Source organism: Malurus melanocephalus, unplaced genomic scaffold, assembly GCF_030028575.1.
Source record: "Malurus melanocephalus ecotype Western Australia unplaced genomic scaffold, MMel_1.1 scaffold_93, whole genome shotgun sequence".
NCBI classification, from domain to species: Eukaryota; Metazoa; Chordata; class Aves; order Passeriformes; family Maluridae; genus Malurus; species Malurus melanocephalus.
The window spans coordinates 910374-1020136 of record NW_026623325.1 but is presented as its reverse complement, the minus strand read 5'-3'; the positions used below and the strand labels follow the sequence as shown (position 1 = coordinate 1020136).

Below are 109763 nucleotides of genomic sequence, written 5' to 3'. Positions count from 1 at the left end.
GCGGCCTTCCTGGAGGGTCACCTTGGCTGTCCTTCCCCCCCGCTTTTCTTTTTGTTTCCTTTCGTTTCCTTTCGTTCCTGCGGTCCTGCTTCTTCCCTGTCCGCACCTGTCCTGTCCGTGTGCTCTGTTTTGCCACTTCCCCGAGGCAGCTCGACATTGCGACAACCTCGTGTTTGCTGTCTTCCCGACGGAGCCGCCGCCTGCAGCAGCCGCTGCTGTGTATCCGGCAGTGCCCGCAGCCCCAGCCTGCCCACAGCAGCCGCAGAGATCCCACGAGTGTGCCCGTAGCCACGGCACCGTGTTCTCTGCCGATGGGAGGGACACGCAGCCGCTGCTGTTTGGAAATCGCGCCCAGCCGCGCAGGCTCCTCGCGGTTCGCAGCACACACACTCCTTCTGCCGAGCTCCCGTCCACGGGGTGCCCGGGGTACAGCGGAAACAATTGCTATTCTGTCTCCGTTTCTCTTTCCCCGTCTTTGTTCCCTTTTCTATCCCCGCTTGGTAGGAAGTGGTAGGAACACTTAGCCTTCTTTATCAATAAACAGTTCTCAGATGAAATGTTGCCGCGTTTGCGCTTTATTTTTTGTGCAAGAAATCTATTTAAAGAATCCTCCCCGACTCCCTCTTTTCAAGCGGGGCSGGACAATTGACCAGCAATGCTTGCTTAAACATCCCTTCTCTTACTCCTCTTCTGCCTCTCCCTTTATTCTTTCAGCTGGATTTATTCTCCCATCCCGATCATCTGTGGCTGTACAAGCAGCGAGTAATGTGTCAAAAAAACCCTGCAGATCGAAACCAGTCAGGACAGTATGAAATATCAGATGGAAAAATGGAGCAGAGGCTCTACAGAGCAGTGTAAGTGGTGCTGCTGGGCATGGCCACACTTATAAAAACTAAATTCCCAGAGTTTTGGGGGGGAAAAAGACTCTAAAAAACCTTCACAATCCGTTCTTTGTGTGGTATAATTTTATGCATGCACCTGAATTAACAAATAGTGAATAACAACTATGAGCAAGTTCAAAATAGCTTAATGCCATGTTATATAACACGAAATTAGATTTAATTTTCTGGTATCAATTCTAATTTATCARTTTTGAGATTATATATCTTGCATTACTTTTGTTGATTTTTTTTAGACAGTAAATCTGTACATCTGTTTCCCACATTTACTTCCTAAACAGGTCAGCCCTTTTCTCTTAAACATTTGGCATCAACTACTGTCAAAAATAGTACAATGAATAAGACAAGCCTTGATGTTTTTATAATATGGCAGTTGCAGAATTCCTGTGTGCTACACTACAGACAAACCACACTCCACCTTAAAAAATACTTCTAAAGAAATTTAAAAATTGAAGTTAAATATTCAAAAAATGTCAAAACAATGTTCCAATTCACCTAACATTTTCATTATTTCATAAAATTTTGTTAGGTAAAATTTTTAAGTTTTCAGGATAATAAAATACTTTGACCTGTAGGAAATGCTCAAAGATTAYAAATACTATTTCTTATCTAGCTGTAAGAGTGGTTGAAAGATATGAGTGAAATCAATGAGATTTAGGAAAAAGTATTGCATAAACTCCTGAAAATCGAGTTCACACATTCCTAATTCAGTTTAAACTTCTTCCCTTGACAAATACAAAATTCAATCCTAGAACTGGAAAGCAAAAATAAAAACCACAGAGAAATGCCTCATACCTTTTCAGATCATAGTCACTGTTCAGATTACAGAACATTTCAGCTCCAATGGCATTGTGGAAGAGTAAGTCAATTCACGGAGAAATAGCCTTATATCCCATTTGAAAGAAAAAACAAAAGAAAAAAAATGACTGCAAAATAGTAATCATGTAAGAAAAGTTACAGAATACATTAGCCTAATTGAAGAAGATACAGATAATCAAAAACAAGAAATATATTTTGCTACAGATTGTAAAAGAGATAATTTGGAGTGAAAGAGAACAAAAAACTTGGGGATTCTGCTGGATCCCCAAGTGAAGCGCTACTGTCTGATGTGCTGAGGGGACACAAAATGATTGTTTAGAGATAAATTAAGGGCTGAATATATTTGGGGAATGCTTCCTTAAGTTTAACTTCCTGCTTGCCTTAGTACTTTTCTGTCACTCTTCCACAGAAAAGGCAAAGACGATTTGCAGAAAAATATTCAGAAATGAGTGCATCATATGTGTTGGTTATACCAGTGAAGAGAGTAGCTTTGGCAAAGTCAGGTAACTTACTGAGTGTAAATGTCCATCTCACAAGTATGCCTTCACAGACAAATATTTCAGTCCTTGTTTCCTAGAGGCCAATGTTGTTTCAAAGAATAATACTGACTACTMAAACATGGATAATTCCAAAACACAWTTCACATAAAAGTATCTATCAAYATGGCATGAAWTTAGATGACTACTWACCAYATTAGGTTAGGTTGTATAKGTTTTCTAAATGTGATTCATGTATATTTTAATCCATGTAAAAACAAAGAATGTTGAATTCTACTAGTCTTTAGAAAAGAGAACAGCGAAAGGTGGTTTTCTCACCAGGTTTAAAGATGTTTGTCATGTTTATTTCCACTTGAATTATTCTAATAAAGTGATAATTCCAATATTTGTCACCAGATGGCACTGCAACGACAYGATCTTGTAACCATTCCTCATACTCCTTTTATGGCGTAATGAGGTCATCCCCAGATAATTACMAAGTATGCATCACTATTTCAGATTGCATTAATCCCCTCTTCCTTCATTCTGTTATGTTTACACCACCAGGCTTGCTGGCATAGCCATGTCAGTTGTTAATATTCTTAGCCAATTGGACTTGGTAAGAAAAKCTCAGTAGTGGAGATCAATACCTACCCTAAAGTTAATTTGTCCAGATACTGTGATGAGCAATACTGAAGGCAAATCCTGTCTTTAATGGCAAGAGATGAAACTCCCACCTGTATCAGGTCATGCACAGAGGCTTGCCTCAGTTCCCTGGCCTTGCAATTCTGAATAGGATCCCAGCCTCAGGCTGTCAACCTATCTGCATTCCCGACTTTTCAGTGCAGAATTTTGTTTTCCCTTGTTTCCCTTCTCTCAAATGGAGCATCCTCTTCCATGACCTAATTTGTCTTTCATTTCTAGTGCCCCCTGATACATTCTCTCATGACCTATCACTGCAGCTTGAACTAAAAGTACCGATCCTAACTGTGACTCATTGCAGACTTTTAGGAAGCAAAAGGGATCAAACCCGGGAGCCCAGAGATGTGTTGAGCACTAAGCTACAGTTTCCTTTTGAGAAGTCAGTTTTAGCACCATCACAGCTGTCATCACTGCAGTGCTGGCATCMGAGCAATCACTTTGAAGTTGTTCAACGGTGACTACAAATAGTTTCAGATTTTTATTTGCAGATCAAGATATGTAGCATTTTCACATTTGCGACATAAAAAAATCTCAGGGCTTCCTTTCAGAGGTCTGATACATTCCTGGTATTCAKCAGGATGCTGGTATTTGGTAGAAAAGGAATGCTATGATATAGAAAATTAAAAGCTAGGATAGTTGCTTCTGGCTGTCTCATATGGCATATGGCTGGATAGTGTGTGTTTTGGAATGACAGCCAAATCTCTTAATAGCACGAACACTTCAGCATACACCAAACATAACCTGTCTCCATAGCAGACAAAGTGAAAAATACTGCTGATTTTCATAATTCTGTTCCCTTTTTTTGCCACTAAATGTTCTCAATAGGGGGATAGTGATTGTACTATAGATACTCATGCATATGCAGAATATTGTATTTATGYTAGTCAATTTAAATACAAAACAACCTATGAGATGATAATTCAAAACCATACACGAGTAAGAAAAGAGAGTCTGGCAGCACATGTAAAGACAGAAATAAAGTACAATTAAAAGACAGGAAAGGAAATAAAATGATGTGAAATGAAATTGCAAACACCAAAAATTCTTAAATGAAGTGACAACAGTTAAATGAAACTGAATGACAGGAAGTGCATCAAAATGAGCCAAAACTCCACAAAATTATTTTCATTGCAATCTCAAGATTTCATTTCCTTTCATGAAATGAAGTCATGACTGTTTTAAGGTCTTTAAATAAATTCCAAGTCAAACTTAACTTTWTTAGTCAAAATCAGGCCTTTTGAATGCCAAGTTGAATAAATCCAGGCTTCCATACAACCCCTCAATAATTACAGAATGACTACAAATTACCATGTGATTATAACTATTTCTCCCCCATTCTTCTGAAATTACTTTCATGTAGTTCAACTGCATTCAAAAATATTAAATGTAACAATGCCAAACTTTTGGAGAGTGGCTGGAACAGCCTAGGCTATCTCTTTTCATTATATGAATTGGATTTTGTAAGCCATTAAGATTTCAGTGGATGTTTATAGTAGAAGGAAAACATTATAACAAGARCTTTAAGGGACCYTTTTTTCTCCTTCCAAAATGTTCATTGGTTAACTACTGTCAATGGCAAGGTTTAGCATTCACCAAGCCATCAATACTGGGCTCTTTGGGAGATAACTGTCTGGGGCTATCCTGATGAATGAGTAAATTGTGATGTATAAATGAAGGTGAGGAAGTGACTGAGCATAGCAGATACCAGGTTCTTTTTGTATGTTACCCTTAAATGTTTGGCTGTAGGGCATGTGCAAATAGCTCTTTCACAAAATTGCTAGAAGAACTGCATGTGGGTGCATTATGATTGTACTGTGAATGTGACTGATTATGTATGAATCCATGAGCACATTAATTATTATATATTTTTTTCCGATATATTTCCTTGTTTCTGGAAGGTGGAATTTGGTTGTTCCATTTCACTGAACTGTCATTTTTTTATTGAGATACTGCCACAGTTAAGGAAAAGTAAGAATAATATGGAGTTTGTAAAACACTCCTTGCTCTTCCTATTGACCTTTTTATAGTGCATGGGAAATTGTAGTCATGTATTTAAATGGTTACTGCTTTTACTACTAACCTGATTTGGAAATCCCTCTTTGAAAACCATGTCAATTTTATTACACTGCATTCGTAAAAAAAAAAAAAAAAATTGACAACCAGACTACTTTGCATCTCCTTTTTCCCATCTACTGATGAGTACACATCTACAATGTATAGTCACATCATTTCTAACAAATATTTCACTCCTTTTTCATGCTTACTCATTTAGAAAGTTATTGGTTTGCTGTAAGTTGATTCCTTTTTTGTCTTAACACTTGTTATTGAATCCTAAATATACTACAAACCATTGTTCTTTGAACAGTCAAGATGATTAATCTTTACAGATCCTATACTGCTACTCTAACGCCTTCATCACGTTCCTACACTGCCTGACTTCCTGCCCTTGCTGAGTAGATATCCTTCCCCTATTGTCTATATTTTCTGAATGTCAAAGGTTAGAATTTGTATTTAACTTGTTGTCCTACACCCACAAGTCTGCTTCAAAAAGAAGTGGACTGATAAAGCTGGGAACTTGTGTTTTCTCAAGGTTCTTGAACAAGCGCAGAGATAGGAAGAAAGGGACTGAGATCTTTGTTGTGCCTCAAGTGGTACAACAAGACAGAACAACTTAAAATATTCTGCAATAGACAAAGCAACCCCCAATCAACACATTCACACCTGCTGTAGAATTAATTTGTTCTTGAATATCATGCTTGATATTGCTTTTTCCAAAGAACAATACATGCCACACACTAGCTGAAGTATTAACCTCTAAGATACTTCAGACCTTTTCAGTGCTAGCGTTGTATTAGTGAAACAAATAATTCTGARAAGCCATGTACTATCTGTACTGCTGGTTGAAGCACAGAAATYAAACCAAGCAGCTGGGCATCTGGTAGGAGAGCAAACCACAGTCTTGTGCTGCAGATGAGTGAGATATGTAGTCTTTACTACAAAAAAGGGTGCCTGAGGAAGGAAACTTTGAATTCACAGCTTTATTTATACATCACAATTTACTCATTCATCAGGATAGCCCCAGACAGTTATCTCCCAAAGAGCCCAGTATTGATGGCTTGGTGAACGCTAAACCTTGCCATTGACAGTAGTTAACCAATGAACATTTTGGAAGGAGAAAAATGGGTCCTTTAAAGTTCTTGTTATAATGTTTTCCTTCTACTATAAACATCCACTGAAATCTCCAGGCCTCTCTTCACTCGGATTTGTCTCCCACATCTGTCATGGTGAATGCCTTTTCTGTCCTGTCTGTCCGCAGGTCCTCCCATGCTGCACCATGGTGCCCGGGCAGTCCTGCCTGGCCTGGATCAGCAATGGTGTGGCCAGCAGGACCAGGGTAGTGACCGTCCACTCAGCACTGGTGAGGCCACACCTCGAGTGTTGTGTTGAGTTCTGGGTCCCTCAATTCAGGAATGACACTGAGATGCTAGAACAAGCCCAGAGAAGGGCAGCRGAGCTGGGAGGGGTCTAGAGCACARTGGTCTGTGAGGAATGGTTGAGGGAACTGGGGGTGTTTAGGCTAAAGAAAGGACTCTCAGGTGAAACCTTGTCACTCTCTACAAYCACCTGAAAAGAGGGTGTAGCCAGGYTGGGGTTGGCCTCTTCTCCCAGGCAACAGGTGAGAGGACAAGAGGACATAGCTTCAAGCTGCATCAGGGTATGTTTAGTTTGAACGTCAGGAGAAATCTCTTCACAGAAAGGGTAATTACACATTTGAACGGGCTGCCCAGAGTGGTGGTGGAGTARCTRTACCTGGAGGTGTTTAAGGAAAGACTGGACATGGCACTCAGAGCCATGCTCTACTTGACATGACGCTGCTCAGCCACAGGCTTGACTCGATCATCTCAAGAGGTGTTTTCCAACCTGACTCATTCTGTGCTTCTGTGAGTCCCTCGGCTGCCCCCACAGCCGCCTCATCCTCTCTGGAGTCACGCCTGCCTCCCTCTCCAGAAAGGGACCAGACACCTCCCCAGGGCACCCCACCTGCCCGCCTTTACCTCCAGAGAGACCCCAGCGAGGGGCTCCTCTGCGTRGGGACGAGGGGAGGAGACCACTGCTCTGACACAACACGGCTGCCCCCTCAGGCAGCGCCGCCGGCGCGCATCTGTCGCTATGGAGGGGAGCACAGATCAGCACGGGCCCCCGCGGCTGAGGGCGAGCGGGGCGGGGCGGGGCGGGGCGGGGCTTCACGCGGGGACGGCGCAACTCGCCTGGGTTGGCGGCGCCATTTTGAATTGGCTGAGGGTCGGAGGCGCCGGGTGCTGAGCAGGGTTCCGCGTCTCCCGAGGGAGAGCCCGCGAGGAAGGAGCGGATATGGCCGCCAATAGGAACTTGAAGCAAGTGCGGATTGAAAACAGCTCCCCAGCTGCGCCGCTGGGCATGGTGGGGGGTGGTGGCGGCGGCAGCAGCAGCAGCAGCAACCTGAAGGGATTGCGCGGCCTAGAAGCGGAGAGTGAGGCGGCGGCGGCCATGGCTTTGGCGCCGAGCAAAGAAGGTGGCGGAGATGAGGAGCAGGAGGTTGGTTTCACCATAGATATCAAGAGCTTTCTCAAACCTGGCGAGAAGAGCTATACGCAGCGCTGTCGTCTCTTCGTGGGGAATCTGCCTACTGATATCACCGAGGAGGATTTCAAGCGCCTTTTCGAGCGCTACGGGGAGCCCAGCGAGGTCTTCATCAATCGGGATCGTGGCTTCGGCTTCATCCGCCTGGTGAGGATCCGGGCGGGCCTTGGGGCTGCCTTCTCACCCTGGGGCTGTCTCTGAAAGCGGGAGGCTTCGGTCCCTTGCCCCCCGCCCCCTTCCCCTCCTTTTCGCCGGGTGTAAAGAAAGGCAGCGTCTGCCTCTCATTCTGTCCTTCCTTGCTGCTAGCGCTGGTCCCTCCGCTTCTTCTTCCTTCTCTCCCCTCTCCTGTTTGCCTCCATGCGTCCAGACCCCTGCGTTCAGAGTAGCCCTCCCAGCCCCTGGAGTTTCGGTCCCCACCTCGCCCTATGGCATTTAGTGCAGTTCATTTTAACGACTGGACAGGATTGTTTCGAAATACCRTTGCTCGCACATCGTGAACGTAGAATATAAAATCACGGAATTGCAAAGATTGCGGACTGCGAGTTGTTTAAATTACTTGTACCCAGATTAAGACTAGACTTTTAGGGGTAATACAGTATTTAATTAAAACATGCTCGAGTTAAGCATGCAAAAATTTGAATCATCCGAAAAGTTTACGATGCTGTATTTAGATGGTACTTAAGTGTGCGGGATTCTTTTTCACGATTGCTCTGTTTGGAATGCACCGATTTATATAATTCTGGGAATAGCTTTAGAGAGCTTTAGGTGTTTAGCATGATTTTTCCGTATTTTTTACTGGTTAGGATTTTTTTTTTTCTTTGTGGTTGTCATCTTAAAATGCTTGTGGCATTCTACCATGCATCTTTTACCCTGAGAATTCTCCAGCCTGAAATAGCAATTTTCTGGAGGAAGTGCGATATATTTATCTCGTTACTCAGTTTTGTGTGTAATAGAGATTAGGTGGAGCTTTATTGTAAACTTCCCTTTTCCTTACACCTAGGACTACATACAGATCTTAACAGCTTCCCTAGCCAGTCGAACTGGGAAGAAAAATAGAAGAATTTCTTTAAATGTAAGGGATTGCGAGTAGCAAAATTGGTGAAGATTTCTGAAGTGAGAAAAAAGGTGGCTGTTGATGTACAGTCTCATGGATGTGGGTGCAAAAAGCCCATAAATGCAAGAACAATGAATACATGAGCTAAGAGCRTAATTTTATCATTTGTTGATGAAATTTGAATTGGACATCCATGGAGAGCAAGTGTGATRCTTTTACTTATTTAAAAGCAAAGCAAAGACCCAACCCAACCTTACCTGTAATGTAATCTTTGAGGAAACTGTTTCCTGCTGCATGGAGCTAGGTATGCAGAATTAGGGTGGGTAAACATTAAAAGCATCAAGTTCTTAAGTCTACTCAAAACGTTTATAGAGAAGCACCATCATGAGAATTTAAGTCCTTTAATGTGCAACAAAAAATATGCGCAAATTGCGCCTAAGTTATCTTTTAGAATAAAACCATAAGGGGTAATGAATGCATTTTTTTTTTCAATGAGAGGACAGAGACATTGTTTGTTGGGTTTTTTGTTGTTGGATTGGTTTGTTTTTTTGATTGGGGGGGAAGTKGAATGATCCTGATGCCAATTGCACAAGTGAAGGAAAACAACTTTGCTACTTTTAAAGGGGGTGGACRCACAAAAGTGATACTTGCTGTCTTTGAAAATTAAAGATATGAAATATTTTATATCTTGATAAAGGAATCTAGGACCCTGGCTGAAATAGCAAAGGCAGAACTTGATGGTACTATTTTGAAGAGCAGACCACTTCGAATTCGATTTGCTACACATGGAGCTGCCTTAACTGTGAAGAATCTGTCGCCTGTGGTTTCCAATGAGCTGCTGGAACAAGCGTTCTCACAATTTGGGCCAGTGGAAAGAGCGGTTGTTGTAGTAGATGATCGTGGCAGAGCTACAGGGAAAGGTTTCGTAGAGTTTGCAGCAAAACCTCCAGCACGGAAAGCTCTAGAAAGATGCAGTGATGGGGCATTCTTGCTAACAACGTAAGTTCACAGGTTTTTGTTTGAATTTGTGAGTATATATTCCTAATGTGAACAAAAAATGCACTCATGGTGTTCCCTAGTTCTTATTTTGTTTTCAAATTSTGGAAGCCATAAGGTTAGAAATTAAGGTGTTTTACGTGAGTACCACAAATACTCGGGTTTTTTTTTGAGAAAGCCATTTTTCTCTGCGTATTGTTTCTAATATTTCATRTTACCCTATGAGAGTCTGAGAGCAAAATATTGAGTTTTTTCTTGTCCATATGCAATATTACTTTTTCTTCTTTATATACTAAGCCATTTTCTGTTGAGACTTTATTTTCATTGATTGCACTCTTCCTGATCCCRGTAACAAAGTGACCAAATAATGTTCCTTTGTTTCTTAACAAAATAGTGCATGACATTGCTGMTATATCTGTAGACTAAAGTGTTTCTATCTCAAAAATTATCTTTGGCTTGTAAGGCCAGGATTTTATTGTTGGTTTAAAATGAAGACTGAGACTGAAGATGTTTATACTAGTGATGTTTGGAAAGCAATCTATTTCAAGGACAAGCAAGCTTGCAAATAGCAGCACTTCTCTTGCATCTCATATTTCTGTACTTGCCAAAGAGAGTTGTTAACTGCTGTACTGTAACACAGTCACAAGTGACGTTTTCAAATGCTTTTTTAAAGGCTACATGAAATGGTAGATATTTATGATTATTTTTTTATTTTTCTGACTCCCATTGGGAAAATAAGGTGGTTTCACAGCATGGAGACTTGCTGCCATTGATTTGGATAACTTGTAGTTCTTTTCCTGCCCTGCCTGTGATATTCTTTTATCTGCCTGAGAACTTTATGATACTTCCATAAGGCACTTGTGCKTGCTAAAACAAAAGAAAAGTAATCATTCGTATGGGCGTCCATTGCAGTCTGTTTAAGCACAGGAAGGTTCTTGTTAATGTCAGGTCCAGCAGAGAGTAAGACAGGAGAAAACGTTGCCAGGAGGAGATGGCAGGTGAGTAAGGGGTCTGGAACTCCAATTTCTTGTGATAATTTCTTAAATCTTATGTGCCACTGAACTGATTTGGTGGTTGCATAATAAATTTTAATACTTACTTGCGGTTATCCGGAGGTGCCAGCAGTTTGTTCTTATTCCCTGGGTTTTCTTGGTGTTAGTTATTGAATGGAAGTGTAGTGAGCCAGACAAGGGAACTAATGTACTGCAGTGTTACATGAGTGCTATTCTTGACATGAGAGATGTGGCAGGAAAAAATGGGATCCCCTAGGATATGAGGGGAAAGGTATTCCTGTTTTACCAGATGGGTGGATCAATTGAATTGATCATCTAACCATGGCCTGATTGAATAAAAAGCACTTGGTGGTCGTTTCCTTGCTTAGATGATGTGTTTCCTATGGCTCAGTTGCAARGATAATTGGCATGAATCTGCTGCCATCTACTTTAATGTTCTGCTTCAGAGTCTAAAATTTTACCTTTTTTAACAGAAAACTCTGCCTTATCAGAACAAAATCTTTCAATTCCTGTATAAATCTATCAAAACTAAACGTTCAAAACATTAGAGTTTTAACATCGTTGATTTAAGTTGTAACTTATTAGCACCACAGTTCAATTGCATTAAATAGCAGAAATGTCAGAATTGCTATGCAGATAGCATCAGAAGAAACAGTTGCTGAGTTGTGCCCTGTGATTCCAGGSTTCATCTTGTTAGTCTAAACTTAACATTGTAAAGAGAGTAATTGTAAAATGTATTGGGGACTCGTTTTTCTGGTTTGGTTTCRGTTGGTTTTTTTGTTTTGGTTTGTTTTGTTTTGTTTTGCAGAGGGGGACTGGGGCAGTAGGGGAAGATCTGCAAGGTGAAATGGAGGCATGGAACACACTAAATGAGTGCTGGTGTTTTGAAAATTGTGTCGCTAGTGCTCCGTGTTCTGTAAGCTCTGCTCCCAAGACTGATGCAGAGCTTTATACACAGTTCAGAGTTCTTACACTGCCCTCTCTGKCAGTACTGGCTCATGCTTTCTTCTGGTTACTACATTTCAAGGAAGCTGTTTTCAGAGATAAATTAGGATTCTGACTTCTGAGTCTRTGGTTGTTCAAATAATGGATTTTAAATAATTTAAACAGAAGCATTTTTCTATTTATCCCTGTAATATTAATACCAAATCATCAAGCTGTTTTCAGTTGTAGAATAACTTGCAAAACTAAGTTGTAAAAGTCAGTAGAAATATGAAGTTGTGTTGTTCTACTTTGTATTTGTTGCTTTCCCAGTACAATCATGGCCTCTGTKGTGCCTCACTCATGAAAACAAGAAGTTAGTTCCTTCTTAAGTATTTTCTAATTGTTGGTAGATGGTTTTGGTATTTTAAAAAACCAAACAGAACTGTGTCAAGTAAGTTGTGATTTCTAGGCAGAATAGCCTGGTTTGGGTATAGAAACAATTATTTTCCAAAGGTAATTCTTAAAATCAGGATTCAGTGGAATTCCGTGATTTAAGACAAGACACAGGAATTACTGTTACCTTTCTGGAGTGTTTCTTCAAAATGCTAAAATAAATTGTAACTGCTTCATTGATGACTGAGTAATTAAATAGAAAATGTTTTCCAGAACACCTCGACCAGTTGTTGTAGAACCAATGGAGCAATTTGATGATGAGGATGGACTCCCAGAGAAGCTAATGCAAAAAACACAACAGTACCACAAGTAAGTTGTGATTAGCCTTATTTTATAAACAATGATTTATGTACTTAGTTACCTTTGTAAATATATACTAGTTTTTACTTTTGAGTTTGTATAGTAGGAAGTAGTGCTTTGTATGTTGTGCTGTTTTGTGTCAAAGGATTAAACAGGGCCTTCCTAATCATARTAAAATTCAGACTTGGCTTGTTGGTTTAACATTCTGTGCATTTATTGTAGTAGAGAGATGGTTGGCCTACACTGCAATCAGTGGGAGCTTGTTGCCAGCAAASTACAGTGTTTGCAGTCTCCATGGAGTGTAAATCTTTGCAGTTTCCACAGTTCGGGTAAAACATGGAACATGACATGAGATAGTGAATCTTGGTCATGAAATAGAAGTCCCATAATCTGAAAAGAATATGTTTTAATTGTAACTTGCCATTCATGTTGCTTGAATCTAAAATCTTTATTCTGTTAAGACTGTAGAGCACCACTTCTTAAAAAATTGTCACTGTTAGGTACAATATTAGTGTTAGAATGGGAAATAAAATGTGGTTACGTCTTCATGTTTACRGATTCTGGCTAATATTCTGAGCTGTGTAGAAAGCTTTGGTATTTATTTAGATAACTGGTTTTATGAATTGACTGCTTGCTTTAGAAGGCTGAAAACAGTCAAATCTAGTGTTGCATAATATTCATTGCTGATATAAATATGGATTTTTATCTTAAAATTAAGTTGAATCTTTGGACAATTTTTGGAAAAATTGTCTTTTTAGTTGTCTTAATGTCTGAATTAAGTGTTGTGTGAATGTAGTCATATGACAGGTAGATAAAAAGTCAGTTCTACACCTAAGTGATTGTTTATACATTCTCTGGCTGTTACAGCTGTTGATCTAAATGTGTCCTTCTGTACATTTTTACTGCGAAATTTTTATTAGGGAAAGAGAACAGCCTCCACGCTTTGCTCAGCCTGGAACGTTTGAGTTTGAGTATGCTTCRCGGTGGAAGGCTCTTGATGAGATGGAAAAGCAACAGCGTGAACAGGTTGACAGGAACATTAGAGAAGCCAAAGAGAAACTAGAGGCAGAAATGGAAGCAGCTAGACATGAGCATCAGCTAATGCTGATGAGGCAAGGTAAAACCAAATAATTTACTAGTATCAAATTTGTTTTGTCACAGGTTTTTCTTTTTCGTGTAGCATATTGAGCTGTACACTTGGACATGTTGCTGGCCACTATTTAATTAAAGGCATTTAACTGAGAAAAAGGAAGTAATACTTCTCTGTGTACATATTCCTTGATGATTTGCAGAATTTAAGAAGCTGATAGAGGTGATTGTTTTCTTCACTTCCGAAATCCGTCTTTAGGAAAAAGTTTACTTAACTTGTTTTTCCTRAATAGGTATATGTGCTTCCATTGTGGAAACATGCTGTTTTTATAAGGTCTTGTACAGAGCATAAAGTATTATGAGGAAAATAATAACATAAAAACATAASTATGTAATAACATGAAAAGCGTAAGATCTTATACAGAGTGTAATAATATAGAAAACTGTTTTGAAATGCCAAAAAGTTMCCTCAGCACCTGAAATGACAACTGTTTCTTAGTTTATTTTCCAAGAAAAAAGCATTAAGTTTGCTTGTAAGCACAGATGTATGTTACAGATGAGGAATGTGCATGTCAATATGATCCAAGAACACTGCCGACAATACACAGTATAGCTCTCCCTTGTAATTAGACACACATTATAATTTTGTATGTATGCAGGAATGAGATTTGTAAAGATGGTTCAGTGCTTAAAATAYAGGTTGGGTAAATCCACTGTTGATTTATCCAATTGTTAATATTTAACAGTTTTAATGATCCAGTCCTAAAATTGATGTGCTTTAATTTCCTTTGAATTTATTCACCTGTTGCCTGTACTTGAGGGCAAGATTAGAGATTACTTTTTCTTAAATTCATGTCTTAATTACCTTTTAAAYAGACAAGATGACAGTGGTCTCTTTATTAAGATAGAAAAGCTCTTGATGGTAAAACTTCTTAGGTATGTTTTTGTATAGTAGGGTTTCTTTTAACCATAATGAGGGAAAAGATATTCTGCTTTTTGAATATCTGTTAAGTGCCAGTTCTGTAGAGAAGAAGAGAGAATTATTCCTTCCATTAAAGAGCCACTAAAACATGAATGCATTTCATGCTACTATTCCAGTGAGGAAATGTGAGGTTTTTTTTTTAGTTTAGGAGGAGTTTGGTTTGGTTAATACCTCTTTGGTACTAGATAACTTAGAATAATCAGATTTCTTTTTAGTCACCTGCTGGCATTTAATTTTCCAAGATCTAGGGATTAGTAAGTATTCCTTCTGTTTTAATCTTCTCAATTCTTCRGCTTCAGTATGTATGAAAATAACGTGTTTTTTTCCACTCATATTTATTTTCAAAGATTAGCTGCCTCTTGTTGCTCTGAACAGTGTGGGTCTAAGCTCATGCCATGCCAAGCATATTAATTATATTAATGAGATTGCATCATAGGATTCTGTAGAAAGATGTAGTGAGATTTCTAAGGCATCAGAACCTGGAATTAATATTTTTGTATCCCTGGTCCACAGAGTCAAATTTAAAGATGTATTGAARCAGTAACTGTGAAATATGAAATAAAATAGGAAATACCATGTCATCTTCTATAAAGAAGGCAGGAAGGATGAGCTTACTGGTCCACATRCTCTTGTAGGTGAAGGTTGTGTTGAAACTGCTTTATGAGAGCTAATAGTACTTGAMCTTTAGAACATGTTGTAGTTTAAGTACTCATGTTTTTATGGTGTGGTGTTAATACTGAAGGTAGACTTAATTCTTTTGATATGTGTAAGTTTTCACTTTTCAGTGTTATATTTGGACAGACTGAATCCGAAGTAATTTGTAAAGCASAATATGTGTTTCCATGTATAAGTAAATTGCGTGGTATTTCTGATCTATGTACTGGTGGTATGCATCAAACATTTGTAAATATTCTCTCATAATGATGGTTAAATAGATTATGAAAATACTGGAAAATGTGACTGAATTTGTCCAGAAGCTTAATTTTTTTRTCAATTATATGGAAGCTTCGCATTTATTTTCCAGCTTGTAGGATTAACTTCTTCGGTGAGAGAACACTTTCACCTCCTAATCTCTGCTATGTAGAAGGTTGAAGACAAAATGAAGACCTTGCCCTTTATAAGAACAAGAAAGTGCAGAGGCTAATAATGATGCTCTGTTTGTTTTCTTTTTTTTCCCACAGCTGCTTTAGTGCAGACTTTTTCTGTCCAGAGAAAGGGCCTGTCAGTCAAGCATTAAAATCGTTGCAGGTCTTTTAATATGAATAGCTCTTGTGCAGAGTTTGAACCTTCCATATCTGTATTTTCATCTGGCCTAGTAAGACTTTCTTCCAGAATTTGGCGGTTGTCAAATGATACTGAATCATAATTTGCTATGTTGAACTTTTAAAATACTACCAGTTTCAAGAAAGGCAATAATCACAACTATGCTATGGAGAAAAATTAAGAGAACATTGAGAAAAGTTGAGTACTACACCTTAAGAACAAAGGATGGTAAATGATAAATTTGTAGCAATTAGAGGTAGAGAGAAAGTAGGAAATCCTGTGCCGGAGTGCACAAGAAACAGGGAATTATGCATGAATTTGAAAGAGCAAAGAACTGAAAAGGAAACATTTTCCATTTCCCTTGGACAGTGTTGCGTACAGAATGGGTTAGTTTTTGATCTCAGTAATACCCTGAAGCAGCCTAAAGGATCATTTTAAAAGAAAAGCTCACTTGAACTCTGAAATAACCTAAAGGTTATTTAAAAGTTAAAAAAAAGTGTGCTTGTGACACTCCCCAGCTATCAGGATACCAGTGGCCAGGCCTTCTGTGGCAAGCACARTTAGAAAGAAGCAGCCCTCAGACTTAGTGATCTGAATGAATTTTCAATGTATTCAGATCCCGTTGAAATGTGAAATGTATTCGTTTTGCAGAAGAGAATGGGAAACYAATCCTGCAAAATGGGGTTGAGAATGGACTTCTAATGTCAACAGAGATCTTGTGAGAGTAAAAATCTGATAATCTGCTTTGTTCAAAAAGAAAACAAATGCGTGCTATTTTGGCACAATGTACTGACTATTGTAGTTTTTGGATATTAAAGTAAAATTTAAAGTTGTAATACTTTATACTGATGCAAGTTTGAGGAAAGTGATTTGCATAACTAAAAAGATATTTTAATTAGTATAGTGAAGAAACACATAGAGAAAATGTGGAGACAAGTTGAACTAAAGCATAAAAGAGAGGTAATAAGAGTGGTATGGGAAAATGTTACTTGTGGTTTCTGTAAATAATATGTGGCTGATATCTTATGAAGTTAAAAAATACAGAACTGCTTTCTAACAAATTGGTAGCATTAATATTAATTGAAGAAAGCATAAATTTCCAGGCAGAAATCAATAATGTGACTGGTCAGCAAAAGTAATTGCTAGGAGTTATACCCTGCTTTTTAAGAGCATTTTAAGTGCTTCTTAAGAGGTTATGGCTGTTCCTTTTTTGTGGGGTTCAAAGATTCATRTAAGTTGCAGTAACCAGAGTCATAATAGATCTCCGTGGAGGTTCAGACTTCATGCATCTGAAGTTCATATCACTTTTCTTTTTCTGATGTGTGCCACRCAGTGATCTGCAGTAGATAGTGGAGAATATAAAAGTCCATAAATATGGAAATACTATAAGCAGTGGTTTTCTTGGTAGTGTGACTTTAACAGTGCACAACATTGTGAGAAAATTGATGCCCTGTCCTTCATGTAACATCAGGATGGATTTAAGGGTTTGGGAGGTTTTTTTTCCTTTTCTTTGAGAAYTTAAGATTTCTTTTTACATAACCTGCTTTGGAGGCTTTGTCCATTTTGTACCTTTCTTTGTTTGTGAGCCATGTATCCAGTGTTTTTTCAAGTACTAGACTTAGCTCTGTGGTAAGAGATGAGTTAAATGCATTGAAAAAWTTGTGTAAAAAATGGAATGTTTCTGTAATCTGACAGTATTAACAATTTTTGTGTTGCTACATTATTGACTGACAGCTTTTATATTTAAATACAATTTTAATCCTGTTAGATCTCATGCGTCGTCAAGAGGAATTGAGGCGTTTGGAAGAACTTCGAAACCAAGAACTTCAAAAACGCAAACAGATACAATTGAGGTATTTTGTCTTGTACTGTGCAAAGGTGTCATGCAGCTACTGTAGGCCTGCATGAATTTAGATATGTTTGCTATATTTGCTTTTCAAAAGCATAATGTGTGATGTTTCTGATWATGTTAATATAATGCTAATATAAAAGAGTGGTTTCAAGTGTTTCTTGATTTTTTTTTCACTTATTTCAGCTCTGTTGGTTTTGCTGTACATTTGTGAGATTTCTAAATAGTGTCAAAATGTCTTAGCCTATGTTTCATTTTTATTTTAACGTTGTGACCGAAGCATAGTGTGTTAGATAGGAGCATGCTTCTTCTAAGTTTTATGGGCAGGTGATCTGCATATGGATTTATAGCATTGCAGTCTTAGAGTCTGACATGGGATTTTGGAAGATATTTTCACTTGACATTCTAGTATGTCACAAACAATTTTTGTTTTAAGATCCAGTTCATGCAAATAATTGTTTTAGTGCCTCTTCTAAAGTTTAAGTAAACAGACATAGTACGATCATATTGATTTATACTTTTTGTGTTAAATACCACAGTAAATGTTGATAAGAAGGAAASAACAACATAAACATCTCAGAATTAAAAATGTGGTTTTTGGTGGTGTTGAAATGTTTTAATCCATAGTGGCTTCTTAAAAACTGGAATATTTTAACCAGTTTACCAATATATAGCTGGAAGAGTAGGTGTAGAATGTATTGGTATTGAAATTACTTGTATTCCAGTTTAAAAAAAACGAAAACCAAACAAAACTTAAAAAGTACTCAAACGCATGAAGTTGAGTAGATTAGTGCCTTACAATATGTAAAAAATAATTAATGACCAATTTTGTTTATATGCTTGATCATAGTCTTGAGACTGAGTGCAAGTCTGAACAGTCAAGAGACTAAGATGACATAATTTTTAAAAATATCCTAGACATGAAGAAGAACATAGACGTCGTGAAGAAGAGATGCTACGCCAGAGGGAACAGGAAGAATTACGACGACAGCAAGAGGGAGGATTTAAGCCCAATTTCATGGACAATGTAAGTTCAATTCTGTGGGGAAAGTCCAAATTRGAAAAGATTTTTTTTTATTGTATTATTTTTATTCTAGTTGTTGAACTGCCTTCTTGTTGGCTGTTGTTTCTTCAGTATTTCATCATTSTCCTCAGTGAATTGCTACATATTCAGTAGTGTAGTTATTCTCTTGTGTGCTGACATCACAGTTATTTTTCGTACAAGCTGGTGATGTAACACTTCCATTAAGTGAAGGTGTTCAGATAGGAATATTTTACTTGGAAATTGCAATGTTTCAGTGAAGTAATTCTTAAGTGGGAGGTGATGGGAGAACACCCATCCTGATGTTTCTGTCAGGAAGTGCCCTAGTCTACCTGAGGGTTTAAATTTTAAACCAGTTCATGCTGTTAAGGTGGTTTGAATTACTGGTTTTGGCTTATGCTTAAATTAGTAAGAATAATATGCTTCAGAAACAAAAAGAGCAATGTTAATTTCATATGGAACCTGAAATCACTCTTCCTTTTGACCGTGTGTAAAACTGGATGAGGAAAACATCCAAATCATTACTAAAGGATTCTGAAAAGATGACAACGGTGGGGGAAAATTTGTCCTCTGATATAATCTGTACATCATTTAAATTAGAAATTTAGGTATACTCTGCCTCTGAAGAGTCATCCTTCAGTACTAACAAAACGGTGCTATCAGAGGAGTCAGCTTTAAATTTTTTTGGTCAAAGGAAAAGTTTTTTTTTCTACTGACTAGATCAGTTACATGAATGCAAACGATTGCWAATGCTTTAGTTTCTTATGAATAGGATGCTCTTTACTGTTACATCTATTCCTAGTGATAAAACAATGAATATGAAAGTCACACAATGCTCTTTTACATTATTGAAACAATTGTAGTCTGCAGGAGGGGATTTTGCCCCCCTTCCCAGGTGTAGCTTCCTACATCAATTGAAAATGAACGGCTGGTTTCTTAGCTACTTCCTGTGAAAGAAAAACTTGTTTTACATTCTATACTGTATAATTTTATGTAGGGTTGTGAAGAAATTATTATGCACGTTCTGAGACATTCTAGGAGATGTTAAAAAATAAATTATTTCCTGTTCTCAGCAAGACATTTTTCCCCCTCTTCTGCCCCTTAGTGTTTTAGTAGAGGTGGGGAGGAAGTAAAATAGTTCTTTGATTTTACTAACAGGTGTCAGTTGATTTTGCTGACTGTGTTTTGAAGGACTCGCATCCAAAAGTGGATGGTAATTTATTTCCATGTATGCTCTCACTTGAAAAGAAAACTGCTTTCAGCATGTCTTTTCTTCAGGATGATGAAGACCAAGAATCCAGAATGCATACTGTCCTTTGGTGTGCTCCAAATATTATTAAACATCCTTGGGTAAACAGCATGTAACAGTTGTCTTGATATAATTTAGAAATAGTACTTACTGATTGTGACTTSTGTAGTGCCAAATGTGAAATTTTATTTCACTGTAATATCTTGAAGTAGCATCTTTTGGGGTTGCCTGACTTTCAGGGTTGCCTGACCCTTTAAGCTACCTGTCAAAACCTCCTGGCTCACTTGTGAGACCCATGCTTCTTGCTGCAGAGAGCTGYAGTAATAGGAAGCTGGGGAGCCAACCCACAGCCCTGGGATGGCAGTAGCTTGCTCAGATTCCACTGCTGTTAGGAGGTTGCAGCCTATATTCTGCAGCTTGGAGTGCTGGGGAAAACTCGATAATGTTGACCACCACAGCCTTTACTGTTTTTTTCTTGTATCTGCCTTGAGATAATATTATTATTAGTGTCTGTGCTTAAATTGCTTACCATAGTTTGTCCATCCTTGTTGCTTATCTACATTTTTAAACTCCAAACCCTATATGAATAGAAACTACTAAAGTTGGTGTGCTGGACTTGGCAAAAATATAGGATAAGAAGGGAAGAGGAGTGGTTCAAGTGGTAAGCGCGTTAATCACTGTGYGTAATTTTTATGACTTTAATACATCGAATTTTTTGGAGACGAAAAGTAAAAGGTGGAAGACTACTTTGGAAGAGTGTAGCTCTGCCACTCCTGTTAYTAAAATTGTGTGTTCATCTGGAACTACTTAATACACTGCAGGAATATATACAGTTTTGCAGTAACAGCACTACCAAAGTGTTTTAAGTTATATAAAAAGGAATATAGAGTACATGTGCTGTTTTTTAAACATCATATGAAATTGAAGTGTCACATACAATARTACATGAAAAAATGTATTCTCTAGACTAGTCTTTAGTCTTCTGGTCATGGCTTGACTTAGGTTTTACTTCTAATGCTCTTTAAAAGAGGAAAAATTGAAACAAAATGGCATGTCATGTGTTTACTTTCTTTAGCAACAATTTCTAATCAGGGCAACTGTGTGACTAAGCATGCCTATAATATTTTAGATGTTTGTTATAACATGTTTTTAGATAACTGTAGGTATGTGGTGTGAATGGGAATTGGAAAAGCCTTTGCATTTTGCAGCAGAGAACTGTAAACCTTTTGTGGAGGTTGCAAAAAGATATATCAATTTTGATTTCAACTTAGACTTTCTTATACAACTAATTTGGTTTTATTTGTTCTTACTAATGCTTGTTTACTGTGAATAGATTCCATCTTATACTTACTTCTACCCTCAGATTACTACTGTACATGTGCTCAGAAAGTTATTCTCTATTTTCAGAGGCTAAAAGTTGACTCTTGATAAGAATTTCATTTTTTGATGCTTTTGGATAGTTTTTTACTATAGCAAGTCTTGATAAACTCTGTTGGCATAATTCTTACAACACAGTAAAGTCTTCTGCCAACCATGTATTTACTAGGACAATAATAATTGTTTCTAATCCTTGTTTTTGTTTCTTAAAAGCTTTGAAAAATAGGCTTTTATCACTTATATCCTATCACTTTTACTGGTCAGGCTAAAACAGGAAGATAAATGGTAAGTGCAGTGGCAACCAGAATTGACCCCTCTCATACAWGGCTGCAGTATTAGGCTTTCCTGTTGAAAGTTTCTATCTGTCTTTTCCCTAACTCATTAAACTTGGATTTTTAAAAAATATAACTACTTTTGAAAAAAATCTTGTAATCAAGCTTAACGCAGCTGCCAGTTACTTGGTTTTGTTACAGATGTTAAAAATACTTTGTGAGAAGATTTCTCTTTCTGAAGCATTCTTGTTGCTAGTGATGTTGTACATTGGAAATTTGATTACATTGATTGTTTATCTAATGGGCAGCCTGGTGATTCTTAAACGATTTATTAATCTAGTTGTGTGATCTCTACTAGATAGATTAATAAACACTTCCATTTTGGGTTTTTCCCTTCCTTTCTAAAAGTCAGTTAGTTGAAATATGCTGTTATAGCTCAATAATTTGTATGCATTCTGAGTTCACARTAGCTTAATTGGGAAACTTGTTTCCCAGTGGTATTTTGCTGATTTTTATTTTGCATACATTCTTTTGGCTGAAAGAAGAACTTGCTGGTGGTGAATTATTTTTCAACAGCACAAATATTTTTTAAAAGGAAGTACTTCTGAGTGCCAATAATACATTAATTATTCAAACATGCAATGGTTATTATCCAGTTATGAGTGGCTTGCTTAGATTTACATTGTTGAATCACTTATCAGAGCCATCATACAAAATAATTCCACTTCCAAGACCTGCTTTTATCCATGTCACCAGCTTAGTCATTTGGATTTAGTGTGTTGAAATAGTTTCCATGTGTCTAAAACAGAGATCAAAATATGTAGGAGTTGTAGACMTTAGTTTTGTGGTGCAGTGATTTACTTCTGTAATAACAATGTGAAATGATGTTGGGTGGGTATTGTACTTAATGAAACAATAGCTGCAATACCAGCCTACAACTTACAGCTCTTCCTCTTGATGGTTTAAAGAGGGAATTGGGAATTTTTATGTCCTTGCCCACTTCCCTCCAAGGAAACCGCCTTTTTGAAGTGTAACTTGCATGTTTCTTGAGAAATCATCAGTTTCAACTTCCAAATGCTTGCTATTCTTTCATGTAAGACTTTGTATATGAAATACTTTTTCTTTTTAATATCATAGTCTTTTCAGGAATTATTTTAAGATGTTGTTTTGCTTTCCTTTAGTTTTTCTTGCAGAAGCAGTGCTCTCAAGTATGTTGAGTAATTRTCAGCATAAAGTGGCAGCCTCTCAAGCAGAGGAGATGCTTCAGCAGCAGGGATTSTAGTGGACTTGGATCAAATGCTATAAGATAGATAAGAACAAGAAAGTAAAAAAGCACATTGCAAAACAGCAATGAAGTTTACAGCTTCTGGAATGCCATCCCACCATAGTTTTTGTTCTTAAGAGTTTTGTCCTTTGGAGCAGTTTATAAATCTAGATTTCCATTTCTTGCTGTTTTGAGCCCTATTTGGACATCCCTCACTTCTACRTTAATTTGCAAGGAGACATGTTTGAAAGAAAGCCATCAGTTACATTTCCTTGAACTTCAGTAATTCAGGAGAGATTTTTGAACTTCTTGCCTCTTAAAGTGAATAGAACTGTATTTTCATTCCATGTTCTCATAGCATTGTGCTCAAAAGTTCCAGTAAACAGTTGGAATTTTTTAATGAATGGTGAATTGTTTCCTACCTTACTCTAAACTAAGGCAGATGCCCAATAATAAATTAATAAAWCGTTTCTAAGAATCTTTTCAAATTTGATGCATTTTCTGACAATAAATGTTAGTTATTTAATCCTGAGAGCCTCATACTTAATGAAGCTGATGGTGGTGAAGTTTTGTGAGTTTGTATGAATAAAATCTCAGTTTCTTACYGCTTTGTAAAAGCTCATTTGTAGAGTGTGATTGGGCGAGATGAATCCTAGCTGCAGTCCAGCATACATAGTTCATGTGTGACACCTTAAAGGCTTTTTAAGGTAAAACTAGCTTGGAAAAAGACAAGTCATTACATGTAGAACTAARAACCAGCAACCTGACAAAATATTCCTGCTTTTCTTGGCAGTGGTTTTACTTCAATGATCAAGTTTCTTCCTGTGCATAAATCAATATAGGATAGGCCTTTGAGGAAGCAGTTTATAAATATGCAGTTTGTGTTTTTGTGGGCTGTCCTAGTTTTGGCACAGTAACACTAAATAATTTTCTTTTCAGGAGTCCCATGATATACATCGGTAGACAGATTCTTAAAATCATGCTTTTCTTCTGTTCCGTGGTGTTTCAGACACTAAATTTGTTGCTTTGGTCAAAAACAATACTTCCTTAACAGCCTTAAATATTCTATTTATATTATTTTCATAAACTAAATAAATTATTTTCAGCCTTTAATGACATTAATAGGTAGAAAAAACTATTTCACTGTCATATCTGCTTTTAGTATGAAAAGACATTGCTTGAAAATTAATGCAGATCTTGAGGTATCTTTTTGTAACATGTGTTTATATGCATTAAATCAAAGTATTTGTGGAATAAGATCTTCTGGTTTTAAGTATTTAATGACCATTTAAGATGGTTCATAATTGATTTTCTAGGTCATGTTTTTATGTATCTCAAGGATGCTACTAAGTAATTTTTCAGTAATGGAGCAAATAATCGTTCACCATTATTTAATTTATAACTTCATATTTCTGTATGTGTGAACCATGAGTATTGAGGCTGTGATATTTTTGCGTTATATTTAGGAGATTAATTTTTACTYTTGCTGTTATCTTCTAATGTTTGCACAAAGTGCTTTGGAAAATACTAATATGTACTTTATGGGAGCATGGAAGTCAAACAAGCGACTATTCACACGTAATTTTTATACCTTAATGTGCTGTCAAACATACATAAATCTCTGGTATGAATTTAGGTGTTGTGGTACTGCTTTTAAGCTTTCCCRTGTTCATTCTTTTCTACAGTAATGGACACAGAATTTTCTGACCATGTTCTTTAGATTATCTAGTTTCGTTTATAACCTTACTTTCTCTCAGTAAGACTGATGATCAACAAACTCAAATAACATTTTCCAGATGCTGCTTATGTAATGGCAAAGTGACATTAGCCTTTGTCTGTCTCAGTGTTTCATGAGGCCTCAGCTGTAGCAGATGCCATTTTTGTTCAATTATTGATAGAAGGACCTCAGTGTGTCTGCGCTTGTTATAGAATACTCCGTTTGCATACTTAGGTTTTCCTGTTTCATGGGTTTTATGGATAAAAATGAAGACATCTAATCTAGAGCAGATTTAGTAAGTCTGTATTTTATATTTTAGTCTTATTTGTGAAAATGGTTGCTGCTCACAATTTAAGTAAAACCTACTTATTTAACTAAAGTTCCTCAAATAGGGTTCTTCAGTTTTTCATATTCTGACAAATAAGAATAATAATATAATAATATTTATCAAATAACTGATAAATTCTTTGTTGATATGTTTGATAAATGCCATATCTATTTGAAGAAGCTAAAATTAATGTTTGTCTTGTAATTTTCATTTTTTTTTCCTCAGCTACTGGAGTTAAGTTTGACTTGGGGTTTTTACACGTATTTACCCAGTCTAAGAAGARACTAACTTTCAGTTTCAGTTGTCTGCTTGGTACCTATTTTGGACTCATCCACCTCTCTAAATCCTGAGATCTTGCTTGGTGGTATTGAGACTTGCAACGAAAATAAGTTTCTGTGCTTAGAAAARTTTGTCTTTGCTCAAGGGATCTGTGTTTAAAGAAAGAGGAAAACATCCAAGAGGCAATAAGTGAAATTTCTGTTGAAATAGTGTTCTTGGGTGTGAGCAAACCTGTCAATGGGTCTGTTGTGTAGTGTGAGAGAAGCCTGTTTGGAGACCTGGTTTCTTTCTCTCAAGCCAGTGCCTTCTGAGTAATTATTTTTCATAATGTGACCTTTTGCTTCGCCTCTAGCATTTTGCTTCAGTAGCTCTCGCAGAGCAGAAAATTTTGTAATAATTCAGTAAAATCATAGAAATAGAACAAATGGAAATTAACTTAGTGCTGTTGCCTGTCTATTGATACCAGGCTGTTATTTTAAAAATTGAAATATTTTTAATTTTTCTCCTGAATATTTCATAAGCCTTCTTTTCAAAATAGGTTTTTCTGTTGCTGGAGGCAGTGCTTTTTTTGGGTTATTTTATCTTCCATGAGGAAATGGGAATTTATATATGGTACTTCTGTCTTCCATTAGGTAGTCTTTTATTGTGCAGAGATTAGGTATTACTTTTWGATTAATTAGCATTTTTAATAAATTGTGGGTTTTGGTAAGAAGATGAGATTTGGTAGAGCTGTTTTGTAACTGTTCAGATGGGGAGCTCAACAGAAACTAAAGCTTAGCGGGTTAATTAAATATATTTAAAGTTTGCCATTYAAAGATGTTTCTGCYTGARCATAATCTTAGAATCATAGCRTGGTTTGGTTTGGAAGRGACCATTAAAAGCCCTCTAGTTCACTGTTCCTGCAATGAGCAGGGGCATATTAAGCTGCTTAAGRTGGCTTAGAACCCCATCCAATCCAATCCTTAATGTTTCCAGGGTTGGGGTATCCACCATYTTTCTGGGCAACCTGTTCAGTATTTCATTGCCCCCACTGTAAAAAATTTCTTCCTTGCATCTAATCTGAGTTTAAACCACTATTTAGTTTAAAACCACTACCCTGTATCGTATCACAACAGGCCCTCCTAAGACATTTGTCACCATTATGATTTCCTAGAGTCGGTAATAACTCATTAATTTAGGYTTAGAATTGTGTAGGATAGAGTGTTTGTATTAGTTCTGTTCTGTACGTGATACGAAGCACGCCTCTCTTAGTACAAATCCTGAATGCAATTTGGGTTATCTGCTTGTGACAGGATAGCTGGTAGTTGTCTCTTCTAAATGTAGTTATGTGAAAGATCCAGAGAAGACAATATGATGTTGAAATTAGGTTCTTCAGCCCTTGTTTATCTTCTTATATGCTGCTGTTTTTTATAATACTTTTAAAATGTTATTTATTGCGGAGTCTTCCTGTTTGTTTCCCCCACCATTTCTGAATTATTAAACATTTGTTTTAACTATAGGGGAACTTCTGGGTTTAGGTAAGAACCAGTTATTTTTGTTTGTCCCCATTGATTGGGTGGTCCCCATTGCGTCCCTAACACAATTCTTCAGGTCTACTTACATAAATAAAGCAGTAGTTTTTGTTGGATATTTTTGATGAAGCCAGACACATAGCTTAAGAGTGTGTGGAATTGGGTTAAGGTATTTAGCTAGAAAGCAATGTTTCTTACCTGTTTGGATTTTTTCAGATGACCAGTTTTTTAAACTTTTGATGCAAATACTAGGATTGCCTGGCAGAATGTATTATTTTCATGTCAGAACTTTGTTTATTCAAATGACAAACATCTTCCTCATTCAAGTCTGCCTCATGTTGAGTGAGTTTTACAGGAGATGGCTTGTAGGTTGTATTAAATAACTGTGGTGCTTGCTTTCATGCAGGAAGTTTCACTGATGCTTCTCTGTTTATAATTTCATGTTTTAAGTGCTGTATGTGTGGACAGGCCATGAGTTCATTGGAGAAATCTTAAACATTGAACTGTTCTGTTGTAAGCAACATCCATAAAGACACGATATGGGTGCTACAAGTTTCTCCTACAGGATCTCTTTGTAGCATTGAAAGACTGGTTTTCACTTTCCTTTTGACAAATACTTGCATATTCTAATTCAAATTAGTTAGGAGATAGCAACTACAATTGGACTGGTTTTATGTCATAATTAGTTTGCATATATGGTATTTACTTGATGAGGAAAAATTGTTAATAYAGAACTCTGGGAAAGAGCCATGTTTAGTGCTCTGTGGCTATAACTAGTGGTGCTTTTAAGTTGATTTTGCAGTCTTATAGTTGACGCTTCAAATAATAAGTAGATTGTCACATAAACTTTCCACGATGAAGGGTATTCTTGGCTGATTAAGTTTTCTTCTAAGTATTGATAACTTTCACTATGTCTTTTTCTTGAATCCTGCATTTGGGGGAAATTGTTCTTTAGACTCAATCCAGTGTTCACTCTTTCTAATATTTGTATAGATTTGGATTTTGTGCAAGGCAAACATAATGAAATCTAAAACATAGCATAGTTCCATAACACCTGATTTTCAGTTAAGTATTGCAGTGCATTTCTGCCTGATGGAACAGTTAGCTCAGTTTTTGTTATCAGTTAAGCAGCCCATCAAGTCCACACCCACCATGGTAAGCTGTGGAATGCATCTTAAATCGTTTGCAGCCTTCCAGGTTGTCTGTTTTGATATTTACTCTTGTGRCATTTTTTCAGCTCAAATAAAACCAGAATAATTCTAAGATGCTGCATGAAATTCTCTAATATGCCTCTGAAGATGTGAATATATTGTGAATGTAGTGGAATTGTTAAATGTCTCAGTTGTGAACTTGGTGATATGGTATATATTTCTTCCAGAAAGTAATTTTGTGGGTAAGTAAACAGTCAAGTGCCTTTGAAAAAAATACTTATGTTCAGCCATTGATCTGTATTTAATTTATGTTTTTAATTTCTTTACTGTTACTGAGACAAGGTAGCTAATAGAAATGGGAGAAATATTTTTTATATTTTAGGTCCATTAATCCAAGGTGGCTTTCAATTCCAGCAGAATCAGATTGGCAGAATTGAGAAAAAGAAAGTTGCTGTTWGAGGAAATGATGTAATGGGATTTCATTTTTCAAAGGATTTCCAAATCTGTTGAAAGTGGTTGCCTTCTCTAAGCACTTTTGTCTTGTCAAAATTATTTCTGAATTTTAGCTTAAAATATTTGAGAAACAGATTTTTACCTTTCTTGTGAGTCTTAGTTGTTATATCATTCAAGGAAAAAATTTGCCAGAATACCTCTGTACTTTTTTTCTCTCAAATCACCAACCGCAAAGATGTTTGGAAAAAATACCTGTCTTTGCACCTACATCCTYAGAGAGTGCTTTATATACATGAAGGGATATGGCAGTATTTTGCTTTACCTGAACAGGTGATGTAAGGATGATTAGAGGAATGGAATTAAAATACTTGGATTTTGTTCCTARCTACTTTATATAGATGCAGTTTGCTTAGGGCCTGATTTTTGCCTTCTGTGTAATTTTTTTTTTTTTTGAGGATGATAAATAGCTCTTACCACAGGTTGTGAGAAAATGAGATACATTTTAGTTAGTTTTGCAGATATTGTAGATATACAAAGTTTTACTATATTTTAGAAAAGGAAATGAGAGAGGTAGAAGGAAAGCCCACAAGTAATATTAATGCAGTGGCTTAAATGCAATATTAAAATTCAGTGGATGAGCAAGTAACTACAAGACAAAATAATGAAGCAGAAAAGATATAAATTAAAATATGGAACCAAATTGTTTAAGCAACAGAATAGATTCCATGGAATATCTTGGCTTCTTTTAGACTATTTTCTTTTTTGTTAACAAGTTAGAATGTAATTTAAATTTTTGACCTGTAATACATTCTGAAAGTATGAATTTTTGTGTAAAACGAAGCTTTTGCTTTGTGTATTAAATAGTATTGTCTTTAACCTTTAGTATTAACCTTTTATTTAATCTTTAGGATTATTAAATGTTGCTGGKTAGTGATGTGTCCCTTAAAGGTCTTTGTATTGAAAGCCATATTAGTGCAATTAAACTGCTTTTTTTTTTCTGAAACTGATGTGTAGACCAGACTTAAACATCATGTGAGTATTGAAAGGAAGCTAACTTTAGTTTGGATGCATCCAGCTGTAAGTTTTGGAAAGTAGAAGCTAGTTTTGCCTTAACAAAGACAGCTCTTGAAATGTACTCCATTTTGTAAAGATCAGAAACGGCTGGTATTAAAATAAAGGTGAATGTGAGACGGAATGTAACTGTAACTTTTTGAAAACCATTTATCCTAAATCTGTAAAGATTAAGAGTGTGCATGCTCCGTGTCACAGACAAAATTGCAATCCATTTCTTTTACAGTGTTAGTGCTAGGTGATGTACTGAAAGGCTGTTCAGTCCTTAATTAATGAACGTGGATAATAGAGTACTCTCCTACCAAATGTTTTATTAATCTGTGTGAAATATACTGGGATATGTTACAGGGTGTATTAAGACAGATGTTTTTAATATAGTGTGGTAGATGTCTTGCACATGAATATTAGGTTAGTATTAGGTTTTATTACACTACCCCTGTGATTTTAATGTACTGTTCCATGTAATACAAGGTTCTTTCGTGTTTTTAAAGAAAAACTTCAGCTTACAATARCAAATACTTTTGAGTAGTTTATATTACATTTGTTTTGTTGGAGGTTTTTTTCTGTGGGATTTACTGCTGAGGACTGTCCTCAGCACCTKATGCAGAAGGAAAATGAGACCCCACAGAAGCTGAAGACTTTCTCAGAACTATGCGTGAAGGTTTTTCATGAATATATTCCTATACTTTTGTTCTGAGTTTTAAAAGAAATTCCCCAATTCTAATAAAATTGTTACTTCCTTTGCAATCTTACTGAAATGACAGAAATGCTTAAGAAATGCACTGGACTAGTAATATTTTATTTTCCTGTCATTGTCATATTTGCTACCATTAGGGATATTTTTCCAATTTGTAGCATTTACTGGAATATGTGTATCTGAAAATTCTTGTATTGTATCTGAAAATTCTTTTCATTAGGCTTCCTGTTTAAAAACCAGGACTCTATATAGTTTACTGTATGCTATGTGTTTTATAGTTACTTTTACTTTAGTTATCTAGTTTAACGTATTTTTGTAGTTTTCTGTAAAGTGAGAAAGCTTATGTTTTTGCAGACTTGGRTGAGCGCTATCACTCGGTTCATAGAGTTTTGAATAGTTTAGGCTGGAAGACATTTCTGGGATAATCAACAATCTTTRATGCCYAGCTCAGAGKAGGGATCAGCTCTSAATTCAGACTTTTGTACTCAGAAAYGCATAGAAGTCTTGGATTTTGAAAGATCAGCATTTTTAATTTAGAATTACTTATTACTATTGTACTATTGACCAGAAGGGTARATGGAAGACAAGCCTTTTACTAATTTAACTTGTTACTGGCAGCTTAACTTCCAGTGAACTTGTCACTGGAGTGAAATAGTAGACTATTCTGAGGAAAGGACAAATAATGCACAATCAAAYGTGTCCTCCAAATTCTAGTTCTGATTGCCAGCTAGCTACTTCAATAACTTGTATGATTTATGTCATGAAAATATAGATGTCATTCAGTCAGTTACAAGTTAGTTACCTTATTTATCTACGGTTTAAGGGCCTTATGCCTCCTGAAGAGGTCTTTGGAAATAATTTTTCTTTTCTAAAAGGAACTTAATGACATAAACCACACTAGAAGGGAATAATGAATTCTACTAAGAGGTACAAAAAGGTCAGGGCTGTTTTGACAAATATAAAATCTGCTGGAGAATAAAATTCAGTTTTCATTTTGATGAAAAAGAGTGAGAATCAACAGCACTGTTAATTACGTTTTGYGCTATACACACAACCTAGATAAAGTGCTAATTAAACTATTAATTTTAATGTTCAAGTTTACAGTGCAAGTGTTCTTTTCTTGCTAAGGCAGTTTTTGGATGCATGTCTTARTGTTATTGTGCTTACTGTTCCTTARCTGAAAGGTGAGTAAATAGTTGCCTGTTAATTGGAAAGTGCATCTTCTGGCCAYAAACCCTTGGATACTCTATGGTCTGTCATCTTAACATTTCTGTTGATGTCTTGCTTTTTTGCTGTTCTAAAATTTTCCATGCCTTATTTAGTTCATACCGTAATTTTTTGATAGCTTTGTTATCATGAATATTGCATCACTGGGAGACAAGATTAATATTCTCTGGGCTACTGCAACTGCAAAGCCTGTTTTTTAAGGAAAAAAGTAGCACTGGTTTRTCAGTTAAAAAAATTAGATTTATGACTGTATTTTTACTTGCAGTGGGAGAAGGAATTTGCATCTGATACATTGTCCTGTACCAATTCTTCAGTGTTATTCAAAACATTTCATTTAATGGTTTTCTAGAACAAATTTAAAAATAGTGCAATATATTTAAAAAACTCAGAAGAATCATCTTGGCTGTCCTCTGTGTCTTTAGACTGCTCTATCAGTAGTGATTGARGTTTAAGAACACTGTACATGATGCACCTCAAATACTTTGGAAATCTGGTTTCAAGTACTTGATAATAAGGGGAGAACACATACTATATTAAATGTACAATATATATTTTGAAAACTGAGTGTATTCAATATTTTGGTGTAGATATACTTTTCTCACAGTTCCAACTAATTTTAACGTCAAAAGTAAAATGTAGTTTTTAATGCTTCTCCCTAAAGCAATTAGCAAGTATAATCCTATATTTGCCATCATAAGAGTTCTTCTAGGAGATTACTCAAATTAATTGGACCTTTTTGAAGGTTGTCTGCATTARTGAGTTCTGAAGTATTTTACAAGAATCCTGGCAACAAATAATTGGAAAAGGTTTGAGTTGTGTAAACAGTGCTTTTACAATAGGACATTTTTTGTTTGCTTGATTTGTTTTTTTATGKTTTTTTCTGATTTTCACAGAAAATTACACTTTCCCACATATTCTTTGTCTTACAGCTTTCTTTTCCCCCTATAATAGCATATCATCCATTTTTCTTGTTCTCTTCCAGTTTAATTTGTTTTCCCAGGTACAGGTGACTTCAGAGATTCTTAATCACCCCACATATTTCTCTGTTAATTGCTTAGCCTGTTTTCCTGCTGCTCAGTTTTAACTCCCTGTTACGAGTAGTTACGGTTGGCTTTGAGCAAGGGGCTGAAGCAGGCTGCTGCTTGACAGAAGCATGGGCAGTCATAGTGAGGAAAAGAAGATCTGAGAAGGTAACACTATCATTATTAAGTTCTGGAAAAGGCTTGAGTATCTGAAAATGAACCCACCAGCACTGGTTCAGCTATTGTCAAACCTACTTGTTGGTATTCCTTTCTGTTGTATTTTGGGCAAAATGCATGGACTAGTTGACCTAACTTATCTGTACTATGTGTTTATATTCACATAGTAAAGAACTGTCTAGGACATGATTTGTGTGTGATGGAACTGATTTTTTGTTACCACCCGGACTCCTTCAGATAGAAGTTTTAAATGTATCAAACATCTAATGAGATTAATGCTATGTACTGCTGTTTAACATTTGAAATTGAGTGTTTTCTCTGACAGRAAGTGTAAATTTCCTAATTCTGTGTTAAGAGTACAGAAGAATTTTCCTGTGCTGAAAAGTCAGGGGAACATTAGTTTTGAATGTGCAGCCATAGGAAAAATTGTAAGCAGTAGCAGCATCTTAATCTTTTAGGCATGTTGATAAAATAGTAGACAGCAGTGACCTGAAGGCACATTTATGGATCTTGATTCTATAGCTGAATTGTTTTTTTACTGTAATAATTCAACACTGAAGTTAAAGCTAAAAAAGCTAAAAAAAAAAAAAATAATTTAAAAAAAGGCAAATAGTTACTTCATGTTTTTTTTTTTCTTCTGAGTGTTAAACTAGACTAAAAAAAAAGTAGGTTCTGCCTGTCTTTTGCTGTACTTCAGTTMACTGAAGACTGGAAGCATTTCAAGACAGGGAAGAACTGGTTGATTGCTAGGAGGAAGACCAGTGTTTTTTTTAAAGGAAGTGTACATCATAGCTTCTATCCTTTACAAGGAAAACAAATTAAGTTCTAGTAACTAGTGCAGCTTTACAGCTTTGTACTTAACATCCTTTTCTAGCCATCCTTTTTTGTATTTGGCCCTGCCTTATGGCAGTTATCACATTAAAAAATAAAATCAACCAACTTGCAGTTGAACATGAGATGAATCAAGTAAGTTACGTGCCTAATATAAAGTCTGGTACTTTTCTTTGTAGCTAAAAAGTTTCTTACAACTGTTCACCGTGTGTCTGGTTTTCACACAAGCATGTAGGCATGCCTGTGGGCACACACAATCTTAATAGTGTAAACTGATAGCCACAGTATTTCTCTATCCTTGTGGGCTAGGGATTGTCATTAGGGATCATACACCACTTTCCCTTCTGCTTCCTTATGTCAAGAATGAGGTGTACAAGCAGACTAATATAAACAAGGTTGTGTGCTGATTTTGTGACTAACCCATGTTGGTTTATAGGTATGATCGATTCCAGTGGGGCTGCTGATTTTACTTAAAATGCCAGTTGATGTTACTGTGAAAGGTCTGTCAAAATGGTTGCATGTTCTCTAWTAAATTTTTAGTGTTGATTATAGGGTAAGAAGAGGTCCTCCTCAGTGTTCCATCAATGGCCTTTTTAGCTGGACCTTAATACCTGCCTGTGTCTTTCAGTTGCCAGGCCTTATTTTTCCTCTCCACATKAAACCATCTTCTTCTGAAAATAGAGTGTACTCTTTTTATGTTAAATACTTTTTGGAGGTTAATATTAGTTACTACAAACTTGTTGGTCTGAGAGCCCTTTATCATATATCTTGTGGCAGTTTCCTATAGCGGGATATTTTTACAAGACTGTTGGTTCTGTTCTGTAAAATAGYGGTGTCTGCTGCTTCAGGTAGCTGAAGATAGATGACTTATATTTGGCATCCCAAATGTGATTGAGCAAAACAGACTTTTGTGAACCTGTGAAAATACTGTGAATGTATTTTGGTTTGATTAATATTTCCATGTAAAAGTTGCTTATAGACTGATTTATTTGCCGAGTATGTAGATTTGTTTTCAAAGTGCATCTGAACTTAGGCTCTTAAATCATGAGTGGAATGGTTTTTCAGAAGGAAGTACATTTTTTGCATTTTCTTATTCTCAGCACATGTGTGTTTACCCAGGAGCAGAAGACTTCTTAACATTCTTGTAGAAAATTAGGGAGAGTTTTCTTTTTAAGAAATATCATTAGTTTTTGTTTCCAACTGTGAATTTGKTTCTATTTAATCTTTTTGATGTAAACAGTAATCCTAAAATCCCTTGGAATTGTCTCTGATAGAGTACTTCGTTTTCTCCTAAGTGATGATTTTTTTGCCACTTTGGGTACTATCTTTTGAGTATTGTTTCATAGCAGGCCGTGGTTCATGTTTAGTAATGTCAGAACTCTTTTGCTGTTGGGTGACTGAGCATCCATTGTATCTGAATCAATTTGATATCTTTCTTGTCTGTTCAGTGTAAAAGCATGTTACAGTTTCTGGTGTTACTACAGTTTTATGCTGGTTTTAAAAGATGGGTGGGTGTCTGCACTAACATCAATAGCAAGGTATTATTGATTTAAAAAAATATACCACTACCAAGTTAAGTCAAAACTATTTGAACAAAGATGAATTGGCCAGTAGAGTTTATATACCATAATGTAATACATCAGACCTTGATTTTCAATTAGCACAAGTATTTTTGAGTTGTGGAACTAGACTGAGTATTACTGAACCACGGCCTTTAGGCAAGTACTGTAATGAGACCTGTTTGTTTACAGGTAAAATAGAAACATACTTACTAATTAAAAACACTTTRTGAAGGGTGATTAATTCACAGTTGTTCACATAACTGTTTGGAAGCTTTAGACCGCTGCATCTGATAAATGGAACTTGGGATATTTAATATGCAAAAATGTACATCATTGTTATATTGAACTTATTAATCCATTTGATGTTATAAAAAGCAAGAGTATGGTTAACTTCATTTCTTGTAATATTTTTAATCAATGGGAGCTTTTGAAACTTTAACATTTTTATTTTCATGGAGTAAATGGGAATGTTTTAAGTTCTAAGAATGATAGGTTGACCATGAAAACTATGTTTACTTTCAGAGAGAACAGGAAATGAGAATGGGTGATATGGGTCCTCGTGGAGCAATAAACATGGGAGGTAGGGATCTGAAGGAAAAAGGCTTCTGTAATGTAAAATTTTTTTTTTTCTTTGGGACTGTACATGTAACTCAAGCRCTATTAATTAGTAACAACTTCTGATAAAAAAGGAGTAAGCATGTAGGAAATAAAAAGCCCCCAGCATGTATCTTGCTTTCAAACAGCTTTGCCCTCCTACCCCTGATGTATCTTCATTGCTTTGACTATACATGGCAAAAAATTATGTGCAAGTTAAGAGAAACAAAAGTCAGAGAAAGGTGATGCTCTGGGAGCTATCTGATACAAAAGAGGAATTTTATGTTGAAAAGATACTATTTTGGMGGGACTACCTATTCAGAGAAATTGCGACTAATTGCATGCAGTGAAACGATGTAGAGGTTAAAATTGGCAAGTTATTCTTGACATACCTGATGAGGTAAATGAATAATGTTCTTGATGTTCTACCAGTTTGCTCCCAGTCTGTATTTGCAAATATTCTCAGCTCTTGCAATTTAAAATGCTGTCAATGCTAAAAACTATTACTGTGTAATCTAGAAAAGTATAATAATTAGTGCTTGCTCCATATGTGTTGACTGAAACAGTTAAGAATCTTACTTACAGAATATCTGCTTTTAAACAAGACTGAAACTTAAAATATTCCTTCAAAATTACCACGTCTAACTAAACTATGTGAACTGTTAAACTATGGGAAGCTTCCTAATGGTAATTTAAAATAAATTAGGATGATAATTAAAAGTAATAGAACTATTTTCTRTATGTTTTAAACTTGAAAGTGCATACAAAACTAAGTAAACATTTGTCTTGAACTTTTGAGTAATAGGAATTTGTAGAGTAATGAATCTGCTTGGTTCAAATTTTAAAATACATTGTTCACCATTTCCTTGTATTTATTGAGACACGTTTATAGCTGAAACATAGAAATAGGCATGTGTTTCCAGGGATGATGAAAATKATTTAAAAATAATTCTGAAGAAAGTTTGTGAAGCTATCTACAAATATTAAACTGAATCATAAATTGAGGCTTATTTTTTTTATTTTATAGTTGGACYTTTGCATATTGCAGCATGCTTAAAATTTCATTTAATTAGAAGACTTYGTAAATATTGATACTGTGCCTGTTGTCCAGATCCGCAAGATACACCTTTTACACRCAGATTTTAAATGTGTGTTTACTGCAATTYGTAATKGTGATATTCATGGTCTTAGATTCTAAGCTTTGTGTTATAACTTGATTTTAAACTTCATACTTTTAGAAAGAAATTATATCATTCCAAAAGAAGTTATAGTAACACTGAACTGCTATTTTAAAACTATCCATAGCAAATAGGTAAGTGTAGCATTTATTTTTGCAGAGGCTGGATTTTAAGTTTGGTCACTATAGAGATTTTTTTTTTTCCTCCAGCATATTAACTCCATCAGTACAACCAGAATAATTGACTCTGAAACCTTACAATAGATCTATAAATAATAGATCTTTAGCTGTTGACAGTAGCATCCTTTCTCCACATTTCTATTAGAACTGTAACTTTATTTTTAACTGACCTTTASTGTTTGTGACTTTTCATAATGCAGGACAGTAGGGAGCTGGAGTATCTTCAGTMACAGAAATACTTGCATGATAATTTTATTAGAAAGCAGAGTACCTCTGTGACAGATTTAACAAGCATTGGGCTGACTTGTGCAGAACTGCTCATTTTTACAGCTTTTTGTGACAAGTTCTWCGAGAATATGTATGCCTCATTAGAGCACTTAACTGGCTTGGTAGTGCTAAGTGCAGATTATAAATTCAAATATGGAAAAAAAGGGCTTTTGTTTGGAACTGTCTCTGATGAAGATTATTGACTGGCTTGTTGGTGCATTTCAGTCCATTTAGAGTGTCTTTTTCAGTCCTTCAGTTTGCAAAAGAAGGCTTTTTTATTTTAGGCTGTGCATTGTGGCATGAACACAATTTACAGATGGAGAGTAGTCATTAAACTCCTAACATCAGTGTCCCACCAAAAAGAAGGGACCATCAAGTGGCCAGCTCTTAGGGTCTGCTTTGGGGATCGGATTTTGGAGGACCCCCTGAGTTATAGCTATACATTGTAGTGGTGTCTTGCTGAAAGTATGCAGGGCTCCACTCTCTTCTTGCATTATACTCTGTAGTGTTCCTGCTTTCAGATCTGACTCTGCCTGAAACAGGATCAGTATTCTAGAGGTTTGATAGTATAGATTGCTAYATGCCACCGTGGATGCATTTGTCTGATATAGAGCATGAGAACTTTGAGACAGTTGACAGATAAATGACAGTACCTGCTGATGCCAGCGGGCTCAGTTTAATTAGTCTGATAAGTAAGCAAATAGCAAATAATTTAACATTTAGTTATGTCCTGCACTAAGTGCTACTGCCATCTTGATAGTCCTGCAAAGTCCCTCTAGCCTCTGAAAATAAAGGTTTCCCCTTATATTGGCAGTTTCTTTCCCTTCGATACTAACTGAATGGGTGATCGTAAAAAAMCATTTTAGAGCATGTGCTACTGTAGTTTTTTTGAATTGTAGAACAATCTTCTACCTTCTACATGAACTGATCATGTGTATRGGTAGGTAAGAAGTATCCAACCTGAGTGTGCCTTTGCTTTGACTTGGTGTTGCARGGAGAGGCTTGGAATTTTTAAATAYTAAGCTCAAAGACTTCTGCTTTTCAGAATTACAGAAACTAGTAAACTAGTAAACTTGTTTAGCACTTCTAATGTGCTGCTGTGTAGCATGGATTGTTTTTGGTAAGGAGTTTGTGGTTGGCATAATGTGTGTAATCAAACCCAGGTCTTCAATTTTAGCAGCAATATTTTGAATGCCATGRTTTTACTGGCTGCTGTGACATGGTATACTCAAGGCAAGTAATACAGATGTAATTTTGCATACCTGCAGATAGACACAGTATTGTATCTCTGAAATGGCTTTCTTTCAATGATGTATATGTATAAATTTGTTACTAAAAAGTGCAGTTGTGATGAGAAGTGAGAGTTTATTTTGAAATAAGAATTACAACCCTATTAGTCTAGCAGCATGTCAGATTTCTTTATATTATAAAAGTGTGTACTTAAAGTGWACACTAAACTCCAAAGGTATGCTTTCTTCCATTATTAAATTTTGGATGCATACTTGGGGCTGAAAAGGATGGATTATTGTGGGRCTTGGTGGAATGCATGATCACCAGTCTTGAAGTCGATGATATTTCATAATAGCAAGATGTGGGATAGATAGTAAGACTTTTTTCTTTCTGATACTATGAAGACATTTTTACTTATGTGTTCAGTATGTTAGTGAGTACTGGCAGAGTGATGTTTTTMAGTGTAATACTACAGCTAAATGATCTCCTCAGAATGTTTTCAAGATTTTCTTGTTCTGCCTGTTTGATTTAGAATTTTGGAGGAGATTGTTCTGTCGTTTCAAGTTGTAACGAAACTACTTAGTTCTCTGGTACTTATAACAAATCACAGCTAGATGCAATATTTTATTTATGCTAGATTACAAGTGATTTATTGTGAAGTTGAGTACCATGTCTGGTGGTGTTTTTAGACCTTAGATTAATCTACTGTACACTATATACAGTTAACATACTGCTGGTAAAAGAGTTCTTGCAAATGTACATTTAATCTATTAAGATCCCTAAAGAGCCATGTTGCCTTAKAGTTGCCAATGTCTTTAAAATCACTTGAGATTTTTGCTCATCTGTGGTGTGTGTACTGCATATAGATGCAATATGAAAACTTCGGTTCCTGCACAGAAACTGTATAACTATATTTAACTGAAAAGGTTGGGATTTTCAAATACATGAGGCAAATTATGTAATGCAGAATAATAGAGATTATTGAAAACCTGTTTAAAAGCAGATGATTGAGATAAATGTACAGTCTCAAAGAATATATGTTTTTCTCAAGTATTTGAAGTCTTGTACATTTGGCTTTTTAAATATCGTGAATTGTTTGTTTGTTCTTGTAAAATTAAGATAGGACAGCTCTAAGTATAGATTGTTTTGCGTAGATGCGTTTAGCCCAGCACCTGCTGGTAACCAAGGCCCTCCTCCAATGATGGGTATGAATATGAACAACAGAGGAACTTTACCTGGCCCTGCAATGGGTCCTGGTCCTTCCATGGGACCAGAAGGAGCTGCAAATATGGGAACACCAATGATGCCAGATAATGGAACAGTGGTAATGTATCACAAATTTAATTACTTTGAATAGCTGTTATGTCTCATGGCCCATTTTTGTTACCAAAGGTATTTTCACACTGAATAAGAATGAGTTACATGCTTTGGATCTGTTAAAAGTACTTGATAAAACCTATTCATGCAAATAATTTACAGCTGGACAGGGAGATGTTTTTTTAATATTACTGTGAAAATCTCTTAGGAACCATAATTTCTAAATTTAGACTTCTGTTGTTCTTTTCTTTAGTAAAACTAAATTGTGTGAATTAGCTTGTTGGGGTTTTTGATGAACAGTGAAATGTTGGAAGGTACAAAGTGTGAAGATACCTTTGTGTAAACTATTTATTTTTTTAAAGCAACTCTAGTGTTTTTTGTATTTCTTTTCTAACACTGTTAAACGCATGAGATTGACAGTAATTATGCCACTTAGAAAATCAGTAGCCAACAGCTATTGACAACTGCCATATAAATACAGAAAAAATAATGCCCAGTTGTCACGGTAATAGGGAATGTCTTGTAAATGTCTGAAATTTGTAATCAAGAGCAGACAGGCCAATGGGATGAGGTTAAAGCACTAGCTGTTCTTCCTTTGTTCTCATAGTCACTTTTCCTAGCTGTAATGTCTTAYGTAGAGAAACAACTCTAAGTCAGACTTTGACATATTTTTTCGGTACTGTTCTGTTACTAGATATTTGGATTGGTGGTGGTGTGATATAAAGGAATACACAGTATTAACAGTTATTCTGTTACAATTTTATTGGAACATTGAAGCATTTTGTAGCTGTGTTTTTATGTCTGTACGTTCTCAACAGCATCTGTCTGGGATTGAGAAACCTGTATAATGAAGTTAGAACAAAACTCTTTGTTCCACAGAGGAAAACAAGATTTTGATTTTTGCACAGAAAATACATTGTGTGTCTGGTCTTTACCAGATAAAAAGGAGAAGTTCTTACTTCACATCTTAAGAGCCAGCTCATTTTATCAGTTGTATCATTTCTTACTAACTGGGTAGGATGCTATTCACAAAATACTGGATTTGGAAATGGCTTTGGCTGGAGACCACTGTGTTACTGGTCACCATGAGACCATTCTCTTCTGTTTATGTAGACCCTTAAAAAGAGGTGAATGGAAAACAACATGGTGTCATAAATTACAGTATCTAACTTTAACTGTTGTTTTTCTACAAAAAGTCATTCCAGGTATGGAAATGTAGGAAATATACTGACACTTCAAAATGCATGTTKAAAAAAAATTATTTTTCCTTACATTTTCTTATGCATGCTTCTGAAGGACGAATTAGATTTTTGTTTTTTCTTCATTTTGGACTTTAAAAGTTTTTAACTTGGGGGTCAGGCCCCTAGAGAAAGGCATAGCCTTATTATATGATTGCTGTTAGAAAGACACTTTAAACATCCTTTGAGRGCTATCTACTAAAACAGTGTAACAGTTATTTTCCACTGAGGGAAATGAAAAATATGCTTTATAGACCAGAAATAAAAATTTAATGTTTTAAATTGGATGTTTCTCTGAAGACTTGAAGGGAAAGTTGTAGCAACCTTCCTTTTGTTTCACTGCAGTCTTCTGAAACATGGATTGTCTTTTAGTATAACACTTTAAAAGTAGCTTCCCCCACTTACATTAATGTGGGTAGTTAATTACAGCAGCTTTCTTGTTAGCTGGAGAGAGGAGTCGTTATTGGAAAGAGGACTTGACTTGTCCAAAAGTCAAATGGTAAAAGGGATCAGGAGTATGTGATAAGTTACTTGCTGAAATTCATATCCATTGCTAACAAGCTAGCATGCGTTAAGATAATTTTTAAACAGTTTTTACCCAGTGCAACATATTTAAAGGTGCTTTGGTTCAGTAGTAGATCTTTATGCAGCTCTTAAAGTAACCTTGGTCGTATACAGTATTGAACTTCAAACAATGCAGATATGTGCAACCATTATCTAGGTTGCATGTATTTTTATCTATATAGATAAAACACTGGGKTTTTTTATATATATATACATATATATGAGAATTAGCAGATTGCAGAACTGCTGACCTCTACTRCTRTTACTGGAGTTACGCTTTCAGAAGAATTTTTTTCTTATTCAGGCATATAAATAAAGTGCTGGTCTTGAATGTCCTTGTTGAACTCTGAATACCTGGGGAGTTAATGTAGTTCTCTGTGCAGAAGGAATTTCTTCTGAAAGCATAACTCCTTAACWGGTGAATGATGAGTTATTTCCACATCTGATTGTACCATGTATTTATGCTTTTGATGGTTTATGGTGAGTTTAAATTTCACCATGTGGGATTCTCTTTTTAAACATTCGCATAAATACTGAACTGTAAGTGCTCAGATGCATGTTTTCTGTGTTAGGTCTTAATTACTAAGCAAATAAGTCTGTAAGGATATGTGCCTTCATTGATATTAGCCATRCAGCTAAGAAAAGTAAATATGGAATATTAACTGGATTTTTCTCTCACATTGATATTTCAGAATAAGCCTTAGATATGTATGGAGTTTTTAATAAACTAGGAATAGTCAAGATRTGCATTTTGTCACTAATGTAGTTTTGTTTTGGAAAGAATTTTAAAAGCCTTTACTACAGATTTCAAAAGTGCCATACAAAAGGCTAACTCCAGGTAGCATGGACTTGAAATATCCAATGATATGTGGGTATAGAAATCTTCAGGGTATTAAAAGAATAAATATGCAGTGTCCAAAAATGCAAAAGCTGATTTCTTCCTCCTGTAGTTTGACAATATTTCTGTGTCTAATTTATTTAAGGGAGAAGCTTTATAGTTGGTATGCAAGGCACAGTAGGGGCTCAGATACAAAAGATTTGTCTCCTCTGTTACATACAGAATATGTGTTGCATCAGATGTGCTTGTAAGGATGAAGTTACATTCAGCACCAGAATCGGTCTTCAGTATTGTTTTTAATTTTTAATTTACTTTACAAAGTTGGAGCATAACATTAGCACTCTTTGATTTCCAGCTCTTTTTCCATAATAACTAATTGAATTGCTCCTTTCTTCCTTCTATGTGTGATCCTGATTCTGCTGGACTATCTGCTGAACTCCATGACAACATCACTTGTGGTTTTTGTTGTAACTCACATTTGGCATGTTCCAAATGGACTTGTGTTAGCATAATGAGAGATTCCCTCAAGGAGGTCCATCCCAGATGGGTTCACCTCTGGTTAGTAGAACGGGCTCTGAAACTCCTCAGCCGCCAATGAGTGGTGTAGGTGCCGTGAGTGGTGGACCTGGTGGCTTTGGTAGAGGAAACCCAGGGGGCAACTTTGAAGGACCTAACAAGCGTCGCAGATACTAAATCTTAACTCATTCCTTACTGTTTTAGAAATTCCAGTAAAATTATATGGTGATATGCCTTTATAATTTTAGCTGTTATCCTGAAACGGTTCTATTGTTATTGTAGTCTTTAAAACAGTTTCTTTTGTAAAACTTTTTTTGTATTCAGTCATAGGCTTTGTAGCATAGAGCAGAAATGATGCGGATCATTATGTAAGGCAATGTGTTTGTGACTGGCAAAATACAATGTGTGACTATGCTGTAAAACGTGCAGTTATCTGATTACAATAAAACAAAAATCACTGGAAAGGATTTTGGGAATGTTATTACTGATACCGAGTAAGAATAATTTTATGCTTAATTATAAGTGGCATCATTTTAATTTTTACGTAGTGTGTACTATGTGTCGGGAAAGTTCCTTTCTTAATAGTGAATGTTTTGCTAAACTGCATGGTGCAGTACATACTATGAAAAGCTTAAACACAAMTGCTTTTGTTCTGACTTTGGAAGAGCATAAAATTTTATACAAACTATTCTCAAAGATACTGTGTCCTTGCATCTCAATCCACCATTGCAAACTTAGTCGCAGTAGGCTTATCAACAGAGTTTATCTGTTAGACAAATTGTTAGAAAATTTAACTTGGGGAGGGAAAAAAAAACTACTTTGGAAAAGAATCTCTATGTATGCTGTATTCATAACAGTATGAGTGAATTTACATAAACTGTATTTATAGAGGAGAAAATTTGTTGTGACATCTGTGTGTTCTGCTGATGGTTAAAGTGTCTTGCCATTGCTAGGATGGAGACATTTCTGCACGGTGGTTGAGAGCCTTCCACTGTGTTTGCACATCACCATTAATAAGTATACATTTTCCCCAGTGGCTGGTTTGAATAAAAACATGTCTGTTATCAATAGGGAACTGTTTAATTAGGAAGCAAATCCATGCTTTCCAGTGAAAATAGGTGTTTGCTTATAGTTGAGTAATATACATTTAGAAGGATTGCACATGAGTATTCTTCAGAAAGGTTTTACAGAATGATGAATTTGGAAAATGCCTATTTGCCACACAGCTCAGGGTAGATTTGTTTTTAGATAAAACTGGTAGTAAAGCTGTTAGGAAGCTTATTGTGATTCTGCTTTTGTCAGTCCTGGAAGATGATGGAAAAGACCTATTGGTTCTATTCCTGTAATGGCAAATAAGTGGGATATTGGTTGGTTACTATTATCTTTTTCCTGCAGAATAGTTGTAAAATACTGGGTTTTTTTAAAATCTGTTCACTCATTTTCAGAGGTAGAAATTAGTAAATTTTATCTTAATTAATAGTGATACTAAATTGGTTAAAAACTGATTAGAGATAACCTGGTGCCCTAATAACCTTAAAWTGGTATACATAGCTCAGCATGAGATGCAAGCAGCAGAGGGCATGTGTGTGTTACTTGTTAATTTAGCAGTGATAGTCTTGGTGGCTTGAATTTTGAGCAAATGAGTAACAAGCAAATTGTGGCATGGTTGGCATTTTTGAAATACACTGTTATTTAAATTGCCAGTATTATATGGCTTAAGATCCTCTTTCTATACAATTCAGGAGTTATCTTWTGTATAGGTCCTCTCTTGTGATATCTGTAGCTACTAAGCATTTTCCTTTAGATTGTCTTTAATGTTGCCATTTTTTGCTTGACTTGATACATGCCACGCTTTATAGTTTCTAATACAACACTGACTAACGTTTAGAGTCTGAAATACTCTTTCCCCTTGGTGTATGTATCACATTATAGTGCTTATTCTTAAAATTAACCTCAATCAAACTACAAATGGTTTTACTTGACACACTGGTCCTAAACCTCAAGATTTCAGAAAATTGCTGKTTTTTTCACTGCTATAAACTACTGTTTATAGGAATTACCTAAGGTCTCTGCTCTAGTGTCCTCCATTCAGTTGAAAATGCAGTTTACATTGATGTTTTTAGTAAGGTGTTTAAATATGAGATTAGTTTTTTTTCATTTCTTCTGTCCTTGTATATGACTTTTTAGGGGATTGAGAAAGTATTGATGTGAATTGGTAATTCTAAACTGTAAAGATGCACAAAGCTGTACTGTACAGGTTATAAATACAAATTAAACTAGATTCAATAGGTTGCTTCATTTTCTTCAAAGAAAAAGGTTGTGTCATTCAGACCTTTTAGCTAGCTCCTGTATATTTGTTTAGCTATATACACTATCTTCCTTGTAGTATCTATATTTCAGAAGTACATTAAATGTACTTAATCTGCAAAAGTGGTTTATTCTTTCTATGCCCACTTCATGCTRCTTTAAGCACGTGTTTGTTGCACTGTGGTTTTAGTAGCAAGTGGAGGGTATGCATGTTTTCGAAAGTTATTGTAGAATTTATTTAACATTAGTGATTGTCATTCCACAGTTGTGACCTGCCATTCCTGTAAACCTGACTTGGATAGCTCTGCTCCATGGTGGCAGTGGATTGTCAGCTGTCCTTACTGCAGTAAATAATTTAATCTGTTTTCAAATGTCCATGAACCAAGTCCTAACAAATAAATACTGAAATGTGTACTTTGGGCACATTCTAAAGATTTAATGAAGAATGCCTTTTGTATCTGATGACATACTGCTAAATTCAGCTTTCATTAAAAGCTTTCTTCAGCCTGCCTGGCTGAACTCTAAAGGCAGCGCTTACTGTTTTGTCAGATGTGGTAGTAACTGATCCTAGCTGTGCAATAAACACCTAATTTTATTAAGAAAGGAATGGCCCTCAATTGTTTCCTAAAAGTGTGTAGTTGTGGCCAACCCGTGTTTTTGCTTTAAGGTTCTGACCTTCAGCTAAAGTGATTAATTTTTCTTGTGCCTCATCTAGATGATCTGTTAATCATTTTTGTGTGTACACGTGTACTCAAGTTTTGAACTACATTTGCACTGTTTGACTGGAAAGCACAGTGCAGTCCTGACTCTGCTATATGCACTGCTTAAACAAATAGGCTTGGAATATAGATGAAACTGCCAACTACAGTGCACTTACTTGCGTAATGTACTTACTGGGCTTTTACATCATTCCTGAAATGTCATATTCTTAACTGCCTAACTTTCCCATGAGATACAATTTTATCACTTAAAGATAACAAAGCTTTGCTGTTCCATTTAAGTTAAACACACCAGTACCAGCTTGTCTAATTATATTTGCATTTGTCAACTCAGTCATTTGAAGGGGAGCTATTGGGCACTTGAGAAATAAAAAATTCATTTAGGTTGTTCTGACCRGTGTGTTCATTAGATAAAGCTTACTGATATCTTGGGAAACTCGGTGGCAATTCAAATATACTTTACTGTATTTATTTCCCAAGAAAAGAATAAATTACTATGGGTTACCTAGAAAGAAAATTCCTGACCTGCAGTTGTTTTATTTAGTCCACATATTTTTATCCTGTGGAAAATAAAGATGTAAGCTGAAGATTCTTACTAGAACAAAAGGTTAAAATAGATGTCAAGAAGACAGTATGAACTAAGTACTRCATTAATTTTGTTTTAACCACAATCCAGTACAGCTTTATAGTATTCTTAGAGGAGCATTTGGATCTAAAGTATGCTGCCACATKTTAAAATGCTATAGTTTTAAATATTAAAGTAATTTCCCTCTTTTCTACTCTTGATTTCAGATATAGAACAATCTGTAATTACAAATTTTTTGAAAGGTACTAAACACAAAGACAGTGACATTTATGAACTACACGTTGCTAAACAATTGCAATCTACCTTGAGATAATTTGGCTCAATATGCTGAAATAACCCATCTAAAGGTAGATTCTCAAGTGAGAACCAAAACCACTTAGGCCTTTTGAAGGGAGAAAATCTGCTTGGAGGTGAGATGTTCAGGAATWGAGTGGTGTGCTCTGAGGGCATGAAGTTCGTTTTACTTAAGCATGTTGCAGAAAGAAGCTTTTCACATACTTCTTAWTTTATATATTTTTAACAAGTTGGATTATGATTTTTCCCCTTCACAAGTCAAACTAAACTGTAATCAATCTACTAAAATAGCACGGAGGGCAGGGTGGCAGCTAGAGTCAATTTATGTCGAGCTACAGATGCGAAGGGATTGTAATTCCCCAGTCCCGAGAGCTGAAGTATTSCATATCCACAGGTAGTTTTAGAGTCTGCATCCAGCATCTTTATTAGCTTGTGCCTCTGATGCCTAAGGCACCACTTGCGGCCAAAACTGGGGGACTTCAGAGAGGGCATACTTTCAATGCAATTCAGTTACTGCCAATGTAGATTGATAGTCTTCCCAGGACCCCTGAAATTATTAATATGGACATYGTGCTGTCATTAAGATGCAGAATCACCGTGGTTTTTGGTGCATTCCTTGGACCGTTAGCTCACTCCTAGCATGAGGGAATACCAGTCCAAACTTTCCTGATTCATGATCAATAAAGAGAGAGTCAGTGTGGCCTATGGGAAATGCAGACATTGAACATTGCTACTTTTGATTATTGGCTATTTGGTGCTAGGTTGGTGGCAAATGTTGAGCTGTAGTAACCCGAAACAATTTTCTTTCTTAAAAAATCACTTATTGAAATGTAAGAATTTGGTGACAATAAGAGGATTCACGAAAAGCTTTGAATACATAATGTCAGGTGTACTTCTTCCCATTGGATTGTTTTTATGTTACCTTTTGTTACCTTTTCAGTTATACTGTAAAGTAGTCTTTGCAATCTCACCAGTTTAGTGTGTTTTATTAATACTTTTGGGTATTTTGCAATAAATTATTTTAAAAATCATAGCTGTAGGCCTTTCAGGTGTGTTTTCACAATAATGCGTAAAATACCAAAGTTAGTTATAAAATTGTCTGAAAGGTTACTTGTAGAATAAATAAACTGAACATTAAATTTTCATGAAAACTGTACTTTAAATGTTTCTAAATGCATGGGAAAAAAACCCCAATATGCTCATTTTCAGTGGGGTAGATTTAATAGGTCTTTTCCATCTTAAACTTCCTTAAGATATTATGAAAATTAATGAAATTGAAATTTGGAGGCATTCTTATTAATTGCCTCAGCCTGACTTTTAAAAGCGTACAAGTTTCTTCAGAAAAGAGTTTGAAACAGCAGCCTTTTTTTCCCTAATTGAAGGAGCTATTCAGAAAAGCATTCAGAAATAAGCATAGCATACTTACAGATAAAACCATTTAAAAAAACCCCTCTGCTCTAATGTGATGATTATTATGCACGCAAATCACATTAAAAAAAAAAAAGAAACTTGTAAATGTGGGTGAAAAGTTAAATGATTTGTATGTGGTCCCTTGAGTGGAGAAGAAACTGCTCATAATAAGAGGTATGAGATTCAAAAGGAACTGGACTGTGTTACTACATACATGTGTGGATAAGGTTTTTCCATTTGTTTTGGTAAATGGTTTGTCTAGAGCTCCCATTGTTCCTAGATTTACTAGTGTGCTTTTATATATCAATTTCTGTAGAGTAAAGCATAGCTGTATAATTTAATTGAATTTACATACTAACTGTATGCGAGACGTTAAGTGCTTGACTTGAAAGAACTGCAGAGAGAATAAAGATACTGTTCTTGACTTTAAAAACTGCGCAGATCCTTCAGCAGGAATAAGTGTGGAGGGTCCTGTATGTAAATTGAACAAAAAAAAATGGGAGAGAGGGAATAAAGTAACATAATAAAAGTGAGAGAAGTGTGGTTTAATTTTATATCTACAGCAGACTCACATAAGACTTGTTTTACATGAAAACCACAAAACAACTAATTTTTAATAGAAAAGGTGGAAATACCGGTTACRTTCATGTTTCGGATTTTTTGAACTGAATTTAGTTTTGTGTAGATGGCCAAGGAATAGCAGAAAAGCAGAAATTAATTAATGTTCTAAAAAAATTTGATCTTCTTGGGTTTTAGGGTGGGATAACTGCAGTTGGATATATCTCTTTTGTGTTGTTTTTATGAAGCTGTTGTGTAGGACTTGATTTTGTGGCTGAATACAGCAAGTGTATACAGCGTACAGACACCATGTAAGTATGAAACAGCTGTTGTTAAGGTTGCTAGCCTCTCTTCAAACCAGTGAGAATCCAGTCCTACACCTGTGTGCATCACGTACAGAGAAGCACCAAACAGAAGACCATGGTAAAGGAAAATAGTACATATTTATTAGTAGTGATGGGATGGGATTAAGGTATTTTCATTAATTTTTTGCCTTACTTCTTTGTAATAAATTTTTTGTGTGACAGGGAAACTATTTTTATTATCAGTTAATATTTAAAAGAAAAATATTCCCACCAAAACAAAACACCTCTGCCAGAGAAATTCCCAAACCCAAAATACCTCAGTGTACAACCCAACCCCAAGTAAAACATGTTTTCCCACTTTAAATAACTGCATATACTTAAGCAAGGTGGAAGGGAAAATAAATCTGAAAAGATGTATAAAACATAAGGGTTCACTGTAATTCTTTTTGCATCTGTTAACTTCTGATGTTCTGGTCATTTGGTGTTGTTTTTTTRAAGTTCCATTACTGTTCATGATTTGCTATAAAAGGATTTATTCTGCAATGCTGTTACTAAGTTTTCAATATTTTTATACAGTGTAAAGTTGCACGAAAAACACCACATAAGTGCAACTGTGGCAGTACTGTAGAATGCAGTTTTTGAACTGTCAGCTGGATTAATCTTTCAGACTGCTTACAAATGTTTTAATATTTTTATGCTAATGGGAATTTGAAATATTTGTGTGCATATTTAAAATAATTCAGCACATGCATTGCTACAGATACAAATGGTTCTTTGCCCTCTTTGCTGCTTGGGCTTGCTTCCTCTATGTCCYCCTTGCATCCCTGTGCCCAGGCAGTGAGCAGGTAAAGGAGAGCCAGGGAGAATTATCAATTCTGCTCATTTCAGTATGGAAGGAAAGAAGAGCAAGGAGGTACACTAGAGCAAGACTCTTCATACTTGTGTTTACATAGGGTAATTTGCGCTGTAGACATAGAATATAATTTTATAAATGTTATCATTGAGTGAGTTTGGAAGAAATAGGTGGCCTAGAACAAATAGGTAAGAAGCATGTTAAGGCCTTTAGATATGTGAATAACACGATTATGGTTTACGTTCTTGGTGACAGTTGGTCCGAGAGGGCATGTATTTGAAGTAATGGAGAAAAGAAATGTACACTAAAATGTTGAGCCAAATTCTATGTGAGCTTGATCTGTCTGTTCACTTTCTGCAGTTACCAAGAAGGTTACATGCAAGCCAGTAAATTATGGAAAATAGTGTTCTTCGTGATTTCTCCAGGAGAGATGATATACACAGTTGCTTTAAAGAAGCATATTCACATATACTTTTTCTTGGAAGAAAATATATAAACTGCCATTACAAAGATGGGAAATACTGTCTTTTAAAATGCTAACATTCTTCATTCTTTGACATGATAGCACTGTGTTTTTCCATATATTGTGTTCCGCTTTTAAGGGAGAGCATGTGAAAGGTAAGCCACAGCTCAAGTTTTAATCAACTTAATATAAAAAGCTTTTCTCAGAAGGCACAGAAGGAAACCCATAATAATGAAACAGTAGTTTGTCTTCAGTTTCGTTCCAYTGTGGAACATTGTGTTTCTAGAACTTCCAGCTTTGTACCAGTAGCAGTTCCACATCTGACATTTTCAGAACCAGAGCTATGCCAAATCATRCAAATAAAGGTTTTGCCTTAGTGTGTGAAGAGTTCTCAAAAAGTGAATGTTTAGAGTTTTGAAAGAAAACGTTTTTCATATATTGAATGTCTGGTTTAAAAGTGAAAATTGTCAAGTTGGCAGCAAGGATGGCTATGTTTCTGAAATTATTTTGGGATATGTGTCAGTTTATCATTGCCATGTTATACTTTGTGTAGTTTTTGTAATACCACTTAATGCAYGTTTGACATCATTCTTGCATCACACTTTTGTAGTTTCATTTATTATTCACACTGATAAATGCAACTGTCTGTAGATGGGGGTACCAGAGCATTTCTTTAGTATTATGTAACTTGTTTAGGGTTAAACTAGGGTTTTTTGTTGCTAAGCTTGTTTTCTGTCTTGTGTTTACTTTGCATGTTTTGAGTAAAATACACTTATTCTGCTGTATATGGGGGAAAAGTAGCAAGTCATGAAAAGTGTATATTAGGAAAGTAAATGAAAGTCCTGGATGCTTCTTACTGCTTCTAAAATGGCAACTGATTCAGGTGAATAAAATCACTTGGTATACTTTCTGCATGATGATTCTAGACTTTTTCCTTATTGCAGCACACTTCAGAATCATTATTTGAGATTTTTAAAAAATGAAGTTTAATTTCTGTCTGGTTTTAATCTCAAGCATGTGTGCAAGACAGTAAATTAAACAYGTATGTCTTGCTGTTGTTCTGAATAGTACTCTTAACTCCCCAAGTTGTAGTAAACATRAAGAAAAATAATTAGCTTCATAATTTTAAAATAATGAACTAGTCAGTCCCATGGGGGTGGGGTGGGGGTGGAGAAAGCTCAGATCTGTGGATAAATCATATTCTTGTTTTCAGTTGCATTATGTTTCTGCATTTTTTACTCTTTACTTTGGGACCATTTTTTAMAAAGACTTAACAAGAAATATTATTTATCATATTTTATCCAGTTATGAATATTACTTCATTGCTACATTGTAAAAATACAGTTGGTTAGTTTYGGCACATGTACTTTACTGGAGATCATGGCATGTAGTATAAATAKCAGAAATAAGGTAATTCAAGTATTGATAGTTAGTGGGATATGTTGTGCCTTTAAGCCTGGTTGGATTAAAAGCTGATACATATTGATCATAATGATGTATTAAAACTCCGTTTGCAGAACCTTGATGCTACACTTGCTTTTCTCCTTTACTGCTGTGGTAGTCACAAAAATACAGGTTTGAAAGCATTAATCTGGATACATGGGGGAGAGTAAAGTTCTGATTATTGCATGTTGCTTGATTCTTGAGGTCTTGTGTGCAATAACTGGTATTGTAGAGTCTTCTTTATATGATTGCTTTAAAATACACTGTTTTTAAAAAAATAACAAAACTGTCTTGTGTATTTAAAACTGTCCAGTCTGAAGGAAGCCAAATGGTGTATCTTTAAAAATATGGGAGAACTATTTTACTAGAGGTCTTACTTGAGCTCTAAATCTGTCACTGATTTGACACTGAGGATATTTGTGTCTGAACTCTAACCTTCTGCTACAATTGTGGTGGACATTGTGCAAGCTTCTGCAAAGCTTTAGAAATGATGGGAGGATGGTAAGATGACACACTGACTCTAGGATTGGGCCAAATCATTCATATTTGATTCTTGTCACTGGCCTGCTCTGGTTACCCTAATCCATTCAATTTAGGAATTTGTTTCCTTTTCTGTATTCCAGTTTTCTTTTGTTGTAAAAGTCTTTTAAAGTTTTCCTGATGATGTGGAAGATATGAGCTGTACGAAGCTTTATTTGGGGATTCTAACGCCAAACTTGGTGGAAATGGTTGAAAGGAAAAGAAAGGTGTCCGATGCTCAGTAAAAAAGAAGTCTTTTTATGATTTGACAAGTTGTTATATATCTTTGTATGTATTTTGTTAGTATGTATTGTGTATGTATTCTTGTTACATCTTTAAAAAGGTTTTATATCTCTTTCTAAGGGGGCCAAAAAAACCCCAAGAATTTGTTCTGGATTAATTTAATGTCATAGCTTCACTTTTGGATAAATATACAATAATTTAGTGGCAGAGAGTACATGAGACCTTAATAGATAGTTGCCCTTTCTGAACTCACAGATGTGTGCAGATACTAATACAGAGAAGTGAAAGTAGATATAAGTGCTCTTCATGGATTTACAGATGGGGGAGATACTACTGTGGAAAAGCAGAAAGGTATGGTTYGATCTCATCTTTAAATTTGCTACTTTTAGGAATTTGGAAACTGCCATAGAATTAAAAACTCCAAATATGACTCTTATTAAACATCATCTGAAATTCTTAAATGTTGTTTCAGATTTCTGCTATAATGAAAACCAGTCCAGTGTAAGCATTCAAATAAAATGCATGCTTTACTGGAAAAGGTAATTCTGAAAGCCTGTGTTTTATTAGGATATGAAGAAGAGTAATGTTTTTGGGGAGTTAGATGTATTTTCTTGCATCTTTACTTTTTGCCTACATAACCTTAAAGAAACAGATGAAATTATTGACATGCAGGGAAAGGCTAAATATACAAGACAAAATTTCCTGAGATAGGACTGAAGTTCAAATATGTATAACTTATGTACCAGTGCTTCCAGAAGAGGACTTCCATCATGAGTTTAGAGCACTCCTGCTCAGAAATAGGTGCTGCCCAAATCTGGTCCTGCTCATTGCAGAAAAATGTCATCTTTTCTTTGATTGTGACAAGCCAAGAATAGGATTATCAGGATTWAAGTTTATGAAGAACATCATTATCTTGCCACCGTGATAAATATGAATGCCTGAAGAGTCACCATCTTAGATTAAGTTTATCTGCTGAGTGGGCATGTGTACAGATGCATGATTGGATCATGCCTTCCTAGGACTTGGAATATGGTAGTGTCTTTGGTTGTTTCAGCAGTTGCTTCATGTGCCTCAGTTAATGAAGTTCATTAATGGCTACAAGGATGCCTTTCAAAGTCTTCATCTTTTCTGCTTACCAAATTTTAGTTGCACAGTAAAAGCCACTGCATTGCGGTTGAGAGCGGTGTAGTCATGGGGTGCTTAAATCAGTATTTGTTCCTATGAGCTGCAGTCATCTTAGTTTATACCCATTCAGTCATTACAGTGCACTTCCAAATCTTACTTTTCATGAACTAAAATTGTGTTCTCAATAAGGTATTGATCTGAGCAAGCTTGAGTAGAGACTTAAGAAAATACCAAAAATGTGAACTAGGTACATCTTACTGTCAATGACACAAATTCCTTCCATAATTCCAGGTGTGTTACAGAAAATTAATCTCTTGGATCATTCTGATTCCCTCATTTCATAATAATGATACATAATAATTAGATTTTTGTCCTACCTCCATTTTCTGAGGTTCATATTTAAACTATTTGGACATCTGCATTTATTTTAGTTTACATAGCTTGATGTAAACTAGAGTCACTCAAACTTTATGCATAACTATATCCTGTCAGAGCATACTCATCATTCAGGTGCTGATGAGATGCAAGATTTTGCAGAGCCCAAATTCGAAGTAAGTTGACCAAAATAACTTGTTAAGTAAGATGGAAGTAAAGTTACAAGAAGACAAGAGCAAGATTGAGCAGAAAAGGAGAGCAAAACTGAGCTCTGAAGGTGGTCTGTAAAAATTAGTGCAAAAGAATCTCATAATGGGTACATGTTCTGTTAACCTTTCAAAGAAGTGGATGTATCAGGATGCAGAACCTCAGTTTGAAATGCATACTTCTTTGGAGAAGCTGCTGCTTCTGAAGTGCAGTTTCTTTTTCAAGACATTGCAAGTAACATTTGTAGTGTATTAGAATGGATGTTTTCTCCTTGCATACATCAAAAGTCACAAACAGGTAACTGAAGTAACAGAGTTCTTGTGTTTTAGTCTGTGTTTGTAACCATTTTCTCATTAATTTGTTGATRTTTAGAAACTTGTCACCTGTGATAATTTTGATAACTTCTTTGTAAATTGATATTTTTAATGTGAGAATTATAGTGCGAGCTTCCATCTTGAAATGTGAATGAGCCATGATGAAAAACAGTACCAACAATCAATCTCTTTGATTAAAAAGACTTAGTTTTGAATATGATGTTAAGTTACTGCCTTTGTATATAATAGGATACCAAAAGGGAGTTCCCCACTTCTCATGCTAGTCTGTGCAAAGGAGTGTCATCACTGAGGCCTTTACTTTGCTCTCAAGTGGAGAAACTGGTAGCCAACTGGAGTATCTTTTATGGGGGTATATGGTGGAATGATTAATAGTATTCCTAACACTCATTAAGATGCCTGATCTGTTACTCAAACTTGAAATAATTCCTAATACAGTGCTTTTCAGTCCTCTTGATTACATGTTAGTAGGTGTTTCCTTTGTTCTGTGTATGACAGCTGAGCTTAAAACTTTTTAAAAATGTTTGATAGTAACTTAAAAARTTAGTTCACTTTGGGTAGGAAGAATAGCTTTATCTTGCAGGTAGTAGTGACTTCTACTAAAATAAGGAATGCTATACCTAGAATGTACAGCATTCTACGGCACTATAAAGCTGAAATAAATCTGATAGTACAGCATCAGCAGTATGTCCAGTTGGAAATGATAAAAATTTGAGTCCCGGCTTGGCAGGCAATGAAGCTTGTACAATAATAGTAAATAGAGAATCTTTGCTCTTCAGTTTTATGTGGGTGATTTCACCACTTACGCTGTTCAAGAAATGGTCAGCCTCCTCGGTGGTGTTCTGATCAACTTTCAGCCCTGGTCTGAATAGAAATATGACTGGGCAAGTGCAGGCTTCGTTTGTTGCAAGGACTAGTTAATGTGATACTGAAACAGATCTGTAAATGCCTTTATCTCCACTAGTTTTCATGAGAAATTATTCCTTTATTCAACATTGATTTGTGGKTTTTTTTTATAAACAGGTAAGTCTATGTCAGTATACTAATATGTGGTAGAGCATTTGCAGGATACCCTGTAGTTTATTAATGCTGTTTGTTACCTTTGTCTTAAAATATAGATTCCATTTCCTGTGTATTTCAAATCTAGTGTAAGATTTTCTCTTTTCCACCAAATACGGTTTTGTTGTAGTGGAAGCCAGAAGTTGGTATTCTGCCTTTGTTATAAAGTAATCTGAGATGGAAGTTGTCACCACAGTAGAGTTAGTACAGGAAGGAAATTACTTAACTGCACAAAGAATTGCAAACCTTTCGACCGGACCAGAGGCAATGGGTACAAACAGAAACACCGGGGGTTACTTCTGAGCATCAGGAAACACATTTTTACTGTGAGGGTGACCAAGCACTGGCACAGGCTGCCCAGAGAGGTTGTGGTGTCTCCATTYTTGGACATGTCACAAGCCATCTGGATGTGGTCCTGGGCACTGGCTCTAGGTGGCCCTGCCTGAGCTGAGGAGTTGGACCAGATGATTTCTAGAGGTCCCTTCCAACATTAATTTGTCCATGATTCTGTCACCTAAACAAAGCTTTGCATTTATTAAACTTTATATGAATGAATTTACAGTTAAACCTTATTACATGCTTAGGTATTTGAATCCTCCCTTACTAGATTCCATTTCAATGTAGATGTATGTATTGGTTAGTAGTGTTAAATTTTACATTTTCAAATGAAGCATGTCAAAGATGAAAGCTCTGTGACTGAATCCTGATTTGTTGTTAATAAGGACTGTGTGACCACATCTTGCCCTGCCCTTCCCCCAGAACAGTCACAGCTTCAGAGATTTTAGCCCCACAAAGATAATGAGTTCTGCTGTCATTATTTTGGAAGAGGAGGTTAGGACACTGGCCTAACTTGGCACCTGCTGCAAAAATGACAGGTAAGGAACATTACAGGAGGGAATGGGAAACGTGTGAAGTTGTGTCAAGCAGAATTGCAAACATTTCAGAAGCTGTGTATTAGTAAGTTTCATAATTCCTTAGAAATACTGATTTTTAAATTAGCGAAAATTTGCTTTTGCACAGCATGGGAAATTTCGTGTGAAACTACATTTCCCCTTAGTTTTTGAAAGATCCAGAATATCCTGAAACTAGTGAAATCATCACTACTGTATATAAGTATTYTTCTAAATGACAAAAGTTTATGCTGATATTCTGTAGTCATAAAACTAAGATATGAGAAAACTGTCTCTTAGGTTTTGTATATACACATTTTTGCTACTTCAAAACACTTTAAAATTATTTTGAAAGGAAAAATTGAGTCAATAGAATTATGTATATTTAAATGTCTCTAAAATCTTAKTGATTCTCTTACCTCCTTGCATAAGTGTAAACTCGATTGCATAGTGTATAGCACAAATGGTATTCTGACTTTGGTTAAAGTAGTAGAGCTTTACTGATACTACTTAACTCTTAGGCTAGCTGTGTTGGTTTAACTATATCTTGTTTACATCAGACTTTGCTAAATCTGTTTCTGTGATAGGTGACCTCAGAGTTTCCAGAACCTGGCAAAACTATCTCGTGAAATTTTAACTGTAGCATCCAGTACCGAGTGCAGCATTTTCAGGTGCTTTTCATCTGTCAGGTTTCTTAAGTTTTCTTTGTGAAGTCACATCTGTTATTTCTGGGTGAAAGAGATGATTATGTAGGTTAAAAATTACTCCCTTGTTCCTTCAGGAGTTTTGTACTTTTTAGCTGTTCATCATAAGGTGAAGTATCACAAAATGCTCAGAATTTCACATCTGTGTAATGTGTCATGTGAGTTCTGAATGGAGAAAATGTACTATTATTTGGACATTTTTCCAAGTTACTCAGCRTTCACGCAGTCATTGAAAGTAAAAATCTGAACATCAAAAGATATTTCTGCTTCACCAATGGCAACATTTGTAAAATGGATAATTATGAAAATCACYGATGAGCCAGCTATTCTGGTGCTGCAGGTTCCTCAACTTGAAAGGGGCATGTCATACAGGGGAGGGGGCTGTAATAAAAAATACAGGATTTAATTGCTTTTTCATGTAAGATTATCTTAATGAGTTGGACTACTGCCTCACAGTGCACAAATTYTTGCAAAAAATACAATGTGTGTTTATAAATATATATATAAATATAAACACCACTTCTATTATTTTCTGTCTTGCACCTAGCAATATATTAATTTTACGACAATGCTTACAAATTTCAGTGTCTTTGAATTCAGATCTTACAGAAGCTATACAGATGAAAACTGTGTTTACTGTTTAAATACATTCAGACATGCTCATCATTCCCTAAATACTGAAGAAATAATCTAATTTCTGTATGGTGATTCTAATTCCTGCAATCCAAGCAAAACAGAAACAAATGTCCCTTGATCACAGATTGTCACTGGCATGGGTTCACTGCCTGGTCACTAGTAACTGCCACCATTTGTATTTTTTTAAAAATCTAATCCCAGAAGAGGAATATTACTGCATTCACATTCCTCATTCTGTGTCACATGCTAACTTCAGGTACCCTGCACCTTATAACTTGAAAGTTGTGAAATAGATKTAAAATATTTTTAATAATCTTGCAAAGGAAATTGAATGCCTTGCTACATTTGCCCTTTTGCTTCTAGGAATTTAATTCTCCTTTTGAGCCTTAATTTGGTAATACTATTTTTTTTCCCTTAAATGTTTATTTGCTTCTACTTCTCTGCAAGTATATGCGCACTTACTGAGAGAATTTGGCAAACACAAGGCTGGGGGAAATTGTGTTGCAGTTTGTCTCCTATAATTCCTGGCAGCTATGCAGTGATGCCAGGTAACAGTTGATTTACTCTCTGATGGGTTTATTGTCCTCAGCAGGGACTATTCATATTACGATGAGCAGGTTTGGCCAGACTAAAGTTTAAGAGAAGAATGWGGAGAATAAGACTGCTTGACCATTTAAGAATATAGCACTGTATCTTCTGTTAGTATGTCAGCAGCCAACATTGTTATCTGTTACCTTTTGATAGGTAAGCCTGAACAAATGCAAACACGAACACAGCTCTGCGGATCATCTCGGGTTCCCTTTGGAAACCCCAAATAAGTGGCCACAAGGGATTGTGTGTTTTCCTGAGAACAGCTCGGCATTGGAGTTCTTCTTTCTGTGTGCTGAATAGTGGTTCTGCTACTCTCAAAATGATACCTGTTTCTCCTGGTGCAAAATGCCATATGGTCACTTCAGTGGAAGTCARAATTTACCTGTGCTGCTGTTGTGTGTTGCTAGGTAATTTTAAATGTAGACCTAAAATAAAGGGGGGAACTTAGGAGGGTAGTTCTTTGTTACAGAAGCCACCAAAAATCCTGTAAATTAAAATAACAAAACCAACCAACCAAAAAAACACCACCTCAACCAAACCACAAAACCTGTCAGTCAAGCCAGTGAAGCTGCCGAGCATCCATGTGCAASGTAAATGTGAAGTGGTCTTTGGTATTTCAGTGTCACAGCTGTCCCTGCTCAGAATTAGTGCTGGCAGCCTGGAGCTAGTCCCACACAGCTGTTTTGGAGGCAGCCTGTTATGCTGAGTATGTGTTAATTGAGATAGGTGCACTTAGGAGTTGATTTTCAATTTTCCTTCATAATGGTACAACACATACACAGTATCACTCAGTTTGTGCGTGATGCCTCTGTTCTTTTCAGAACAGTCATGTTTATCATTCTCTTAGCCTTTTAGACTATTTTGGATTCATTTTGCTTGGCACCATACCCGCTTTGAGCTTTAATTTAAAGAAGAGCTTTATCATATGAATGAAAATTTAGTCTCTTACCTCGAAGACAACTTTCTGTTGTGTTCCAGCTCACTCTTAGAAATCACTTTTTTTCATCACTGGGTGCTTGGATACATTCAGCTCTAACAAAGTAATTACTGTTAAACAGTAGAGTTTATATAGGTTTATATAAGGTAGAAAGGTTGGAATGATCTTTACTTTTTGAAGAGAGAATCCTGAATAAATAGTGCAGAGGCACATTCCTAGTAAAATCCACACACGTTTAACATTCCCAACAGTCTTACCTGCTGGTTTTAAAGCCTGCAATCAAAAAKATAACATATTTATTTGGCTACAACTTCATTACTAATACCTACTGTTTGCCAAGAATATGGCTCACTGTTTTCTCTTCAGTAAATCTGGGTAGCCAAGAAAGAAAATAATACACACTGGCAATGACTGTGTTAGGCCTTGATGCTTTAGCTTTCTTGATAGGGGAATAAAAAAAGAAAAAAACTAATTATTGGGGGTTTTCATATTAAAATASAGACAGAAAGATGTGTAGTTTGTAATTTCAGCCTTCTTGTTAGATGGGTACATACCTATCAATAACTACATTAATTTCACCATGTGGAGGTAATGTCTGAGGACACCAATACTTGTCCAGATGACAGTTGCAGCCAGGTCCCTGTGACTGACAGTTCATCACTACAGCTATCACTGCTACTGACCTGCTAAATGATTATAATATCAACACTTGCAAAATTACAATTCTAGTTAGGAARGGTTAGTGGGCTGTGCTCCTATTATTTGTGCTCTAGGAAGAAAGTATCTATCTTGCTGAATGACTGGTACAGAATGGATAAGCAAACTTTTGAAATCTGATTGATRGCAAGCTGCACCGTGGGGTGGGAGGGGAGATAAAAAGGAACCAAATGGGAGAACTGATGAATTAACAGCACATTTAATAGAACTCAGACATTAAGTCATGCCAAGTATAAAATGGTATTTATTCTGAGCTGCAAGTCTCAGCCTGTTTTCAGCTGTGTCTGATAAGGTAAATGTTACCTTTATTGTAAAAGTCTGTGGTTGTGTGTTGTAATTTACATGTATGTCACTTCTTGAGTTGCTTTCTGGGACTGTTCCTGAAGTGAAGGTAGCCTGAAAGGTGCAGCCTGTGTGTGRCTTTCCAAAGAAATTCTTTCTGTAACAAATACTTTGCAGGATGTACTAAGTTTTATGATCATGAAACAGGACCTCAAGATGTTGGAAAATTGTTTTAACAAGTCTTTACCTGAGAGTGTGGGGTGTTCTTCACCCCTTTTGTGCTGCTGTAATCAGGATCTTTCCAGGCAGTCGTCTTCTCCGTAGAGATTTCATTAGGGCTCTTGGGCTCTGCAACACGTTTCTGTGTCTGATTATAAGCCTATCAAACATTGCATTGCTCAGATCTTACTTCAAGTCTGAGACATGTATGGAGAAAAGATGATTTTAATTGCGGGAAGAGGGAATATGTCTACAGGGGAGAGCTGTTTCAAAGCCTGAATGGCTAGGGCATGGAGGTGTTGAATTTTAAACACGTTGGATAGTTGTTTTCCATGTGTATTCTGTGAGAAGACACATTGTGTGCAAGATGGATATYCTTACTAACACTTTTATTTAGGCATTTTTAATAGAATTAAAATAATTTTAATTATTAAATAGTAAATGTAGKAGGAATAAAATAGTATCCTCCAACTGCATTTATTGCAAATACAAGCAGATGTATTGCAGAAGTTGTAAAATTATGAAAGTCTTAAACTTTTGCATCAATTTCTAATGCCTGTAGTATTAAAACGTATTTTAATTATATTTGTATGCAGTTCTGTTGTGAGATGTTAATATAAAGTGGAACAACATTTTAGTCCAGCTCAGTTCAGTCTTACTATTTTGATAGATAACTTTGCCCCTAATAAATAATGTCTGTATGACAACAGGCTGTGAAAAGAGGAGACTGCAGTGAGAGCTGTTAGTTYTCAAGTGGCACTAATGACGCAGTGTTGTGTGCAGGGATCCTGACTATTTCAGTGGCACTAATATTAGAAGGATGAAATGTCACTTYGGTCACGTGCATTGGCAGGCCTAGAAGACAGCATGTAGTATGWCTTCTGTCACATGAAGTACATATGTTTTAGAAAATCTCCGAAGAGAAGTTGACTTGGGACTCTTTGGAGCAGAACTGCACTTTATCTACTGCAAGCAGAAATACGAAAATCTAGGAACTTGTCAATGTTCTTGGAACAGCTGTTATTTAACTGCTGAGGTAGTAAAAATTTAAATAAAATCTGGGGACTAATCTGGGGAGAAACTAACTAAGTGGTAAGAATGGGTAGAGAATATATGAATTTTCTGGTAATGGGTTTATTACTCCAAATATAATGGGATTTTAAAAAAGAAGAAGCTACTGTGTTTTCTCTTTTGCACAAAATGTCAGTTATTTACTGTCTCTTTATTTTTTAGGTTGCTATTAAAATCTTAAAATGCAGATGAAGAYTGGGTTGTGCAGAATCTTTCTGCTACCTTATGCAGACCAAAGGAAATCCTAAAGCAGGTTTCAGTACAAGGTATGTATTAAGATATGTGGCTTTATCCAGCWATTACTGAAATTAGTGCCTCACTTCTTGTTCAGATTTGTGGTTTTATGTAGTTGTGCTTCTGCACTTCAACTAATACTTGATTTCAGATAATGTACCTCCTTGCATWATTTCTGCTACATGTTAATGTGTTTGTAAAGGACTTGAAACATATGTACACAGCCTCTAGCAGCATCTAGCCTCTAGCCTTTGAGCAGTCAGCTCAAACTCTGGCCAGTCCCATGTCTTGCATTCAAACCCCATAGCGCCACATTAATATGATGCCATGTCTGAGCTGCTGGATGTTACTGATTCATTCACTCAGAGTCCCGTTTATTTGTACAACCAGCATGGTAGTTACTGATTCTGAATGGTCTTTGGCATTTAGCCACAAGGCTGTGGTCTGGAAGGCTGTGTCCATGCACTGTGGGAAGCCTGGTGCACAGTCTGGTTTGCGTGCATGCAGGTGTGTGGTGCCATCTGCCCTGGCTGTGGGTAGCATCTCAGTGGGGCTGACAGGTAGCAAGGTTTTAAAGGGAGTTCTATGCAGCTAAGATCAATAGTTCTGGCAGTTCCAAATTCCAAAATAACAGTTGCTTTTATAAAGTAAAAAGTTTAAACACTGGTGGGATTTGATCAAGTTGTGCAAGTTCTGCTGGTAAAGCAAGAGAAATTCGTGCTAATTCTCCTGTGTTTGTTTGGCTTAGTAAAAGGACTCAGAGCTATCTCTATAGATTTAACAGTAAGAGAACTGGATATATAAAGAAGAACAATTTATCTGGTTCCTAATCACATGTAAAAGGTTTTCTAGTCCATGGCAGGGGGTCAGGCCAGATGATCATCTCTCCAGAGGCTGGCAACTTCCTTTGTAAAGCAGGATGCCATGGGCTGCCTTTCTGGTCAGGTTGCACTCTTTGCTCAGGGTGGTTCTTGGACTTGGTGGTCACCAGGACCACCATGTCCTTACCTGCAGAGCTGTTTTCCAGTCAGCTGGCCTTCCAGATTGTCCTGGAGCCTGGGATTATTTCTCCTCAGGTGTAGGATTTGGCATTTCCATTGGTTGAATTTCATGAGATCCTGTAAGCCCATTTCTCCAGCCTGTTGAGGGATTACTGGTGGTGGCATGACACTATGGCCTTATCAGCCACTCTTCTCAGCAGTTTTGTCACCTGCAGACTTGCTGAGTATGAGCTGTCCCATGAACCAGGCCAGAAATTATGATCTTGAAAAGAACTGGCCTCAGTATGGGGATATTCTGCTACTCACTGGCATCCAAGAGGACTTGGTGCCATTGACAACCTTCTAGGCTCATCTGTTCAGCCAGTCCATCTCGTGGTCCACTTATTGAGCCTGTAGTCTGTGTGTCAGTATTATGGCAGGGTCAAAATGATAACTGGAGTATAGCATAGATTTCCTAAGCTAAGGCATACAATGTCTACTGCTCTCCCCACGTCCATTGAACTGGTCACCTCACCAGAGAGGCTCTTGGATTAAGATCCTTAAAAATYTGCAGATGAACTCTTTGTAAATCCATGCTGACTGCTTCCCCTTACCTTCTTRTCCTTGGTCTGGAAGTGGTTTCCTGGAATAGTTGGTCCATCACCTTCCCAGGGCCTGTAGTAGAGCCTGTAGAGGGCCGCTGGTCCTCTTTCCTGCCCTTCTTGAAGACTGGAGTGACATTGCTTTCCCCTGATCCTTGCACACCTCTCCCACTTGCCATGCCCTGTCAGCAATGGAKGCCAGCCGCCAGCTCCCTCAGAACTTGTGGGAGCATCCCATCATRCTCAACACATGTGACTTGTCCAGTTTGTGTTCCCTAACCTGGACCCTGTCACCTTCTTGATACTGGGAGGAGCACTGAGGAGATGGGAAAATTGCTGCACGCCTTGTTTTGTGGTTTTGCTTTGCCCTTCACTAGAAGTCCCCTTTATTTCTAGTTGTAGTGAAATCACAGTATAAAAATTACCACCTAATAATCTGTAATATAAATCACACTATGGAAATAAGCAAGATACAAGCATTTACTCACAAAATAAAAAAAAAAAAAGACAAGCAGCTAAAGCTCTTCATCAGAAAAGTAGTAGTAACAGAGAAAATGCCTCATTTTTTCAGAGTTTGAATCAAATGGGATTTCTTCTTTAACCACAGGAYGTTCTGTCTTGACCACGTAGCCATTGGGAATTCAGTCCTGTCACTATGTATGAGAGTGCTGCTGTGCAAGAGAGCCATTTGGGAACTTCAGTGTTTGGCATGTTTCCCAGGCATCTCAGAATTTTTCTGTCAACTTAGTTTCCTTCCTGTGAAGGGAAAAAAGGATGGACAGCTATCTTCCTTAGAGATACAAGTGTTCTTTTCACTGGCTAAATAACAACTCCTTGTCTCAATGAAGTAATGAAAACCTTTCTTCCTCTTCCCCAGTTCCTCACTTGTGTGGACCTCAGACTGCTGTGTGAACCTGGCTGACAAAGTGTAATGGGCTAATGAAATTGTGTTAAGTGTTGTGCCAGGCTGCCTGCTGCTGGGGTTCCTGAATAGAGGGAGCTCCAGGTAACCTTGTGGAGGGCTGTCTGAGAAATTACTGACATTTCTCAGTTCTTTATCAACTGTATTTGCTTATGTGTTGCTGTTTTTTGCCATTTGAGTCTTCTTAGGTGCTCTACTTTGATAACAAAAGTACATTTTCAAGGAAGTTATCATTCAAGTGCCTCTTACCACTCCTTAGCTTGAATCATACTTATTTCTTGGAAATGTTCCTCTCCATTGATTGCATTAGGTTTCAGTGAAAGTCACTGGAAGCTACACACCCTCAGAACTGAAGATGCCTTTCTGCTATACTGTGATGATATGCAAAATGCTGCTCTGCACCTTGGAGTTACAAGAACCATGCAGGTGAGAAGATAATCATGTTATCACCTGTTACAACTTCTGTARTGGTACCCATTTTGTGCTCAGTTTTCAGTCTGTTAGTACCATTTTTGTACTAAACATGTAGCTTTTTTTCCTTCTTTGCTCTCTGTGGTATTGGGCACAYGAGTAATACTGTTATCTAATAAAATAGTAATTAATCTGTCACACCTGGCTAAAGGTTGGAGAAGGATTAAATGATTTTTCTCACTTAAGCTGTTTTCTTTCTGCTTGCAGACAGGTCAGACCTGGGAGASCTGAAGGAAAAGGGCTGTTTGGAATGGTAGGAAGGGACCCAGCCTGGAAGTGGTATGTGCCCCACCAACACCCTGGCTTGGAAAAGATCTGAGAAGAATGTGAATACATCATCTGTTTGTGAGCTCCASAAGATCTCTTCTGTATGAGGAGACAAGTTACAGCTTTTGTGATGTTACTGTCTTCAGCCTCTGGCACAGAAGATGGTACCAGTCCAGCATTTCATAGYAAAGTTGATGCTGGTGCACTTTGATGTGTAACTGAGGTACTGATGCCCTTTTTATCTAGACTGCACTCGAAGCAGATTTTCTTTCTAGAAATAGTAGTGCTAAGGGAAATGGGTGTTGGTAAAAGAATTACGGTTTGTGCATGCTACAACAATAGTAAGAGTAAACGATTTATTGAATGACCGCTCCTTTGTTTAAATGATTCCTCTTGGACTAAAAAAAAAGCCTTTACAGTTGAATGAGTAAGAAAACATTTTCAGGCCCTAAAATATATGACAAAAACCAGGAAAGTGGTAGGGTTTAAAGAAAAAAGAGTCACGTGTTGTTTATGCTGCTGTAATTTAGAAGAACACAGAAATATTAATTACCTAGAGAAATTGGCTCATACCTCATTGGTATGAGCCAATGACAGTTGAAAAGAACTGGAAGGAAATGTTAATCACAAGGGAAGTTGCAGTAAGCTTTCACTGTCTGTACAGTCGAGTAGGAAGTGATGCTACAAAGGTCCGCTGTCTTACTGTAGCCAAATAAAAAGATGAAAACYGTGAATGAATGAAAAATTAATTTTATGTGATGTGATTTTAACGTTGATCTGTAACCTAYCACCAAGGTTTTTTTCAGTGTTTTTATAGTTATTGTGAAACATTTTCAAATTAAATGAGTAACACTATTTTTATTTTCTATTTCCTGAAATCAGCAAGGCAGTGGACATGAATTGAAGGCTTGACAGGAGCCTCACCCAGTCAAGTCCTGCAGTGGGAACTGAATTAAGTTGGTGTAGTTGTAGATCCTGGGCACAGACTGGTGGCAAAGCAGCTTTGTGGAAGCTGATATGGGGCTCTGATGGACAAGTGAAGTTGAAGGTGTCTAACCACATTCCGGGCTCCATTAGAAGATCAYAACTGATCTGGTGCTGGGAGAGCAATCTCTCCTCTTTGTTCGGCACTTCCAAGAGTGCAACTGAAACACTGTACCCAGTTATGGGCTGCTGAAGAAAAGACACATATGGGACCAAGTCCTTTAGAAGMCACTGGGGCGAGTCCTTTAGAAGCCTGGAGCACAGGAGCCATGGGGCCAGGCAGCAGCAGTTTTTTCTCCTGGAGAACAGGAGCTGGGGGTGGTTAAGAGATCCTCTTAATCCTGCTGCGTAAGACAAGTAGGTGGAGAAGAGGGAACCAAGTGCCTAGTGGCGCACAGTACTGTGGAAGTCTTGTATTGTTTCAGTGTATGGAGTGTTGCACTACACCACCAATAAAAACTGAGCAAGTCTGTAGTGTGTGGCTGTACTAAGTGTACCTAGWCTCCCTGCACTCCTGTGGAACCAGTGGGGGGTTCCTGATAATTTTGTTTCAGGGAAGGTGGATGCAGGGGACCTGGTCTCRGAGTTCTGAGAGATCTTAATCCTGCTATTCATAGAGAACTATTCCGATATTGACACAGTAGAGCTGACAGATCCAGGAACGTGAGGGAACCTTCAAAGCTTTAAAATCTCTTTTTCCAGACTGGTTGTCTCCYAGCTTCGTAAAGCCTTTTTGAGAAAAGCAAACTCTCTCAGCACAACCTTTACAGGTGGGAGGGGCCGGGGSAGCACCTTCCCCCATCCCCACTGGATTATTCTATTAAGTGTAAGATACACAGCTGCTGTAATGCCTAACAGGGCTTTCTTYCCCAAATAAATACTCTCTGTTCTTGGCTAGGGAAAGTCAGTACAAGTAACAGCTCCAGGGAACAAGGCTTCTCATCAGAAATCGGGAATTTGTGGTACAGATTGAGATGTCACCACATGGGTAACCCTGTCCCCTCAAGCTCTGGTTGCCCATGCCCACACAGTTGCAATTAATCAATCCACTTTTGGAGCAGGCACTCATCTCCCCTGGGTATGTGACAATGTCTTCAGTTCCCATACGCATGGTTTGCATTGTTTYATCAGCAGACTTGTACCTTACCTTAAGAGCAACAGTACACCATAGGAAGGTGGCAGTGTGAAGGTYTGACCTCTCTACTGTAACTGGACCAGTGCCACCAACAACTAATCAGAGGAGTTCCTTACACTTCAGACCATGTAGGAAATATTACAGAAATTATTGGGAAAAMGATTCAATTGTAGCTACTTTGCATGACAGGTGAGATTTTGCTGTGGAAAGACTGGTGACTTGAAATCAAAAAGAATCATATTCTGCCTGCTCCCTTCCTCCCAGCTGCTGCACTTGAGGCATCTGAGATTTTAGAGACTCCATKTAAACCTTAATTTTTCCTGCTGCCTTGGTTCTGCTCAGATTTGTAGTCAGTGGTGTCTTGTGTCTTATTTCAGGTATTTTTTCCCAAACGTGGTGTTGTCCTTCACTCAAAAAACATTTTCAGACACATTCAGAAGGGGAAAAATACATTCCCTGTTACATGAGACACAGTAAACCAGGAATTCTGAAGTGTCAGGCTTGCAGTGCATTCCCCTGCTGCATCATTGGCTTAGCAACACATGGCATTTACAGTTCTCTTGTCTTCTTAAAAGATTAGACTCTCTTATGGGCTCCAGCAAGACTAAACACACTGCTAGAGGAATGCATGCTGCAGGGTCTTCACTGCTCCCATGATGCTGGGCTGCCGCCATTCTGACAGACTGACCAAAGGAAAGAGATGTTACATGGGCTGTTTTCCAGTACTGTGTGGAAAGGCAATTGAATTACAGGAAGTACAGTCAAGCAGAACATTTTGGGACACCTCCTGTGCACTTGAAGCAGTCCTGGCTAGCTAAGATGGCAGATGAACACTGGGCTGTCTTTTCCCAATATTGGAACGMCTTTCTTAAATCCAGACTGATCAAAGCCCGTGTTGTTTTTGAAAATGGGTGCAGAAAGCACAGAAGACCTGTGACATGGTCAGCTGCATCACCCACCAACCTTCAGTACCTGTGAATGAAGCCAGGAACAGCAGTGATGGAACAGTGAACGGAAGGAACCCGAGCCTTTGGAAACGTTTGCTACCACTGCAGYTCACAGGAACTGCAGAACTGGTAGCAGCAAGAAGAAATGGAGCATGTACATCAAAGGTATTTCTCCAGAGTGCCTAAAGAATTGGTTTTTATTGCAGTTACTTTCTCTTCATGTTTTGTCCACCAAAATATTTTCCAGCATTGGATAAAAACCACACAACAAAACCCAGCTTCAAACCGGTTTTCATACACTTTTATGCATCTTCAGTAGGGATTCTGAATTTATACTGCCAACTGAAAGAGAAAGATGGCTGCAAAATATCCATCTCTTAATCAAAGCATCATGAAACCCAGACTTCATTCCCATGTCCTGTAGAACTCCTCCCTCTCTCCCAAGTGCCTCAAGATAAAAAACAAAACAAACCCCCAAAATCAACAGCCTTTGAAACTACGTGCTCTATCATCTCTTGGTGCATTACTAGACATTTTTAGGTTAGACTGTRCAACAGTTTCTAAATAGCATCTCTATCATTTGGACATTTGCTGGAACAGCTCCAGCATTTCCCACTGGCAGGTGCTGTACAGAACTTGTCCCACACATGCTATGCTGTCACATGTCCTACACCACAGAACTGGAAGGGGCAGCTACGTACATGAAAACTGGCACTYCAACATAAGGAAACTCAAGTGTCCCCTTATGCATCATCCAGGGTTATGCACAATGACTATAATTTCAGCTACACAAAGTCCCAAGTGCTGGCAGTGACATACCTGATTCTCAGCCAGTGCTTCTGATGCATCTCAGGTGTTCACACTAGGCAAAGTGAGGTATCTAACATTCAGAGGTGGAGGTATTAAGTCTGTTCAAAACCCAAACTTGTTAAGATTTCATAAATACTGTTTCCAAAAACATAAGCAACTATTCTAAATCAAAACAGAAATGCTATTTGTATGTCATGCTGCTGTTCTAGTTTTATATACCTAGATGTGACATTCCACAAAATTGGTGTCCTTTGTTACTCATTTGGCATCTTCGTAAATATGAAAGATTTAAACTTCCACGAACCAAAAATTTAAAACAGGTTAATTGAACTTTTTAATATAAAGTCACAGTTCTTAAAAGGATACTTCAAAAATCTGCACCTTTGATGGTGAGCTGTCAAAATCATCAAGAATTTATGCACAATAGTTTTGCTAATAATATAGGCACATAGTGGCATGTAAACTACACATGACAACTAGAACAGCAAAGGCACGATCTGGTTTGGTTTTTCCTACCTTTCAAGATGTTGGTTAATTTACAAAAAAATATTCTATACTCCATGCAGAAGTATTACATTTATATTTTACAGCACAGGACCACTACAAAACTGCTGTCATCTGATAAAATGGGTAATTTAAATAATAATAATAATAAAATAAAAATATAGCAGCTTTTTGCACTGAGGAACTGAATTTCTGAATTAAAGGACAATACATGTTCTCTCATCTGTCAGGCTGAGAACATCTGACATTCTCTATGTATCTTCTCTACAAAATGCACTGCTTGCACACTGAAGGTAGTTATAAGTTTTCTCATTTGCTACTTTCAGCTTGCGTTTGTTTTCCCAGATGTCACTTAAAACCTCAAAAGTTAAGATGTCTGTAAAACTACCACTTACTTCTCTAATACAAAAGTAGATTTAAACAGTGATTTAACCAGGAACCTGATTGCAACCCTCTATGAATTGAGCATGTTCGGAAGTCTTTGTTCATGCCTGCAGACTGAACTCTTGTTATTCAAAGAGAATCACTCTGAGCATAATTGCTGTCTCATTGAGAGACAGCAACAGGAACAGTTTTAAAACAGAACACAGCCCTCAGCAACTTAAAAGTTAAACTTAAACCTTAAAAGTTAACMATTTTAAAGTGTAATTTCTGCCCATGGCTCCAATAATATGACAGTTCTGCATTTCACATAGAAACATTAGAGTAAGTAGAAAACTTTAGTTTACAAATGAAAAGATCTTTCTAATAAAAAAGATATTTCACTTAATTACCTTAAATACTTCTTATATGCACCATTCCACACTGTGGAAAAGCTGAAATATGCAGTCTGGACTCCACAAGTTAAAGAAAAACAGAATTATATGTATTGGCACAAATACTTACATCTACATCTGTACAAAGTAAAAAAGCTGACAACCCTGTCCCACCAGTGCAGCGTATTCAGCTGCTCTCCAACACACACTTCCCTGTGACTGCCAACAAGTGACAGTGAGCTGGAAACTGAGTCTTAAGAGTGTGGTGCCAAAAAGTTCCAAACTGCTTTGTCAGTCTCTGAATAATCAGAAGTATATCCAAAGAAGTGTCACTCCACTCGGCATGCTGAGAGATCACTGCAGCTGCACTCTGTATGCTCCTATGAGCAGCTTTACCTATAAAAGCAAACAAAGGTCTCCGCATCAATGCTGGTCACACGTAATTACTGTGTTAAATGCTCCTAATGTAGGAATGGCAAAAGAAAATGCATACACACTTGCTCCTGACTGAGTAAGGAAAAAAGAGGAATTTACAAAGTCCTTAATAAAATCAGTTTACAGTAGCCCTACTGAAATATGAATGGCTTGTAAAAGGATTCCAGTGCAATGCTGCTGAATAAGGTGGTGTCTGAATAAGTTAGTCCCAAACCTGAACTAGACAGACATACACTTCCATCTGAATACACCCTTTTTCCCCTTAAAAAAAATTAAAGTACAATAAAACACTTAAGAGTATAATTTCAGTGCAATTTTTAAATCTAAAGATCTGGAAAATTTACTGATGTGTCTTCTAGGATAAAAGAAATGCTACCAGAAAAGGTAGCACGTAGTGGGGAGTACAGCCCAAACCACCTGTAAAATGCAACTGACTACTTAAAAGCACAGAGTGCATACCCTAGTAAATATTTCCAACACACATGCAAAAACTTCCGTATTAAAAAAAACAAACAAAAAAAACAACAAGTGGACACTGCATGTATCTTTCAGTCATTAAATTCACAATATAGATGGAGAAAATTTTTAGCTGGAACATTAGTTTATCCTGGTGCATGAATTATCCTGACCACAGCACAAAAGCATTGAATTGTGACAGAACTAATACTTGGCAATGTTCCCTAGTTCTGGCAATGTCACAAGACAGAACTGTAGCCAATGGAAACTGGAATGAAGAGATAGTGGAAAATTCTTAGTTTCATATTTGCAACATACAACTAACTGGAAGCATTCAGACTATGGAACAGTTACTGTACAACAAACGAACATGCACMTTTAATTTTGAGAACATTTTGTACCTTGGCAGTAGGAGCTTCTGTCAACCGTATGAAAAGTTTGTTAAGGCCTGCAGTAGGGCTGAAGGAATAAATAAAGTGACTATCCTACAARGAAAAAGAACATGGACGAAATTAATGGTAGGTTATGGCTGAAAGAGCTATGTAAGAGGACTAACAGAACACATTTTCACTGAGCATTTTTTTCAAATAACTTTATGTATAAACCTCTGATGCAACCACCAAGAATGGAACAGAACTTCAAAACTGTGCAGAGTGGTGCATTTAATAGATTTAAAAAAAAACAGAAATTAATCCTTAGAACTTTGAGGTAGGTTCTTAAAAAAAAAATTAAGAACTTGGGTCAAAAATGTGAGAGGCTTGGTCAATTAGAGAAATGGCGCACCTTTAAATTAAGAACTCTTGACAACCTGCTCAAACCCTCAGTCCCAGAATCACAGAAGGGTGAAGGCTGGAGACCTCTCCAGGGCATCTAATCCAACCCCCTGCCCAAGCAGACCCACCTAGAAGCAGGTTGTCCAGCATTATGTCCCTGACTTTTAAGTCATAAATTAATGTGGAATCTAGTACAAACAAACTTTGTCATTMTCTCCATATACAAAGTTTCATTTTAAGAAAAGCCTTCTCATGATAAAAAATATGCTTCATTACAATCCTTTAAATTCAGATTACGGCACTGATATTTCCCAGGCTGCTCCATGAAGACTTCATGAAGTTTACCCTCAATCAGTTATATGAAAACATTTACCAAAAATACAGGGAGTTGGAATTTGTCGTTTAAAACCACAGCTTGTACACTGCATGGTCCACAGAGCCGAGCAACAACTTCTTTACCGAAGAAATTTGAATGGAAAACAAAGAGAAGAATTCCAGATCCTGAAAAGAAAGACAATTCAGTTACAGTAATTTGAAAAGAAATCCATTATTTGGAACTCCCTACACTGAACCTGTGAAGGCAGTTAGGTTCAAATGCATATAAATAAAAGCCATTATATGGTATATATATTTATATATTAACAAAACAACATGCAAAAATCCCATTTTCCCAAGCCACCAATGGATACAGCCAGTTGTTAGCTTCACCAAAGTTAAGGTCTTTTCGCAGCAGAAATAATTTTATGTGGCTATTAAAAAGGAATGCAACATGGAAAGAGCAATCCTCAGCACAGTTCAATGMAGTTTCAGACTTACCTAAAGAGAGTAATGGAATTTAGTATTTGGGGCTAATCAAGAGAACAGACAACTGAGCACAGTCAACTATAGAGCATTATGAACTGCACTGAAATCCAATAGGCAGCAACTTTTAAATAAATGCTTCATTTTAATACATTAACATTTTAATACATTTACAAATGCTTCATTTTAATACATTAACTTATATAAAGTTTCTTAATTCTGTAAGATAGGATACCTATAATTAAGAACTGGAAGATTTACACAACTCTGAACAGAAAACTGAGCAGACATAACCACTCTCAATCTTAGTTTAAGTGGATTCTAATAGTCACACTGATTTATCACTTGAAGAAGAATCATTATCTGCAGGTATCTTCCTGATATACTCATCAAAAATGGTTTAGCTAAGTGATGCAGCATAGTATCTGAATTCCTGAAAGAATGAAGAAACATTTCTGAATACCTTGGGAATTTGATTCCCAGATTTTTCAAAGCGTTTSTGAGCATAACTAAATTGATTGCAGCTGCTTCCTTTTTGTAGTGTTTCTAGACTGCATTTGTCTCAAGGCAGTTCTGGGACTACACTGCAAGCCTCCAGCACATGACCTACTGTCTACAAAACAAAAGGATCCACTACAAGATTTTSTCTAGTAATCTAGTAAGCCCACATTTCCCTGAATCATTAATTCTAAGACAAAGGTAAACCACTCCTTTCCTATAATGTCTGTCACTGACCTGATGTAACCCATTAACAGAAATAAGTGACACTCTGTATGTGGGAATTTTAAGAAATCTTAAAAAAATACACACCCTATCCATAATACATCAAAATAAAATTGCTCTCCCTATGTTCCATAATCAGAGCATTCTTAATGTGATGTACTGCAAAGTTATACAAAAATAATTTTGCATAGGACACACTTTARGACATGCTTGAAACATATTGTTCTACTTTTTTCAAAACAAGAAAACCCCCAAGACAACAGCAAACCCCTACCTTCTGGCACATTTTGTGGAGGTTTATAGTTAAAATCCATGGAAAAGTCTGGCCCTTCACAGAGACGATGACATGCAATTGGGAACACTGGCTCCAACAAAGCAAGGCGAGCTTCAAAATAATCCCTGATGGTATCTTCTGCTACTTTTGAGAGCCTGTTTGAAAGACCAAACARTTGAGGCCTGTGCTTCACACAGTATATTATTTTACCAGCCATAACCTTGGTGAGAACTGACACACACAMAAAAAAGGATTCCAGATCACCTTTTTAGATTCCTGATTTTTTAGGAGTAAATGCCTTCATCATTAGCATTTATGTATATATGAACCAGAGGTTCCAATAAGTCGCTAATAGAATATTTTATCAGCAATCTGTTTGTGAAATTCATCTATTGGGTCCAAAAAATAAAACGTTAATACAAATGCACTGCAGTAGATAAAAAAATTAATCTAAGTAACCACATATTTTGGAGGTTTTTATACAGAAAAATATCCCTGAAACATCAATATATAACTGGYGGCTAAACAGACATCAGCACTTCCCCCACTGACTGAATTATCAATCTGCCTGCAAGTACAAAGTAAAAATAAACATGTCATTATACAGTATCTCCCTGTATAATTTTACTGGCAATACAACTGGAAAAATGCAGTTCCCAGTTAAATTCTGTGAATAACAGTGAAAAAGTTGCAATACTACCACTAAAATAGAGTGGGGATTTTGTTTGGTTTTTGGGGGGATTAGGGAGGCAGGGGGAGCAAGCAGCCCAGCCTTCAAAGAGAGATCAGATTAACTACCAATGTCTGCCACCCTTGCAGTCAGGTTACTCAGTAATCCTCTGCAGAAAGCTGTTTGGTCAGAAATGGGTTTTAAATGCTTTAGCACAGCAAAGGTCCCACATGTGGCAGCTTTTTACCTTTCTAGTTATTATTCAGAGCACACTTCCCYGCCTTGCTAACTGAGACTATCACCTGCAGAATTTAAAACTTCAATGTTTTACGGGAAAGAAACCACAAGAACTGCCATGCCAAAGCAAGCCCCAAAGCTCATGTAGCCTATTTTTCAGATGCTTGACCAAGCTGTATTAAATATGAGAAATTAAACAGTCATCCATTTTTTATATACTGTCCTATTTTCCAGCAATCTGATTAAAAGCTATGCAAAACTAGAAGCTGCAATGAAATCACATCTCCTTAGATCTAYTTAATCCCTTCTAAAATCCCATGTATTCATGGCTACAGCATACTGCAACAATGAGATGATTCAATTTTGCTCTGCACTTCCTCCACTTCAAACCTATCACTAGATCATTTAGTGGGATGGCCCGCAAAACCTGTCTCACGGTCTTGGGTTATTTTCTGTTGTTCTTTCCTGATTTTAGATTTAATCATTTTATTTTCACCTCCACTACTACTATATTGTCCTCTTTTCTGATTGACAAAAAGCASTGAACTAGTATTTTCAGGTAATGAGTCTAAAAGCTTCCTGAATGGACGAGCTGTATAACTCCCTGTATAGTTCACAGTACCACAGTGATACCGCCTGGACATCACTTTGTAATCATCAGTATTTCATTTTAACTGCTAATTCACTAGTAAAATTACATTTGTCAAGATCTTTCAAAATTCATTATTCAGGTTAGACAAAACTGAAGGTGGCAAATGTCAAACAGGAAACAAACTGGAAAAGGCATCAAATAGTGACTAAATGGCAAAGTCTCAATACACTGAACAGCAGATACCAGATCACTTATCTGCATGATTACTGTTGCCTTCAAAACTTTAAGTAACAAGTCATGATTTGCTTCCCAAGTCAAGAATCAGCATATTCCATAAACCCACTTCAACTGTCCCTGCTCCCTTTAATAAGTTTYCTATGTCTGAAAAAKAATTATTAGCTTTTATGCTCTTAGCAATTTTTTTTTCCATTTAGCCTTCTACAAGAGAAAAACATTCCTTCTAGTATTCATCTGCTCAGGACAGAAGTTCGATGCAGTGATCCACAGTATCTCAGACAAACTTTATAGGGCACTAAAAACACCAACATGCCAACATTTTCCTCCCAGTATGAAACTGGATCCAAACGTGTTACTTCGGCAAAAATCAGYAGCACAATATCTAGCCAGAAACCAATCACTTCTAGTGCAACCCCRAGACCAGTACTTGGTCTGGTCCTGTTTAACATTTTCATTTATGACCTGGAGTATGGTGCAGTGAACCCTCAAGATGCTGACAGATRAGACTAAACTGTGAGGAGTRGCTGATACYCTCTGGTGYATTTCTGTCATCCACARGAGMCCTTAACAGGCTTGACAAATGGGCTGGCAGGAACCTCATGATGTCCAGGTATCTTCAGAAAGTTTCCAAAGATGGAGATCTGACAACCTCTCTGGGCAGCCTGTRCCAGTGCTCCACCACCCYAAACASGAAAAATGTACTTCCTGGTGCTCAGAGGCAGTCTCTTGTGTTACAGTTTGCGTCCACTGCCCGTTGTCCAGTCACTGGGAACCACTGAAAACAACCTGACTCCATCCACTTTACCCTGTCGCTTCAGGAGTTTTTGATAGACACACATTGACCATGACAAGGCAGTTTCTGTAAAAATGGTTTTAAGTCAGCTAACTGACAAGAGATCTGAGGCAGAAAATAGCCAGGGCTTTCTAAACACTGGAAGAGAGCAAGTTTGGACTACAAATTCCTTGATAGATTGTTTTAGATTACAGAGATGGATCATCAGGACTAAATCATCATGAAACAAGAAAAAATCTTGCACTGAGTGTTCTACCAGCACTATGTATTCATGGCAAAATCACCTGCTGCAGAAGCCCTAAGACCCTCCATGAGTCTTCCCCAAGTTTAGAGATTRCTGGTTATAATTTTGCCCTAATATATTAACTATCAATATTCCTCCAAATGGATACTTGAAGAGCTGCCCCTTCTCTGTAAGTTTGTCTTAGTTTAGATGAGTGTATTTTTACATGACCATATGACACGAACACTTTACATGTCACATATACTGCACTGCACTTCAGCCMTTCTGCATGATGATGATTTCCATAAYCTACTAGCATGAAAACTTTATCCCTGGCACTTTCAGCTCACAGCTGAYATTTAAAGATCCARCTGCCTGCACTGACTTTTCATGGTGTTAGYTTKGTGTTCTTTTGRTTGATTTTTTTCCATGCTTTCTAGYAAGGTATTTTATTTGGCACACCCTACTGAGAGTTTACATTCAATGATCCAGTGCTTACACACTTCCAAGATTTCACAACTGTTGTACTTCTAGTTTAAGGAATATTTCACTTCTGGTAATTACCTCTTTCTCCTTTCCATGTTTTTACTCAGTGTTTGAACAAGTGTATGCTACCTCTGTTAGCTCACATAATTTTAATTTCATGATTTATTAGTTAGCCTCCTGGCCAAAGCAGATCTTGTTTCTTTTCCTGACATTTTCCCCTTTTTCACTTGACTTAATGCAAAGTTATGACATGCCTAGTTATGACATGACATGAACAAACTTCCAAGTACAGTTTACTCACGTTTCCAAGTGGCTCCTGAGCTGCTCATATACCAGTATGTTATTGCATTGTTTAGCAAAGTGCATGGCGCTGTTCTGATGCTTGGACAAAATGTTGCAGTCAGCTCCRCTTTCAATCATGAGCCGCACTATATCAGAATTCCCTCTTTTACAAGCCTGYGTGGAAAGGGAGAGGGTGGAAGGACAGAAAACAATGACAAACCCACTAGAGCATAACATTAGAGTAAGCAGAACTGCAGAAGTGAATTGAAATCCAAAATTAGTTACAAGTCAGAAGTTTAACTATTTGCTCTGTGAAYGGTAACACAACTTGAAACTCAGGAACACACTCCATAAATATTTTCTCTTTATCCAAGCAATACTACACACCCAATTCTACAGAAGCAGGAACACTCAGGATTGCCAAGCAGAGATAATTAGGAAAAAAAAAAATAGACAAAGCAAGCCTCAAAAATTCTGTAGAAACATCTGATCTGYTGCAGTTCAGTAACTGTATATTTTCTTGCAATTGTTTACCTCAGTAAATATGTTTCTGTAGAACTATTTAGAAATTATTAAAGAAATTTCCAAGTGCCTGTTTATGTAGGTATCTCAGTTTAAAATGGTACTTCGAGTGTGCATTGAAGTTAAAGAATTTGTCCCAGATTGATATGTAGCTAGGTTAGACAGCCACTCTTATCCATTGTTCAAGTGTTCAAGGCTGTTCACGGTTACTTACAGGAAGAATTTCAGTGCACATCAACCAAGCACTTAACAAAAGCACAGGAAAATCTAAAAAAAGTTTTACTTTGAAGAATGCAAACATGCTCTTGGTTACTTGTTTTCAAACACTTCACTCAGATGAATTAGGGAAAGGCACAAGAGATACAAACTTTTCATCCTTGGCCTTTCAGAAGTCAGCTTCTGTATCTCTGCTCTGAAGTTTGATCTGTGCCTTCGATCTATAATCTTCCATATATAAAACAACCCACCTGCCTTCCTCAAACAAAAAAGAACCAGAAAAATCTCACACCACCTGATAGAAAGGAACTCAGTGCTAAGATTTTCCTCTCTTAAAAAAGGTGTAGTCAAACTTCTAAGATTAAATTAGAGTGACTTTAGATAAACACCTTGGTATGTTTATCCACACAGGGCTAACCTTGTTCCAGTAAGCTACTGGAAATGAAGATCCCATTCTTTGTATCTGCATGGCAAAACAAACACCCGGAATAAGTCACTGCAGGCTGCTATTTGGTGTGTACAGCTGTGCATCAAATACTAATCAAAACTTAAAAAACTATGAAGGTCAAGACTGAAGTTCATGAAAGTGGCGAAATTATGAAGAGATTTTGGATTGAAGTGGCTGAGGAAAGCACAAGTGGGTTGTTGTCTTCAGAGAAAATGTGAAAACCCCACACTTGTTAAGCCTCAGAGAAGGCAAAACAGAAACAATACCACATTGTCTAGACAGAACAGCTCCTGTAACTTCTTCAGCAAACAAACTACACAAACAGCCTACATATAAATACAGCAAGCTGATCCAAAGGGAAACTTGCGTTCATTGACATAAGGATAAAAATACTAAAAGCACAGACTGTTTCAAGAGTACTAGAAAAAAAATACTTCCCAAAACAACAACAACAACAAAAAAAAAGAATCAAAATTTCCTTTTAGACTGGGGGAGTTACAGTGCAGAACAGACAGTGAGAATTAGACTGCAAATTGGCTATTGCCTGCATAAAACACCAAGTGTCAATCACAGCAACACCCAAGCGAAGATTTTCCTTTCTGGAATTTTTCTCTTCCTGCTGACAATCTGATTATCTCAGCAGGAAGACCACATCTGCACTTCTTTCAGCCAAATAATGGAACAGACTGAAGAGCCACATTTAGCACTGCATGCTGAAGGCATCTGTGATTAGTGTTTACGTATTACAATGTATTAAAGAAATGGATTAGAACGCTGCTTGGAGTACCTATGAATAGTATTTTTACTTCAAACATGGTATGTGTTTGTGAAATGAATTCTACAAATATCCTTTTACATTTTATTAGTTTGTGAAAAGTCTTACTATTAAACATGTAAGGACAAACATTGAATTTACCTTCATTAAGGCAGTTTCACCACTGCTCTGCTGCATGTTCACATATGCTCCAGCTTCCAGAAGAATAGCTACTGTTGTTAAAAAATTCTGGGGAAAAAAAAACCCAAACCAAAACCACAAGACAAGGAAGTAAAAAATATCCTGATTTTGTTTCAGATTATAAAATGACATTTACTTAAAATTCATCCATAAAATTCAATTAACACAATTAACATTCTTCTCCCACGGCTAATAAAGAGCAATTCAGACTCAGGCAAGTGGATGGTCCAAATTATTTACAATTCTTAGTTTCTTCTAAATCTTGCAATAATAAACATCACAGGAAGAAAGCAGTATTTTCACCAGTCACCAAAATGGAATGAGGCTCCCTTCTGGAATCTATCTACTTTAGGGATGAAAGCACATGGGCCAACCTGAACAGAAGAGGGCACCCATGAAACCCTAACTTGCTCTGACTTACTGGTTTAGCTCCTCTTCGTTTGGGAAGAGCTTGCCACTGTGTCCATCATCCAATTACTTTAAAACAAGAAACCCTGTTTAATCAGGGATCTTCTTTTTAAGTCTCTCCAGTTTGGATCCTGTGTAGCCAGAGATCATCACAAGCAATTCTAGCACAAGAACTTCAGCTCTCATAACAGATAAAAACTCTGTCTTTAGAGTTATCTCTAATAACTCTCTACTCTAGAGATATCCATCCCCTACCTCCACTTTTCCTCTGTGATATTCTCTGCTCAGGGCAGGGTTTCTGATCAGAATTTATTCACACTACAATAACCACAGCTGCTGAAATTATGCATGTAAGGTGACCCTGCTGTATCTTACTACTTTTTAGGCATCATCCCAACTTAAAAAACTGTGTATCCCCTTTAAACATACATAAAAGAGCCCAGAACCCCAAATACAACAACAACCAAAGCCAACCTTTTCAGCTGCATGTATCAATGCAGTAGTTCCATTTTTCTGTCTACCGTTAACTTTAGCTCCTTTCCTGATTAGCACCCGCAAAAGGTCATCGTGCCCTCCAGCAGCAGCAAGCATTACCAGGGTCATTCCACTTGCATCCTGTAACAAGAATCACTGCCATTAAAAAAATAAGAAGAAAACCCAAATACTTGAAGATAAATCGAYGCTGCAAAACAAAAACTGCATGTGCATTAACAGGTCTCATCAAGATTTCCCTCCCAGGCAGAAGAATTCACACATACRTGGCTGCCAGATACCAGCAAACTGTCACCTCCCACTTCTCTGGTCCACGGGTCTCACACTCTGAGTTCCATAATCTGCAAAATATGTACCACTCTGAGGACCAGAACAAGAAGCAGGAAAACCAGAATGAACCAGGAAGAAAGCCTGTAAGGTGTTTGAGGGTGGGGAAGACAAGTCTGTGGGAAACAGAAGTCAGCACCCCTGGAGAAAAGCCAACACGGCTCAAGTCAGCTGCAACCACAACACTGCTTTTCGATTTTATCAAAAGGTAAGTACAAAGACACTTTGTGACCAGCCAGACTTCGTCACTCATTCCTGCATTTTTCACYTGACCTTACAACTCACAGAACACATGCTGGCCTCAGTAGTTCATTTGGCATCTTTCCTACTACAYTGCAGAAATCTTAGCACAATGTAGAGTTCTTAAAATGCTACATAATACAACTACACAAGATCACCAGTGAAAATACTGGTATCAGAGATTTTAAAACTCAAAAATGGAACTCCAGCATTATTTAACAGGAAAATAGATCCTTAAAAGTATACCCATCAAGAAGACAGCTGATGACAAACTGTCAGAAAACTAATTATGAAGTGGTCCCAGTGTGCAAACAACTTTCAGGTTTTTAGGGTTTTTTTAGATTTTTGCTTCCCATGTGTAATSTTTTACACAGTTTAGCCACTTGAACTGATGGTTTTCATTCCTTATAGCATGCGAAGTTCCACATTTTGTCAGTAAAATACACTGGGGAAGCTGGCTGGCAAGCTACAGGGATGGTTCTATCAAACGTYGTTTTTTCTTGGAAGAAATAGATAACAGTACTGAAACTTCCACGTCTGTACTCTTTTTTGACACCTTGTGATTTTTTACCAAGGTGAGATGGCAATCTGCCACAACACAAGAGGGGAAAGCTTTTCAAACAAATTAAAATTTGTATTCTTCCCTCCTACTGCCTTCCAATACTTCTAATGCAGAAAAAATTACCTCTTGATCCAGATTATATTCCTCATTTGAAGAAAGTGCCATTTTCACTGTCATGTAGTCTCCACTTTTAACAGCATCCCTCAGGAGAGCTAGAAAATAAATTCAATGCCATTACAGGATATTTCCCTTTGAAATGTCAGCTAAGAAATACCCCTTCTTCCCAGAAAATACTCACTACTTGAAATTGGTTCTGTTGATACATGATTCTCATCTTCTCCATCGAGATGCTTCTGGAGTTCTTCTAGTGTCAGCCATTCTAATTGCATGTCCATACCCAAACTTAGGACTTGCTGCTTGCCATCTATCATATATTTAATTTTGTGGAAGAAAAGAAATTGTAAAATAAGTAACAAATTGTGAATTTTCAAGCTATTCATTGCTTGCCCTTGCTTCAATGATCAGCAGCTTAACATACTATACTGCTACTTTTCATTCAAATGGACTGGCAGTCAGGAAATGGTTCTCAGCAGCAAAGGCTAATTTACAAACAATGCTTTTATGTGAAAGAAATTGTTTATTTGTTGTAACAAATAAGGCTGAAGTGATTAAGGGAAGGTGAATACTCCATTACTGCAGTAGCAGAAGCACTAGAAACACACCGAAAATATATCAGTGAGTTCCAAAAGAAAACCTCATTTTAGCCCCCTGCAGAGACAAGAACTGGAGTACTAGAGATGCAAGCAGGAATGAAGAAAATATTAACTACCAGTGTTCTCCATCTGACACACATCCACTACTTCTCAACCGCTATCTGCGGCAATGTAAGTCCATGTGCTTGTTTCATCTCTTGTATTTCTCCTCTCCTTGTACACCTCGCTCTTTTAATTATTCTGTGAATTACTATTCTAGCAAAGATTCTTCTCTTTTGCAGTTATTCTCATAATATTGACTTTTTTTTTCTTCTGAAGCTACMTTCTACAACTCAAATGCACTTCTGATGTCCTTAAAGCCTAGAATATCAAGATAGTTACCAAGAGCGACTACTTGAGCCACTAAAGAAGATTACGTAACAAAGGTCAAGTAAATGACCAGCATCCATTTAGAAAAGATCTCTTTCCATAAGTAAATCACCTCTGCAGCACAGGAGCAAGCTTAACATGAGACAAAAGTCAGGAAGAGCTAGTCCACCTCCACCTACACTGTCAAGTCTGAGTTCTGACTGCCTTCAACATGGTACCATCTTCCTTTCAAGAAATGGAGTTTAGAATTATGCATAAATTAGTACTTCTAAAATATGGTTCAGTATCTGCACTGACCAGACGAAGGACAAATGCTGCATAGAAACAATCATTTGTCATTCTGTTTCTTACTACTTTTCTTAAGCACTGTAAGCATCTATGCCACATTCAGAAAAAGATGCTTTTCTAGCAATATCTGTTTGAAGCATCATAGCACCYTCTATATCCACTCATAATTATCAAAGGTGCAGCCACCTAGTTTTCCTCACCTCATCCTCACCAAAATAGTGAAGGAATTTATCCTGAAAATAGTAATCTAGAGTTGTACTGAGATTAAGAGCAGTAATACTAATAATGCATTATATTATTAAGAAYAGAAACAGAACTTAGACATTTTTCATTGTGTTATTTTGTTCAAATCATCCAGTTCTGGTGATAAGGGTTGTATAATTCATCCTCGTGGCTAAAGCAGAAGGCAAGATGTTGRTCTGATGGGAATCTCTATAGTTTTTCTAAATACAAAAAGTAGGTATGCATAGTATCATCAGAACACTTCTGAAAATAGCCAATAGTTAGATGAATTCTTCTAAAAAATAWAGATTACTATTACATGCCAGAGAAGCACAGTTGTCAATATTAAATTAAAAAGGTAAAAATCTTCACTGGTCAACAAAAATGTCAAAGACTTCTATATATTTCCATGCTTCATACGTGACGCATCTATTGACAGTTTCATGAAGCATATATTACCAAAGCCATCAAACAGAAGACTTTTGCTTCCTAAAATGAAAGCAGAATTCCTTGTTTCTGGTGTGTGTATGTATTACAAAACTATACGATATCTGCCCTTGTAGAACTAAGACGAGAATGTCCTGAAGGGTCATTCCTTTCTCTGTTTTTAGCAATTAGCACTTACTTTTTAGGCCCTTTTGTTCTTTTCTGCTTTTTTCTTCTTTTTCCGACTCTTTTTTTTGAGTTTTTTCTTTAATTTCAGGGGTTTTTACTTCTTTTTCCTAAAATTGAGGACAAAGATCAGATTTCAGTGGTGGAAAATAAAATAGAAAAAACCTCCTTTCACCATTCCAACAGTAAAGTATATTTACAGTTAATATTACTGAAACCTGAATGAAACAGACTTGTAGAAATTCCTAAGAATTAAACAGGTGAGTCAGGAGTTCAGTCTGTGAAGGCTTCTTCTCTAACAGAAGAGGTATTATTTCCTGAACACAGTAACTTCAACTTGTATTTTTACTGCACCCCATCCATGCAAGTTGCTTTATGGAATGAACTGCAGATATGACAAAACCAGCATTTTGAAGGAAATTCAGAATTACGAACTTTTCATTTGTTCCAAATACCATTTTGAATAGAATTCCAAAGTATTCAGCCATTTTGTAGCACCAAGCTCAAGTGAGAAAATTTGACATATGGACACAAAATATTCTAAGTTTTCCAATTTACACACACAGAATGTTATGGCAACAGTAATTTACGAAAAACAGACACTCAGAAAAACCCACCCAAACTTGTGTTATCCAAGTCTGAGCTTAGCAGTATCTAATATCACAGAAGAAATTTATCATAGTTGTGGATATATAATCAAATTTGCCAAAATGGAATTCAACCAYCTCCACCAAAGTTTTCCTTTCTCTTACTGCAATCCTCCTTCTCCCCTCAGACACAATATTCACTGCAGAGTAGGCTGGACAAGGCTCCTTGGCATGGCTTTGTATCAGCCTCTGATACTAACCTGGCACAGGGAACAGCACTGGCTTTCAGAAAAACTGCCCCAAAAGAAGTCTTCATAAAAATTTGTATATATGCTATATATATATATATATATATATATAGCATATATGCTATATATGCTACATATGCTATGTCTCTGACATAGGAAAAAACTTATTTAAAACAGATTAATTTGGTGTATCACTATGTATTAGCAGAGCTGAGGAATTTAAACATTTTTCTCACCATCTTCCTTTCCTCCACAAACCTCAGCAGCTTCTGATCACTCACATGATTAATGGTAACAAAAGCAGCTGTTAATCCTGGCAGATGCTCAGTATTTAAGAGGAAATCCATAACTTACTGAAGGGACTACAAGATATTCGCTACAGTGAGGCTGTCAAAATGAGTTATTCTGAATTCTAYTCCAGATTTCTAGTACTGATCAGATGCACAACAAACACATTTACTTTCTGAGGTAAATGAGATGGAATCAATGGTTCAGCATGCAAACTGACCTCAAAAAGAAAAYGCTGTGTTATAAATTGATAYTATTGGTATTCTAGAGGCAGAGTTAYGTAAGGGATGACAGGCAGCTGAAATACACGACAACTTTGTTTGAAAAGTATCATTCACTTGGGCCAACAATTTAGTGAAYAAAAAAACCCGTGCAGAACTCTTGACCAAACTGACCCACATAAATCCACAGCTGCTCCAGAAAATATCTAACCACTTCCAGAAAACACTGTTTAAGCTTTCTAGACTTGGAAGAAGCAAACAGCAGAATGYCTCCCTTGCTTTCATGGTACCTCAGAGCATGACTTTCCATGGAGCACAACCAYAAGAAAAGCATACAGACAACTTACTGAGAAGGCTGACTGAAGAGCCACAAGCAAACCCACTTTCATCTGCCGTTGTTTTACTCATGGTCAAGGTGACACGGTTTTTATACTACTGGTAAATAGAACAGAATTCCGAAGATTTTKTCCATTGTCTCTCTTACAAACACTATAGCCTCAAACTATAAGTAAAATACTTGGGTAATAAAGGACCATACCACTTCTAGTTGGATAATAAAGCACCATAGCTGGCTAATTAAACAGCCTTCTGAAACTGGCCTATGCATGARTAATTCTTTGTTTTCCAGAGCTTTCACCACTAAGATCCTGCAAAAACACTCTTTTGTGTAGCTCTACTCTAAGATGCCATGTAATTTTGTGTCCCCAAAATAACTTATTTAAGGTAACCTATTCCTTACATACAACAATAGCAAACAGAGGACCACCGCTGAACTTACWGAAAAACTTTCCACCCATGGAATTATGGCTTCAGAAGTGGGATATAGTCCAGAAAGTATCAAAGTGTTTTGGCTGCAATCCTGTTAAATCAGAACACGGTTTCTCTRAGCAGCCAACATTTTATGAACTACAAACTGTATTAGAACAATCTGAAGCAGCTAAAAGAAATTACATTCCCAGAAACATTAAAAAAACCCCATTGATTATTGCCAAATTATTTTTCTTTTGCCTTTGCAATATTGCTTTTCTTACAACACTACTGTATTAAATAATAAAAAATAACTATTCCAGTATTTGCTTAGCTCATTTCTTAYAACAGGTACAGCATTCCTATTTGATACGAAACTAAACATTTTCTACAAGCACTCCAGGAATTCTAACAAGACAAGCCTGCTGCACAATTTTCTGGGAGACCTGGGCTTTCAAAGTGATTTTAGCATTCCAGTTSTCAGGTAGATGCTACCACATGTAAGCCATAACGGAATGGCCAGCATCTGAGAGTGCAAGTGTGTTGCCCAAGACTGTCCTGCCATACTACACAAGTAGAAAAATGTCAAACTGAGGAAACTCTTGAAGATGGGCACAAACAAAGCTAAAAACAACAGCATGCTTTGCAAGAACAGGAAACTTCATTCTATAAAGACACAGTAAATGGAGAAATTTATCCTTTCACATTTAAATATGCCTTCCTCTCCTAAAGCATTCACCCCTTTAGTGTTCATAATCCAGAAATTTTCCAGTCTCTGTTATACACTGTACAGTGGTGTTTCTTTAAGTTCCTGCAGCTCAGTACCTTTCCAATTTGTACTTTTCTGTTCGCCATCATGAACAGTCATGATTTGAGGTATCTGTATCTCAAAGATGACTGACCTTATCCACAGACCCCCACCCCAATACCATAACCATGCTCACCTCCTCAGGGGAGTCAGCGGACTTGCACATCCTTTCATCAGCACTCAATTTCAAACCCTTCTGCACTGGTGAAGGAGCAGGCAACACTTTCTCCAACTCTCCTAGTATTTTTTCTTGACCCATTTGCTTTTTGTGCATGCTTTTCTTCTCTAAGTAAGTATCTTSAATTTCTGCTTTCCCACCTTCTTCTCTATGGTCTTCCACTTTTTGAATTTTTTTCTTCTTTCTTTTAACCCTAGAATCAATACTATCATCTTCATTACTTGCTGATCCRTCAAGACACTTATCACTAATGGCATGTTTTCCATCAATTTCTTGTTCCAGTCTTTCTTCTCCACTTACTACCTTTTGCTTCTCGTCCTTATTTTCATAATTTAAGTCTGAATTTTCATTATCAGTTCCTTGACAAAATGTATCATCTACAGTGCTTGATTCTAAGTCAACCTGAACATCTCCATGCTTCTCCTTCTGTGATTTTTTATTTTCTTTAGAATCTTCTTTAGCTTTTACTGTTAAATCTTTAMCTTCTCCCTTCCTTTTCTTAACTTCTTTAGTATCTTCTTTCTTTTGCTTCTTTGGGTCATTTGAATCCTCCTTGGTTTCTAAAATCCTTTTTTTGGCCTTTGAATCTAAAATCAAAGTATCTGAGGAATTTTCACATTTGGGTTTTTCTTTGAGTTTTGCAGACTTAGATTTTTTCTTCTTTAGGTCATCTGGACTTCTATCCTCTCCATCTTTTAACTTCTTTTTCTTCTTTGGTGAAACATCATCTTTTGTTTCACTTTGCCAGTCACTGTCAGATTCTGCTTCAAATATATCATCATTTAGAGATAGTTTCTAAAAGGTAAAGAAAAAAAATGAAAATATTTCTTTCCCCAGGAAAATATCACTTTGGTACAAAACATACAAAAAATGGTATTTTTTGGTAGTGGCCAAATGGTAGYGGCCATGCTTGGGAAAAGTAGATTTTTAAGTACTTTAATCTTTTGTTTCTCACCAAGATCATTCCTCACTGCCATACTGCAAAAWGCGTAATTACGATTCTAGCTTACTTGCCTAAATTACATTACTAACTGCTTGGATGAGAATCAATACATAAACAACTCAAGTAAACCAATTAAACATCCAACTACCAGATACCAGAACTGAATTAAATTGGAACTATTTTCCATCAAAAATAATCTATCTGATTCTGTAGGATTCACCTACAGATTTCCCAGAAGCAGGGTACTAGTTTTCAAGAAGTATCTTTACACCACTTTTTTCAAACTAACTGAGCAGTTAAAAACAAGAAAAGAAAAAGCCATACACTGCCTTCTTGCAACTTATTTTTCTGTACCACTCTCTTACTAAATCTAATGATAGCATGTAAAAACGCACTGATTTCCTACAGAAAGCAGAAGGGTGATCAGAAAAGTGTGACCAGCTTCAGTGACAAGACAATATGCATGTGGGTAGGGAAAAGGGGTTATTTATATTGTAAAAACGAACTAGGAGGTAAAGTACATTACTTAAACAGTCCCATTAAAAATGGAAATGWAGTTTACATGGATTCAGTCTACCAGCAAACTTGTCAGTTAACAAAAATCCCCTACTGGAGAAGAGAATTCATAAGAAACAGAAGTTTTGGATGAGATTCTGTAAGTCTTCTAATTCCACATTTCAGATGTCTTCTTTTGTCCCTCCTCATTAGCAGAGTCTAGATAGTGACTGTGTCTTCAGTATAAGATACTGTAGGGTGAAACACACCTGTATGTCTTTTTTAACAGGTTTAGGCTTRTTATCCACAACTTTTTTCCTGAATTCAAGCAGCACTTCTTTGCAGTCTTCCAAATGAACTTCTGGCTCCCAGGTATCATCATCAGAGGTATATCCTTTCCACCGTACTTTATAGAGAATTTTACCCTGTAAGAAATGACCACAACATTGAATATAATATAGCATAGTAATGCACCTATTCAGTTCTTGGGGATCTCAGTGGATACATAGTTTTGTGTATACGGAAATCAGTATTTCTATAGTTGGAATAGTTTTATCCACAAATACTTGCAGTATATARCATTTCTTCAGACCCACAGATACAATGTACAAATCATAAATCCCAAATTATTTTATCAGAATGCATTTTTTTGACTCCTACGAAACTATTTTTAAAACAGTTTTAGTATTTCTTCTATAAAAATTTCAAGCTTGATATTTTTCTCTTTGCTTAAGAACTTGATATAAAACCTTAAGATTTCTAATGAATAAACACCATTCACAAAGTTTTATATTGGAATTTATAATTTATGTTGTATTTGTAATAAATTCTATTTTGATGAACTGGAAYACCAACGATTAGGAAAAAACTCCAGCAATGCGATCAAGTTAAACTCAGATAAAAAATCTGAGTATGTGCATCTCAGTGGAGTTAGTTACAAAAGATTCTGGTAAAAGATTACATAAAAAAATCTGAGACCAATTGTTTTAACAATGTTTAACTTCACCAAGGGATAAAACAGCACCTTGTAGTCTCTATCTAGTTTTTTCTACTAGATTAGGAAATTCTTTACCATTAAAAAAATTAATTTATTAGCAAATGTACTAAGGAAAGCACCTTTAGAGAGGCAAAATAGTATTGCTCACTTTCAAACATGGACTTCTAGTGCTCTGAAATACCTAACGCTGCTAACCAAGCCTGGAGAAAGAAAGTTTCAGAAGAAATGCCATTTGGCATTTACTGTTAAATGTATATGCATAATTTTTTACCTGAGCATAATTAACGTCTGACCACGTGAATGTAAATGCCACTAAACTTTAGCAACCAACTAACCAACTCCACTTCCACTATTCTGTATTTTGCTTCAGAGACATCTAAATAAATAGCCTATATTCAAACACAGTAGTTTAACATTTCTCTTAAATTTTTGCTTAACCCTACACTCTTGATCTAGGAATTAAGTTTTCAAGATCATATTCCCCTGTCTCTCTTTCTTCTAATGGGGTTACTCACAAAATAYGCAACTGTAGCTTTCTTATTACAGTCACAGAGTAAGTTAGGCTATAAGAGATTTTCAGAACTAACAAATAAAATGCCCTCTGAGAGCAGGATCACCTACATCAGGCTAACATATCTGCCCAGTCAGTGTATCTACACAGATTTCCCTGTGTTCCAGCTTGTGTTTCACTGTGCACCCTTGAGAAGGATCTGACTCTGTCCTCTCTTCATCCTCCTGTTAAATAAATGTAGATACTACCATGATTTCTTGATTCTTCTCTTCTTATGGCAAAGCAAATCCAGCTCTGAGCTCCCTTCTCTCTGGCATGTGGATGTCTCCTCTGTCCTGGGGAGCTCAGAACTTGACACGGTACGGGTGCATCTCAGCAGTCTGAGAAGAGAGGAAGAAATACCTCCCTTGATCTTTTGGCTACACTCTTGGATGCTGCTGGCCTTCTTTGCTGCAAGAACTGCTGACTCATGTTCAGCTTACTCATCTGTGGGGACTCCCAGTTCCTTTCCTGCAAATCTACTTCCTAGCCAGGTGGACTCTCACCTGCCTGGTGACGCAGGGTTATTCTGTTTCAGATGCAGGACTTCTGTTAACTGCAGARTTAGGTACACCCTTGTAACTCAGGTACAAAATGAGCTGCAAGTCCTTTTTTCATTAACTGAGAAAGCCACATAAAATAAAATAATTTGGCTGTAGAAYGACTACATCCCATACATGGAGAGTGACAGAAAAATGTAGCTTGGGAGCGTGATACAAAAATTCAGCTTAAGTGAAGACAGAAGACTGATTCTTATACTAAAGAGACACAGCCTTACACTCACCTATCAACACTGTTTTACTCAATATTGTATTTTTTTCCTTTGCTGTGACTTAAAAATAACAAAATGCTTCTAAGCATTTCTATACTGCTCTAGCTTCTTGAGAACTAGCGATGGGCCAAACCAACTCATATGGAAAGGGGTACCAGCATGCCATTAAACAGCAGAGTTGATGCTACCYACTTCCACGGGGGAGCATCCCAGCTTGCACCAGACCCTGTTGTTTGAGTATAATCGAGGTGCAGTATGAAAGGCTTCTGAGATTYACTAAGAGAATACACTTCCAAACTTTCACTGCTTGTTTTCTTAAGTAGGTTTTAAATAAAACATTAATTAATGTTTTATTTATCCACAAGTCTAAMTCCCCAGCCCAATACCAACCCAGGAGTGCTGCCTCTCTCCTACCACTACTACCAGGCCCCACAACACCAGGACTGTGAATGAGAAGAGCTTCCCTGTGCGGGGACTGTCACTTCTGTTCTGTGACACAGGAACACCCCAAACAGCCTCAGGGCGTGCTAGACAGTGGCCAGCTCAGTCTGTGGTGACACACGGCTTTTCCCAGCCATTCTAGAAGTTAGAACTGGGCGCGAGTTCCTGCCTTGCCCTGCACTGGTCTCAGCTGCAGACCAGTGGAGAAGGGACATGATGCATTTGGAGCTCACGCCACAATCACCATGTGCCGAGTACACCCCCACATTGAAGCTCATTGCACTGACCCAGCCCGGAAATCTCAAGCACAGAGAATTCRGAACCTGCTGTGGAACAGATTGCTTGGAGGAAGGAACAGAGACTCCCTGGTACCAGCACATGCCAATGACATTTTAAAGAGATTGTATTTGATGTATTTCAGTACTCTTTAATGATATGTTTTACTATCACCACCACTACCAACTAAACCTATAGATTTTAGGCTCCATCACTTGTGGGGGATGGGGGAAGGAAGCCTCTCATTTTCAAGCCAGATTTACATTGACCAGTACTTCACACGGGCAAAGCTATAAATGCTGTATTACCCTAAAAGTACAACATAATTTTAAGACATCAACATATTTCAGCTAAGATGCAAATTAATGGCATCACAAATATGGAAGAAATCACTGATCTGAAGGTTCTCCAGCCTAAGGGTTTCAAGAGTCTTGTGTGTGATATGTGATTGGCAGATTTTTATAATGTCATGTACRAGATTAAGGCCTAAAATAAAAAACATAAATTAGTTAAAATAAAAATCGTTCAGGAACAAAATAATAAAAARCCCTATGCTAATATTTTTTTCTGTTTAAGGTTTAGGAAAATGTCAAAAACTTCATCCAGTTTAGATTGCTTTCAAATAAAGGAATTAAAGTCGGGTATTTCAGTTTACACAATACGAAGATCAGYACAGCTTGTTATTTTAATTAGAAACAGTCTCTCTTATTTTAGGAGGTCTTCCCCTGTTCCCTAACCCAACAACATACCTTGAAGACACCTCTAAGTTCTCAGTTAAATTCAACCCTGCCCTTCTCTGCTGGGCGAACGTTTTACATCCAACGTTTTATATCAAAACAGTACCGCAGTTCGGTCCTAAGAGCCAAGAGTAGTTTGACAATGCAGACAAGAAACAACAACTTCGTAAACACGTATCTTGGGCAGAGGAGACTGAATATGGAGTAAGGAACAAAAAGCCTCCTTGCACAACTGAGCACACACAACGTGTTTGAGATTGCAATTGTAACGGGATTGCTGTTTTGGCGTGGTTTCGCCCAGCGTAAGAGACCCGCGCACTCACCCCCTCGGTCTTCACGTCAAGGATCTTCTCCACCTCGAACACGTCCTCCCCCTCCTCCTCGTCCTCCTCGCTCTCGGCGCCGCCGCCAGCCTCCCCGCCGGCTGCYGCCGCAGTACCCGCCGCCTTGCCCGCCCCGCCGCCGTCTCCTTCCCCGTCCTCCTCATCCTCTGCCGCCGCGGCCGCCGCCGTCTCCTCCTCTCCCTCCGCCCCCTCCAGCCTGGCCGCCGCAGCCGCCGCCTCGGCCCCGCTCCCGGCCGCCGCCGCCATTTTGGGCCGAGATTCAAACGACAACGGCGCAAAGCGGCTGCGACATCGCGGCSGGGCGCAGGGGGCGGGGCMGCGGCCGCTCCAGCCAATCGCAGCGCCGGMAGCCCGTGACGCACCGCGTCCTCGTGCCCTCCGCGCGGCCGCCGCTGGGCGGGGCTTGGAAGGAGCCTCAGAGGTCGTGTCGTTCCAGGCCCCGGTCATGGCCAGGGACAGTGACAGCGACAGTGACAGCTCTCCCCGGTGCTCAGAGTCCAGTCCGACCTGGCCTTGGACACCTCCGGGCAAGGGGCAGCCACAGTTTCTCTGTGGCCTCGGATACTTCCAGCCACGGGCCATCCTTAGCTTTTCTGGGTAATCTGTTAAGTGCCTAACTGCCCTCACAGTGAAGAATTCCTTCCTAACGTCTAATCTAAATCTCTCCTCTGTACTTTAAAAGCATTCCCCCTTGCCTTATCACTATCTGCCCGTCACTCTTTCTCTTTTCTAGAATCCCTCTGTAAGTACTGGAAGGTGCTATAAGTCTCCCCAGAGCCTCCTCCAGGCCCAACTCTCCCAGTGAGTCTTCATAGGGGAGGTGCTCCAACCGTCTAAACATCCTGGGCTCCCTCCTCTGAACTCGCTCCAACAGGTCCCTGTCCTTCCTGTGCTGGGACCCCAGATCTGGATGCAGCACTGCAGGTGGGSTCTCACCAGAGCAGAGCAGAGCAGAGCGCAGAGCACAGAGCAGAGTACCCTCCTTTGCCCTGGTGCCCACACTGCTCTGGATGCAGCCCAGGACAGGATTTGTTTTCTGGGCTGTGAGTGCACATTGACAGCTCATGTCCAACCTCATCCACCAGCACCCACAAGTCCTCTACAGGGCTGCTCTCAATAAGTTCTTCTCCCAGTCTGTACTCGGGATTGCCCCAAACCAACTGCAGTACTTTGCAGTTGGACTTGTTGAATCAAASGTATTCTTTGTCCTCAGCCGGATGAGGTTTGGGGGAAATGCACAAGAAAGATGTACATGTACACCTCAGGATGAGGTCCTGCTGTGACAATGATAKGGTTTCTTATTAAGGAAAAAGAGCTGGTTTTAATTTCATAGTATTTTGCATGTTAAAGTAATTGGCAAGGACAGCTTTTTTTTTTAACGTAACATGCGGGAGGAAGAAAGAAAAGTCTTGTAAGAAAAAGCAAATAAACCACACCCTGTTTGCTTATTCCACTGCCTTTAGCTAAAGCTATATTGTGTACAATACAACAGATTGTATCTCAGAAACAGGTCCTTAGAGAACACCCATCGCTGAACCAAAACTCAGGTTTTAGCATGAATGGATATCTTCCACACATACATACCCATGTGGGATGTACTGTTGCAAGAGTGACAGCCATACTAAAAGAAAAAAAAAATTCTTCGTATTTTTGCCAGTACTTGCTTTCTAAGRTAACTCTAGTAATGAAACAATTGACCATACAAAGACTAAACAGAAGATTTGGAAGCTAGTTTATCATTGTTTATATTAACCAGTCTTTCTAGTTCTGAAGAAACCCATGTCCTATCTCTGCTCAAAGTGTAGTTCAAATATTTTATTTCTTTTGTAATTTTACTAAAAAAAGCCAGTCTTTCCCATCTTGAAAACAAGAATTCAGAGCATCTTAGAAACAAAGGRCATCTGGATATCCCTCTTGGCAACATCCTCTACAAGATCAAATGTATCTACTCCATCCTTAGCACATGTTTGGTTAAATTCTCATGAAAAAAAATTGTGAAAGAAATTCTGCAGTTTTCCTTAGGAACCTCTTACTTCTGTATTACTGCTAGGGAAGATTCTGCATTTGCAAGGGGAGTATAAGGCATTACCTATGATACTGTGGAATTTCCTGCTTCTGAGTATTTTCAAAGGATGGGCAAACAATGTGGAGTTTGTTCTATCACARAGTACCAAAGTGTTCTGTGCAGCTCCTTAATTTAGCAGATGTAGTGTGTTCATTAAACGCCTGTAAAAAGCCCATTAAAATAAATGTTAGTCTGGTTTTGTTATTAGGCTTCAATGTTTGGTCTGGAATAAAATAAAATTAGTTGGTTTTTCATCAGCATACATTCAGAATACAGAGTAACAGCAGGAAAAAAGAATTCTTTCCTCCTAACTGACCTGTGTATTCACAAATTGACATATGATCAGTAAGAAAAGCAGTGCAGGAGAAAAGTATCTATTCTGCTRTTTGCATTTCAAGTCACACTGTAGGAATTATAAAACCATCCAGTTAAAAGCACTGATATGTTATGAAGATATTTATTAGGCCTTTGTTAATCACTCTTGTATCTTCCAAAACATTTCCTGCCGTACTTAACTGAATTGCTACATTATGCTTGCTTTACTGTGCCACTGAAGTACGTGAGATACATGAGATATCAAAACAAAGATACTATAAAAATACTTTACAATGTGCAACAAACCAGAAATTAGAGAAAAAAAATTAAATGTGAAGGTATTTAAAACAGTTACAGGTAAGTAAAATATGACATTTGTGTTTCTGAAMCAAAAACAAGACTTACTAACTGTAAGACCCTTTGTTTTCATRCCTTAAAGTGTGTGACTGTGAAAATTATTGTTTAATAATAATATAAGGTCAAATGTCCTCAACTTAAACATTGTGTATAAAACTGCAAGGAAAGCTAATCCTCTTATTATCTTGAAGAATGGTATCATTAAATATTTTATGTAGAAAGATGATTTATGTTAGATAAACTTGATACCAAATATCTTCTTGGCAGCAGAATCCAAGTCTTTCCCAAGTTCAAGTTGAAAGCAAATAGATGGAAATTGCCTTCTTAGCAACTCTATTGCTTTTTCATCAACACAAAAGCCCACTGTGTAAAAATGAAGTTTCAATATAATAAAATCTTGTAAGTTCACCAAARGAGCAGGAAGAAAATAATTTCTTCTAGAGATAATTATTTGAAAGACAACATTTTCTGTAGTATGATGATCCAGCATGTATAAAATATCATCTGACGTAGATGAATAATATAATTGCTCAAAAGAGGAAGGAAGATTTCCAGGACTCTCCTGACTGTTTCTGTGTCCTTTTCCTACATGCCCTGTAAAGTACGAAGAGTGTAAATCTTCCCATTTTGGCCCAAGGAATCTATTGTATATTGATGATAATACCTTTTAGTATAGCCATTGAATCTCCATAACTATATTAGTCTTTGTATGTTGAGAAGTTTTATATATTTGTTTTCTTTGAAAGCACACCTTCAATTAGATGCATCTACCAATTTCAGAAGTGTTTTGAAAACTATCCTTTTAAATTCCTTTGTGCATTGTATGAACTGTAGCACAAGAACGATAGCAATCAGTGGCAGTAGCTTTTCTTTTCCATTTGGAACAAAGAAAGAAGAAAAAGGAAGCAACATTACTATTTAAATGATGTCTTGACAACAGAAATGGTACTTTCTGCAAAGTACTTTAAACCATCATTTGCCTGATGCTAGTTAATTGCTTCACCATGCAATCACTGCTAGGGAGAGAATTCACATTAGGGGTTTCTCAAGCAAACTCCTGGGTTTCACACTTAAACTTGGTAATGGGTTGTTGGGAATTCTGCAATTTGTGTTTGCTGGGGTTCTAATCTACTTCTGGCACGGACAAAATACAGTACTAACCAAGATCTGCTGCCCTAAATAGTCTGCATCTGATCTTAGTGACAAAAGATTTATTTTCACTGAATGTTMTTTGGTCTAAGTGCAGCCTTCACTTACAAATTACAGATTTTCAGAAGGAAGGAAGTAATTTCAGCTGTAAGCAAGCAATGAGATGTATGAGACACCAAAAGATAAATTTAGGGGGAAATAATATTCAGATGTGACTGTGCTTGTTATTAGAGCAAATTTACTTTAAGTAGACTAAAATACAGAAAAAAAAAGCTGGCCTAAAGAAAAAAAAAAGAAAGAGGAAAAGTTGCATATTAGAGTTTTGCAATGATAAGCATCCCATACAAAAATATATTCTTTAGAATACAATCAGAGTAATTAATTCATTGTAGTAAACCACTTTAGTGATGCAAAATCATGTATGATATTAATTGAAAATGAAGAAAATTCTGTGAAATCTGTAAGTAAAGTTTTATTTTAAGAGTATTAAAATATTAAGCATGGAGCAACATTATGGAAATACAAGTTTAAGATTTATGACTGGAATATCAGAATACTGCCATCCGTTCCTGGTTGTAGTTCAGTGTGTTATGCTGGTTAGATAATGATGATGTGCATAAAATTAAGCCACGACAAGAAGGTAACAGCTGGCTCTCAGGTAAAAAGGAAATAGAGGAACTCATGTGTGCCAAAWTTGACTGTATTCATTCTTTCTCTGAAACAAAGTATTTCCAAAACATGCAATTAGCTTTGCTTGATGTAGAGCTGTGCCTGCCTTAAGGGTTGAGCAATATATTAAAATAATAATTTCATTGGACAGCTGCTCTTCAAATGCTGTTTCAAACTCTGGTGGAAATAAAAGCATGCAAACTTACAGGAGGAGAAGCAAAATCATCAGGGCAGTGGACAAATTTCTATTCATTTGTCATSACTATTTCATTACAAGTATATCCAAACATCTTCAATATTCATTTTTTTGRAATAAGAGCAGAATATAGCCATATTTTAGAGTTGTAACAAATATGTATGTCATTACATCTACTGCGTGAAAAGTGAAAACTCCCTGTCCTTTACCTATATCCCAGGTATCACAAGAAAAACTGAAAAAKGAATTTTGTGGTTTCATGTTCTTATCCAATTTGCTATTCTGCAAACAGCACTGATTCTAAATCTTAAAAAAAAAATCACAGATATAATATTTTAGAGTCATCACTGCCACCATCAGTTTGTGAGAAGTACTAGAATTAAAAAGTATATGTAAACCAGGAGTACATATTGTCCTTGCTAAGAATAGAGATGCTACAAAAACCAAAGGTTTTCAGAAATAGAACAATGAAATGTCTGAAGAAGTGCAAATGTTTCCAGTAGGGAAGGAAAGGTTTGCACAAATAGGAATCACTGTCTTCCTCCTTTTTTTTTTTTTTTTGAGAATGTCGCTGTATTATTGCAGTCATCAGAAAGAAATCCCCAATTGAATACTTTAAACAAAGCAACGCTGATGAAAAGGAAGAATAAGAAAAAACATCATTGCTGGARAGAAAATATTATCTGTCATCTTACTTATTTTGATCAATTTCAACATTGGATCGACAGATTAATCATGTGAAGACTTTGCATTTCACCTCTCCAGCATTTTATGTTATCTAAGAAAAAAAAAATTAAAAGGGGCTGAAAAAAATTAAGAGTGCCAGGGACTTAACAAAGCGTGTGGGAGAATAATAACCTGGAATCACATATCTTAAGATATTGTCTTGAGTTTTAAGTGTATTTCTCAGGCAAGGAGATCCTCTGAGCAAAGTAAAAGGGGTTGAATTCATCCTTCCTTTCCTACCTAACCTTTTATTAATGTTTTCCAGTGGCAATAATGAGCTTTTCTGTGACACCCATACCTGGATTCTGTTTGTGGGTGCCTCAGMGTGCTAGAAGGGCCAGCTATGTTTTTTTCACTTTTTAGTGAAAAAGATTCAAATACGTTTGAGAAAAATCACTGCAGCAGCAATAACTACAGCAGAATGCAAAATCTTCTAGGCCAGGCAGAATGCAAAATCTAGGCAGGCCAGATGCCTTTGAATAAAATACCAACAGATTCTATAAATATTTGYGAAAAAATTGTAAATACAGTTCTAAAAATGTAATGGTTTAATAATTTGTTTATATTTAGTTAGTATTGCGATTACATGACTCATAGATGCTACTTAGTTCYAGCCTCAGCTATGACAGTTTTTTCACATCCACTGCTGCAAATGTAACATCTGCATCAAACACTGTAGTCACATTTCTAGGAAATATAAACAGCAGCACAACAGTTAGAAAAACCCTGTGATTTAACAGAAATGTTTCAACACCGTGTTGAAAGATTTTACTTGTATGAGGCAAAGGATAAAAAGACCCCAAAAGATTGTGKGCGACTGAAAAGAAAATGAATTATGGAAAATACTCAGCTTAATAAAATTTATCAAATTGATTGTTGTCCATGGTGTGAAATACTCATCAAACTAAACAGCTCCTGTTTATTATGGTTTAACATATTCTTTATTATGTCATGAATGGTACAAGTTATGCATTATGTCTCTCATTTTGTTGGGATGTTTCTCTACCCACTTTTGAATAGGTAGACCTAAGAAATCTAGATATTTAGAACAAAGCCTTGTTAACTAATGTAATCACAGCTTGGCAGTTTGTTTTCTAGAAGAGGAAAAAAAAAAGATTTAAATATTTATTTAGTAATAATATGGTGAATATTATTTATTTTGTGAGGACAGAGAATGACAATAGCAGATTTAAYAGAGGTAGTCCCAAGGCTTACTCCTAAAGAGGTTATAGAAAGTCTACTAGGTATAGTTTCCATYTACCTATTGCATTCTTTAAAATATCATTCCCTTTCCCCAAAGTGTTTTCAGATAAGAAGACCAACCAGAAAGGYTTCAGGCACAACAGAAATTTTCAGCTGAGAGAACAGAGAACCAAGCTGTTTGCAGAATGAACAGTGCACAAAGCCAAAGAGATGAGGCACAAGTGTTTTCTAAGATAAAACTTCCATTTTAAATACACAACAGAACTGTCAAGGCAGAGGCAYAGCAACAGTGAAATTAATTTACCTTTATTTTATCTGTACAACTATGTAGCTGTTTAATACTAGGTTGTGTCTCAATACACATACYGTTGGAAAATCCACTAAATAAAGAGAAAAAAACCAAACATGAATGGCACTCCATGGAAGCTRATGTTTAATCTGCATGCCACAACATATCCATGAAAAGGGGCTAAGTTTTCTGTCCTTTTTAACTCTTTAGATGAAAGTGGAGAATACAAAACTAGTTAGACAATTTTTTTTCCTAGGAGATATATTATGTGCCAACTCAAGTCAACTTCCAAATCCTGCAGGAACAAATAGCTCCTCAGAGACAGCTGCAAGGCCTTCTACCAATCACAGCAAGCCTAAGTTTCTGTTTTAGTTGCTTTATGACACGAATGATTACAAACAATTATCATCTAACAAAAGAGGAGAAATTAAAAGGAAACAATCATAAGCTTACTGGAGCCTCTTATGTAACTACATTCCTCCAGGCACAGAACTTTTGCTTCTTAACGAGATGTTATTTTAAGATTCTGTTTTAAAAACCTGCATGCTTTGATTTAGTGYGTTGTCCCGTTACCATAGTAACACAGAAGCAGGCATATGAAAGGACATACAGCCTTTCTGAAAACTCAATGCGATGACAYAGGTGATTTAAATCACAACTGCAGAATATGAAGATTAATTTCTGACTCTTATTACAAAAATATCCTAAGAAAATCCCAAAACGAAAACCACAAACTAGCTTTAATGATATCATTAMAGCCTATGTTTTCCAAAGCAATAATTTAATTAGAATTTAGAGACACTGAAACTAAATGCTAACACAGAAACTACTATTTGCTTTTGGTGTAGTGTAAGGGAAAATGAGACTATAATATGAAATGTGAAACTTCTATTAATTCCTTTATTTCTGGCAAAACCTGATGAATGGTATCAAATGTATGGTCCAAATAAGTTCTCATAAAAAGAAGTTTCCCAACAAAGACATGACTCAGCAAGGAGTGTGTAACTGGACAACTGTAAATCTTCTAGCAGGTATGAAGCCACGATATTCAGCATACTGGTGTATCTTGGTCCATTAGCTAAGCTCCATCACATGGACTGTTAGCTTTTTCATGTTACTTATTCTTTTGATTCACCACTCTGTTCTTTAACCTAGGAAAGATTTTTCCAAAATAAGTAATTCAGTGTCTGTAGACAGAAAACTTAGCCAATATCCTCGTAAATGACATGACTACATTGAACTACTGGTAAGTGGAAACAACAAAAGACATGACAGAAACTAAGATTAGCATTGCACATCTTCATTGCTAATTAAGTCATTTCAGATCTTGAGACTGAAGAAGYTACATCAAAGGCAAAGTACAATAATATTTTATGTCTTCCATTGACAAAAGCTTCAAATCCACAAATAGCAGCTTTATCATTGAAAGGAAAGACATATTTAGCTGTAAYTGATTTACTGTTTTAATTGGTGTAAACCTGTAATGTCACTACCTGAAATGAGTATTTTTGTGCAATATTTAAATCGCGATTAACACAGGAACACTTTCAGTGTAACACCATGTCTCAGTTTGAAACAATATTTTCAGAGAAAAAATGTTACAGAGTAAATGTTTCCTCTGAAGTGAAAAATTTGCTTATTTTTTCCCACCAATATGAAAGAGATGTCCGGGCAAAAGTGAAGAGAAAAAAGATAGTTTATTAAAAACACAGTACCCACAGGACACAGATAAAAAGTAACTGTTAGATATTTAAAACCCAGGAACACATGCTGCCTCCTCCCGCCACAACCGCTCAACCACGTGGTACAGAGAAAAGATGGCGGCTCCCATCCCCGGGAAAAAAAAAGAAAACAAAAGGAGAAAAAGAAACCCATGTGGCTGCTCTGGCAAAAGTGGAAAAACCTGATGATAGTCCTCACTGTGGATGAAATAGAGGGCTTGGTGTGTTTTTCTGTTGCTGGCTTGGCTTCTGCCGGAGTCTGGGATGAGACAGAGCGGCACAGCTTGTCCCCGTTGGCTGCTGAATTGCTCCAGAAGAAAAATCACACGAGTCGGAGAAAAGGGGTGGCAGTCCCAAGAAAGCTGTTTGCCCAAGCTAACAAGCATGAGCTAGCTAAACAGCAACAATGTAACTCCGCTGCATGAAGAGAGCAAGGACTCCCACAGCGCCAATGCTGAGGTCCAAAAAGCCCCCAGCTGCACAGCAGCCCCAGCTTTTAAACTGCCTGTGCTGCCCCTGCCCCTTCTTCAGGGTCAGATTTAAAGGCACAGACACCTTTTGGGCATACAAGCTGACAGAATATAGGAATACAGGATTGGCACGACATCAACCCAAGACACAYCACTTTTCACTACAAAATGTCAATCAGCATGCCACAACTAGAACTTCTAGTTGTACTTTAGAAATGAAGGTGTAATATTCATCAGAGCTTGACAAATAAGTATCTCCAGAAATTAATAAGAAGCTATAGAACTTTTATTCTCTAAATCATTTATCAAATCTCTTCCAGAATTAGAGGAMAATGTGACCTTCTAAAGGTTATTTGATATACTGCAGAGCTGGAAGCATCAAACTACTGCTTATAAAAGATGTCACCACTGCACTATGTCTATAATACTATAAAAATATTATGTGCTTTTATGAAGCTACCTTGGCACTGAAAYCCCTTGAATACAAATTCTTGTGCAGAGACACATGTGACAGAACTCAGTGAAGCCATAGGTCCAGCATGATCAAGACAGCTYGGGGCAGGATGTAGTTGAAAGGAGAGGAGATTGTGGAATTATGTCGCAGGATTGGAGAAGACTTGTGACTTGACGGAATGTGTTCTTAGGGGATTTATACTAAAAAACAAGCTGGGCCTTAYTTTAGCCTGCTAGGCTAAATTTTATTAGCTTGTTTTGAGACTAGAATTCTGTAGTGATTGATATTTAACTTGCAACAGCTAACTTAGGTTGTCTAACCAAACTCAAAACCAAAACACAAATGCATTTCCAGAAACCTTTGKTCATCTTAGGTATTTCTCATGGTTTAAAGTCCAGCCAAGAAAGTGTTTTAAAGGGGACAGAATGCATATGGTATTGCAAAAAATTTCTCTACACTAGTCACTTGATTACACATAGGCAGAAAACAGACTTATAAATAAAGTCAAGCCTTTCACTGTCAAAGAGCTTTAGGTATTTGTTTGACTAWACATCTCTCAGAATAAAAAGAAACTATTTCTACTCAGTTTCAGGGCTTGCCTTCATTTAGAGACTGAGTTGCCCTTTTTAAAAAAAAAAAAAATATTTAACTAAATACTAAATAGCATTTTGACTAAAAAATAGCTTAACAAATGGATTATATTTTCCAGGCTGAGTTATGGAAAAGGACAATGAATCACATACTTTACCTGGGCTACCAAAGCCTATTATGCTTGCCATGATAAAAACACCTTCCAGAGGGAATGGATTTCTCAATCTGTCCTGAAGACCAGTTTTTACAGGATTCGAGAGATTTGCATTTTTGGTAATGTATAGGCTAAATAAAGAGTTTATGAAAGATTAAAAAGATATTTTTTTTTTAAATAGAGGCTCAGAAAGCATGATTGAAATTAATCCTATATCAATGGACCCCATTTATTTAYGCAGTTCAGAACAGGAAAGTAACACAGTTTCTGTTATGAAAACCTGTGCACTGCTGAGCTGTCTGTCTAAGGGATCATGAGCTCAGGATAGTTCCTTCAGCTTTTACAAGGTCTTTGTTTAGAACCTTGCATCTGAATTATTAAAAGACCATACAATGATTTATGTAGAAGTACTTCCTTCACTTCTCTCGAAACACACTGTGGCAGGAGTTGCAACTGCTGTTGGMAATTGTTAAACAGATGCTACACAGATGCCACATGGTAATCACTCCTTTGGTGACATATGGAAACAAACTACATGTTATTTTTAATTATGTTGGYTTCAAACAAGTACTCAAAGAAGGGTTCTGATAAAATTTACGAAACTCAAGGAGCAAGTCAATATACAAACAGAAAAAAAATTCTTACTTGCCTACTGTGACATTGTAAATGTAAAATGACAATGACTTTGTGTCATRGCTCTCTTGCACCAGTTCCATCCCAATTGCAGACTGAAATGGTTTTATTTGATCTTCTGAAGGCAAAACTTCTACATATTCTTTGCCAAAAGAAAGATTTCTCCGGCAGAATCTATGGACTTTATATTATAATTGCAATAAAAGAMGGAAATTTGTGTTTGCTCTGTGCTTACAAGAATGATGTAACTGTCAGAATTCTGACTGTCCTCACCTCTCCAAAAGGGCCTGGTGGCTTGGGCTCAGTGCCAGCTTTGTCRGCGCAGCTGTGAAGTCTTGAAAGATTGCTATGAGAAGACTGCAAATTCCYGCCTCTCCTTTGCTCAAGTGCTTTTGAACTTAGGCTCTCCTCCCATGGTCTCTCAGCTGAACTATGTTGCCAATATGTCTGCATTCAGCCTTCCACTTCCCTGGTTCTGTCTCAGATCCTCATGGACTGAAGTTCCTGGTTTGATCTCAGACCTGCAGATGAGTCACCATGATGTGGCCAAATAGACTGACCCTGGCTACTGTCACCAGCACTGTGACCTGCTCTGATCTTCCTATTTAGGTATTGTACCACCAGGGCCACTGCCAGTCCTCCCCAGCAGGCTGACAATTTCCCTGCTAGTTTCTGCAAGGACAAGGCAATGGACTGACCTGCAGCACAGTAACTGATCTCCTGAGTGACTGAACTCCTGCCCAGCTGACACAAGAGCTGAGGGGGAGCTGTGGGGTGTTCCCTGGAGACTCCCCCAGGCAGACCAGCCAGGCCCAGGCCAACTGGAAGATGTTATCTGTTTAGGTACACTGGCTAACTTCTTGTACTGACAATCCAAGCAGTTCAGGGAACTCCCTGGAGCGGTCTCTGCTGTAGGTGGAAGAGGAGACCAAGATGTACATGGATTGGTAATTTTAAATAATCTCTGGAAACTGTTCTGGCATATGCAGGAAAGGAAAGGGTACACAGAACAGTCTATGCATGATGTTACAATAGCTGGAATATATTTTGCATATATAAGATAATCAGCAGAAAYTGATTATGTATATGCTGGAGTATTTGCTAAGGTCAGCTGGAGAATGATTATAACAGATCCCTGATTCTCCTTTGATCCAGCTGAAGATGCCCTCACAATGACTGCAATGGAAGCTCTTGACACCACTCAGAGAGCAGCTGGTATTCCTGATCAAAGCACTGAATTCACTCCAGGAGTGTTACTCTATTAATTAGATTCAAATAATTTTTTTTTTAAACTTACAGCCTGTGACGGGTTATGCAAAGTATCCTGTCAATTTATGTAGTTCCTGTGTTCAAAACTGGTGTAACACAGGGCTTATGAGCARTATAGAAAAGTACCTGCCACAGGTCCTATTTTCTAGATAACAACTTTTTGGAAACTATGTAGCCTATTTCAGTTTTGGKATGTCTAACTTGATAGAATTCCCTCAGCATCTTTTACAATGCCTTGTCACCAGTTCCCTCCTCCAAGTGCATTTTTAACTTGAAGTAAAATACCTTCTGCTTTGCTCACCTTTAAACAAAGATATTCTTAAACTGAAAGTTACTGCAAAATTGCAGAAAGAGCACAAAGCAATAGATAYTGAAAACTGATCATTTAATTCCACACTAAACAAAACTTTAACCACTATTAGTGCAATATACACAAAATATATTATTTCAGCTGGAATATGAAAACAGTATTTAACAGTTGGATATTATTCTGCCTTCATACTGGGCTACTTGCAAAGTACCTCAAGCAGAGCTAAAAGACAGTAAAATAACCTGGAAATAAAATGGAATATAWATCAGATTGAAAGATAATAACATTGTGTTGATTCATATTGTCAGCTTTRATGCATTCATAAAATAACATAAAGAAGATAATAAATTTCTTACTAAACATCCAAGTGCACCAGTTAATCCTAAAACACATAGTAGAAGTCTTACAAATAAAGTGCAACCTACAGATGAAATGAAAGTAATGAATACTCTATTACTTTGTCCTCTCAAGATAAGAGAGAAAAGGCAAAATGCTGTCTAATTTACCTGAACCACAGGCAACAGCTAGTAAAATGCTGACATAAGAGGCTGCATAGTAATGTCTTACTGCAGTTCAGTATTGATCCAAGGCTAGTCTCTGTCTCTCAAATGCCTTTGGGACAAAATGAAAGGTTAATCTAACTGAACAGCATCCCACTTCTTAATTATTGTGTGATTTGTTTTTTTTACTGAGATTTTTTTCCTTCAATACAAATTCTATTTGTCTTGCAAATTAATAATAAATGAGAAGAGTTAATGAAAACTATTTTATTGTATTCTTACAGATCGATACAGTGAGATTCAGAATCTTTTACATCTCTACGGTTCAGTTCTTATAAAAGCTACCAATGAYTGAACATTATTTATCAAATATTTATCARATTTCMCCTGTCTTTKCTTATTYATGCAATGCATCATTATGGCYTCTTAGTACATTTACATAATAYTGCTAATGTATTCCTTACTCACCARAAYCCATATAAATATTATTATTTCCACATCTAAAAGTGAAAGGAATATTCTTCTACCATATAGCAGTAGAGGAAGAGCATCAAAAGTGAATTTCATGTAATGAGAGTTAGGCAAAGTCRTTCCAGAATTGGGGGCATTCTATTGGCAAAGCTATTCTAATTTAAAACTAACATCAGATAATTTTACCTTCTGTAAAGGTAAAATTACCTTCTCTGTTATAACAGAGATGAACAAAATTCTTGCCTTAAACAGTGTTTCTCTTCCTGTTGTTAAGTCATAGTTGCTTGAGGTTGTAGGAACTCAAATTACATGAATAAAGATTATCCTCTTCAAAGTTTAGATAACAAGTAAAAGAATTGAGGTATGTGGGAAAGTGGGATTAAATTAGCCATAGATTTAACAAAAGAATGGATAGGCAGTTACTCTTAATAACAGCTGTAATATCCAAAGGTCTTCAGCAGTAGCTGTGCATTAATTACGTGTGATCTGATAATGCAACAAGGGCTATAGTTAAAACTATTTTTCCATTACAAGAGAACGGCTGACTGAAGGATGGTTGAAACCTGCTGCATGCACTGCCTTCTGCAGTGACTGGATTTACCTCATGAAAGGGATCCTAAGAATTATGTAACTTGCTATAAAATGAGAAAGACAGTCATCTGCTGTAGGGAAGTATGGTTTTGGTGCCATGACTGAAGCAAAATTTGAGACAAAAGTCTCTGAAGCAAGAATTGGAACAGACTGCATGGAGTCACCATCACTGGAAGTATTTAGAAGATGTGTAGATATGGCATTTAGCGACATGGTTTAGTGGTAGACTTGGCAGAATTAGGATGATTTGACTTGATGATCTCAAAGGTCTCCCTCCTCCAACCTAAACAATTCTGTGATTCTATGGATTTGCTGAAGTACAGAAGTATCAAAAGTGTAATTACTAATCCKCATCTGAAACACAACATATATGCTTGCTGGGAAAAAATTACTTCTAACAGCATTTACATATTCACCCTCACAGAGTAACAAGAATTAACTTACATCATTTAGGCTTATGTTGTTTACTGATTCAATTAGTTAGCTATCCATGCCTTTCACTGAACTATCAGGTACATGGACATAACAGTCTGCAGATGCCAAACATAACTTGYATTAACAATAACATAACTGAAACCCAATTCAGAGATTCATTTCCTTATTCAGAGTTTCCCCTCTCCAACAATGAGAGAAGAACAACAGCATGGCAATTTTAGCTGGGGAAAAAACCCTTCTTAGTTATTTTATGGAGGCAGAATATTGTTCATTTTTTATAAGACATTTCAGTACTACAGTGTCACGTGCATTCAAAATGTAAATGGAATATTTTCATTTTAGTATTGAATAGAGATATAATCTCTATCATTTTTATTTCTCTACATGAARGCAAAACTCTACAACACTTGCACGACTTGGTGTTTTCCTTCTGAAAGCCCAGAAATAAGTATGGCACTTACTTTGTGATTAAACATCAAATTAACTACTACACTGTTTTCTTTTAAGGATGCTTTCAGCCTGCTCTTCTGAATAGGTAAGAAWTTCACTTTAATAAAGAAAACAGTTTGCAAAGATTGCCATTGCTGTCCAGTTAAAAGCTTTTTTTTTGGCTGAGAAAACTTCTTTTCCCACTACCCACCTAAGTAGTCTCTCATATTCCTGCAATTCTAGGGAGTTCCAAAACAAATCCCATTTTATCAGCATGCTAATCAAATCCATTCAGAACATACCTTAATCAGTTTTATTAATTTTGTTTAATTATGTGGAAAATTTAGTGTGACCTACATCTAATCACGGCTTGAACTAAGTGCAAACCCTTGTCTTAATCTTTTGCTGCTAATACATTTTGTTAGTAATGTGGAATTACCTTAATTTGGACTGGAACAACCTCATCTTCAGTGCTCCTTTCACACAAACCATTATAGCTCTTTTTCAAGAATGCAAATTGCATTTTATGTTTCCACTCAATTAATTACCATCTGCAAATATTAAAAAACCCAACCCCATTGCACAATATCTAAAAAGAACTTTGGAAAATGGATCCAGACTAAACCCAATGCAGCAAACACACAGCAGACACCCCAACTACAACAAAACACCCAAAACCAAGAGGCCGATATTAATCCAGATCTGTTTTCTCATAGAATTCACCCCTGGTCTACAGCAAAAGTTTACAGAAATTATTAGTGTAGCAGTGGAAGTGATGGTGAGGGAGAAGTGAAATGGAAATAGGAGGAGTGCTGCTCTTCTCAGCAGTGTCAATCTAAACTATCTATAAAACAATTTGAATGGAAATCAGCTGCTGTCATTTGTGACAAAATATGCTAAGATACGAGAGACTGGAAAMGTTTCATTTAAACAGGAGAAGAATTTATGACAACAAAATGTCAGTATTTGGTTAAAATGATTAAAATGTATCACCAATGTATATTTGTTTTCCTATCAGTGTGAAGTTATTTTAAAAGCTGATTTTGAAAGAAAGATAAACATTGTGTAAATAAGCSCACTGCTCAGAGCACTGACCTCTTTATATAGCACATGAGCTCCTCAACATGTCATGGGGCTTTCTAAGGTTTCAGAGCCCATCAGTGGTAAGTAAGTCTTAAATGCAAGCTAGCTGGTCTTATGACTGGGTGGGTTCAGACAGATCAAAGCCAGAAACAATGCCCCCATTAAGCTTACTTGAAGCACAGTGCACAGTTTCATTTTCTCGGAAAGGCATTCAGAGGGTATGCTTCAAAACTACTCTGAGAACTTAATCAACCTTAGGCAGCTCTTGATTTGGCTTAAAAATTGCATTACTGCTCCAAGCCAAGCTGCTAATGCAGACACACTGCTAATGCTACGGTAACTAATATGAAGAGAGTATGGGCTTGTAAAACAAGACATTTAAGACACAAATTGTTTTCACCAAGGAACGTTTGGACCCCAGTACACTGTGTCCAGATCTCATTCAGAGGGTGTGTATCGGTGTCATTGGTGAAGACTTTTATTCTATTTATATTTCTGAAAAKGCTTCTTGGTGATGTGGATTTTCCACAGTGACCTAAGGCCAAGTAATTTTATTTGTGATATAACTGGACAGAGTTGACACTCTAGAACATTTGGGCCCTCTAAATTCATCCTGGACTTGCAGGATGAAGCAGAAGAAATCAGAAACTGCTTCTTCAAAGGTAATGTGAAAGGAAAGCAGTTCTTGTGCTTTGCAAAAACATCTGATGTTAAACTTCCCTCTCTCTTGGAGAGGCCATTTGGAACAAAACTGCTTTTTCTCTATCTTAAGGAGAGCTCTACATAGACTGCAAATTCTGATTAAGCTTCGAACCTTCTATAAATAAACAACACCTAAACTAAGGACTACAAAAAAAAAAAAGGAAAGCAGCTGCTGTTTGAAGTACTTGTATTCGTTTCCTAATTCACATTTTTCTGCCCTACATATGCGCAAATGGGGAAACATGTATTAGAAYGTTTTCTTTAGACTAAACACAAATAACTTAATTACCCAATAGGTCCTTCTGGCTTTAAAATTATTGGTCAAATTGTGCCAAAGTTTTTACAAGGTAAATAAAGCCTTTRCATCAACCCTGCAGAAAGATTCCACTTTAGTGCAGAGAGAGAATAAATCAAGAGACAGTGACAATGAAGRGGACATGTTTAAATAGCACTGACATCAGCACTTCATAATCTGATGTAAGATTATGGTTTGATTGATTTATCAAGGGCCAAGCTGAGAGGAGATGATTAGGATAAGGTTTCAGATAAAAAAACTCCAACAAAACACATTACCCTGAGGTAATCTTAGGCTGAGATTGAAAGCATGTTACCTACACTACATTTAAGRAATATCTTTATTTTCTTACTCTCTGAGCTATTTGATTTTCAATATATGCACTGTTTCTTCAGTGCAGTAAAAAGGAAATACGATGGCCAGCTCCTGTGGAATAAAATGATTTATTAGCTAAAAAAATAAGAAGTAGTTAGTCAAGGAGAGAAGGCAACATAATCCATTTGAATCTGGGGTTTCATGAAAACCTGGAAAATCAACATGAGAAGCAATTTTACCCATGTCTGTATACAGTGTACACCTGATGGAACTGGCAACTCTATAACGGTAGTATGTGCATTTAGGTCAGGTAGATAACAGATCAAAGGGCACATGA

General features: G+C 37.0%; 2 protein-coding genes across 9 annotated transcripts; one reads left to right on the top strand and one right to left on the bottom strand.

Annotated features, from left to right (window-relative positions):
* The first annotated feature begins 7177 nt into the window (after window positions 1-7177).
* Window positions 7178-67221, top strand: PSPC1 (paraspeckle component 1). 8 transcript variants are annotated; one of them, XR_008965491.1, is made up of 12 exons: window positions 7178-7663; window positions 9268-9569; window positions 12170-12265; window positions 13177-13373; window positions 17359-17443; window positions 18358-18466; window positions 35192-35249; window positions 39272-39441; window positions 61598-61701; window positions 64484-64599; window positions 64852-65134; window positions 65798-66602. XR_008965491.1 is itself a non-coding variant. In XM_057368481.1 (9 exons), exons 1-9 carry the CDS (start codon window positions 7268-7270, stop codon window positions 42765-42767), a joined length of 1599 nt encoding a protein of 532 aa, XP_057224464.1. In that variant the 5' UTR covers window positions 7178-7267; the 3' UTR covers window positions 42768-46302. The 8 variants fall into 8 exon arrangements, 3 of the variants coding, with proteins under 3 accessions (XP_057224464.1, XP_057224465.1, XP_057224466.1); XR_008965490.1 differs by having other exon boundaries at window positions 65794-66602; XR_008965489.1 differs by having other exon boundaries at window positions 64852-66606.
* Window positions 67222-68143: 922 nt separating this feature from the next.
* On the bottom strand, window positions 68144-92326 carry MPHOSPH8 (M-phase phosphoprotein 8). The gene is made up of 13 exons (XM_057368484.1): window positions 92014-92326; window positions 88187-88342; window positions 86438-87274; window positions 83416-83512; window positions 81497-81622; window positions 81322-81410; window positions 80052-80192; window positions 79131-79217; window positions 77048-77202; window positions 73509-73663; window positions 72084-72211; window positions 71339-71422; window positions 68144-70442 (listed from the first exon to the last, which is right to left on the bottom strand). Exons 1-13 carry the CDS (start codon window positions 92278-92280, stop codon window positions 70401-70403), a joined length of 2364 nt encoding a protein of 787 aa, XP_057224467.1. The 5' UTR covers window positions 92281-92326; the 3' UTR covers window positions 68144-70400.
* Window positions 92327-109763: the final 17437 nt, after the last annotated feature.